The sequence below is a fragment of the Embiotoca jacksoni genome, unplaced genomic scaffold, assembly GCF_022577435.1.
Source record: "Embiotoca jacksoni isolate LCO1_2020_lvr unplaced genomic scaffold, fEmbJac1.0.p SCAF_9, whole genome shotgun sequence".
NCBI classification, from domain to species: domain Eukaryota; kingdom Metazoa; phylum Chordata; class Actinopteri; family Embiotocidae; genus Embiotoca; species Embiotoca jacksoni.
The window spans coordinates 6615536-6737532 of record NW_027185447.1 but is presented as its reverse complement, the minus strand read 5'-3'; the positions used below and the strand labels follow the sequence as shown (position 1 = coordinate 6737532).

Below are 121997 nucleotides of genomic sequence, written 5' to 3'. Positions count from 1 at the left end.
ACTGAAGCTCCTGACCTGTATCACAGGATTTCACGCATTGCATTGCTGCCATGTGTTCGGCTGATTAGACAAATGCACGAATAAGGAGACGTACATCTGTTCCTAATAAAGGGCTCAGTGACCCTGAGTGTTAAAGACACCCAGACTATGAGATATAACATGACAACTTTAAAGGTTGGGGATTATAGGCCGGGCAGAGCAGATTTTAGTGTTACCTCTTCCACTGGCAATAATGTGTTAAACTACACGTGAAGTTCTTCACCACTGCCGTCATTCTGATGAAACACCACAGCATGCAGTGATGATAGGATAAGATTTTCCTTTCGATCATTCTCATAAACCAAAGTTTTAAATTTACTGTCCACTATCTACTCAATCAACTGGAACTGATCAATTTAACTCCAAAATAATGACTCTTACAATTGGCTGCTCCATCCATTGTCTATCCACTCACATATTTTTAATCTTCACTGTGTCATCAGAGGCAATACCAAACATTTATAATTCTATAGTCTTACCAAAGCAGGGCTTACAAAGAAGGCATTTGTTGATTTTAGCAAAGCAGTTGATGCCGGTGACTGTACCGGCATCAGCTATTATCATTTGCACAAGTTGGATTTGATTTGATTTCCAACGGAAAGAATTTTCAAATTAAGGTGTTTGATGAAGCTGCAGGTGTTTCTGAACACCAAACAAAAGGGTTTCTTTTTCACTACTGCTGCTAGACAGAAGAATCAGTGTGATTTTTGAGTGTGTTAAACAGAGGGCACGAAAACACACTAATCTCTGGGTAAAATAACTACAGCTGCAGATATTTTGGCAGGTGATGTGTTCACATGCAGAAACAACACTGTCAAAATTCCTGCACTACACAAGAAAGTCCTTTTGTGGAAGAGCACTATTTATTAGTGTACTACGGGAAGCACATCATTTGGAAAAGAGCCATAGTGAAGCATCTCTTAGACTGAAATTATTTTCTGGAGCACGAATAACTCTTTCAGTGTACATAGGTGCCTTTACTTTAATTTTTGTAATAAAACTAATACAAATATGGACTATGTGGCCCTTAAAGAATACTTAATTCAGCATTTCTCTCCATGACTCCAACATCCAAGGTTTACAAGTTGTCTGCCTAATGGTTGTGTATTTGCAGCCATATTGACAAAAAGTTAAGAGAACAAGTCATCAGGAATGTTGTGACATTATCAGAATTTGGTTGTTGCAATGAAACACAGCATGATTAACCATCCTTGAAATGCTTTTCAATTTACTGCCTGCTCTCATCTACCGAGTCACAGTAAGACAACATCACGGTTTCCAAACAACAGTAACTAACTAAACATTAGAATTAAAACACATATCTTCAGCTCGTTTCAAGTTTTACGTTGGTTTTCGTAGTAATGTGAATAAAACTAAACAAAGGCAAAAATCTGACAAATCATGTTATCAAGTGATGTTTGAAAAATTTTCACATCCTGACACAACAGTGTCACAGCAAACAAATAATATAGCTTTGTAAAATGTTGACAAGATTTTTTTTTTGGGAGGGGGGGGGGAAGGATTTCCCAATACATGCAGTAAATTATGCATCTTATCCTTCCCACATCAACAAAACAAAGACCTACAATCCCAGTGACAAAGCAAGGCAAAACAAAACACAAAACAACTTCAGTACCTACATTTCTGATCATCTTCAATGAAACATGCTAAATATAAGGGAAGATATGCTATATCAGACATAACTTTTAAAGTACAATTCTGTCTTCATTCTATCAATCAATTTGATCTTTTTGCGTACACCATAATTTTATCCATTACCATTTGAAACTTCGGTACAACCAACCAGAGTAAATTTGTTCTTTTCAATCTATCTTTTTCATTTTCAATCAACACATTTCGTTTTTCTATCATATTTCTTAATTGTATCTCTTGTACATTATGTACTTTCATTTGTATTGGATTAAAAGCTAATTTACACTGACCTTATTAACTTTCACTAAATTTCAAGCTAATCTATGTATAATATAGCTATATATGTATATTTTTACAACAAGCTGCAGTCCCCACCTCCCTCAAATCCACCACCATTGTCCCTGTCCCGAAAAAGACCGAAGTCACCTGCCTCAATGACTACCACCCAGTCGCACTGACCCCAGTCATCACAAAGTGCTTCGAGAGGATGATACTATCGTACATCAAGGACGTCATCCCAGCAGACCTGGACAGCCACCAGTTTGCTTACCGAGCAAACAGATCTACGGCGGACAGTGTCCATCACACTCCATTCGGCCCTGTCTCACCTGAAGCACCCCAACACATACGTCAGGATGCTCTTTGTTGACTTCAGCTCTGCCTTCAACACCATAATCCCCCTGGTGCATAAACTCAACAACCTTAGACTGTCTACCTCACTTTGTTCATGGATTCTGGACTTTCTTTCAAACAGACCACAGAATGTCAGGATAGGGAACCGGACATTGACAACCACCATTCTGAACATGGGTGCAATGCAGGGCTGTGTGCTCAGCCCGGCCCTCTTCACCCATGACTGTGCCCCCCACCTACTCCTCCCAGACAATAGTGACGTTTGCCGACGACACCACTGTGGTGGGACTCATCTCCAACAACGACGAGACGCACTACAGACAGGAGGTCCAACATCTGGCTGAGTGGTGCTTGGACAACAACCTGGTCCTGAACACCACCAAAACCAAAGAGGTCATAGTGGACTTCAGGAGAACCAGGAAGACCACACCCTCTCCACTCTGCATAAGTGGGGAGGAAGTGGAATGGGTGGACAGCATCAAATTCCTGGGACTCCACATTACTGAAGACCTCATTTGGACCCACCTGTTGAAGAAAGCCCAGCAGAGACTCTTCTTCCTGAGGAAGCTAAAACAAGCTGGGCTGCCCTCTGAACTTCTGGTAAACTTCTACAGAAGCGCAATTGAAACCATGTCAGTGCATCAATGTGTGGTATGCCAACTGGACAGCAGAGAACAGGAGGGACCTGGCCCGGGTGGTTAGAACAGCACAGAGGATTGTAGGAGTTACCCTCCCTGACCTGGACACTGTGTATGCTGGCCGCCTGCAGAAGAGAGCCAGCAACGTCAGCAAAGACATCACACACCCGGGTCACTCTCTGTTTGTTCCCCTGCCATCAGGAAAAAGATTCAGGACAATCAAAACCCGGACTAACAGGCTGAGGAACAGCTCACGCCCGACATTGCTGCTGAGAACCAAAAATAGGCAATAAAACAACACTTTAACAAAGCACTTTGTCATTTTGTTTAAAGCCGTTGATGCCTGTGTTTTATCTTTAATATATTTATTTAATGTCTTGTTTTATCCTTGTTGTTTTTACACATCTTTTACCTGTTCTGCTGCTGAACTGATGAGTTGGCAACCCAATTTCGTTGTATCTTTTTACGATGACAATAAACATCCTTATCTTTATCCTTATATTACTACCACGTATCGACAAAATACGATTCTAGTAGATTTCTGTATGTCTTTCTAAATGAAATATAATTAGGATTGCTTTGCTTTCCAAATGAATGTAGATAAAGCATTCTGATGCTGACTAACTAATACTTCAAAACTCCTACACAAGACAGGCAAAATTTGTTCTGTAAATCAGTCCAAAATATAAAATTGTTTTCATCTATGAAATCATTACCCATTTCTATCTCTGTATGTAACTGATTCTATGCTCAGGTTTAAGGAACTAAAAGATTGTGCCATTAGGAAGTATTTCTTGGAATAGATATTAGCTCACTTGTTTTTTCTTTCTATAGAATTTACAGAATTTACATTTTTATCCTTTGAGGACACCCATATTTTTGGATACACTGGACCTGCATGATACAATAGACTGTTAAGAGTTGCTTTAAACCTACATACAAATGTTGTATGGTGTTCTATAACAAAGACATGCAATGCTTAAAAACAAAAACAAAAATGTACACTTGTTAAAGTCAACAATAAAAATTTGTCTATTATTTTCTAGATATTGAATGTATTTTGTTTACTCAGTGGACTGCTAATTCATTGCTTTATGAAGAATTATTTTGTTGTTAAATTGACATTATTTCTTACAGACTGTTGGGTTAATGCATAAACTATCTCTTCACTGGTAGAGATTTTTCAATGAGCTATTTATCCAGTAAAGGCAGCAATTATATAGGGAAGAAGATTTGATTAAGTTTCTTTTCATTGGAAAAAAAAAAAGTAAAGAATGGAGAATGCAGAAGAAGCAAAAATGTTCAATCTGTGGATGAAGAATAAAATCATTGAAACCTAAATACCAATTTAATATTACTTAATCAAAGTGGTGAATTTGGTAACCAACTACAGATAACAGAAAAACTACCAAATCTTAAAGTAATAAGTGTTATAATATCATAATGAGTTATTATGAGGTGAGATGTAAAATAGTCTGACCACCAGTTGGCCTGTTAAAATATAAGGTTGCTTAAGGAAATAAAATATTGTAAAAGTACTGAGAAATATGTGTGTTTCAGTGTTGCTGCGGCAAATCTGTCTTTAATCACTTTAGTAATCTCAGTGTGTTTCCATCACACAACCAGCCCAACTTCTTCCCACCAATTTGGCGGCAACTAGAGGGTTGGCTCACATCAGCAACAATAGAGCAGCTGCTCATCAGCATCAATAGGCGCTGGCTGACCTGTGGCTTTATGCGTTTGCGCGCCTTTTTTTGCCTTTCATTTCCCTGAGAATCCCCTCATTGAGACGTCGGAGGTTAATAATAAATCTGAGATCCCTCCGCGACCACAAAACCAAAGATCAAACATCATGACTGTCTTTGTCGATAAGCACATTTATTGAAAAGCTTTTGTCAATGACAAAATATCAGAAATGTCACAGAAAATGTTTGTTTTTCTTACATGCCATCAATTAATAAAATATAATCCTATCCAACACATGGTGTTTACAGACTATTCTGTTGCACAGACCAAAATACTTTTAAGCCCATCGTGCAAATCTCAAACAAAATAACCCTTGGGGTTTTACAAAAGTGTTGTCTACAACCCAGATCTTTGAAACCCCAAAGAGGATTGCATTTAAAAAAGTTCATAAACTTCAGTTTCTCTGAGATCTGTGCTCCTCCTTTCTGGCATTAAACGCAGAATCAGTCAAATGCTGAATCAAATAATTATACAGCAACTTCAACAATTATTTTTTCTTATTTCCTAAGACTATTAGTAGAATACAAAGGGGTAATATAACATCACAAAATAAATAACACGCATCAAATAAATGTCCATCCAGTCTACCAAGGTCTCCACATCGCAGCGCTGACAGGCTGCACGCCTGACTGCGCTCGGCTGGGAGCCACTGCGCTGCTGCTGCGGGACTCCAGTCTGGAGTTGAAGCTGGATTTGAGGCTCAGGAGTCTCTGTTGGATCTGAGGGAAAGTCCTGGAGCTCTGGGCGCAGCAGTTCAAGCAGGTTGGAGTGACGGTGGTGGACATGGACTGCTGGACGAAGTCGTTGACCCGCTGGCACGCGTCTTGATCCAAGCTCGTTTTGGGAAGCAGAGCGGTGACGCGCTGGAGACAAGCTTTGTAGCCATCTCTGTAACTGTCTGCAGAGTCTGGAAAGAGAGGATATTTGATCAGTGGCTGGAACTTAATATTAGTTAGATGTGAAATAAAGAGAATAATTTTCAGATGTATATATCGTAGAGAGGGTGCTCACCTTTGACTGGAGGAGAAGGAAGGTCTCTGAGGAAGCGGACAGTCATTTCCAGAATATCAGCTTTCTCCAGCTTGGAGTAACGTGCGTTGTCTTTGCCAACAAGGGGCAGAATCAGGCTCTTCAAGTGATTCAGACTGTCATTTATGCGAGCACGTCTTCTCTTCTCCAGTAAGGGTTTCAAAGTCTAGAAGAAAACATTAAAAAGCGTTAATCAGCTGCTCCTTTAATTGAGTCAAATAAGAGACACTGTTCAAGTAACATAAACAGTTGTGGAGTTTGTCTCTTTCTTACCTTTCTAAGTTCGTTGGCTTGTTTCCTCTGGGCCACGGTGGACCTTGCAGGAAGAGGCTGGTTAGCCTCGGCAGTGATGCTGGGACTCATTTCTTTTGCTGCTTGTTGTGCTTTTTGAGTGGAGATACTTGGTCTTGGAGCGGCGGAGCTGAAGTGTACAGCAGAGACGGAGAGCCCTCTATTTATATGGACCCGGGGCGTCAGAGGGGAGGGACCACAAGCCATTGTGCTGAAGGGTTTGACACAGGGGGGCGAAGCCCTTGGGAGATGAGTGGAGCTCCTGTCTGGACCATCTGGCCCCGTTGGGCCCCTGCGTCTGTACGCTGGTATGCGGAGTTTCGTGATAGTGTTGCGTTTTATTGCGTTAAAAATGTTAAGCTTCAACGTTCATCCAAGCTCGAATTACACATTTAACGATGTTGTTTCTCTTTAACACGGAGCAGATCTGCTCTTGTAATAGATGTAGTCAACAAAAAATATGGCATCGTCTTGCACATAGCCTGTATTGTTAATAAATTGGTCAATTTATTTTCAAAATAATCTGTGTAACTGTTAGTTCATTCATTGAAAATATCCACAAATTAAATATCAAACCAATAACAGAAAATCATACGAACCTCCTGAGAGCTGCACAGTTATGAATAAACAAATATAAATATGTATTCAAATAATACACACATAGCCAACATACATACAAGTCAATGCTTTTTAATGCTACTGGGCTCTTCAGACCTCCAGAAAACAAAAAGAACCAGATGAGTGATTCTGAGGTGACGAGACTAATCTATTCCTAAAATTAATAAACCTGAGACCCAAGCCACGCTATGTATGGATTAACATCTGCTTGTGGACTCTCAGAAGCTTGTTTCCAATATCAACAACACGGCGTTCACCTGTACCAATGGGGGAGGAGACTGACGAATTGCTATAGCCTACAAGCAAAGAGATGCGTGCATTTGAGAACTATGAACGTAAGATAAAGAATATATTTCTATAGAAGAGCCATAAAACACAAGCCTGCTCAAAAGTTTAATTAAAAACACTGTAACATGAGCTAATATGATTCAGCGAAAGACTGGACTTCTTATTCAGTGCTCCCTGAAATCAAAATCCTTTAAACACAAATAGTCTATTACAACGTTTAAAATTAAACTAAATAAACTTTTACTTCAACGTATTTACAAAGTGTAGGTTTGTCACTGCTGTTTACATTACACTAAACGGCCCTGTAAGCTGCCAGTGGGATTCACGCGTTCGGCACGCGCCACAACCGGCTCAACAGATGGGACCCCCCCCCCGCCCCAGTCTTCTGTCTCCACACACCACACACAGCCCCCTCCCCCTCTCCCACTGCTGCACCACTGCGCTGCTGCCCCCATCATCAGCATCCCGGCCGGCTCATGTCCCGTTCTTGTGCCCTCTCACCATCAATGTGCTTTTTTGTCCCTTTTTTTTTGGAGGGAGGGAGGCTTGGGTCACAGAGCAGAAACACAATGGCGCAATTGTACTATGTTAATAACAACTATAGCAATGAGTAATACTACGCAAGGAAGTCCTAAAACCAAACTCACACAAAAAAAAAGACACCAAACAAAACAAAATGCAACTGCAAATCTAGTTTTCATTTAAACTGAGGATTTATCACAATGCTCTGCTCTTAAAACAAATTCAGTTATAGCTTGCATTGTTCTGAATATAATTTATTTGTGGCAAATCTGCTTTTAAGCACCAAATTTAAACACGGAATTGTTCACTCAAGCCTTCAAGGTTTGAATGGACAATGAAGAGCGGGAACAGGTGCATCAGTTTCAGTGGATTAATTTGAAAACAGATCGTTGGCTCAACAAGCTCATATCATTTTGGTAAAGAGAACGCAGTTCGTCGACTGCAAGCTGCCTCGCTGTAGAGCTTGAGGGATTTTAACCCTCTTGCTTTGTCACGCATTACAGATGCGTGGTTTTGCACGCGCCCTGCCCCATGGGGCCCCAAATAACTGCCATCCAGTCCAGTCTGGGAACTGGCCTTTCGAGATAAGACAAAAAAAAAACAACAACAAAAAAAAAGTCCAAGAGAGGCTTGGGTTAGGAACCTTTTTTGTCTTGGTTTCAGCGTGGGTATCCATCTGTGCAAGCTCGAAGCACAGTGATCCTTTGTTGAATAAGGACGTACAGAAAAGTGGAATCAGTTTTTCAGTATCTGTTCGGGAAAGGGATATAATGAGCTTTTTTGTTTTCTTTCAGTACTGAATTCATCCACTTGATATTTGTGTCGGATTTAAGTTAGATAAAGAAAAAAACTTACAAACATGGTTATTATTATTGACGATAAAATAAATAATTAGTATTCGTATTATCAGCTGCATCACCTCTTAACGTATATTTCGAACAGTAAAAAGGCAAAAAGGTATCTTACTTCGACTATCCTCATTGAAAATCTTAAATCGTAAGTCTTTAGTTTGAGTTTATAATGTGATAAGTTAGAATGTGGTTGTATAAATGGCATGAGACTGACACGAGCCAAAGTCTTCAGACAGATGGAGCTGGAGCGCAGGTTCACCGAGGCGTGAAATCAATAGCGTCGACGGACTCTGCGCTGTGGAAGGTGATCGTCTCCATCGCGGCTACAAGGAAGGTTCCAGACTTTTAGGTTTTACAGGCCTTCAAATTGTGACTGCACCTGAAAGGGTGTCTGGCATCCCAAGCCAAAATCTACGCCACCATTATCCGCATGGCCCTGGAGCGTCTGTGTAGGACTGCAGGCTGGTGTTTGAGTCTGAACACAGCGACAGACACGCCAAGTTTGATCAACTATCATAGTTATACATGTAGACTTAAGTCAAATGCCACAGTGAGACACATCATTTCCATCTCGATTAATTAAAATGTATATTTATTTAAATAAATTGAATAATTCTGTATGGCTTTGAGCCTCTCTGTTCATCCATTCACTTACAAAAAGAGCATAAAGTGCGTTAAATGCTATTTCAGGGGGTCAATCACACTTACAGTAATGCTTTGGTGAGTGTCTAATGAGAAATGTAGAAGTCTTTGAAATAACTTCTAATGTCCAAAAAAAAGCTGTAACAGTATAATTTGATTAAATCTGTCAAAACTCAAAATGTTTGGTAATTAAGGATTCAGCCAGTTATACATAATAATACCAAACTATAAATAGAATTAGCTCTATTATTATAAACATTTGAGTTTAAAAAGTTTTTTTTTTTTTTTTTGCAGAAATACAGAGAATCATTACAACTTTAACTGTCAAAAGTCCCCAAAACCAAGTCTGCAGATACTGTGTGGTCGATACACCATTCTGCTGTGTGTTACAGTCACAGACAAGACAGCGAAGTGAGGGGTAGGCCAAGTGCTCCTGTATTCATCAGCCTTGTTTTAGTCCACTAAAGTTAGATATTAAGATGTAGGGTTGAGAACAGCACAAGCCGAGAGTACCAGTGGGTTTATCACGAATTCATTTTTATTTTTTCCCCCTGCAGTTATGCACTGAAAGCTTTAACAAGATATTAACATACCAGATACCACGTCCAAATATATCCAACATCTAAATTCAGACTGTCTATTTGAAATGAAACTATTAGTCCAGAGACAGAAAACTCATTTGATTAACCAGTTAACTATACGAGTCACTTTTCAGGATAAAATGACCACTGTGGCTTGTCTTTGCCTTGATGTGACAGTAAACTGGTTCTGGACTAAGTCAGACAAAAACAATCCTGCATCATGCTAGGCTTTAGAAAATTATGAATGGCATTTTCTCTATTCACCAAAAGATTGACTAATAGTGAAAATGATCTGCAGAATAACCATTAACTGAAGCTGTGCATATTAAATGGTTTTCTCACCATGAACAACAGGGTTAAAACACTACTTTATCTCAGTTTATATCTCTCAACTCTCAGCATATAAATTGATCAGGGTAAATGTCATTGTTGCTATGCAAGTGGCCTGCATTATATTTTTTTGCATTATACTTTAACCAGGAAATCGAGCATATTCAGCATATGCTCGATTTCCTGGTTAAAGTATAATGCAAAAAAAAAATACTAACTATTCAAGCTATTCAAAAAGCTAGTAAGGGGACCTTGAGGGTATTACTTTCCTTTTTTATAGGGTTGAGAAAAACGCTTCGGCTGTTGCTCTCTCAAACTCGATCGGCGGTCTCTTCATGTTGACGATTAACATTGCAAGTCAGAAAATATCACTCACTGTAATGTCATCTAGGCTTGTTCTTTTTTAACGGCTCGGGGGTGGACCACAGCAGCCCGGTGGAAATCCATGTTGTCCCAGATGATAACATAGCTGGGCTGCTGTGGTTCACCCCTCTGCTCAGCTGGAGAAAAGATGCCATGTAGTGCATCCAGGAATGTGATGAGTAAGTTGGTGTTGTGGGGACGGAGGACGCCTCGCTGGCTAATGGCTGCACACATGCTGAGATTACCTCCATGCAGGGACATTCACGACGGCACAGTGGCAAGTAATGTTCCATCTTCGTCCCCTTCTTTTGGCTTCAAGAGAGAGCTCGTCTCATCAATAAAAATATAATTGTGCTTAATTGCAACAGCAACTAGCTCCAGGGCTCTGAAACAGAGAAGAAAATATGAGCAGAAGCACATACATTGGATTACAGTTCTGTAATGTGTCTATCCAGTGCTGATATAATGCTAATTTCACAGTAAAATACTTTCTTGCACATATTCATAATGCTGTTCTCTCAGAGTTTTGCTCAAAGTACTTCCTGTAGACATGTTCAATCCAGATTCAGTTGCACAATACACAATTTAGTGTTAGACACGCCCACCTGGTAAATGTTATTGAATGCTGTGATGAATATTGTGGTTCTGGATTTGTCATGGTGATATTGGTATTTTCTGCCACCAAAATGTTCACAATAGCGACTTCCTGTTCTGGTATGAACAGTCTGTGTCTTCTGCCACGGCCTGGTCGTCTCTCAGTTCTGTTGAAGATCCAAAAATATGATTTGATTGGTTACTTGAAGCTGACATAATTAAAATTTTTCAATATGAAATGACATTACTGTAAGACTGAACAACTATCACTGAGTAACATGGATACGTCAGTTGCAGCAATCTACAGTTTATATACATAAAGAGCAGTAGCATAGTGTGGATAGCAGGTCATTTACCGATTCTCATTTCTGAATGTCCGGATGATAGATGCAACCGTGTAGCAGCGATCCATGGTTGAGCAAATGTGGCTCAGACCGCATCTGGGACAACTTTCCTTCCTTGTCCTTATCGTCCTCTCACACCACCTCTAGCTTTTTCTTCACCATTGACCACTGTTTTTCTCCCCCAAAAAAGGAAAGTTCATCTCATCTGTGGCGTTTTTATAGCTTTAAACCTCCCTCTGATTTTGTAATTGAACAAATAAGCATCCACTGTTTACACTGTGAAAAGTTAGTGTTGCCAATTGGTGAAATGAAGCTTGGCATTTTTATTGGCGTTGCTTTCCAAAGGAACACAAAAGATTTTAACTTTGAATGTTGTGCCTCATGATAACCGTGTTTTGCAAAAAAATCGGACTTAGAATTTAAAAATGAATGTGAAGCAAACATTGTGCTTGATATTTTGTAGATTTGGTTGAGAGATTTGGTACAGAAGTTTCAGGTTTTATTGACTGTATTCAAGTTCTTGTTTTTAGTAAATAACTGTATGATCATTGTTAGGGTAAACACTCCTTTCTCTGGCTACGTCATGGCTCGTGTCGTGAAGCCACGTCTGTGACTGTGAATCGGATTAAGGTGTTGGCGACTGACAGACACTCTTGCTGCATGTGGTGGTGGTACTTTGTGTGGAGGTCACTGTCTGTGGTGCTGAAGACTGACAGCGTGTTTGACAGGTGAAAGCCCTCTGGGGTGTTTAAGTCCCTCATCCAGCCCTGACAGAACATGTTATGTTGCTCCTCATACAGGTAATGTTCTCTACCACTGAAAGTAACCAACCATAACAAACACAGACAAAGACAGGTTGGACTCACTTGTTCTTTGGTTAAGATGTATGATAACCTGCATCAGACAAATGGCAATAAAATGGAGAAATGGAATTCTATGTTTGGACTTCATCATGAGAAGATCCAGCTAACACCCTGTTACAATGAACGACCCCTTAAACTACAAGAAAGCAGCCCTATTAATCAGTCTCCATCATGGAGAGTGGCATTGTTCCACGTTACAACAGGAAACTGTTCATTAGTCATAGTTATTATCTCAGCCTACGAGACATGTATTAGGTGCTATTAAAAGAAAAAGGCCCTCAAAATAGTTGCAATGTACTTTATATTGTATTTCTGGTACTCTTTGTTATTCATTCCAGTTGTTGCCCTAATTACAGGATAGGTCTCAGTCAGATGCCTTAAACTAAAAATGTCATGTTTTTTTAGTTTTTTTTTTTTAATGAAAATATCCTTATTCTCAGCTGGAAACTAACGTGCCAGTGTTAAAAAATAAAGATGTTCCTAATATCAAATAGATCAAAAGGGGAGCATCAAATGTTAAAATGCAAAATATTTGTTTACATATATTTTTACATGCAGTTGTTTTGTACTGTTTGCTTATGTTATCAAAGCACTGGTATGATATTATTTCATCTTCTGGGGATGCAGAAGAAACACCTATTAAAATGTGCCAAGAAGCTTCCCACGCTTAAACCAACGCCACTTTCATGAAGCATCTGCCGCACCAGGCACGGAAGACCAAACTTTTTTGTTTTCTGCGACACCAAGTCCAGTTGACGTCACTGAATCTGTCCCCAAATCTCCGTCAGCGTCTCCTCAGGTCACGTGTTACATCAGACGGTAACAAAAGATTGATATAATAATCTAGATAAAACAGCACAATCGAGCAAACTGAATGATGCAAAAAAGGTCCCATCAAATTGGTCGGCTATATTAGATTTTCCGATTAAAGTTATTTCAAAACTTAAATATAAATCAAAGTCTGTTATGAGCCATTAGCTCATAATGTCAAATGATATGCCTTATGTCCTCTGAACAGTCTATTGGACACAGAGTACAAAAACACCAGTTAAAACTGTAAAACTGATCAGAATAAATACACATTGATTTTGAACTCATGATTAAACACAACCTAAAATAGAAATATTAAAGGAAAGATCAGAGATGGTTGAAAGGAAAAAGAGTGACTGGAAAGCTTTTGGAAATATCATGTACACACTAATTGTGCGACAAAAACTACACAGACGCTTCCTCATTTATTGCGTCTATTGTTCCTGTTTCACTTTGAAAATGAAGTGCAGCGCATCAAGCCCATAGCGTCGTTTATACTTTGAGAGGGGGAGAGACATTTTCATGTAATTGCAAATTGCATAAATGAGATGGATGGCTCAGACAGGATTTTGAATATCCAAAGAAAGCCTAACCAAGCCAGAAGCCAAGCTCCAAGCACACATCTGGTGGTGCACATTTGTTTGTCTCTTCAAAGTTGACAAAGGTAAACTTATAGCGTCGCATAGGCTTCTCCACCAATGGCTGTCGTTTCCTGCTCTGACAGACTTTTCACTCACTCACTTCAATGTGAGCTGAACAGACAGCCAGCAGCTCATCGCACTGCTGATGCTCGGGGAACAGGCGTGGGTGTTGAAATAGAGATACAACTTCAGAGTTGTTTATTTCGAAATAATGCTGCATATCACGGATTAAAGCAGCCCGCAGCTATAGGAGGAGGTATTGGACAGGCAGGACAGGGGGCTTGTTGGCGGGTTTTTTTGAATGTTGGATTTCTGATTGAGGGGGATACATTGTGCTGCCATATCAGGGGCACGAGAACAGCACGAGCCAGGCGAACAAAGGCAGCAGATGGCTTTCCTGCTCCGATAAATTATTTTGAAGTTACAGGGACATGGGGGCCATAAAGAGATGTCCGGGGGGAAATCAGTTAATCACGAGAATAAATGTAGGCAGAGGTAAACTATACTGCAGTGATGGCTAAAATAGAGGATTGTTTAAAATTAAAGCAGTTTAAAAAACGGATTTCTTATGCTCCAAGTATTCGTTTCATTGCCTTATTGTAGGATAATGATCACAACAATTGGTAAAACAACAACATTTGCGCCGATAAAAACGATACAAATACTAAAAATGTAGTTATTTATTGTTGTTAAGAAAATTGTGGGTGTATGTCTGTATCTGCTTCTCTGTATTTCTTTAGATTTGTTTCCTCAAAAGGTGCAACAACGAAGTGGTCCAACTGATGAGACTCAAGCCTGCAGTGTTTCAACCATTTAAACAAAACTTAAGGGGTAAAAACAAACTATCTTTACAGAATTATAAATCGTATTATTCCGTATATTTTTCTGGACTGCTGCACGCTCCTGCACAGTCCTGAGCGCCACAGATTAATGCCATGAGGGGGCGTGGCCTACGTGAGGCGTCCGTCCACAATCACTAGTCTCCTGTCATTGAGCCGCAAACCTCGTGTTGCAAGAAGGCGCACAATACAAATTCAGCCGTCAGCCAGGGACGACCTGCGGGAGCCGCTGCATGAAATGTGGAGCAGAGGAGCATTGATGTCACAGCCGGTGAGTCTTTTTCACTTTAAAATTAGATTTAACTTCATATTTAGAATATAGGCAAGCCCTTTGTGTTTTGAACATGGATATGTAATATAGTACTTGGTGTAATCTTATGTCAGCGCTGTCAAGACATGAAATCTCAGCCACTTATATGAACTTGCTATTTTAATATGATAGTTGCTATTGGGATTATATGTAGAGTAGCATATTTGGTCTTTGTATTTAATGTAGCCCAATATGGTCTGAGCTTGAATCCAAGTTACATACAAGTTGAAAATGACATCTACAGGCCAAGTTACCTGTACCACGTGACTGTGGGGTTTATGATATTGACACGTGCATTATATATTCTAATATGCTTATATCTTTACATTGCTTGTGTGGTGTATAGATATTGGTAGTCCATTGTTTGGTGCTGGGGTGTTACTTTTTCTAACTGCAGGAAAATAACCGAACTTGACTTTATATTATAAAAGAAAAACAACAAAAATATATGAACTCAGCAGATTCTCGGCGAATTTATCAGACCAGAGTGGTCGAGACTCTTTTTTTTACTTTTAACTGGTGCATTGTTGAAATGCCTGTCTTGTCAAATTAGTTGTCCTGTTTGTGTGCGCAGCTGTAATGAGGTGGAGTGTGAGAAAGTCTGACCGTAGAAATTGTCACTGCAGCTCACGGATGACTGGGTCGCTGTGGGACAGACATCACGCCTGCACGGTGAGTTCAGGGGCACAGAAGACGTCCATCACAAAGCTGCGAGAAAAACAGAACAAGAACAAAGATAACTGTAAGACATTAAAGTTACAATAATGATCTTCTGTTTCAGAAAGTATGCTTATTCCTGCTTCTGCTGTCATGCTGTTTATTTAAAAAAAAATATATAAATAAATAAAATAATCGGCACGACAGGTATCACCATAACAAAAAAAATAGTTATGATATAGAAAGCAGATGATGTGATTGTCTCTTTGGGTTTACATCAGCCTGGAGCTGGTTAAGTTTATCATGGAATTTATATGGAAGAGATTTTGAGCAAATTAAGAGGAAAACGTCTTTATTTCCAAACCTGCAGTCAGTTGCATTTGTTAAAAAGTAAAAATAAAAAAAGTCACATTTGTTCAAATTTTATTGTTACAGATCAATTCAGATCATTCAAGTAGCCTGTACGGTGACAGCTTTATACATCAATTAGTTTATTCATATAGGCTATTCTTTACCTTTACTCAAAAAGTGTCCTTTAGGTCAAATGTCAGATTTTCTGAATGTATCTTCAGTGCTGATTAAAATTCCACGTAGTTTTGAGGGAATTCACCGACAGGGAGAAGTCTAATACACCTTTTTAATGTCTTACCAACTAAAACAATGTAACGAATGTAAAAATATGTTTGCGCTAAGTTTGTTGCTAGTTTTAATATGTATTATATTACATTTAGAATTTAATTTGCATATAGTCTTTTAATGTCGCATGTACACAGTTCTGTTTTTAATGTTTCCCTGTTTATGTGATTAGAGATTAACTTCAGCTTCACCTGTCCAACCAAAAGAGTGAAGACAGACAAAGAAAGAAAGAAAGAAAGAAAGAAAGAAAGAAAGAAAGAAAGAAAGAAAGAAAGAAAGAAAGAAAGAAAGAAAATGTTTGGGAGAATGGAGCATTTTGAATAAAGTAATTTGTTCTTTGTGTGTGTTGGTCTTCTTTCAACTGTATAATAAAGCGTTTGTCTGGTCTCTTTTTTACAAATAGTATACCGCTCGATGTTTCTATTATGGTCATTATTATAAAGGTTTTATTATTTGTGTTATTTGTTTACAAATAGCTACCAAATATGTTGCTTTTGCGGCATCATTGGCAATATGAGTATTTTAGATACAGTGAGGTAAAGACGCTTCTTCTCTCTTACCACGTGAAGACCACTTCCCTGCACGCGATCAAGGTTAAGTCAAGCAAAAGCAATTACTCTGTGGCACGCGCCAACCAGCTGAGCCGTTGACGCGAGGAGCTGCTCCATAGATCTGTAACAACTGCATCACTGCGGGACTGTACGTTTGTCATAACCTAGTTTTAAAGGAGGTTTTAAAAGTGGAACGCCTTGTACTGCGTGGTAAGCAGAGATTTGGAAAAAGAAAAAATACATCATAAAGATGATGATGATAATGATCATAATGCCGACGACGGTAATATTATTATAAATGACTTAAAGTGGGAAATTTAATCATATTTGTTGGTGGTCACTGTAGAGACATTTCTAATTTCCATAAAGAAAAGGTGTTTTTCTGGGTAGGTCATGAAAGTGTTAGAATAACTACCCTATCAGAGACAGGTAGCGGCTGCAGAAGACAGCGGTTTCATTCAGTTTTCGGAACAAACTCATAAATGTTTCACTTTTATCACCAATTTGGGAGCTTCACTGTGGACAGAACTGTTTTCAGATCTTTCTATAAACCAGCAGCGGGTTGTTAGGCTACAAGAGACAGGAACTTGAGCAGAAAATGTCCCCATTTGAATGTTCCCGCGCAGTAGCAGATGTCGTCACACAATAGATGGGGCCCACGCGCTGAATAATTGAGTCCAATTTGAATAACTGTCGCACGTCTGACGCGTGCAAGAAATCTTCCAGCTTTCCCAGGCTTCGTAGGAAAACCGTTGGCAGCCCCTTTCCAGTTCAATGGGGATTTAGCTCCTCGCTGCTTGAAGTTATGGGAAGGTCTTTAACGAACCCTGAGAAAAGACTCCAGCATTACCTACACTTGATTAAACCCTGTGTTAGAGCGAACATCAAAGGCTCCAGCTGGACATACCCTGCCTTTAACGTCTGGATTGCAGTTGCAAATAAAAGAGGAAAATAAATATTCGAAATAATAGTCTAATTGAAAAATACTGCCTATAAATAAACATCGAATGCAGTAAACGGCGTGACAGGTAGATAATCATGTCCGAGCCTAATTCATGAAATTGGTCAATCCGAATTGTGTGGATAATCACTTTGTGCCACAAAACTGGTCAAACAAACGATGGGTTTTGTTTGTCCTAAACCAAAAGGAAAAAAAGAGTGGAAAAGTGCAATACTTTATATTAATTTACTACTTGTATCCTTGCTTTCCGATGAGCGAAATATGCTGAAAATAAATAAACTGTGTGCAGATACGATTAGATTTATATTTATATTTTATTAATCCCATAATAGTTGGGAAATTTAGTCGTCACGGCGGCATAGAAAACACAAACAAACATACCTTGAAAATCAAGGTATAGCCTATATATTCAACTAAATATGCCTTACCTTATGACGATATTGTTTAAATAGCACAACGGCCTGTATTAGCCTATATGCATGCAGGATAATCAGGGCCGCAATGGCTCTGCTGTCATGTTCCTGTAAAGCGCGTTAGTGAGTTATTATTGTCCACTTCCTCTTGGGAATTGTACCTTGTTCCAGCCCTCATGGAATTCACCCCTCTCCTCCCCCGAATTAGCGCGCGGTGTCAATGACAGTTAGACTGATGCAACAGATGGCCCAAAGAGGCACGCGCCGAGCACGAGACTCGCCCGCAACCACCACCCGCCCCTCCCCACACCCCATCTCTCACCCCACCTCTCACCCCCCAGAACAGCTCCGCAGGGAAACCACCCAGAGACTGCGGAAGCCGCTTAAGCGGAAAAATCAATCAACCTAATCTGACACTGAGTAGGCAGAATGTGAAACTGCTGTGAGGCTACAATTTCTCCCAAATTATCTGCATGAAAATGGCGATAAGAATACAACCAAACAGCCAAGTTGAAATGCCATTGTATTTTGACAGAGAGTGCATAAAAGGCCTGTAAAATCCCCAAACAGTAAAGTACTGCTTTGGCTTTTATATAAAGATGTGGTAGGCTACTTCAAAACATTTTTTTTTGGTATTATTATTTTTATTATTACTCGTTATTCAGATACATGTTTAGCTATGCGAGACAGTTTACAGTGATTTCAAGGGGCTGGTGATGACTCGACACCTGAACACCTTTACAGGTGGAGATATACCCTGCACTACGAGCCTTTCCTGCCATCGTTTGGTGATGGAAAGTATTACAGTTCATCACGATGTCAGGTTCATGGACATGAGGGTTAATGTCGGCGTAGTTTGCATAAAAAGTCATTCAAAACTTGACCTCGTCATTCAATACTGTCGGTCAAAGTAAGATAATATTGTGTGTGGTTAATTTTACCAGCTTATGTTTGTTTTTTTCTTTAACTTCACTGTCACCACTGACTGAGTGCTGTTTCCACTCGCAGAAACTCGTGTGCAAAGTCACTCGGGTTCACATATCAGTGCAAATTATGTTACAAATAAAATCTTGAACTCAAAGTTTTACCAAGTGAAAGTATATTATATTGTAAATGATGAACAGTAAAAGTACTCTTTTGCAAAACGTCCCCATTCCGAGTTTTATACATGACAAACCTGTTTAGGATAATTGTTATAGTTGCCCTAACTTGTAGCATTTTAATGTGGCTGGCTGAGATAAAGCTAATTTGAGCAACACACACTCTAATCAAATAATTTATAATCATATGATCTGTAAACTAACTAGTAACTATCAGATTGGTAGTGAAATAAATAGTATGTCCCTCTGAAACATGGTGCAGTCTAGCAGGTTTACATATAAGTAAATGTGTTCTGTTCAACCACTGCATCACAATTAAAATGTAAATAAAATATTTATATTATCACCTATTTATTACTCATAACTTGTTCAACTCGTAGAATGATGCGTTAAATATGCTGTTACATCCATTCCTTGCATAAAGTTACGAGAGTTTCTGCAGTTGCAATATGATTAATGTTGTAAAATAATAAAAACTTTAAACTTCAGTTAGGACAGCCATATTCTATTGTGATACTCTGGCTCAATAGAAAACAGTATTATTTGATCGTAGAAATAAGTACAGCTACAAAAACCAAAAAAACGGAAGGATTGTCATTGCCTTTCATTTAATAAGAGGTTTATTATGATAAATAAACATGCTACTGGTTCCAAAATGGAGCGTCTCCATATGTGGATTGGTAATTTCAATGTCCACAACAAGATATTTCTACTATTACTCGCTAAACAAAGACACAAACGTGGACTATAACTTGTACAGTTACAGTTTTACAACAGGCCACCAGATGGACCTCTACAGTGTGCAAACTGTTGGTGTCCAGTGATGCTTGTTTCACTGCCATATGTAAAATTAATGCCGGTGAAGCTGTATGCAAACAAGACTGGGCGTGTGTTCAGAAAGTCCATCTCTGAATTAGTATATAGCTGAGGGTCTATAGGCTACTGTCACCCACCACCACCACCACCACCACAATAGTGCAACTTTCTCTGATAGTCTAAACTCAGAGTTTTAAGTAGCCTGTTCGTACTGCTCCTTTAATTTCTGAGCCGATTTCCAGAAAGCAGTAACCTGTTAGAGGCTCAGCGATCCTCCCCCTGATGGATTATTTAACAGGCGCTGAGTCCCATGTCGCCATCTGCTATAGGAAGAAAAACACCACGGAATACTCACCGAGGCACATGACAGTTTGTAGGTAGCAAAAAACGTGAGATAGGCCTAAATAAATTTCATAAAAAATAGTTTACTGAACACAAAAAGTGAAACTTGTGCAACAGGTGTTGAGGATCCAGCGTGCGTCAGACGGAATATACGCGGATAACAGAACTACATCGTCGGAAAAAAACACAGAGAGGAGGTTAGTTTATCCACCGGATGATGAATAACGGGACTTTTCAACATGTAAAATAGTGCTGCTTATTCACTTTTCTGGTAGCTTATGAACGGAAACGGATGTTACGTTTAACCATCGCTCTGGTTAGATACATGGAGCGATAACTGAGGCGCAAATCTACCTGGTGACTGACATGAGAGGTTTCGTTAATACCATGCTGACCCCATCCGCACGGTGAACTGATCGGGGTCCATTTAGGTAATAACCCGAGGAAGAGTGTCCCAGTCTGCAGGAGTCATGGTGATGGAGGGCGACAGGACGCTGCTCGCCGCAAGGCAGGGGGACGTGCAAACTCTCAAAGTGCAATTAGAGGCTAAAGCGCTTACCACCGACGTCAAGGATGTGCTGGGGGCTTCGCCCGTCCACCACGCAGCCCGGGCCGGGAAGCTAACCTGCCTGCGTTACCTGGTGGAGGAGGCAGGGCTACCGGGCAACTGCCTGGCGAACAATGGGGCGAGCCCGGCGCATGACGCAGCAGCCACTGGCAACCTGGCCTGCTTACAGTGGCTGCTGACCCAGGGTGGATGTCGGTCAGAGGTGAGTGACGATAGCTGCATCTTTCAAAAAAGAAGAGGTCCTCAGACTTTCACAAGAACCTGAATGCTGAGAGGCAGCATATGCTGATCCTCTGACAGGAGTAATGAATACTGAAATACAATTATACTTAAGCACACAATACTGTCAACCATACAGGGCATCAGAAGTCCAATTAAATTAAATCCTTTTGTTTTTGGATTTGGGTTAAAACCCACTTTGCTGCACTGCCTCTTGTTCTCATGACAATGAAGTATGCGAAAGTGGATTTGCAAACAATGTGCTTTCGATAAAACTTACAGTAACACATGAAGATTACAAATATAATAATATCAGTGTAGTTTGATGTGATCGTGGGAATGATGTTTGGTGGCTAAACCTTCAGAGCATTGATTAATAAATGTTTGGAACTCTTCTGACTTGATAACCTCTGTCTATGTACTTGTCAGTAAATGCAAAGTATTGTCATACTAAGTAATACTGCATGTAATTTAAAGGAGCCAACGCTGTGACACAGTGACGTTACAAACAAAATAATAGATGCAACATAAATGTAGAAAAATCTCAGGTTCACATCATTATTGAAAGAACTGTGAGGGAGTTGTAGCCCTTTAAAGAATTACAAGGGTTTAAAGTAATGTGACACCTGCTTAGTAAATGTTTCTTGGTCAGCTGAGTGTGTTTTTAGTGTTAGTTCTTGCACAAAAGAGCTCACATGTGGATCAGAGCAGAGGGAGAGTTGCTGTTTATACCGAGCTGGAGTTGGCTATCGGTATGTGGAGTAAAGAGGTGAGGATGCCAGCTAAGACGACATTAAATGAGGCTCAACAATGCAAATATTTAAGATTTGAGATATGAAAGATTTGCTGGTCTGTCAAAATCATAAGTTGGGTTTGTTTCTAAAAGTGCAGCTGCTGACAGAAAAGGTAGAAAATGGCAAATGCGCTCAAGGACTGACGAAGAAAAACCTCCTTTATATGACTGCACAGCAAGTCAAGAATGCTTTCCAGGATATTAGTGTTTGTTTATCCTTTAATCATGAGAAGATTCATCTCAAGATGCAAAATTTTAACCACCAAACTTTGGGGACTCTGTTAAAAGGGCTAAATCTCCAACACATTTCGTTCGATGTTGATAGGAATCTACTGAACACTGAAGCTGAGACTTGTCACTTAATTTAGTGTCTACTGTTACGGATATCCAAACACTTTGAGCTGGCTTTAAAATCTGGTTTGGCCCCAGTTTCAAGAACCTTTCCAGCAGTTTGCTTAATCTCTAATGTATTATATAAAAGACTAGCCATGTATACAATACCTATACATATTTATTACACACAGTATATCTTCCAAGGTATCCCAGCATGCAGTGGGTAATAGGCATTGTGATCTTTGGACAGGTCACCAGTCTCTCACAGGGATGAGACATGTGGAGATGCACATTGCGCTGAGGATTTTTCCAGTTTATCTAACGAGGATGAGGATGAGGATGATGATGTTTGTTTTGACTGTGTGATGAAACCATAGCAAACATATGGAGAGCATGCAACCTCCACACAGAGACGACAGAGTCATCACAAAGATCTTCTTGATCTGAGGTGACTACTACTGACGTTCCCATATTGTGCCTGGTCCTAATCAAATGATTCATTCACAGCAGAAACAGCACAACACTTAATAGTCCTGTAGGACTTACTTTTTCAGGACTGTAGTCCTGTAGTAGTCTGTGGTTCTAAATTTAAAACACAGTAATAAGAGCTCTTTCGCCTACTTACTGTCTGACTTACTTTTTAGGGCTGCCTGACTGAGCGCGGAAGAGTGACAAAGAGCACCCGGTGCCACAAATTAACTGATAAGATACTTGGCTGACATTTAGTGAAACCTATCAGTTGCTACTTGCTGTGCAATCTACTAGATGGGTACTCAACGCTAGCTTCCACTTATCACTATTGTGTCTTCTGCTTCGTGTTACTGATCTCTGCTCATGACTTTATCCGATGCTAATAATGGTTATTTGTGTCACTCCACTGACTCAGACTGCAACTTTAGCTTCTGAGTTGATAAGGCACCAGTTTTAATACTCATCTATTCAAAGAGCATGCAAATATGCTTGTTTTCCATGTTGGCTATTGGTCCATCTCTTGTTAAAGGATAATAGTTTGGTGCATGTAAACAGACTTTAATGGAACACGGACACCATGACCTCATTTCCTTCTTTAAAAGTCAGGTTGGCAGCATTTGGCTTTAACATCTGATTTGGTTCAGACTCTCTTTGAGGCTCTGCTGATTTTTTCAGTACTTCTGGGAGTAAATGTCCTTTTCTGCTGCTTAGAAATGCAGGTAAGTTAGAATCTCAAAGATGTACTAAGATTTCTCATGAAGAATGTTGTGTGCGACTAAAGTTATTTATTTACTGTGATTTATTAGCGCTAAGAAAGGGCTTACTTCGTTCTTCAATAAGCCTGCGATTTTGTACTTTTCACATTTCAGAAAATGACAAATAATTTTATCTCTCTTAATTTCACCAGTAAACACTATAATAAACACAGCAGCCAACAAGAGTAACAAACTTATTTATTCATACAATTAACCATGGCTGTTATTGAAACAGAAACCATCATTGATACAGGTTGCAAACCTGCTTACTTGACTTTTGTGTTGCCAACCAAAGTAAATTCACATGTTAATAATTAATCTGAATTTTCTGCTGGATAAATCTAAGAGCTGGTTTCTACAGGAAAATAAAATACTGTACAGCTTTAACAGTCTAAAGCTGTTCCTCTTGGTATTAACTTTTTCCAGAGTCAAATTATTTTGATTATTACTTTTTAAAATGTAAAAGACAATTAAGTCATTGTAAATCTCCTTCTTTTTGTATTTATAGGACAGGGACAGTTCTGGTGCTACTATTCTCCACCTTGCGTCCCGCTTCAGTCACCATGAGATCACTGATTTTCTACTGAAGAGTGGAGAGGTTGATCCGGGGGCCTCCACCGACACAGGAGCCCTACCTGTTCACTACGCTGCTGCCAAGGGAGACCTGCCCTCTCTCCGACTGTTACTGGGGCACAGCCCAAAGTAAGAGCAACACAGTTTTGTCTTTACTGCGCTCTGTAGGCTCCCTTTCACTGTGTTTACAATCTGAACTATAAGTGTATTTTAGAAGTTGCTGATTTCCTTTTACTGTTGGTGGACAGATATGACAAAGTTAGGATGAAAAGCTCGATTTAAGAGCAGAGTTACTTATAGGCCTAATAGAAACGTGCAACTATAATCTTCCACTTTCACTCATTCTCCTTTTCTGTTTCTCTGGCCTGGTCCCCGACAAGACAAAGTCAGCAGCACAAATTTTATTGAGAAAGTTATTTAAAAAATATGTCTTTGGACTCCAGTCAGTGTTTTTTCCTGCTGTTTGTAACTCAAATAGGTTTAATCAGATTCTCTGTTCAGATTCAGATTTCAGACTGTTGCCACTTAAGAAGTCTGACGTTGATAAATGATCTACCAGATTTCCAAAGGTCAGCACTTCATCTCTTATTTCTTTTCAGAAGCTTAAACAATTTAAGACTGATGCAGTAACAGTCAGAGCTTTGGCCAGTACATCAGCTGTGGGCTCAAACTGTACCAATATTTAAAGCACCAACCGGTACTGATAGGAAGCAACTTGAACTTAGCTTTTTTGATAACGGTGAAGCAATCTAAATACTTTGTGTTCAAATCCCATTTAGGAAACTAAGAAAAACCCTCTTAGTGGTTTAACTTTCCCAAAATACGGCCCACTTCTACAATGGCCATGTGCTGGTCATGTAATACCTCTCATATAATTTCCATAAAGTTGATGTAAATCTGAGCTGCTGCTAGAGAGCCATGTCAACAAGTGGGCAGGATTTCATATTTGTGTTTATTTATGCATTACAAAATCTGTTAAGATGTTAAGTTTCAACATTTATTTTCAATATATTCTTCTGTCAAATCTATGTCAACATTCAGTCAATAAAACACCCGAATACTATTGCTTTTTTTTAAATACATTTTGTCCAGTATAGTCCAAAAGTCAAAAATACTCAATATACCATAATGCAAGAACAGGAAAAGTAGTAATATCTCACCTTTGAGACTGCCAACCAATAAATATTTGGCAGTTCTGCTAGAATTACATACTTTTATATATATATATATATATATATTGATATTGATAAAATATATTTTGTACAAGTACAACTTCCCTGATCCTACTCAATTCCAGCCAAGGACCCGTGTCATTCCTCTCTCCACCCAAAATGTTCCTGCTTCACTGCTCACTGTCCAAAATAATAATCTTACCATTCTGGTACACACGTAGCCTCACTGAGCCACCAGCTGGGATATGTGAAAAGATGCTGCGTTGCTGAAGGGAGTTGCGGTTTTGATGTTTAGTGTTTTATTAGATAAATATATTTTGTAGAAAGTATTCACATAGATTTGAGTTTCGTATTGCTAATTTAGTAAGTGGGCTAGTTATCACATACAGCCGGTCTAGTTTGATCTACTTCTAGAGCTTTACATTGTATTGTAGCAAATATAAAATTATCTGAACTGCAGAATTTGCTCAGGGAGTTGTCGTCACTGAAGTGAACATGAAAGAGATGGTGTTCGCTGCTCATCATATTTCATTAAAACCATGACAGTCTCGATAGTTGGCATTATCAGCTAGTTTGTTGGATATTTATAGCTGCATAGCGATGCAATTAAATACATACAATGAATTAACCGGTAGATGTCTTGCTCAGGGACATCTCGGTAATATGCCTGTTGCTTGGTTTGTTTTTCACTTTAGCGTTACTTTAGTAGTATTATTACCTGTTTGGTTATAAAAGTATAAAAAGGAAAGTATTAAGTGTTGAGCTGAGCTGAAGGGGGTTCTTTATGTTGGTGTCGACTACAACTATCAGTCATGATCGTTTCCTGCTGCCATAAAGACATAGAAATATGTCTCTTGAAGTTAAGCAACCTTGTCTTTCGAATTCTTTTGACTTTGATGACCTGAGCAGGATGAGCAGCTTGTTGAGGCTCTAACCTTGTGCTCTGCACCTCCATTATTGTGTGGTTTGCACCCCAGACAGGTGCATACCTGCTGAAAATTTAATGAGCCTCTGGGACATGGTAGCTCCCTGATAGCTGGGCCCCATTCACTCTTCTCCACCACTCCTCCCGCTGCTGCTGTTTACCACCATCTCCATGGCGACACACAGTAGCACCAACTGGTGATAAGATAATGAGGAAAACAAATCCGTTTGAATAGACGGGATGCTTTCTAGTCACCGGCCTTGGGCTTTGTTTAGAAGAGAAGTTTGCAGCAGAGAGATAGCATTATCGTTTAAGGGTTTATTACAAGCTGCAAATTTGTATCAATGAGTTTTAAGAGGCAACTGGGTCGCTCAGAGTTTGTTCTACCTGAAAAACCACAAGGATAACATGACCCGCTCTGTTACATCATCACTTAGTAACTGGCAGCCTAATAATGGTACCACATAATGAGAGTGTGGCTGCACACAGGTAATGGTACACTTCTTCTGACAGGTGGTAAACAAGCAACACCAACTACATCTAAAGTCCTCTTAAGTTGTATTATTTGTTTGCAGCATTACTGACTGTAAAGCAAAGTGTTTGTTTTACACTGTCAATCCTAATACTGAAAAGCTTCTACACAAGGCCTCATACTATCACCGACTATCACCTCAGCTTGGACCAATACAGACTTTTGAAGGCTTATAGGCAAGTTTGAGGGTTAAGGCTTATTATAAATGGGGCGAGGTATCGAACATTGATACTTATAATGTCACTGGTTAAATTGCTTTGGTACTACTATCAAAAATGCCATTCAGGACCAAACTTCGATACAGTCACCCCAACATGTTTTTGTTTTAAAATACAGAAGCTTTGGTAGGTTTACACAGGAGTGAGCCACATAATTCACCATACGCCTCTACTTTACAACGTTAGTAACACTTGGTTATAACTTTTTACAATAGGATGCTTTATTTCACTCTTTAGAAAAAAAATGTTGGGCCACATATCTCTGAGTTGTGTGCACTGCATCAACTGGAGGCTTATCTGTGCGCAGCCGGCTGGCTAGCATTCACTAATAGTGTGTGAGGCATTTCGGGAACATCAGTAAATTGTGACATCTAGCGATGTTTTCCATGTGAGGTTGGGACATCTGTTAATTGTAGGTACACAATACAACATAGTTACACTCTCCCCTTCTAAACTGCATGAAAACTAATGATTTACAGTAAATTGTAATGTAATTTTCATTTTCTCAAAATGGATTTCAGAAAATATGTATCAAAACAAAAGAACTCAGGAACTGCTATAGAAGTATTGAAGGTATTGGTACCGAAAACCAAACCAAACCATATTTACAAATGAAATTAGATGTGTGCAGTGTAACCAAAAAGTATTTGGACAGTCAGCAAACTATAATGATGTTAAGAAGGGTATTTGATCAAATGTTAGATAAACTGGTATTTTATTTATAGAAAAACACATTCAGAACAAACTCTGAACTCTTAATATTTTATTTTATAATAATAAAAAAAAATCGGCTTTTCACTTGTTAATATTATGAACTATACCTGTTATTATTGTGCCAGGGACACCTATGTGAAAGCTTTGTACACCCACTATAAATTACCTTGGAACTGGTTAGCTTAAAGCAACTAAGAAATGGCAAAGACAAGTGAACTCAGAGAAATACACTTTTTGTGAGATCAGTAAAAAAGTATATTCAATTAGATGTCGTGTCAAACACAGACAGCTTGTGACTAAAAACACAGCATTTGAGTTTGATTTTGAATGACATGCACTGGTCAAAAGTACTCTGAGGTGAAGATAAGCACACAGCAGCTATACAAGTACTGCAGTATTTATTTGTCTGCAACTTTAGACCCAATTATGTAATCATCATCTTTTGAGTTTAGCTTGGGGAGGACAGCACAGGTGCATCTTTGTTTCCAGATATTTTAGTGTCCGTTAGATTTATAGGCCACATCTGAATTGGTAGCTCATTCACCCATACATCCCAGTGAACCAGGATGAAAAGCCGTATGTGCTGTGGCTCTGCTGATAGCCTCGGTACACAAAGGAGTGAATAAATGAGAGAGGGTGAGAGGCTACAGATGGGTTATGCAACCAATTAGTGCAGATTAAGATCTTTGGCCAAGACACAATTCCAACATGCATAACTGAAAAGGGAAAACCTCTGCATCAGGATAATCCAGAAAAATTGATAGAAACAGAGAAATCACCAGTTATCTGATTGCATTGTTTTTTTTCTCTTCTCTCTCTCATAACATTTGCTGAGACAGGAATACGTATAACTCAAATAGGTTGCACAGGCCAGAATAAAATGCATTTAACCATCTCTTCACTCTCAAACAGAGCAGTCAGGATCATGACATTTTAGACAACAATTAATTGTTGTACTAAAAATGTTGATTAAATTGTCTTTTTCCTATTTATTTTACAGCACTATTTTATAATTTTTATATAATAAAGGGTAAAGCCTAGTTTTAGTTGAATAGTACAGATAAATCTAAAGAAGAACATTTATATTTATTGGCCCCTTTGACAGCCACATTTGTGCTGCAAATCCAACAACTCATATCCTCCAAGTTACTCGGCTCTATTTTTCACTTAGCTTAAAACTAAAATGTGCTCCCATCCTGCGTTGGTTTTTTGCCTTACAACCAAATCTGTGATGTGAATGTCAATAGATGTGAATCGAAACGCGGTCAGTCGAGTGAGAAGATTGGGCTTTGAGATAAACAGTTGGTGGCGTGCCATTAAACGAGATAATGCCATTAAGCGAGATAATGTCATTAAAAGAGTGCCAGTCAAACAACAAACTGTGGAAAATGACACGGATGAGATGAATGAATAGTGATGGAAATTTCAAATTTCTGTCAGTTTCATTCAGCTGTTTTTATACAGATGAATGGAAACCATTTTACCATTATGCAGAATAATTGCGGTCAGCTCAAAAAATAACCATCAGGCAATTATGGAATAATTGTGACAGGCCTACACTCAGAAAAGATCTTTAAAAATGAGTCAGGACTTTATAAACAAAGACAAAAAAGTAAAACCAGTTTGAATGATTAAATAAAATGTAAAGATCAAGATGACTGTTGAAAATAAATTTAGTTTGCGCCTCTAAAATCAGCCCAATGCTTAATGATGTTGTAGTGGAGAGTTTGTGCTCTTTCTGGATTTTAGCTGTTGAAACATGTTCTTAATTTGATAGTGTAAAGCATAATGTTTATATACACAGGGAGTAAAGGGTAAACAGGCGAGTAGTTTTTAACTCTACCAGTGGCTGAGCTTCACTTATTTTCTTCAGCTTTAATCTTCTTAATAACATCTTGGTACAAGTTGGGTAAAGAGCCTTTCTGTTCCCTTTTACAACAAGAGGTTTAAATTCACGAAACACAGCGTTAGCGAGCAATTTGGAGATGCTTTTGGGGAAAGGACCAATAGTATTACAACTGCTTATTTTGTAAGGGTTTTGTTAGTAAAACAAAATCTTATAGGGAATCATTACAGGCTCCTCGACAGGTTTCAAAACTCACTATATAAGCAGAAAATATGCATGGGCATTAAGGTGAACACAAACCTGTTTTATCCTGTATTAATTATATAACTTCAGTTGGAGATACACTCCAAACCAAGTGTTGCTCTCATTTAGGATCACATCAAACACCCCCATTTGTTCCTGCAGGTTTTGTGTGTGTGTGTGTGTGTGTGTGTGTGTGTGTGTGTGTGTGTGTGTGTGTGTGTGTGTGTTTTGTGCTTTGGGGCTCTGTTGTCAACATCTGAAGTTGTTGATTAGAGCTGTTTATTGTGAAATTACATTTTCATTTCGATACAAACTTCCATAAGACACAGAGGTTAGGAAGCTAAATGAAGCGTATACATTTTCCCCACAACATTCTTCATTATTTAGACAGGAAAACCCATTGAAGAGGTAACCAGCCATTACCAGGCAGAAGGCCATTAGTGTGACATCAATTACTTTACTAGTAATGAAGACAACCTTGGTCTTTGTACCATGTACATGGGGGCGGGGGGGGGGGGGGGGGGGGTACAGACAATTACTGAGGTGAAGTACTCATCGGAGCTGAACTGGAAATATATCAAATGTCTTCAACTTCAGTGCAAGTTATTTTTTCCCTTTGAGTGACGGACGAGGCAACTTGTGCCACTTGCTTGCTGTGCTGTGACACAAGGCTAACCTCATTCTTAGCTCTTTGAAATCTACACCTGTTCCCCAAAAGCACTTCTTTAGTGGAGAGTGTTCAAGTCTCTTCACTTTGAAGAGTTGTGACAAAGGCAGTGTGTGCTTTGTCGGAGTGGTATCCGTCTTACCTCGAGCACACTCTGACGCGTCACTTTTAAAGACTTTGTGGTTTTGATTGATGACAAATAAAAGTTTCTCTCTACACAGTGTGCAGGTGAACTTCCGGCCACTTTGGTTGCATGCATGAATAATTCATTTGTCTGCCCACTTCCTGTTGACAGAAACGTAGATTACTTCCCTGTCTTATTGTAAAATATTTTGTGTCTACTTGTTTTTACTAGGAACGTTTCCCTCAATCGCCCAAACAGGCTCTCATTGTTTTTCTTCAAAGGCAAAGCTATGCCTCTGACTATATTATTTCCTCAAAATATTTCCTATATCTTTCTTTTGGGCCAGAATAAGACCCAAATGATCATAGACTACAGTTATGCATGTTTGAATTGCACATATTGACATCCATGTAGCTTTAATGAGCCAAATCCTTTCGAGGTGAAGCACGCCAGGGTCATGTTTGTGTCTACAGGAGCCAACTGTCCACTTAACCCCTGCCTCTCATTTTCCTCACCTTCTCCACTCCTCCTCTACACCTACTAAGTTCCCCTTGCCCACTGCCAGCCCTTCGTTAAGCACGAAGCACGTCGAGCAAAGCCAGTGGAGTGATAATCCTCTTATGAGACTCATTGCTCATTTGTCCAAATAAAGCACAACCTTATGGGATTTAGTGGGGAAGCACTCGTTCACTCCCTGACCTCCTGCAGCGATTGAAAAGATCTGGGACAGGGAGGGATACAGGCAGTAGGTGAGGTTTTGCATTGGAGGCGGGGCTAAAGGGGCTTTGGAAATAAATGAGAGTGGGATTTTTTTCTGGGAATCGCTGCTGTCACAGTTTACTGCTGTCTTCAGACTACCGCACTCATCCACTGATTTAGATCAATCCGAAACGATAGCCTTGTTTACATGTGAAAGAAAATTAAAGGTTCATAGTGTTTTCAGGTCATTTTCATAAAGTGCTCCGTCCATACTGAAATGCAAAAGCAATAGAAAAACGTCCTAATCTCTTGTACCAACTCCTGCTTTGGTTAGCAAATAACAAAATGCCTTTAAAGGCCGCACCTCGTGAGGAACAAAATGTTCTTTACAGCTGTCCTCTCAGGAGAAATGGATACAACCAGGTCACTGCTATTCAGCATTAATATCATATTATGTCAAAACTGCCAAATGTATAACAAAGTACATTTTGGTTTCTTTTCCCATTTTATGAACCAGCATTGTTTTTTGACAGGTTCTGTGTAATCGCTTAGCTTTCAATTTAAATGTGACATTGTCATTTAAAACTGAAGCTCATCACTGTAGTTTCTTACACCTCTATAGAAGATTGCTGCATATAATCTGTGCTTTCACTCCATGTAAAAACGTATAGATGCACATTTCAGACTTTGACCACGTCATTTGCTTCCGTGTTAAAAGCCTGTTGAAATAGATTTGCATGTTGGGAGGACCGACGTGGATATTACATCGTCATATCTTCATCCAGTCAGTTCTGATTGCCCCAAGTTACTGTTAACCTGAATCAGTCACACCAACACCTGAAATGTGAGTTGCCACAGTAGAGTCACTTACATATTTTCTTGAGTCTCATATTTACCGCTCTGTTTCATTTCCCTACAGCGTTGTCAACTCCCAAACTAAGAATGGTGCCACACCGCTCTACCTGGCCTGCCAGGAGGGTCATCTGGAGGTTGTCCAATACCTGGTTAAGGATTGCGGGGCCGATCCGAGCATCAGGGCCAATGACGGGATGACATCTCTGCATGCTGCTGCCCAGATGGGCCACAACACTGTCATCGTATGGCTGGTATGTTGTCTCATCTTTACAATACATTAATTTATCCCTCAACCCACAACTCATACTTAATGTTTTGTTATATTCTATTAAAAAAAATGTACACTTAAACTGATCAAATGTTAATATTACATTGATGTCTATATTCAGGCTAATTAATGTTGTATGTTTGTATATTATTGACTGATGCCAAGTTGTAGTCGAAGTCTACTATGCTTTTTGTATTCAGAATGACTTTATCAAATAAAACCCTAAAATCTATAACGACAAAGCATAAATTTAAAATGTACTTTTTGCAAATTTTGCAGATTCGTCATCTCCTTTCCCCAGACCCTTAAGTATTTAGAGAGCTCAAACTGTTTTCCCAAATGAATCTGAAATCTTTCTGAATTACTGTAATTACTGTCACTTTGCTCGCTCTCGTAGATGAGTTTCACGGAGATCAGCCTGACAGACCGGGATGGTGACGGAGCCATGGCCATGCACTTTGCAGCCAGCCGTGGCCACGCGAAGGTGCTCAGCTGGCTGCTGCTGCACGGTGGAGAGATCGTCACTGACAACTGGGGAGGGACCCCCCTGCACGACGCCGCAGAGAATGGTGAACTGGAGGTTTGTGCGTGTGTTACGTTTACTCCTGTGGTGCTCACAGTCAGACTGGGACTAACACAGTAACAGAATGCAAGTAAATAGTGCGTCTTTCTGAGTGAAAAGAGAAAACCTTAAGTCACCAGAGAAAGGAGCGCCGTGTAATTTTCATTAAGCAATAAAACAAAATTATTTGTGTCCATCAGTGATAGTTAAGTATTGAGTTGTCAATTATCTCTAAAAAGTTGAACAGTTTAGGGAAACTATAATAGAGCGGTGTATTAATATTAGCATGTAAAGGCTCTGCAGGGACGCTTTTGGTGTTTTAGAGGTATGGGTCTTTCTTCCTTTATTGGCATAATCATAAGACACAGACTGAAAAACTATTATCAAAAGGAAACCATATTCAAATAACTTACAAAAGTGCATTGTGATTCCTGGTGCTCACCTACCCACAGTGGGTTTTACAACCATCTGTTTTGAATGAATTGCATCTAGTTTATGGCTTTCACCACCACTCAACCCACAATTTGACTAACAATGTTGTTGCATCCAAGTCTGGTCAGACTCCGTTTCAGCACAAGTCTGATGTATTGAACTCAGAGAAAACTGTCGTTGTGTTTTTCCTGATTATGTGCATTGCATAAGAGGGGTTTGAAATTTAACTGGAAATGAGCGTGACTAAATCATTATTAAGAGGATAACAAACATGAGTCAATATAGCAATAGAAAGCTTTCATAGTCTGAGAACAAGAAGCTTAGTTCAGCCTCCGCAGATGTTCGCAAGATTTTTAACGCTGCCATTTCCTCCATTTTATTCCTGCCTGACATTTTCTCTCTCTGCTCTCCAGTGCTGTCAGATCCTTGTGGTCAACGGCGTGGACCTGGGCATAAGGGACCAGGACGGCTTCACAGCAGCAGACCTGGCCGAATACAACGGCCACTCCCGGTGTGCCAAGTATCTGCGCACTGTAGAGAACATGGTAAGAGCTGCGTCCTACATGTTTCGGTGCCATGCATCCTGACCTCTGACCTCCCTGTGAACTGAGCCTGAGTGAGGCGCAAATTATTTTAATCAAAACAAACTCTGAATTCAATCCAAGAAATAGGAAAGATAGGCAAAAAAAAAAAAAAGGTGTAATTTCTTACTAGTCAAGGAAGAAAGGTTTACATCAAGCAAAGTTGTATATTAATGTTATTTGTACTCTTTATTACAAAACTCTGATCAAGTTACTGGAGGTTCCTTATAAACTTATCTCTTTTAATGTCAAAAATAACAATAATACAGTTAAAATTTTAATGAATTATGTGCTACATTGATCTGTTTTAGTGCTTTAAAATTATACTGACCTGCAACTCTTTACGACAGTGATTCTTATCAGGACAAATCTTAGTGGTCCCAAGATGAATAGCAGAATAAGAAAAAAAAATTCCTTTACACAAAACTTTTTAAACAGGTTTTGTAAAATTTTAAATGGTTTTGTAGAAAATGTTAATTGTTGTAGTGTTGTCAGACCCGTCAACTCTTTCCACTTTGAAAAAAAAAAGCTTACTCTTTGGTTGAATTCACATCCACACTAAGTCAATAATCTGTGATGAGGCACATAAGTAAACTTTGCCTCATCTTAAGGGTCACAAGCCAAGAGGGTTTGAAACCACTGCTTTAGGAGCTGCAGTATTTGTAATATTTACATTTTAACATTATTTAGGAGACATCTTATCAAACTAGGAGACATACAGCATGTCTTACCTTTGTGTTTTTATGCATTTTCAAATACTAGTTGTACTAAAGGGAGCTCTGCTCTTTCACATCAAAACACGAAAACACAGAATTTGTTCTAGTCAAACAACATTTGTGAAAGACTACATGTGAACTGTTCAGTATGATTAAAACACAAATTCATCACCTTCACTTTAGCTGACTGCATGTAGTGAGATATCATGTGCGATATATAGACTCTATGTTGCAAACTGTGGTCTAATGCTGCAAAAACTTGATAATATAAAATATGACTTAAGTATTCTAATAACACTTTGTTCTTCTAATTCTCACCTGGTTGGTCCCCCAAAACTAAAACACACCACTGACATACAAATACTGCAATAAGAAACAGCTGTGAGCGAACCAACTTCTCCCCTGACTGATTTCAGTTTTGTTCAGCTAATTATTCGAGCTACTAACACTTGACACACAGAGGCCTCAACCCACTGAATTCCCTGAGGGGCAATAGGAACAATAACTCCTCCACGCTGAACTCTTTACCGGGTGGGAAACATACTTCCCCTCTCTTGTTCTCCTCCCCATGAGGAACATTCAGACAATTGAGTCATGCCCTGTGGGAAAAGCAAAAGGCCCCAGAGCCTTTTTGAGCAGCTGAGAAGTGTTGCATTAGTGTGTGGTAATTAAACTCAATGCTGTTCTGCTTGTGTAAGTCACCAGAGACTGAGAGGCAGTGGGATTTAAGAACTGATGACTGAACATGTACATAATTCATATTAAGAACTAATTTGTCTGTCTTGTATAATGACACTGCATCCTTTTACATCCAAATCAAATGAACCAGATATGTTTTAATGAAAAGCATTTAAAAATTCATTAACAATTTTTTTTTATTTTGAAATATTAGACAGCTCAACAAAACAGACGCTTGTATTCATGAACCGCCCCCTTCTGACAGAGCGTGGAGCACCGCGTTTTGTCTCGGGACCCCTCGACTGACCTCGAGTACAAGCAGCCAGACTCAGGCCTTTCGTCCCCGAACACCACGATGCCTCCTGCCAGCCAGGCGGCACACTTTGACATCTGTTCACCATCCAGCTCCCTGTCCAACTACGACTCAGCCAACTCCAGTCAGTCCAGCACCGGTGAGAAGAGGAGCAGCTTAACAACGTCACGGGGCCCGCCTGCTCAACTCGACACAATTGCACACGCAGGTCTTTACACATATTTCATTTCAAAATAAATCCCAATCTGTCTCTAAATTAATACATGACATAGTCCTAGATATAGTCCTCATCCAATCATGATCAGAGTGTTGGAAGAAACAAACTTTGCTATTTTCAGCCATTTAGCTGGAAATTCTGGATCTTTATTTGCCAAATACACTATTTACTGAAGTGGAGCAGACAGCATGCAGCAGTTTGTTTCCTTTTGTTTTAAGTCACAGGTGCTTGCTTTACTGGTGCTGCACCCTAGTGGTCTGCATGCACACAGTTGGTATTAAATGGAGAGGTGGACCATCATTACATTTGACAGTCTTGCTTCTCATTAATGTTTAAATTGTGTATTAAGAAATTAAATGGAAGTACATTTTGAAAGTTTTACTTCTACTTTGTTAATTTAAAGCAGTTGTATGCCATGTTTGGGGTCATATAAGAACGCCCTGTGGACTCTGTCTTTGTGTCACAGGTGCATCAGAGTCAGCCATTTCAGACATGCAGGCGTACATGGACATGCTAAATCCAGACATCGGCTCTGACACTCACAAGAAGAATGAGGTCGCTGATGCCGCCTCCAAACTCCCGCCACCACCGACCTATCCACCCCCGCCTCCCCCACAGGCTCCCCCGATGCCCCCCCCACCCCCGAGCTACCCTGCACCGCAGCCCCCTCAGGAGCCGTCTCCAGCCGAGTTCCTTAAAGTGAAAAGCAACTTGCGGCATGTGGAGAGCAACACTGGCAAAACGGAGGTAGGGACAGCAGCAGTGAGCTCCTATTTCACCTAAAAAAAAAAATGAAGAAAAGAATATAAAATAGCCTCAGAGCTGTGCAAACATTTCTTTATCTGGATTTACATGATATACTATAAAGAAGCAGGAAGAACTGGATGTTTGGAATAAATTGGCCATTAGCTGCGATTTTCCCGTGGGTCAGGCGGTAGCTCTCCTGTAACAATGTGCCTTGTCTGGGTGCCCACAATGATGTTATTGTGTTAGCAGTGCCTAACGAGGCCAGGGAAGACACTCATTATCGTGGCAGGCCTCTGAGTTGACACACACAACGGTGGATGTGATGGGTTTGATCTTAATTCCAGTAATTAATCTGGCCACAGATCACTCAAAACTCTTCCAAGAGCTGACAAGGAGCAGCAATTAAGACCAGCAGCAACATCGATGTCAGTGCTGCTTCTGGTGGTTTAGTGCTGCTGTGAAGTACTAAAACTGCTGGTGAAGTGATAATTCTAATTTAAATGTAAATGAGTTGTTCAGGGGACATAGTAATTACAGCAAAGATAACCAATCGGAGGGATCACTTGCACCTCATGAAAAATTTATTTCCTGGTTGCCACCATGTCTTCCAGAGTGATGATAGCAAAATATGAGTCTGTAATTTTTTTTTTTTTTAGTGAGTTAAACTGACAGAGTTGAGATATTTTTGCTAATTTGACCAATTATTGTTTTATGTTGTGCTCATTTTTCAAAGATAACAATACAAATATTGTTTGAAGTAATGTTTTTATCTTGCATAGTAACTCAAGTTGCAGACCATTTAAATCAGATCAATCAAAGGTTGTCTGTGCTGTACATTTTCATTTAAAGACAGTAAAAAGTCAGGAAGCTGCAGAAACAGCTGATTTGCAGGAAAAATCAATTGTTCAGTCAGATGCTGCATTTATAGATCTGCTGTGTAAAGTCAGTCATTACTCGCTGTTATAAAGTCCACAGTTAGCTTTCACCATACACCGTCTCCATGTTGAGCTGTGTTTGTGTGTGTACACGTGTGTGTGTGTGTGTGTGTGTGTGTGTGTGTGTGTGTGTGTGCGCGCGCACACACACGCGCCATCAGCCATGTGGGCGAAGAGTTTTTAATTAGCACCGCCTACTCTCCACTCTGCACCCAGGTGAGCATCCCGTCCCGCGCCCTCATTAACAATTGAACAAAAGCTCAGAACACACACACACACACACACACACACACACACACACACACACACACACACACACACACACACACACACACACACACACGCAAATAAGATCAGCATTTGCCATATACATTGGGAAAAGCAATCTACCTTGGGCACAATAGTAACAGGGAACAGAAACTTCATCAAGGAATACATCCAATCAGACGGACAAATTACAGTTTCGTAGAAGGGCTTTGCGTGCTGAACACTTAAAAAAAATTGTATTCTTTGTCTTTTATTCAGTAAAAGACAAACATAAGACACCTGTTAAAGGTTTCAGGTGTGTTTTTTTAAATGGCTGTGTAAACTTTCGCTGATGCCGTCTTCTCTCGGCTCACTTGTCTGCATTCGTTTTGACTTAGTCACTCGTTTCGTGCGCAGCATCCAAACACTGACCGCTTTGCCTCTCTGGTTTTTACTGTTTAGCCAGTAGTCCCTCCAGAAGACTTTGACTTTGATATCTCGCTCATGATTAGAATATTTTCTGCCATTTTTTGCTGCTAATTCGGGGCACTGAAGGCTAGTTTATTGTAATAACCCTAAAGCCTGGGAGATTTACGTGGTCAGGCCAGCATATGGGTGTTTGTGTTTTGCATAAGAGGAACTGGGCAGGGTTGGGGAGTGGTTGGTGGTGACATCATTGCCACTAGTGTGGCTAGCCCAATAGGTTATTGATGAGGCCTGTGGGTAAAGTGAGAGGGCAGGTAGAGTGACAGGCATAGCACCGAGCAGAGAGCAGGTAAAGCTGTGGATCTGGTGACAGCTACTCTCTGTGCTCCATTGGGCTTTGTGGATGAGCTCTGCCTAGACTGGAGGAGAGCTGTGAGAGAGGACTCGTAACGCTAAGGTAAGATGCTAGTAGGAAAGCTTTACCAGTGGTGGAAATTATGTCATGTAGAAGTTTGGGACGCAGATACAGTAAAGATTTTGCAAGTTGCTTTGCATATCGTGTCTCATCTTCAGGTTTTCTGGGCTGTTTGAGCTGCTATATGGTTGGATGATCAGTGCGTTGCATATCATTTTTTTTACTTGTGTACATTGCCTTTCTGTTTTAAGAAGTTGTTGTAGTAGAAATATACTAGTAACTGTTAACTCATGTTAACACATCGTAATATGGCTTACACTGCATACCTGTGAACTCTCAATCTGAGGCTTTTGCAAGACCATATGAAAATATGTTGAACTTTAGCAAGTTAACCGACCTTTAATACCGCATACATACAGTTAAACTATAAAACCAGTTGTCCATATACAGGGTACACACACACACACACACACACACACACACACACACACACACACACACACACACACACGACTTGATGCTGACAGACAGATCTACATAATGGCTGTGTCTGTGTGCATTTGCACAACATCGTTGTCCCACCTCCCCAGAGGATGACAAACCATCTGTAGCACTGCCCTGCTCATATTACCCTCCCACCTGATGAGTGCTCAGGGACCATTTCTTTGACAGCAGACATGAGTCAACAAGATTAAACAGGCTTATAAGAACACAGAACATGACACCAGAGGAGGAGAGGTCAGGGGTCAGCTGCCAATTATTTCCGCTACTTCTATTTGACGTTTGAGGCACTTGTCTGGATTTTATGAGAACACAAGGCGTCTGGAAGCATTAAAATGTAAATGAACACAAGTACGATGCTGAGCTCTGGATTTGAAAGGCAAAGTGACTGTATGTATTGTTATGACGACTAACACTTGCTTGATGCCGAGAGCTTTCTAGGTTCTTTTTTAGAAATATACGTTTGGCTTTTTCCTGTTTTACACATCATTCTAGTAATACACACCGTTGGAAACATTTTTTTATTAGGATTTGAAAGGTTTTGATGCAAATTGATTTGGGTTGAGTACGAAATGCAAATGGAAGGCTTTTTGCATTAGTAAAATGAATCCACAGACTGACAGGAGAAAGCATGCGGCCACATAAAATGCAAGCTGCTCTAATTTGTACAGTCTAACCTAGATTAACTCAAACAGCAGCATATGAGGCATATGGGGAAGACTTTAAGATCCACAGGACTTTGATAACCTTCATTTACATCTCCAGATAGATGTCAGAGTGGAAAGTGAGAGTGCTTAACTACAAATGGCCAAGTTGGTGACCTCTGACCCTGCTCTGACAGAAGAGTCTCCCTTACATTGGTGGAAAAGCTGCATGTGAACCCTTGTGTTCCTTGGCCCTACATGAAACATAAATGCAGATGATTAAGTTGAACTAAATAAAAGCCTTGTCCTGTTATTAAAATAAAGCTGCTTTGGTCGCACGTGAGCAGATTATCGCTCACGTAATAAAGGCTAGTAAATAGTTTGTGCACAATGTGTTGTCCCACAAATAACATGTTTATGCCAATAGCACTGTTAAGCCATCTTAAAACTATTTACTGCCCTTCACCGCGCAGTATTTTTAGAACAACAATGATTCTGTTATGCTGTCAACGAAATACCTATTTATTGGCAGCTACCATTTTAGAATACTAGTTTTCTCTTTTTCTAATTTAAGTTCTTTGACACGGATTACCTGCATTGCAAAAACTACATTTTGAAAATAAACCTACAGCTGGGAGATACTGAGTTGTTTAAACCAAAGTAATTTAAAGCAATTTATATCCATTTCTCTCTCTTTTTTTTTTTTTTTTTAAATCTATTAATCAGCTGACACTTGGAGAAAACCACGAAAAATTGCGCCGCGTGGATTCAAACAGGAAGTCGAGGAGCTTCAGCAAGCAGCCCAGCACTGGGGACTACTACAAAGCCCTGGGCAGCGACACGGCCGACCGCCGTGGGAGCAAAGGCATGGCGCCCAATGAGGAGGTGAGTCACATCTCTGCTGGTCATGAAAACCAACTATATGGTTCAAATGTTGTGACAACCACAACAAATCATCCACTTCATTGAATTAACCATGTTCATTGCAATATGGAATCCCACAATCATGTGCTCATCTAATAATTTCTACAAATGTATAAAAATTGTATTTTCCCTGATAGTGTCTTTCATTGGGATACTGTAAAATGGTATATTCGAGAAGCTGACCACAACAGTGGGTCTGAAATACAGAGCCACTCTCAACTCGATGTTGATTACCATAAACAAACAAACAAACAAACTTACCATTTTTTTTTTTTTTTTTTGAGTAGATGGTTACAGGTAGTTAGTTTTACCTTCTTTTTTTTTTTTTATCAATGTGTATTATTGTATAAAAATGCTACTTGTGTAACACTGTTGTTTTCTGTCAGTCATCTGACATCCACTGGGAGGTGATCTCTCAAAAGTAAGTTACCTAACAAACTAACCTTAATGTGGTGCATCTTTGTTCATCAGGGCGGCAGCTGATCTCAGGTTTAATATTATAAAGCAAAGTTTAAAGATGAGTTAAATATTCAGTAAAATTGCTACATAGTGGGCTGTAACTCTGATAGATACTGGCACTGGGTTAGCAGAGGGTTAACACCGTGGTTTTATTGTCTTGGGTTGTTTGGACATGATAGGTCCTTATGAGATCCTTCTTTGGGTGAGGTTTAGCTGGGTGATGGTGTGTTGGCATTAGTTTACAACACTGACTGACACTATTTGCCTGAGCCAGGCCACTCAGCATGTTGCATAATCTTGTGTCCTTTTGAGCTTTTGTTTGCTACCTGATGCAAACTGCCCCCTCATTTCCATTGCCTCCTGAGTCTCCACCCCATTGTGTAAACTGTGTAAAGAGTCGACGATGGCACAAACCCAATAATCCCTGTGGAGAGAGCGCTGAGCAGGAAGTTGCTAATGAATAGATGGAAAAAGCAGAATATCTCTAAATCAATTCTGTCTATGGCCAAAGATCTGTTATAGGTATTGGCTTGCATTAGTGACAACTTGTGATATCTTCATGAATGCAATTCATTGTCCTTTATAAATGCCTGTCTGTAAGTTTTAGGGAGATCTATTGGCAGAAATTTAACATAATATTTATGTTTTCATGCAAGTGTAAAATCACCTGAAACTAAGAATCTATGTGATTTTGTTACCTTAGAATGAGAGATTCTTATCTACATAAGGAGCCGGTCCTCTTCCACGGAGCCGCCACGTTACAGCACCACGTTTCTATGGTAGCCCAGAAGGGACAAACCAAACTTTGCATCTAGAGAGGACCTTTTGCGTTTTTTGCGGCATCCATATATTCTCTAACACGCTTTGAAAAGGAGGGGTGAGGCAACAATAGATGCCTAAATCCTACACACTGCTCCTATAAATGGAGAAAGTCTTAAATTTAAATGACAACACACATCACTGGGAGCACGTTAAATATAAATGTGTAAAGATAAAAAAAAAAAAAAGGATAATTCAAGACTGACATTTAGTCAGGATGTGAGAAACACACTCCCATCTTTATGCAAAGAATTTCTGATAAAAACAAATACTTGTGTTTGCCTAAACTATATTTCCTTTTATTCAAACTTGGCAATAAAATCTCTCATGAAAATGTAATACACACCAACTTTTGCATTTGTAATGCAGATAGAACTGATACAGCGGTGTGAAGGAAAGTGCTTCTGTTTATTAAGGTATTACTTTTTTCATGGCTGCCTTTGTGTTGGATACCATTGGTTGTGGTTGCCCATATATGCTATGCAACAGAATTCCATATGAAAGGAAGTTTGCATAGGTAAACATATTTTAGAGGATAGATTATAAGCCAAAACACCTCTGCCTTTGTACATGCTCTAAATGGAAGGAACATTTTTGTTTATGACTGCAAGTGTTCCCAAAACATTCCTGGTTAAAATTAGCAATTGGCTGCCACATACCTTCACAGGCAGCTGAATGAATAGAGTCTGTTATACTCTCATTAATGTCCCTGGAGTGGTGTTTTTATAATCCCATGGGTATCAAGAGTGGGGGTGTTTAGGGTGACACAGGGTATAATCCACATTGAGCCAATTAAAGCCTCAGTGGGGCCCCTACTGGTCTCAGAGGAACCCTAACAGATGGACTGGCTAATCAACGGAAGCGGCACGTGCCGCCAAGATCCCATCTGGACATGGTCCTCCGCCCTGACTCCCTGGGGGGTTTGAAAAGTAAAGGGGGGCAACAATGATGGGCACACGTCTGAAGAATAAAGGAGGGGCGGGGTCGAGTTAAATGTCACGGTCTATTAATTTGCCTCCAGCAGTTATGGCCCGTTTTCAAAGCGTGTCAGTCGCATGCGTGCTGGGGGGAGGGAGGAGTACAGGGCACGGGGGGGGGGGGGGGGGGGGGGGGGGGGGGGGGGGTTAAAGCACTATCACTTGCAGTGACAGATGGCTTCTTTCCTCCGTTTTCTCTCTGAATTTTCCCCTTGAGATTAGGTCATATTAGCTCTGTTATTATCACAAAGGGTTGTGTTGATTAGAGACAGCAGGAAACAGAGGGAGGACAGATCTAATAGGGACGCATACATCTGTCCTGCTCAACGGCCTCTGTGTAAGAATTTAATGCTCCTAGCAGGAGTTGCAGCATGCCAGTTGAAAGCCCACATGTAAGCAGTAGAAATTCACTGTCATCGTTTAGTGTTTAATTGATTATTTTAAATTAATATAAAAATTTAGTGATGGTTTTTCTCAATTCAAAAAAGTGTTTTCAGGAAGAAAACCAGTTAATTGTTACATTTTTTTTTCTTTTATCTTTTTTGTCAACATAGTTTGCTATGTTTTAGGAACAGTAAAGCTAATTACCAGGACTACTGGAGGCAAACAAGAAAAAGCTGAATTGTCAGCGTTCAAGTTGTTTTCCATCTAAGTGAACAATGGGGCACTGGTCAGATCCCCGTTATCAGTGACTTGGCTAATGGAGTAAAACAACTGGAGCAAACCATGCATAAACCATGTATTAGAGATGTCTGACCGATTACCCCTCCCTGCTCTTCAATCAGGGCTCTGTGTTATTGGAGGAACCTACTGAGAGTCCCGCCCCCAACTCTGAAAATGGCAACACAGACGAATCTGTCCCAACTCCACAACCACCACCTCCTCCGCCTCTTCCCTCAAGCAATCCGATGCCAACACCTCCTCCGCCTCCTCCACTGCCCCCGGAGTCTCAAACCACCAAGAATAATGCCGGTAGCATCTCCACCACTCAGAGACGCCTATCTTCCTCATCAGGAAGTGAGTGTCCCTGAAATTCTTTATCTTTTTTGTCCAGAGTTTCATGTTTTTGTTTCTCTTAATTTCCTACTTTATTCTGCTCCTGAACAACTGTTAACAATTCTTTTCACTTGTACACATTATAATATAATTATTCCTAGAAAGCAGAGCCAGTGGTATCAATGGGGACAATGTAATCGCACTGGGTGAAGATGAGTTGAGTTCGACCGTAGCATTCTAAATAAGAGATTATAAATTAATGATGCAGGGCTACCATTACCTTCAGAACAGGTTTAATGTTCAGCCATTTCCTTAAGTGCCCCGCTGCCCTGGATGATACAGTCTGACAGCGTACACGCTGCTCCAGTTGCAGGGAAATTTTAACTGTTGTGTAATGCTGCAGGGTTTTCAAGGAAATGAAAAATATTCTATAAAAGGTTGCCATTCGTCTTAAAAATTGAAGTTTTAGTATTTGTGGTAAAACAAAAAAAGAACAGTCCTTAAGTAAATCATCTAATGTCCCCCACCATGTTTTAAAAAAAAAATTTAAATTTCCTAAATTTGATGTTTCAAATGATCCCTTATAAAGGGACACATTAGTATTTTTCAAAGCAGAACAAATTTTCCCATCATTTTGAGTCTAAATCAATAATGGGGACAACATTTTTTTCAACTGCTTCAGTACTGAGTGAAAGCAATTTAGTGAACTGCAATGTAATAGTTTTTGGCAATTGCACGCCGTCAATGTACGTCCACTAAAAAGTGCCTGTTTTTTGCACCAACAGGCTCAGATTCTGGATATAACTGTCTAAACATTATGGAAAACATTAATAACCCAAAACAGAGGTCTCACTCTGACCCAAAATGATGGGAAAATAAGTTTCCCTTTGAAGTTCAACACATTATTGACTTCCACGGACATGCCTCAATGGCCTTTACAGAAAAATCCACATCCAACTATTAACTGTCATAAGTATGTAAGAGAAACATAAGAAATCTCCACAACTTAGCTCAGCCTGTAAACTGTTGTTGACTGCTGAAGCACAGAAGATGAAACAAAATGTCCGAAAGTAAACCTGGTAAAAATGAAATGGGAGAAACTCTGGCTTGGTCATGTCAGAGATGGCTGGGCAGGTAATATGTGCTCATCCATCGAAGAAGTAAAACATATTATTTACTGGTAATCATACTAATGTTGCTTTAGTTCGGTTTTGTCTTCAACATTGTTCTCCTGTGAATATTCCCTATTTTCCCCATTAACCCTTTAATACGTTTCTGTTTGCATGTTCCTTCTTTCACCTGCTCCCTCCACCTGTTTGTCTCCGTCTTGTTTGCTTTGTTTCCTCTTTTTGCCTGCCATGGTCTGTCCTCACGGCTACTCTGTCAAGGCTGGGATATCTCTGCCTCTCAGGCAGAGGGAAGGGCACTTAGACAGATGAAGAGTAAGTACAGACTGCGCACCAGTCGTTCAACTAAATCAGTTCACGCTGTTTGACACATTAAGGTTTCACAGCAGGATTTTCATTCTTATCAAACACGATTTAAAAATTATTATTTGGAGCTTTTTATGTAAATGTTATGTCACTTTGTTGCTGATTTAAAGACAATGACTGTGTATCAAGTTTATCAAACATGTTGCTTGAATCAAATAGTGTGAATCCTCTTATCCAGAAATTTTTTTTATCCATTTCACAGGAATGATGTATTTTAATTTGCCACAGCAGAAAAAGCCCATTGTTCAGAATAAATAAAACTGTGCAGATGAACTGATAGTCCCCAAAGACTGAAGAGACAAAAGAGCAACACATAAAAAAATAAGCTTTATATCACACTTAAGTTGAAAAGTGAACTCTAGCCAATGAGAAACTTTTGGTGAGAAGCATTTAGTTTTGGTTACAGCCTGTGCGGCAGCTCATTATCTCAAGCAAAGGTTTAAGTGAAGGCTCAGTTGCAGTATAATATGGCTCATGGGGCAATATACAGTGCAGTTTTTTTTTTTAAATAAACCAGTAATAAACAGCAACATCCATTAAGTTGTAAATTGTAAATTACCCTATTTGGGCACCTTTTTACAATCTCTATATTTTATCTTTACGCTTTGTATGCTCCTTCTGCTGTCTAATGGTCGGCTAGCAATAAAATACTTAAAGCTAAAGAGTCATGTGTGCTCGCTAATGGCATGATTTGTGTCACAACGTTAATCAGGTAATAAACAGGTTGTGTGGTGGTCATAAAATAAGAGGCCATCAACACAACTGAGAGCTCAAGATGACTTTACAGCTCAGACACTTGTTGAGACGACGGCAACAAAACAGGTGGCTGATTGGAAATGCTGTAGATGGTTAGTGGTTCTCTATTGTTCTGTTGTGGTTCTTCTATTGATCACCGAAGGAAAGAGGAGTATACTTTTTATATTGCTCAGGACACACCTTTATCTAGAGCGCTAAGGAGCCGTGTGGGTTCAGTAATTATAGCATTTGTCTTACAGTGTTAATCAGGCTATAAACAGGCAGCAAGGCGGCCGTAAAATTAAAAGCCATCAACACATCTGAGTGCTCCAGATGAATTTACGACTCACGGAGATAATAAGCAACAAACTAGGTGGCTGATTAAAAATCTTTGTGCCACATTGCAGACCATTGGAAGTTCCCTATTGTTTTCTATTGATTAACAGGATGTAAAGTATCCTACTATTTATGTTTTAAGGCATCTGAAGTGAACAGATGCAACAGCTTGACTGCCATTAACCCATAGCAGTGAACAATTTGCAGTGTCACATCCATTGGCCCTGTGATAGACTGGCAACCTGTCCAGGGTGTACCCTGCCTTTGCTTAATGTGAGCTGGGATAGGCTCCAGCCCCCCCCGTGGCCCTGTTAAGGATAAAGCGGGTATAGATAATGGATGGATGGACGTCCATTATGTGTGGCTAGTCACCTGTCACACCTCCACCCTGCTTTACTCTCACTGTGGCAGGCCTGCTGAATCCACACCCCTAACCTAAACAAACCATAACGAGCACGGGCACTCAACCTTCGCCTCAAAAACACAAAAAGAAAACGTGTCCTCAAACAGGTGTTAGTACACCAACCTCAGTCCAGCGTCAGTTTTTAATCCTTTAAGCACATCTGATTGTGGATTATCAACTGCTCCGGAATTCAGTAATGAGGATCTGTTCAGGAAAAAAATGGCTCAAGGTTGGATGTTTATATTGTTAAATTAAAATCATTCTTTGTTACTGATCCAGTCACATTTTAACTAAGAATTTTGTTATGAGAGTTGTTTTCAGAAAAGCTTTGGTAGCACTAATTGCACGTGTCTATACAGTTTTTCCTAAAAGAATATATGTTGAAAGTGAATTTAAAAAGCTGTCAGAGTTCAGTTATTTGTTTTGATTGCCAGCTTTTTACAGTTTTCACTGTGCACATTGTAGAAGTCTCTCTCTCTCTCTCTCTCTCTCTCTCTCTCTCTCTGTAATCCAGAAACTGAGGTGTGACTGCATGCCTGTATGAGCGCACTATGAGTCAGGTTTGCTGCAGTGAGGATTGGTCTAGTGGAGTGGACTGACAAGCTGGGGATTGAAGGGTGACCGCGTGTGCGTGTGTGCATGTGTGCGTGTGTGCGTTAATTCCTGGCCGGCTTGCCAATGGCTCGCTGTCACTTCCACTTACTGGCGATTCCTTTAGATTTCCCCCAACTGTGATGATGGGTCTTTAATAGAAAGCTGTTCTCTCCTCCCCAAGAGAGAGAGACAGAGACAGGGAGAGCGAGGGCGAGTGAGGAGGGGTGGCACGCTAACTAGTCTTCATGTCCAGCTAGACCACTGAGGTTGCCTCAGCAGGGAACACTTTTACGGGAGGACTTTATTTTCCTTTCAACAAGTAGAGAATGAAGAAACAATGAGGGACTAAGGATATTTACTGCACTGAACTGAAACAGGTGAGAGAGCTACGGGCTTTGTATGTTTGGGCCATATGTGAAATTTAAATGCTGCTATAACAAATATGTGTAGTTGCTGCAATAGTTTGTTGTTACAGTTAATTATCAGGTTTAATTTTAGCATTTTAAATCATGAAAATCGTTTGTATAAATAACGGCTTTGTAATTACTGTTCTGTATTTTCATACTTTCTCAAGGGCATTAGAGCTGCTGTTTAAAACATTAGTGGATGTAGTTCTTCTTGTGCTACAGTTATTTTGAAATGTTGATGTCTTAATACACATTTATGTATAATTTATGTATAAATCTGAACGTGTTCAAAATGTAGCGCTGCTTTACCGTTGCCTGTGCGACATTTCAAACTTCATTCATTTTGTCTGTCCTTTCAAGTGAAAACAAAGTTCCTCTGTGACGGCATTAACAAATAGAGGTCATAGTTGAAGCCTTGAAGTTGGTGTATTGTTCACCAAGAAGATTAGAAAGCTGAATGTACACATTTTCATGGTCAACCTAGTTTTTAAAAAGGGTCAAGTTCTGCAGTAGCTTAGCTGTGTATATTCTGGTCAGGTGACACCGACACTGAGAATGTGTGCCTCCTCTCTTTGGCTTTACTGTTGTAAAATAATTTTAAATTGCTCATCCCCATCTAATCCCTGCTCACTCCAGCTGTGGACTGATGCAACAGTTGCCGAAAGAGAAACGTGTCTCAAGCAAACACACATCACTAGAGGTATAAAGGCAAAAGCAAAGTAAACAAATCTAAAAAGAAACTAGGTTATCCAAGAGAAACAGAGGTTCTGTATACCATAAAGACCTCCCATCATTGTCCCAACGGGCTCCAGGTCAGCATTGTTACCCGGCTGATTGGATAAAATATTTAACACTGAAATGCCACCCAACCCCTCGTCTCTTCTTCAGTGGATCTCTCTCACTCTCTCTGTTTCTATCTCGCCCTTCCTCCATCTTTCTACCTGGTCTCATCTGTCTGCTCAATCCTTTTGTCCGCAGGCACAAAATCTTTCAACATGATGTCCCCCACTGGCGACAACTCAGAGCTGCTGGCAGAGATCAAAGCAGGAAAGAGCCTCAAGCCCACACCTCACAGTAAAGGCTACACCACTGTTTTTTCCAACAGCGGACCAACAGGCAACAATGTAGGTCCACGGCCTTCCCCCTCTCCCAATTTATTTATCAGTGATAAATAATTATTATATTAATATTCTATTATAATTAGCCACAGCTTTTGCCATTACTTGTAGATTTAATGTGACCGTACCCATTTTAAATGAAGTTCAAGTGAATGCAAACAGATGTTAAATAGATCTTGAAAAGGGGGGACATTTTTAAAATCATACCACACCAAAAGAAGTGATATGATATAAAGTAAAACTAATGACTTATGATTTTGCCAATTTTAAATCTCCACAAGGATGGTGAACACTGGCTTCTAGCTGTATGTGTCAACAGGAAAAAAACAACGTGTTATCAGTTTTGTGACTTCTAAGTTTTCCTCTTCATTGGTGTACTCTAAATTCTACCAGGAAAACACGACATCACCAGAGCCCCGACCATCGAGCCCACCAGCCAAACCGTCATCCCCTCCACCATCCAATACGTCTGTCACCTCCCCATCCAACACCCCGAGTCCCACCCCGAGTCCCACCGGCTCCGGCTCTGCCAGGTCCATGTCAACCTCTGTGAGCTACGAGCAACTGTCCTCCAACTCTGTGATCAATGGGAACGGTGGTGACGGCACAGCAAGAACCGAGTTGGGGCGCAAGTCGAGCCTTGCTGATGTGGAGTCACTCGTGCCCACTCATGACGAACAGGGGAAAGCCATCCCTGAATGGAAGAGGCAGGTGATGGTGCGAAAGCTTCAGGTCAAGATACAAGAGGAGGAGGAGCACAAGCGCAAGGTAGGCAAGATGTTGCAATGCTATGGAAGGGGAACAGGTTTTGTTGTGTCTTAGCTATCCCATTTGTGGTTCTGCAAATTCAAAGTGTGCTTCTTGAATAAGGCTTCAATTTCAAATAATGAACACAAAGGCGATAGCAGGTGCTTGGATTTGAGCATGGATTTTTGTGATTTTGAATACTTGGGTATGAATGCATCTTTAGTTTTACATTACATTAGTATTTCTCTCCCTCTGACTTTTCTGTCTTAGAGCTGGTTGAGCTTGAAACATTTAATGGGCTCAGGATTACCTCACTCAAGTTTATGTCACATCTACTGCATACTTCCTTGGCGTGATAGCTGAAGGACAGTGTTTGCTTTGTAGGCTACAGTGAAGGACTTTATCACTTTTTGAACACTATTGGACATATCTTCAGAATTAGGTGTCATTGCCACAGTTACTCACAAGAGTCTCAGGCAGCATCAAGATATTGAAAACCAGCTTCATTTATGGATTTGATTTTCTGGCTTTAGAATCAATGACGTACCTCTTGATTTCTCTCGATGAACAGTCACTGTAGTGTGCGGTAATAATATGTGTATTTAGAAAAAGTATTGATTAGTAATTCATACTGGAGCAATCTGAACATATGGTAGTCCGGTGTAATATAAGAAGGACTCTAGAGATATGTGATTTGATTAATTAGGTTCGACTGATTAATAATTTATTGCAATTTTATACTCTTAAAGGACCCAGCAGGTAGAAATTTTCTCTTTAATATCTTTTTCATGATGCTGACATGCATATAGTATTTGTTGAGATGCACTGGCATCCTTAAAAAAAAAAAATCAAACCAGTTGCAATGCCTAAAAGTGTGAAACTAAGCTGAACATAAAGTATTTTTGCAATACATGTTCTCCTGTAAATGACACAACTTTACATTGGACCAAGCTAGCTCTAAATGTAGACATCCATATGGTCACCAGTTTTAAAAATTATTTATTTATTTATTTCTGTGGGCACTTCTATGCATGTTTCTTTTTTCAGATTTATAGTCTTTGTTCATATTGTCTTTCTGGAGTGCAGTGACTTGATTACTTTGCAACAAAGACCATCACAGCATTAACACACTTGACTAACTGATTCACAGTGTGGGCTGGTGTTTGATGATGAGTTTTGCCGTTCCAAGTTCTTACATGCTGATTCAGTGGTGTGATGCCGGACCCATTCACACTACATGTTAACCATTAATAATAACAACTAAAATGCACACAAAAAAAACTGTGTAATAATACAACTACATTTGTGTAGCACTTTGCTCTTAAAGTTGCAAAGGTAGGTGTAAAGGTAGGAAGAAAAAAAACTAAACAAAGAATGCCATCTCCATCAAATTTTGTGTTTTTGGGGCAGTTTTTGAAAGCACCTCATAGTTTAAGAATAACTCCACACCAAGTCTCTTACTCAGAAAACCCTGCGTTTCACTGACCTTGCCGAGTTGGGTTTCAACTCTGTTGCTTCTCTAATAACACCCAGTATGGTTTCACTGTGACTGTAGGGTTAGACTATATAGCAGTTTTATGTCATAGTTGGGTTACAATCAGTAAATGCAGCAAGTATTTTTTTTTAAATTATTATTATTATTATTATAATCAGCTACAGGATGGCAGTAAAATTTTAAGCGCTTATGTAGTTACTCCCTAAATTAACAAGCAACACTAAACAATAACACACAAAAAAATTATGAAGAAACTGTGAAGAGGGAATGGGCAATTGTAGGTGTAAAAGATCTTCAGTGTCAAGTGCCTAACATTCAAACAGTTTTGTTGCAACACGGATCAATAATCTCTTTGTACCAATATTGGTCAATTCAACATATAATTTGCCAATTAATTCAAAAAGGACAAAGGACTCTTTGTTCTCTTTGACTCAAAATCACAGTAGAAAGTTTTGTGCTTTTAATGAGGCAGTGCCATTGCACCACTAAATCCATGTAAATCCTGTGTGTTAGGATGGATTTGCACTGAAGCGTGTGTTCATAACCAGGAACTTCGAGCTGAAGGAATCCCTCCTTCCCTTTTTTTGTCCCATTGGTCTCCTTTGACCTCTGATATAGTTTGCATCAAGTGGGCACTACCAGCCCCAGGAATGGCACTACTCCCACATCCACAATGCCATTTTGGGACCGTTTGGGGAGCTCATGACCGAGGCTGACCTAAACCGAATTGAGAAGCAAATTGAGAATCTGCAGGTCATGCACAAAGTATCAGAAGTTGAGAAGGAACTGGAAGAACTAGAGCGAGAGCTTCGCCAGCTCCTACCAGTTTCTGCAGCTCTCAATCAAGGGCACTTCTCAGTCAATCCAAAGCAGGTACATGGCCAAGCTGAAGATCTTCCAGCCTGGTGCAGTAAGATTTCTACTCTGCTCAAGAGTATCGCCATTCTTCTTGCCACCCTGGGAGGCAAAGAAATAGACATCTTGGATCTTATATGTCATGGACATTCTCAAGAAGAGGCAAGGAATGTGAGCACAAGTCAGTCTCAACCAGCGGGATCAGCAAGCAATGGATTTATTGGACGCTCTCAGTCCTTCTCGACAAGAGAGGATGTGGAGAAAGAGATAAAGCAATGTGGAGTTTCAGTGAAGAACCTGAAGGCCAATTATGAAATTCAGAATCAGTCGCACTCTGCAGATATCCAAGCAAATAAGGTTTACAAACGCAAGAGGTCCCTCCCTGTGGTAAGCGAGTCTAGTTATCATCCAGAGACAGCTTGTGAGAATGAAGTCCCTTGCACATCTGCTGCAGTCCTACAGTCTAATACCAACGGAAATTTACCTTCAGTGGAGGAATCAGTCTTACCACTTGTTGAAGAACCAGTGATCATTGCAGCTCATGCTCCTCAGACATATGCTCCGGTTGAGGTAATGGCTCCAAATAACATTGAACAGTTCAACCAGGTTCTTTCTGCAGATCCCATCTTAAATAACGATCAACTAACAAGAAGCTTGGAGGTACAGACAGATCTAAGCTATGTCCAGGAATGCATTGAAATGAGGAAAGAGAGAATCGTCTTCCTGTTCCTTGAACATTGGCGGAAGTATACCATCTCTGAATCTTATGGGACTAAATACACTGGCAGGAGACGGAATCATTTAGACGTGGGTTGGGATGACTACAACCAATTTAGTGCACAGATGGGTGGGGAGATGCAGAGTGAAGATGACATTCTCCTCCAATTCATGAAATCAAAGCAGGTAGTAGGCAATCTGATTGGCCACTGGAGGACAATCATGAGTCAGGTGCCGACACGGCAGATCCGCAGGCTGAGTCGTGCCCAGATGATCTACTGGCCAGAGCACTTCTTGCCACACATCAACGGGTCACCTGTGAGCTATGAAAGCTTAACCCTTGACCTCTTCATGCTAGGATACTTCCAGTTGCTGGAAATGAACATGTCTCGTAGTGAGCGGAAATTCCGCCACCTCTTATGCTATGAAATGTTTGACCGTCTTGGTAGCCATAAATGGGAGGTCATAAGGCAGTTTCACAAGGAAGTCATGGAGGAAATTGAAAGAGGGAAGCGAGATTGGGCAGAAGGCTTTGAGGACATAAAACTCAAGTATTTTGGCAACTCGGATGATGGGGGAGGTATGATGACAGCTTCTCTACGTTCTATGTCTCCTGATATGCCCATTATGCCATTGCTGGAATCACTCCCTCCCCCACCTTCTCATCCACCACCTCCTCCACCACCACTTACCCCTCCTGCACCTGCACCCCCAGATGCACAGCCTACTCCACCTGCACCATCACCACAACCTTCCCTCCCAGCCTCACAATCAGACGTTTCGCCAACACCTGCAGCAGCCATGAATGGCGTACCTGACAATGGCCAGTTTGTTGAGCAGAAAGCTCTGAAGGGCTCATTGGAGGATAATGCTCAGGGGAATGTAAAACCCAGCGAGCAGGCGTTATCAAATGAGTCTGTGGTTTTGAATGGGAAATGTTCAGAGCAGGACAATATGCTGAGCTTGACAACTCAAAGTACACAACATATTGATGCAACAAAAGAGGTTGAGACACCTCCGAACACAAGAGGAAGCTCCGGACTGGATTCAAACAAAGATGTTTCACCTGTTACTGTTAAAATCACAGAGGAACCTCATGTTGATAAACCTCCACCCAGAGAGGAACCTAATGAAGACTCAATTAAAGTGATCTATGAACTAAAAGAATTCAGCAATGATGAAATCATCCGCTACATTGACCGAAGCTTTGCTTTCTGGAAAGAAAAAGAAGCTGAGCTTTTTGATATCTAACAAGTATGTGGGCTAAGAGAGAACTGACAACTGTGAAAGACATGCATCAAGAGCAGGGTCTGGGAAACTAACCTGCACAGTGGAATGTGCTGAGAGGGGAAACAAATCCTGAGTTTTAGCGTTGAGGCCATGTTGCAGCAAAGCAAAGAACATCCATTTAACTGTACTGACTTTACCATTTGTATACTGAAGTAGATGAAAAGAAAGCTTTTGATGTCAAAAGATACATATATTTATTACAACCATCTAATTTTGAATTGTGTTGAACCAAGAGCTTTTTGAATGAAGTATGATTGATCGCCATGATACACTGCTTTGAGGAAAACAAGGTTTTAAAAGGAAAGATTTGCCATAAAAGTCATGTAGTGCATTTGTTTAGATCATATTTGTTTATGACACAATAGGTAAAACACTTGGTTTATATTGAGTAATTCAGATTTCATTTCATGTTAAAACAGTTTCAGTGACCTACTGTCGTTTACCACTGTCAGACAGCCTAAGTACATATGACATGGGTTTACTTGACAAATGTTTGAACCACGTTGGACCCTTTTACAAGACACCCCTCACATCCGGTCTCACTGTTGACAGAACCAAAGATTAGTTAATGTCCATAGGTTACACTGATTATAATTAACTGAGTAGCGTCTGGCCCATATCCAATCATGGTCGGGAGGAGGACGAAGGAGGGTTGGTCTATTAAAATAGACCCCCTGCATTACTGTGTCAGTCTGAAAGTGGTATCAGAAAAGCAAGGGATTCACTTCACAATTCAAATCCAGTTTAATAAAGTTTAACCATTCAATCTTGGTACCCAGTGAAGGATAAAGTGGTATTATTTTAATGGGTCCTTGTTACTTGAACTAAAAGGCAAATAAACTAGGTCTGTAATGTTTTTTCAAAGATTAAGGCATATTAGTATTTCAGAAAATGCTCCTTGTTTTTAAACCTGTGAACTGATGATTTTGTTTATACAACGTGTGCCTTTCAGTATAGATTACAAAAATGATTCAGAACGGTAAATGCAATTCAGAGCTTGAAAATTGCAAATTTCTGTCAGCAAATTAAACCATTAACTATTCAAAGCTTTAACTTAAAGGTAACATCAAATTTTGAGTTTATAATTGTTCCATCGTGTTTATTCCATTGTTTTGTTACTCTGTAATTTAAGTGTATTTAACAGATTTGCTCACAGTTTCCATAATTTAATTTGTGTTCCTTTATTATTTGATTTCTACATTGCTGTTAAAAATAAAGTTTGTTGACATTTTTGTGATTATAGGATTTCAGCAGTTCTTTTCTACACAATTCTCTAATTACCATTATTCTGTGTGGCAATCAGTCCAAAATTATATAATTTCCAACATACAACTTAAATACCTATACAGATGTACGTACCAATGAAAGAGCCTCTGTCAAACACAGCTTTGTGAGGAACCACACTATTCTCATAGTGTCTGCTCTGTGGCATCAAGATTACCTTCAAATAACCCTCTTAACACCACCCGCTGTCATGCGATCTGAGGCTTAAAAGAGCCATAAGGAGGTTACAGTGAAACTTACGGCTCAAAAGGGAAGGCTGGTAAACTGAAAGCCATATATAGATTTGTATTCATGTACAGTCTTATTTGGAGAATGGAAAGAGCAGAGAATAAAGAGTGTGATGTCAATACCAACAATAGCATATACTACAGTGTAAACGAGGTGACAAACTACAATTTGTTACATGATTAATCTGTTCAGCTTGCACACCGCAAAGTGAAAGTTATTTGTGTTTAAAGTATTGTTTGTGCAACCGACTGGGAAATTGTCCGAAAATCAAGGCAATAAAAACAATTAGCAAATAATGCAAATAGTGAAGAAGGTCAAATTTGTCAAATTGATTTTGTAATCATTTACCAGTTTCAACAGAATGTGCCCAGACTGTATCCAAACTATCCATGTGTAACATGTGCTACGAATGTCTCACTATTCTATTAAGAAATTGTTTTAAAAAGTATAGGCCTACTTTTTATAGTGTGGATGGGCATTTCAACCAAAAAAAAAACTATTAAGTATTTGCTGGGAACTACTCAGCTACTATTCAAAGACACCCTACCCCACTGCATGTAGACACACACATCAAAAGAGAGTGCCATAAACTCGGCCTCAATAAATGCCAAACTTGTAAAACGATCTCCTTTGACAGAGATGATAATAAGCATGTCTTTAGCTATAATCCTTGAGATGAGGGATGCTGTTTTCTTTGCACGTTTAACATGAAAGTTACTTCCTCTGGTGAAAAAGCTAGCCATTGATTGTTGATCTATGGATGAACCTGTGCTTCACTTTCAAATGACTGTGCATAGCAGTGGTAGATATAAACTAGCTTTACCTGGCAGAGTTTGCACTGCACCTAAAAAATGTTTTGAGGAGGTCCACACAGAACTATTTGAGGACTTTAGCAGTCTTTGTATGTTTCTGTTCTGTCACAGCACCAAACACTTTTATTGATACCTGATAGTAATGTTTTCTTCTTCTCCTTTTTTTGTTTAATGGCAGTTGGCAAACAGCTTTTAGGTGCATTACCACCATCTACTGGTGTCAGAAACGCATTACTATTAGGTGCTGGTAAAAACGAGGGAAAATAGACAATAGTCACACCAAACAATTTGAGATTTTATTGACTGTTCAAAAATCCTGATCCATATCTAGTTTAGAGTTGATTTAACTGGAGGTATTTTCAGGCATGAATCTGGCCTGAACATACATCTTAAAGAGGCAACCGGATCTGTTCTGCCAAGAGACATCACCAGTACAAAGTACTTCTTCTAACGTGAGGACTAGCAATTACAATATATAAATTGCTGCCAATGAGAAGCATATGAGAAATTGTGATAACAATGTCTATTGGCCAATATTAAGGTCAATTTGTCTTTTACCAAGACTGACCACTGGCCAGATTAACAGGACTAATAAACGTAAATAAAGATCTTCACACTCCGATGAATCCAGCTATTCACACGGGCAAAATCCAAAAACAAAATACAGGCACAATCATAGGTCAGACAAGTTTTCCCTGAACCATTGGGGAATTTCAAAAGCTTCTCCGTTATATATTTGTTTTTATTCCATCCATTATTGATGGTAACGGATGTTTATCAGGCTAATACCAAGTATTGGCTTCACTATGACTCAAATGGATGTAATCAATTGGTGACAGATGACACAAACATGACCAGAAAACCAATAAAAATCCCATCAGGTTGGAAAATGGCTGGGTGGTGGAATTTTTACTCTAACAATTGTTGATTGTTGCGTATTGTTGTTGCTAAAAAGGTTATCTTAAATTGTTGCCTTTACTTTTAAATTGTTATGGGATTTATTGGAGATACCGTTCAGTTTTAAAGCAACAGACCTGCAGCAGTTATTCTTTTCAGAAATGAAATGCTAGGATGGTGAAGCAGTGCTCCAACTTATTACCTTACCACAGAAAGGTCAGAGGTCATTGCTCTATTTCCTTTTTTATTATTATTACACTAGACACCTGTGGGGATAGAGGCTTTGATAGGTATTCATGTGAGTGATGTAATGTGAGGCAAATGAGCAGCGCACATCAGTAACAGTGCAGGGTTTTGAGTTTCAAGACGTCATTCGTTATCAATACAGACGGCAGGTAGCTGTAAGTACTGAGTGGTTTAACTACATATCACACTAGTATTTAAAAGAGACTGTATGACAGCTCAATAAGACCTTTTCCCAAATGGTGCATTTTATGTGTCTCTGACCTACATAAACCATTTTTTTTATTCAACAGTGAATAGTCTTATTCCAATATTAACACGATACACATTTTACCATTTCTACTTATTGCTTTTTTTTTTTTTTTTTGCGATCTGAAATTCCCAGGGGAATCATTAAACATTAATTGCGTAGATAATCTTACCTGGATTCATGTTTGCTTGGGCAAGTGAAATCCTGTAGTAAAAGCAATGCAAACGGGTAATCTATCCTGTCGGGCAAAGATAAGAAATCCAAGATGGCTGCCCTCTTTCTCTCCTCCTGCTCCACCTCCAGTTACAGTCTGAAAGAGAAAAAAAGGATCCAGTTACCGTATGTGCACACCGAGAGCACATCTTGGAAAACACTGTCCTGCCCATTTAAAAGGTTTCAGGAAAAGAAAACATTGTGAGCTCTGTTTGCTTTTCTAAGTTCATCAGTTTACACAAAATACAATGTCAGGTGTTTAGTCTTCATAAAAGCCACTTGTACATAAACTGACATTTGAGAGTATGTACAAACAAATAGGCTGGACTAACAACTCATTATAGTTTCTCTCGATGCAGCTGCTTGCCTGCTTTCTTTAATATCTGGTGAGGATTCATGTTGCACTACAGGCATGAAACAGTGATAGATTTGAATGCGCTTTTCAAGGCTCTTCTTGCAACTAGTATCACAACCACCAGGAAACCAGTTAAATTCAGTTTCAGCAAGCAAGTTTATCGAGTTATTTTGATGACTTTCCCCAATAAAACAACATAAACTGAAGTATTTCAGTAGTAAAATCTGTGGTTAATGACCTGTTTTATCTGCTTACTGAACATCACTGAACCCTATCTGACAAAACGCAGTGTTTGACTGTTTTCCAACTAAAATGGATGGTTTGATGCTGTGCTACAGGTAAAGATGTGGTAAATGCACTGCTTTTGTTATGGGCATTTAACAATGATATTGGTCAAGTATTTAGCATAGTTAGCTACCTAAAGAACCTAAAGGACCTTGTTCAGTTTTTAATTCTTTACCTTCACCAAATATATGTTATACAATTCTTGTTTAAAATACAACTTAAATTTCCTCTCAATATTTACCTTAAAATTTATAGAAAAATAAAATGATTCCGTCATCAGGGGATGAGGTCATGCAAAACAGGATATGAGGTCTACTGTTACCGTTAAAACTCTGTACTGACTGGTCTGGGCCCCGATTTTTGTCTCTCCCTGGACCCCTGTGTGCCATTACAGGTTGAAGACGAGGCAGCACGCCTGGCATCACTGCCAGCCTGGAGGAGAGACATGATGAAGAAGAAAATGGACGAAGAGAGGTGAGTAGCGATGAGGTGTGGCTGTACACATCAGATTTTTATGTTATTATATCCTGGGCCAGTTGTGGGAGACTATATGCATATGTTCGTGTCTACATGGTTAGTGTGCTTATGTTTGGGTGTCTTCACCAAGATACCCTTGGAAGTATGGACCAGAGGTTCTTGCTATAACTGACCACCGTTTTCAACACGTGTTTGCAGATTTTCATACATTAATTCTGGGCTTGTTTATTGAATAGATGTAGCTGATGCACTGGACCAGTTAGGATTCCCTCTCCAGCAGCTGAGCCTGAGTTTTACTTTCCACTAATGCATCAAACAGTCCATGCAGATTTTTTTTGAGTGACAGGTTGATGCTACTTCACATAAAAGGGGAGATCTGGAAGCTTTACTGATGCTGAAGTATACCTAATATGCCAGGAATAACCTGAAGATGGTACAGTCTCTTGATGGAAGCATACACCTTCCACCATTTTAATTAAAAAGAGCCTTTCTTTGCAGAAAGTGTTGAATATGATGTGCCATACAAACAATATTAGGCTAGATTAAGCGTCAAGAAAACATTACCTGCACTATTACCCCACAAAAAAAAAAAAAAAAAAAAAAATCCCATTTATTCCGGAGAGACCATGCACAAGAAAGTCTGGGTTGTTAGACCAGGTGTTGTGTTTTTTTTGTTGTTGTTTGTTTTTTTAAATGGACAGCATGCTTTATATTAATTTCTTTTGACATTTTGTGACGTTCCACACTAGCAGAGCACTCCCAGTGCTCACAGTCTGTCAAGTATATACTTCTTTCCCACTGTAATGTAAGTCAAGCTAATTGAATCACTGCATGGTTTACAGTTTACTGAGCCTTGCTGTATAGACAAGATATATATATCTGTATAGACTTGCTGAGACAGTTTGAAAACAGAATGTTTTCCTTTAAAAATAAAAAGCTGCTTAGTGTCTATTTAAGTAAGGTAGCTGTGTTGACTTCGGGCTAAATTTGACTGCCATGTGTGGGTTTGGTCTATGGTATTACATGACCTTTAACTCAAGATGGCTGATGAGATGCAAATTTGTCTGAATGACAAAACACTGTAGATGTCTAACTTTTTGTTTTTCATAATTGTCTGAAAGAAAAGTTGACAGATCTGTTACAAGCTCTTACAAAATTCTGTTCAGCAGTCTTTATTCATCTTTATGGTGTTGTATTGTTCATCTGTCTCCATTTAATGTTTTGCACGTAAAATTCCCTTTTAATTTGTCATTGACAAACCTTACAGTCACATCCTAATTGCTTTGACTTGTATAACTTGTTGCCGTTTAAGATATTTACACCTTTTCCCTCTTGCTCTTACAACCTCCTGATGTGACAGGGAACAAAAAAGGTAAGACAATTATATATTATTCTACACAGTAATGTTTACATAACATGTATCATAAAATGTGTTATAAATGACAAAAAGAAGGGGGGGAAGTCCCCAGAATTTCATAAATTGAGTTTAGACGATTAATCTGGGATCGAGGTTTCCATCTCATGGTCAAAAATGGTCACATAATGTCCCATTCCTTACATTAATATCATAAAGGGTTGTCATATAAAATGATACAACATGATACAATACCGCATTAGCCTACAGATTGTTTGGACTCGACTGAGTCAGAGATATTGCGCGTTTCTGACATATACCTCATGTTGTAAAAAGACGAGATGTATCAACAAACTTTTGACAGAACCGCTGCACCACAGCTGGCACTGACATCAGACTAAAATCCATAATTAACTAAAATACCTTCAGCTGGGCTATACACTGTTTGAACCTAGTTTCACTTACAATAAACTGCTATAAATATGTAGTTTAATGCAACAAAAATGAGTTAATTTATGTAATTTATCCAGTGTGAAAACAAGGTAACGGCAGGGCTAAATATTTGTGAATGGAGAAACGCTATAATACAAAGTGTTTTCCAAGTATTTCCATACATGCCGACATTGTTTGCAAGCTGCGGGCTAAACATAAAAGCGTAATGTCCGCCGGGAGGCCACAAACTCACCCGTCAATCTGGGCCTTTAAACTTTTGTTGTAGAGGAAGTAATGGCACTCGTGCATGTTACGAGGGTCGTAGACTGAAACAAAAAGAAACAAACTGTTTGGCTAACATGACAGTGTTTCTAAATCAGCAGGACAGTTACCCACCAAACGCCGTCTTTTCCAAAACTCACTCAAACATTTGGCGCGGACCCGACCGGCTGTCAGTGTCCAACGTTTTCAAAATTCCCACGTGATCATAACCGGAAGTTAGTGCAGTAAAATCACAGGTGTAACTGAAACATTTTTTTTTTTTAAATGGTACTGCAGTACATTCAGATAAACCAGTTTCAGGGTCCTGGTTGTGTGCATGCTGGCGCACTGCCATCTGTGATCATTAAACGCGAGCGGAAATTTAAAGTGCTTAACGTAATGTAGCTTAAAATACCAGGCGGTGCAAAGCTGTCTGTTGTTACGCGGATGCAAACAAATACCATTTCCGGTAGTTTCTTCACAATAAAAGCCTACTGCTGGCTCGCCAATGGAAGCTTTTTGTTTTGCCACAACAGCACCCCGGTGTCTGTCACTGACTGAGGGAGGGTTTGCCTCCAAATGGGGGTCGTGTTTACGGTGTTTATGAGTCCATATGAATGACCCTCTCGTGGTATTCACTCTATACTTTGCAAATTTTCGGAAGTGTTTCAAATTAAAAGCCATCATGTTATGTTAAAAGCTCTCTTGTGTTTCATACATGGTCCAGCCATACTGGGTTTTGACCATATACAGTCTATGGATTTGACCTAGTCTTGTACTATGAAACAGTGGCCTTTGCATTTAATAGGCATTAACCAATGTGGGATTTTAGTGGAATTTACTATTGCACGGATGTGTGTCCCTTAATACAGGCACACACACACAGGCCTACATAATAAATGAAAAAAAAAAAAAAAAAAAAAAAAAAAAAACGGTACTGCAGAACTATTACTGTTAAAATAGTGTCATTATTTTTTTTTTTTTAAACATTTCAGTGTTTCATAATTTCATAAGGAGCACATACACTATTGCCAAAGTATGTGGACAACCCAGTTTACCAGACCAAAAGTACATAAATAAGTTGGGTGCTTTTTCATTGTTTGGCTAGATTGTTGGGACAAATCTCAAGCAAACAAGTACTGAGACTGGTACATCAAACAATAATAGGCATATTTTAGACAAATGTGTGTTTCCAGAAATGGTCTTTCCTGTTGTACTGTGACCATGCTACCAAAGCACAAACCCAAACCCAGAAACAAAATGGTTTCCCCATTTTAGTTTTAAAGAACCTGACTTATGGACTTCTTTGGGATAATGTGGACGACAAACTGCAAGCCAGTACAAAATCAGTACCTGACTTTGTGGCTCAATGGAGGAAAATCACGCAATTTACAGCATTTTGTAAAGAATTTAAAACCAGAAGACTGGGACCTATTAAAGCATAACTAGTTTTGAATGAAAACACTCTTTCTTCAGTGACACAATGGACAATAAAGGTAGAATAATAACTCTCATACATTGAAAATATAGTGTTGGTTTACTGTACAATACTCATTACGGTTTTGTTTTTGAATATTTCTCCATGGATGCACGTAGAAAAGTGGAAGAGCAGGCCAAACAGGCGAAGGACATGGAGGAGAAGACGGAGCTGGAGCGACTACGGACCCTGGGTTACGATGAGACCAAACTGGCCCCCTGGCAGCGGCAGATCCTTCTGAAGAAAGGGGATACATCCAAATAGTGAACTGGATCACCTCCCCCCTCCACTGCACCGCAGAGCTCCTCACACTCACACACTTACACCAACGCCTCCCCCCCGATCCTCCATCTCACACTGCGCACCGGATGGCGGGGACGAGTTTGTCTCCCCTAAACTCTGAGTCACTCTCCGGCCTCCAGAAACACATGTTGTGGTTGCTGCCGTCCACTCAGGCTGTGAGGCTGAAACACAGCAGTGATCCTCCACCTCCCACTGCAAGTCTCATGGACACAAACTCTGTCTTTTAGCGTTAACAACAATTCTGTTGTCATGCACTGACTCTCTGTGCTTAAGACATTTTGCTATAAAGGCATATGTCTTAAACTAATTTAAGATAATCTGTAGTATCTGTCTGCTTTCCTGCAAGTCACTAGAAGATATTTCATGTAGAAGATTTAAGAGGCTCATGATAGATTGAAAGAGGTTACTTGTGAGTATCGTTGCCATGGGGGAAAAGCCTGTTGTTACATTTATATTATCCTTTTATTAGCTTCACTCACCTTTATGTAATTAATAGCTCCAGTTGTGTCATCTAAAGATGGCACAGAAATACTCAGCAAAGGCTTGTTACATCATGAAGCAGCTAATGCATTCTGTATGTAGATAGTTTCATATCTTTATCTTAGTCATGACATTTTTGTATCGAACTCATAGAAGTACTTTCTAGACTTAATTTTACTGCCAGCGTTGTAATTTTTGTTAGAAGCAAATCTTAATGCTGCTCAAACTAATCCGTTTCTTTAGTTAAGCTTGTTGTTGTCATTTCTCTGTAGATTTGGAATATTGATAAATATCCTGTTTTAAATCATGCAAAGATTATGTAGATGTGCAAATTGAATTTTATTAATTTTTCACTGAAAAAAGCGGCAAAGTTCCAATTACATTTTTCGATGTGACCTAAATGTTAAACTTTTGTGATCATGAATGGGAAATGCTGAGTGTATGTGTTGCATAATGTATATCAGGCATGTTTGTGGTGTAATTATTAAGCATACTTGTCCTGGGGGCCCCAAAGTTTCAGAAAAAAATAAGAAAAGACAAATAATGTGAGTAAAGTTCCTGCTAGGTTTCTATATGAGCATGGCCTTTTTAATAGAAAACAGAACATGCAGCATTTCACACCGTTCGTCTCATCTGCACACTGAATATTGCAAAAGTAGAGAAAAGACATCAGTTTGTCCTGTGTCCTGTGTTCTGTTCTGGCCTTTGTCCCACTAACCTTGAAGATAAATATTTGATAAGCAGATCTGCTTACAGATTGTAGAGTACTCTCTGTCTGCCACACACAAGCATGAAAAATGTACTGTTTCTAAGATGAAGCCTCCTATGTTGGAATAATTTCCACTTTCAAGACTTGACTTTAATACTTTGGTCAAATATCTGATTTTATATATAGGAGAAACCAGACTTTTTCATGTCAGAGACAACACACATACCAGGTTATTATGCAGCAGTCACAATTTCTCTGGTCTAAACAACTCCTTTTAGTTCCAGGTTTTCAAGTATTATCACCATTCACTCATTCACTGGGCATAGGTGCACCAGTTTTGGGCTAAATATAGAAATTTTGCAAATCTGGTGAATATTTTTGGCTAAATAGATTTCAAATTTGACCAGTGTATGGATCTGCACACTGACATTTAAGAGGAAGTAAACGTCACCATCTCTTTGTGAGGGAGTATTCCCACATGATGGAAAATATTCTGTTTACTTCATTTAAGTTGGGGCTACATTTTTACAAATAAAGGGTATCAAGCATATCCTGTCACTATGAATGACAAAGGACTGTTTGATTATTTGGAAATATTCTAATTCACTTTCATCGGATGCCATATGATATTGAAATTGAAAATGATGTGAATGTCATTGCCATTTAATTATATATATGTATATATATACATATATATAAACTGTATATAGAGACCCTTGTCATTTCATTGTTTCCAGATTGCATTATAATACATGTCTCAGCCTTGCTTGTTTAGAATATTGGCTAATTGATGTATAATTATATTTTCAGACTGTTAAAAATGAAGAAAATAAATCTTTAATCGTCAGAAAGTGTTTGTTGTTTGTTTGTGTTACATCTATCATAATCCATTAGTCTAGTATGAAACAGTGGGCTACTATAATAGATGTGAAGAGAAATTACACTTCGAAATGAAATGTACAGTTAATACAAAATATCACTAATGATAAAAAAAAATAAAAAAAAAAAAAAAAAAAAAAAAATACACACAAGAAAATCAATTAAAAAAGTTCTGAATTTTATGTTACATTTGGCACTACAGTTTCATTGTGTTTAATGTATTTATTTTTTGCTGCTCTTAAATAATCCTTGTTACGGCGAAACTCAAATTTGGGGGTAGATTTGGAAAATTTTGCTTTTAGATATTTTGCCAACAAATTAGTGAGGGACGAGTGTAATGTCTCCCTTTGCTCACCAGAATGCGCCAAAGAGTTACTTGTTCCCAGTCAGGTACAAGGACGTCAACAAACGTGAGAGAATATCATAATAATAATAATAATAATAATAATAATAATAATAATAATAATATATATTGAATATCATAACCTAGTAAAATGACAACAGTTTTTCTTCGTGTGTTTACAAAAGGATTATAATTGTGTTAAACTAAAACACCTGATGTTTTAAATGCTTTTAATTTGAAAACTGGTCGAGCCTGGACTGTTTCGTAGACCAGCATCACACAAATACAGCTGTGAAGTCGAAATATGCAGCCGCCTATCTGTGTGAAGAAGCACGTGAGAGTCTGCTTTAATCTAATCTGTGTCACTTTACGAGGATTGATTGACGCTTACCTGTGATGACGTATGCAGCTCTCCTTAATGGGCGCCCGCAAACAGAGGAGGAAGTGGGAGCCGCAAGTAAGGAGAAATATGTGACGGTGTAGCAAAGGGTTACAGCTGCTCCTAAAACTGCACTTTTATCGGACAGCGGCTCAGCCAGAGCTCACCTGTGAACCTATATCAGCTGCTGAAGGCTCACCTCTGGTCAGGTAAGACACTTGTTGGACGTGTTTGTGCTTACAGTCTCGGTGTTTGGTGAACCATGGGAATGGAAGACAGACATTTTTTTTTCTCCCACCCTAATCCGTCTTCCAGGCAGCGAAGTTACTGATTCAGTCTGCGACACAACAGAGAAGGTCAGATCAAGAAAAGTATTATTTTACTTTGAGACTTATATCAGGATATAAATATTATACAAAGAAATATTATAAAACTGCAATGCTAATTTCTTCCTGTCTGAGATGAATGTCATTTAAAGACTGTCACTATAATAACATGTTTATAAGAGTTAGGCTTTTTGTGTGTGTGTGTGTGTCTGCACTTGACTCTTCTCTTAGAGCAGCTAAGGATCACTTTTATCACAGTGTGTTTTCATGCAGTTTATGTGGCAAACAGATTTGCTGGAGCAGCTCTCTGTTAGTGTGCTTTTGTGTGGGCATTAGTTCAGTGCAGCAGTGAGTCACGGGTTGAGTCCCTCGATATGAGTTTGAAGGACTGACACAACAAGCTGAGAGCTTGATGAGAGGAGAGAGATGAAGGGTCAGAGAGTGCCACTGTAGGTCAGGGGCTGTGCAGCCTTTTTAATAGATCTGATTTACACTTCACGGGCCTGTCAGATAAGGACTCAACATCACCTGTCATGTTCAAATGTGGTCGTTTTAAACAGAATCTTTTTTCACTTAAGCCTACATAAAAGTAGATATTGTAAAGATTTTTGCATTAAGTTGAACTGTTAAGGCCGGTTTGGTCTGAGATATTCATTCATTACTTGTAGTGATATACTTTAATAACTATCCTTTACTTTCTATTTCTTTTACATCCATTACTTTCAACTAGTTGGCCTCTTTAGAAATTACTTGTAGCTCTGATTGACTTATTGACATGGCACAGAAACCCACAAAATCCCACAAACTGACTCCCTTATAAACAATGAACTTTCAATGACACCTACTATGAGGGTTAAATGAGTACATAATGTATGTTTAGGCCTATACTTATTTATATGGGTGTTTACAGGTTTTCTGTTTACAACAAATTCAGGTTTTTTTGTTCTGTACAAGTTAGCCTCAGTCGTATTCTCTTTATATGCAAGCCTGTTCTTAATGATGAGTGGTTTTTTTCAATGTTTTTTTGAAGCAGCTGGAAGCCATAAAACATTTCTGGTGTCAATAGACACAGAGCCAAATAAATGTTGTATCTTTAACCATTTATGTGCCACTGTCAGCTTACTATTTACTTAATAATTATTGTTAGCTTACTAATTTAAACATTTATCCATTGCTACAGTATTCATTTTCTATTTCAACCATTCACCCATCTTTTTTTTGGCTGTATTTCAACTGCATATCCACTACTTTTAATTAGCTGTTGAGTTAAACTCAAACCTGTTCAGGTCCACTCAATTCTTTAATTAACGTGAAATTTCTGTTTGTTATTTATTTTTGCTTTGTTTTGTTTTTTCTCATCAGTCGAGCCAGTCTTTCCACCTCATGTGTCTATAGTCTGAATTTATGGTCTTCTGGTTGTTCTTCTAAATGTGGTAGTTGCTGAAGAGCTCAGCAGACCACGGCCGACATCACGGCAGGACGACACCATGTCCCACAGCCAGTCAGGCAGCTGCATGGGTGACCAGGCCCCTCAGATCCTGGAGAGTCACTTCTTAACAGAACTCCATATATCTGAGCTGGGCGATGAATGCCCCCAGCCTCAAAGCTCCCCCACGCCCAAGACTGAAACATCCCCACCCCAGGAAGATACAGTGGACAGGATTGTGGTGCCGCAGCAGGTGCTTTTGAGCACCCAGAGTCCTGCAGCACTGAAGGTTGGCACCCACCAGCTCATCCCCAAGAACTTAGCAGTGACCAGCCGTCCCAGAACCCGTCACCACACTACCGTGGTGACGTTCCCAGTGGGACTGGAGAACTCCAGCAGTGGGAGCCGGATCCGGCACTCAACCCAGGGGCCAGATGTGTCCTGGGAGGATTATGACAGTGATGGGAACGGATTTTCTTGGGGGAAGAACCGCAGGAACAAGTCGTACAGAGCGGCAGTGACCAGCCTGGATATTGAAACCATGACAGGAAGCCAAGAAGCCACAGCCACGCTGAAACCTGTTAGAGAGGGCAGAGCACCCAGTCCTGGTCGAGCTCGCAGTCCTGGACCCAAGGTACATGTGCTCAGGGGCCGGGGGTAAATTAAATTAAATACAAAGGGAATATTTATACATATGTTTGTTGGATATTAGTGTATATAAATATTTCATGTCTATCAGAAGTGGTCATTTACCTGCAGTGAAGTAATAATCTACATTTAAATTAAATTAATTTATGCACAGATCGAGTAATAAGTGCTACATTCTCTGATTTTGAATCTATCATGACCTTCATGTACAAGAACCCTGACTGTGTCCGTGAAGGTGTTTCAGTCTGATGTTGTGACCAAAATGGCAAAATAAGATAAGAGCACAGAGTCCGGCTGATGCAGTTTTGTCCTTTTAATAGCTCACTGTCCTGTTGTGGGCGATGACCTATGTCAAACTCTCCTTTAGTCATAGCAATTATTTAATATTTCCACATCTTCCAGACTACACCGAGGAAGTCCTTGAGGGTTTTTTTTACCAGATTATAATTAGAATGCACCTTCAAGGATTAAAGAGGATGTGCAGAGGAGAGAATACGAGAAAAAGTACTAGTATCATCGAGGCACTTTTGTAGTCCACGATGGTAAATTCAGGTTGTGCTGCTGTCTCCTCTCCAGCGATCCCTGGGGAGAAAGAGGAACCAGAAGCAACGTGGATCATTCAAAGACGGTATGATCACTCATGTGTCACTCTATCCGCTTCTCTAAATTTGGCAACTACAATAGTGGGAAGTAACAGTGTAATTTCACGTTATAATATTCATCAGTAATGAAAATGTTCACAACCAGCTGGATTTGATTTGTGGAGAACATATTTCCATGTTGTAGCTTCAAAAAAAAAAGACAGAACAGGAAATCATTCAGTGAACGCTCTTAACATGCTAAATGTCTGTTGAATGTGGATCCTGTACCTCTAGACTCTACAGCCACTTCTCCATTTTGATAATAAGTGTTTTCATTTTTTTCAGTCATATGTGGACTTGAGAAATGTTGTTTGAAGAAGTGTATTTCTACAGAGCAGATATCAAACCGGGGCAGCTGTTTAAAAAAACTGCTGCTCTGAAGATGTTAGAAATAATTATGTGAAATGAGATTTAAGAAACTGGTTAGTTTCTCAGGATGTTAACCAGATTTCACCTGCACATTCACATTTCATATTGGAAATCAAACCTTTTACTAACTTAATGATCTCCATATCCTTCCAACAATGAAACACTGCCTGCACAAACACACATTACGGCTGACTCACTATCAGCTTTTCACCAAATAGATGTGTTCTCACCTCCCACACTTAAATTTTCAAAGTGATTAATTTTATTATGGTGTTAATTCCCATTGTGCTTCAGCATTTCATTTGTTACATTTATTAATATCCATCATTCTTTTTTGTCATTCCATCTGCCAGATTTCTGTTTGATTACCAGCAGAATCCTGCATGCATAGACTCACTGAGAGAAATATTTCGGTTCAGAAACCAGATATTTTCACCCTTGAGACTCTGCATTTAGGATTTTACAGTGTGTTTTTGGAAAGTGATCTGAATCCAAACTGCAGCGCCACTGCCCACTGAGACTCTGAAGTGAAGCTGAAGTGATGTTTGCTGTTGTTTGATGCGATCCTCAGCCACGCCGCGCCTCTACCAGGAGATCCGTGAGCGGGGACTGCACTCCACCAACCACGATGAGCTGCTGGATGACTTTGTGGTGGTGGAGCCTCCTGTAGAGGACCAGGGCATCGTGGTGAAGAGCTACCGGCCAGCGCAGCTCACCTGGAGCCAGCTGCCACAGGTAAACCTCCAAACGCAATGAGATGAACAGAGTGAGTTTCAGACTAAGAGTACATGAAAAGATACTTGGATCAGTAACATATTTCAGTGAATAATTAAAAAAGTTCATATAAAAAAAATCTATTTAAGTCATCATTTCCTTCAACAAAGAACACTGTTTGCCCTCTCATCAAATAATGATCCATCTTGCCCTTTAAGGATGCAATGTAAAAGCTTACAGTGTTGCCATATATGTTGTAAATATGAGTTTTACTTTTGTTTTTTGTTTTTATTTCTTACAAAGGTTAAGGACGCAGGTATTCTGACATTAATCACACCTCAGGAGAGAAAGCGACAAGAGGTACGTATGTGTGTATCCACGTAAGTCTGTGTGTATCTATCCTACAAGGGATTTTCATTTGTTTTAAGGTTGCAACATGCGGTCTCATGCTGTTCAATGGCTAAAAAAAATTCAAAAAGATATAATGTGACTGAAAAGACAATGATTTGTTTCTACACACTCACTATTTTACATCAGGATCCAACAGATAACATGGATGTTTTGCAATCATAAGACATGTTATCGGTCACTGAGTTGAAGAGAAAGCCACACATAGCCTGTGGTTACAATAGAACACTGTTACTGGAATAACAAAAACCTTTAGCAGTAACCAATAGCAGTTTTTCTTTTATTGCTGTGTCGTAATCTAGAATTTCAATTTCATTAAGTCATGCTAAAAGAAGTTTTAGATAACAAAAGAATAGTCAAAACTAATGCGAGAGGCCATGACAGCCTGAGTTATTGTCATTTGTATCCATCATACTTGGAAAACCCAGGATCCTACATTTCCCATAATTCAACCCAATATTATCAACATCATTTTGCTTTTTTCCAAACCTGCCCCTTCACTCTGGCACACAGGATTTCTGTTAAAACATTAACAAGATAACCCTGATGACAAGGTCCTATTTACAATAGATTTTATTGTCATACTGATTTTGTTCTCCCACACCTGCCATCATCAACTGGCAGCAAGTTCAAACTCCGGTTGTCTGTGAAGTGTTGGAACACACTGAGTAGAAACGGCAGTAAGTAATGTTGGTATGACAACAAATCCAGTTATGTTTCATTATAAAAAGAAATTCTGGAAAGCAAATAAACATTGCAGACACTATCGACATAGTGTAACAGTATCTGCGTGAGGATTTTCCCCCTTTAGTAGTATGTCTTCACCGGCAGTCTGAGATGTCAGATCTTGTGTCAATACCAAAGGTCCACCCTGTGTGCACTACAGGCCCTGAATAAAGCCACACCCTGCCAGTGCAATCATGCGGGCTTGTCTTGCCCTTTTGTACATGTAGTCGTCCACATTTGCAGCAGTACATGGAAGCTTTTTTTAGAGATGTGAAAGCATTTTGCTAACTGAAACGAACTAGAATACTTCTTTTACACTAAGTATGCTGTAATATGAGTAAGATTGGGGCACCACAGAGCTTTATCAGGTCCACCAGACATTTACTATTCCTTTTTGACATTTTGAGCTTAGAGTCAGAAACATTATTGTTGGTGTGAGATTCTGAGGAAGTAGTGAGTAGCACAGCTTTTGCCCTTTGGTCTTTTCTGAGCCACTTCACCTTCATAGGAAAGAGGTCTGTGGAAGGTGTGTCATCACCACCTGACAGCTCACCTTAGATCCTGACCACAAATATGAGGTTAACTAACCCTTCATTACAAAATATTTATACTGTCATACAGTAAAAGACTAGTCTGCATCACATCCTGTCAGAAAGTAAAGAAATAGACTGCTTCTCTGGATGTTGTTAAAGGAATTCTGGGAAATGTAGGTAATTACTAAATCCCACAGCAGAGAATAAACAAAGGGGAACTAAAGTGGCTTCAAGAAAAAGTATGTTGAAGAGTTTCATGACAAAATAACGAATACCTTTTTAGTACATGTTGCAAATGTGAATCGCTTCTTCTTATAAACACTTATTTGAGTATGTGTGTTCATTTGTCAGGCCATTTTTGAGATCATCACCTCGGAGCATTCATACCTGCACAGCCTGGGCATCCTAGTGCGTCACTTCAAGAGCAGTGAAGTGCTGAGGAAAACAATGACGGCCACAGAGCACCATCACCTCTTCTCTAACATTTCCGTCATCCACCAAGTTAGCCAACGGTCTGCACAACACTTATTAAAAGTCTTACTCGTGTGTGTGTGTGTGTGTGTGTGTGTCTGTGTGTCTGTGTATGTGTGTGTGTAGGGGCCGATTACAAAGTAGATTATTTGTGAGATTCACCACATTTTTAAAAACGTGATGATGTTATCAGTGTGAAGCAGGGCGATACACTGTTCGTTTATACTGTATTTACTGTACTTTGTAGGTTTTAAATAGAGCTCCACATCATGTGTTTTTCTGTCACGCAGTTCTAATAAATTCCCAATGAGATGTGGTTTCAGGTGGGAAATTAGTTCATTTAAAGTTTCAGGTTGAGTATTTGCCCTGAGCACGTCTTCAGTATCCTGTAGGGTCCATCAACATGTTAAAACATGCCAGTCAAACTGGTTCTGCTGCCTAGCTGCTCTGAGTGGTATTTCCAGGCTTTTAACATGATCATGTGTTTGAGAGCAGCCTCAGTGTGTTGCTGGATACTTTTACTTTGAATAAAAATAGCTTTAGCAGCAAGAGTAGGAGTGCTTTTCAGTCTTTGATCCTCTTGGTTTGTTTCCAAGTAAAACAGGATTTGAGAAAGTAGAGGGAAGAATGTTTCTCTCTGAAGGTGCTGTATGGCATACCTGACCTACAGTATGTGTGTGAATGTGTCCTGTAGTTGGATCCTGGGTTGGGCTGCTTCTTAGGTGTCATTTTACTTATTTTTGTTTAAAAGGCATTTGTAAGGGCAGGGCTGAAGGTCCTTTATGATGCTGATCATGTTAAAGTGGAAAGCCTTTTGCAAAAACCTTGGCAGAAAGGTATTACATCGGTATAGTATTTTAGTATATATGGAGATTGAAATGATCCCTTTGTGTGCTTTGATAACTGATTGTCCTTCATCTGTTTGTGACGTTCAACGTCACAAACAGATGAAGGACAATCAGCTTGAAACATTTGATGCTTAAAAAACATTTCTTCCAACGATACAACAGTTACAAAAGATACTTATCATCACAACAAACATTACATTACCTAAAAGGGAACTATTCATTGTGTGAATAGGTTCTAATGCAATAGAAACTTAAGACTACTGTAAGCGTATGGTGAGAATTTTATGTAATTTAAAAGTTCCTTGTTGATATTAGATCCTTGAACCCGGCTCAGATTGTTACTAACGCTGATAAATTCATCTGCGCATTGATGGTGCAACTGTCTTCATCACACAGTCCTGTCATTTCTTTTCTGACCTCCCTCTCTGTTTCCATTTTCAGGTTTTTCGAGGACCTTGAGCGACGTCACTGTCACAACCCAGTGATCCGGGACATCAGTGACATCGTCCAGAACCACGCTGCCCACCACTTTGAGCCCTACATCGTCTACTGTTCCAACGAGACCTTCCAGCAGAGGACGCTGCAGAAGCTACTGTGAGTAGAACATCCAACCGTCCGTAATAAGCTGTCGAGTTTCTCCAGAAAAACACGGCGGGATGAGTTGAACTTTTGTGTTTTTTGTGTCTCTTAGGACCAGTAACACAGCGTTCAAAGAGACCCTGAGGCAAATTGAAGGGAGCAGTGAATGCGGAGGCCTCCCCATGATCTCGTTCCTCATCCTTCCCATGCAGCGAGTCACCAGACTACCACTGCTGCTGGATGTCAGTTCAATCTTTACTTACCGATATGAGCAGCTTGATGGCTTGTGTCCGCCCCAAAAGTACATTATATAATATAGATTGATTGCCATTCTGCAAAGGTCATTCTTCACCCGGCAGCCATTACAGACAGACCACATGAATTCCAGATGTAGATTCCATGTGAAACCTTACAACCTTACCATGTTATCATATTTTGCGGTAATGTGGTAAAAATGTGTCATACATGTGGTCACGTGTCTCATGAGGAAAGCATGGGAAACTCTTGTTTGTCTGTGTTTTTTCTGTAAGGGAGTTTAATTTAGGTCTCCATTAGTCACATTTTCTGCATGTTCTGGAGTTGTATCCATATTTTTAAAATAATTTTATTTCATTATCTATAAAAGCTTGTACAGTAAAAATTAGGTTTTCAGATAAAAAAAAAATGTAATGGAAACAAAATCACACTCCTGCATATATGTTATAACCACCACTATAAATATGCATATTTGACCCTATGCTGAAGACTAAGTTATCAATTAAGGAATTCCAGATTAAGATTTGTCTAATGTAGGCTGGTGCATAATGTTGATTTCCTAACAGAAGCAAGAAACTGGCATTTGTTTTTCTCTTCACAGACAATCTGCCAGAAAACTCCAAACGAGAAAGCCGAGTACTTTGCTGCTGTTTGGGCGCTGAACGCCATCAGCAAGGTATAGACGCTGAGGAGAGCTCAGCTGGACGCATGAAAAGCCCTCTGTAGCCCCACAGTTCTCAGTTCAGATTGGACCCCGGTGATGTTTTTAAGGTGCTGACAATCATTACCGTTATTATGATTCATTTCTCAACAGCTGGTCAGTAGCTGCAATGATGGAGCGAGGCGGATGGAGAGGACAGAGCAGATGTACACCATGCAGAAACAGATGGATTTTGGTAAAATCAAGGTACGAGTGGACCGCTTGTTTCTGCACAGACACGTTCAAGCAAAAACACAGGGAATATGGAGCATACGGGGTTTGACTTATTAAGAAAAATGTGTCTATGAATGTAAATATGAACAGCATCGAACATAATCTAACATGGAAAAAGTTCCAGATCCAGGAGCTCATATTAGTCCAGTTTGCTAACCTGCCTGTCCTCACAGCCATTTCCTCTGGTGTCATCATCACGGTGGCTGAAGAAGCATGGTGAGCTAGCCATCTGCACCGAGGAGCTCAGCATATGGAGGGCTTTCAGCAACAAAAGCTACTACCTGTTTGTCTTCAATGATGTACTGATCGTTACCAAGAAGAAGAGGTGAGTTGGAAGGAAAAACGCAAAGTTTGTTTCCAACATTAATCACTAATCTAAAATATAAAAGGATATTTTGTGGGTAAACGTGGTGTTGAGATGATTGTCAAAAATATTTAAATATTATCCTGAGTTATGATTAACTTCTTCGGATTGCTTGAAATGAATTGTGTAAACTAGTTTTGCAATGTTACAGAAGCCTAATCTATGAAGAATAATTTGACTTTACACACAAATGAATACCAATTTAGGCTCTTGATGCAATGCACTGTGGATTTTAAAATGCACAATTCAAAGTGTCTTTCACCGATCAAATAATTTTAGAATAAATAGCCTGTTTGGGCTGTTGAAGAGAAGACAGAGTCAGGGGCACGCATCAGCAGTTTCTGATGCGTGCCATGAAAACTGGTTATTTCCTGGGGACTCTAGTGGACATTAAATAGACCCAGCTGCTGGCAGGGAACATGAGAAACAGGAGCGAGGAGGGGAAAGGGACAGAGAAAGGAGAGGGTATGAATGTGCTGCACGCATACTTGAGATTCTTCAATCTCGCATTTAGCATGTCAGCTCAACTGACTACAACGTTCTGTTTTGAGTTAGGGAGAAACCAAACAATGTCAGCTCAGACGAAGGAGCTGACCGCAACACTGGAGTCATTTTAAAAGTTGTAAAGTTAACCCTGTGACCTCCTTTTCAGGTGATAATATCCAGGAAAGGCTTTTCACAGATAGTAGAGGGATGTGGTTTGACTGTTTTGAATATATAAACATGTGCACATACATAAAGTAAATGTGACTGGATTTCGTTTCACCTTAAAATCACGTTATTTATGTGAATGCTCCCCCTGCATGTTTGCAGTGGACACCAAAAGATAGAAGTTGTAATATGTGTGAAAATTGTTTGTATGTCCAGCGAGGAGAGCTTCGTGGTGTTGGACTACGCAACTCTGGAGAACGTGACGGTGGAGGTCGGAGAGGATGGAGAGGGACGGATGTCTCCGCCTGCCAAGAACAGCTCCAGCTATCTGTCCTTTAGACTGCTGATGAGCAAGAACAGCGAGGGAAGAGTGGAGCAGATCTCCCTAGTGGCCGAGTCCAGGTACTGCTGCTCTCAGCTCCCATCAGCCATGTACTTTACCTCTTCAGTTCAGTCACCATCCCTCAACTTTACATCTGTTTAGACACTTCTAACTGGCTTCTTTCTGTCACAAATTGGTTCATACATAAATGAATGCTTGAAGAAATGCTTTTTATCTCTGAATATTTGTGTGATTTATTCAATATCTCATTCACTTGTATGTCCTGGAAACCACATCTGATATTTTGTATGTGGCTCCCTCTACTGTCAAGTTTTTATAGCAACCTGAGATGCTCCATGCCTCCAGCCCACTCTTTCAAACAGACTTCGTTGTGTTACCGCATGTGCTAATAGCTACACTGATTTTGGAGTCCTGTTTAAAACATGCTTTTTTTTTTTTTTTTCTTTATCTCTGCTGTCAAGGGCGGACCGGGCACGTTGGATAGTTGCTCTTGGAGAGCACAAGCAGGCAGGTGTCTTCACTTGCACAGATGGTAAGTCTGCATGTGTTAATCACAAAGGAGGTCATTCATTGAAATAATTCAGATTTTTCTGTGTCCATATAGTCTTTAAGTGGCCACTAATGATAAATCTGTTTTTACCATTCGTGTGTATATTTTTCATTTGTCACGGAAGCCCTCAATACTTGCAGTGTGTTGCACAGAAAATAGATGGGTTCAAATTAATTTTCCATTTCAAATGAGTCTGCCACTATTTAAAAAGCAGTCATATTCATAGACAGTTTAAAACTGCAGTTTATTTTCTCTTCTTTTCCTTTGAACCTTTTCACATCTTCTCACCTGTGTTGTTTTACATCATTCAGACTTGCATTTTGAGTCCAAATGCAACAAATGATAAAAGCACCTCCCTCAAGATAGATCAAATCTAATATAATCAGAACACCTACAGTATTTTAGATATTAAATCAATTATTTTTCAAATTAAAGCATTGATTATTTTTTTATACAAATAAAAACCAGTACTGGCATAATGGAAATAAAGTCAATCAGAGGCGGTGTTCCTGTTGCTATTTGTGTAATGGCTATTGTTTTAAGAGTGAGCATATCCGTTGACATTTAATATTGTTATCCAAGGGCGTGTCTTTTCAGGGAACATCACAGGAAGTGGTGTGATGTGCTGTAGATATTGAGCAGTGTATCACAGGATGTTTCTACAGTACATCAGTGTTCCTTATTATTCCTAGCTCACTATGAGACAAAAACAAGGAGATGTACCCACTATGAAGGTTTTAGATTATGAACCACATTGAAACTTGTTATGGGAATGTGTTTCAGGTCTGCCACAGTATGAGGCCACCAAAGCCTACATGCCAAAGGAACTAGATGAACTGGGCCTTCAACAGGCTGAGCTCGTCATCGTCCTACAAAAGGAGGAAGGTGAGCCCTGCTTGAGTTCCATCACAATCAATAGTACAGCATCAAACCCCCACCTTCATGCTTGATGTGTCTTGTCATTTTACATGACAGCATATTGAGTTCACTTAAACCGTCTGCTCTTCCCAGCATGGTGCTACGGGGAGAGGATGCGGGATGGAGAGAGAGGCTGGTTTCCTGCTAGCTGTGCCACCGAGATTACCAACCCCACCGCCATGGAGAGCAATGTGCAACGCATGAAGCGCTTGCGTAAAGAAACCAATGTTTGAGTGGCCCGCCCACGGTGGCCATACTGTCACATCAGAACACCTTCCAGTAGATTGGTGACACCAAATATTTCATTTTTGTTGGAAATGCATTGCTGGTGTATCATATTGAACACAGGAACATTATTGTGATAAATAATATAAATACTGTGCAGAAGTCCAACACCAACAGTTTATACCAGGGTAAGGAAAAATGGCCATTCATGCTGTTTTAGTGCCTCTGATCCAAGATGAAACCACTGGAACCTCGAGGTTCCTGGTTCCAGCCCGTGTCTGTTTTATGTCGCTCTCTATCGACACACCGTCCAAACCTACAGTCTACAGTCCAAACAAATTATTTCAACAAATATCCATCTGGTTTAATGAACAGTTAAATCTCAACAAAAAACTATCTTTAGCATAGCTTACATAAGCTTACGTAACCAATAAAGAATGGACATTTATAAAAGCATCATTTTCTGGCCAAGTGTTCATTTTACTCAACTTGTACAGCACCAGCCAGTTTTTTCCTTTTTTGTGTAAATATAATTGTACTTGCTGCAGTAAAAATGATGCAGCTGAATTCTAGGAGTACATTAACTATTCTCTGAATACATTATAGTATAAGTAGCATGCAAAAAAAAAAATAAAAGTTAAGTTTATTTCATACACTGCTTTTCTTGAGTCCTGTCACCCAGCCTCAAAGAGGAACTTGATCTAGTGCCAATACCGGTTACATTTCTTGGTATGGCACCGTGTTAGTGTCAAAGATGTTGTGTAGGTTTCCTTATTTTCCTGGTGTGAAAAATGACTTCAGTTCTGGCGAAACATCGGCCATTTTAAATGTAGTTTATGGATTACTGTGCCACTGTTGATTTGGTTATTTGTATCTGAAATTTAATAAACATTCCAACTTGACTGTCTATTATGTAATGAATACAAATTTCATGGTTTCTGCCGTTGTTCATAACCTGTATGCTTGAAAGAAAGAAAGAACGAACACCACTACAGACAATCTTCCTGGTTTCTGGACTTTTATTTGAGCTTGCATTTTGTTAAAATGTTTGAATACATAAAAAGTTATTTAAAAATGTCAAACTGACCAGATATCAAATTTCATTTTATCTTTAAAAACCATTTGGTGTAAAAACTTAGGACAATTTAGAAAACATTTGCTGTTTCCCCAAAACTTTTTGTAGCTGTCACATAAAAATAATGGAAAAAAAAAACAGGTCTGCATAGATTCTGCAGGCAATCCGTGATAATCTGGTCAAACGCATGGTGCAAGCTTGTGACGATCGTCAAGTCAAATCTTTATTGCTCAGATCTTGTTTGATGTTTCTTCTTGTTGACAAAAAAACTGGAAAAGAAGAAAATTGGCACATTAGTCCACAGTTCACCTGCATGCATTAATTCCAGTCATTTAGCACAAAGCGATGCCTGTCAAAGTGCATCATCACCAGAGAACAGAAAACGTAAAGGTGCTGCTCATACGGAAGCGAGACAATAGAGGGCTCTATGGTGCTACACTGTTTGCTTTATCAAACGCACTGCACGACCACATGCTTTGAATCATGCTTTAAAAAAGTAAACATGACTAACTAGCCATTTACTCAAGACATTCTTGACAGTCTTTACTTAAGACATGAATAAGTTTGCCAATGAGCACTGTCCATATTCTTTACCGTCAGCCCCGAATGTTGAGTCATCTCATTCTACAGACTAACACAGCTAATGAAATGATCAAAGACGACCCAGATCAGTCATCCTTTGTCTCTTGACTCACCCGGACGATGGTAAAAGATGGTAGGTGCCGGTGGGCAGGTTGATTCCTACTCAGCCCCACCCTGCTGGGCCTCGGGAGCGGACGTTTTCTCTGCAGATGGGTCACCTCCTGTCTTGGCCTCCTTGGTTTCCTGGCCGGGTTTGCCACCAGTCTGTGGGCGTCTGCGGCGGTAGTTGAAGTTACGGCGGTAGCGCCGCTGGCGGGGCTGCTGATTTTGACCACCTTCGCCGCCCTGATTCTCCTTGTCCTCCTCGCCGTCCCGCACCGGTCTGGGACGGGGTGGACCCCTACAGTGCACGAGGAAGAAGGAAGAAGCTGTGAGCAAACAATTTGAAATCTAATAAGGAAGTAGAGATACCAAGAATGCATCACCCACTGAGACAAGATGCAGTTGCAAAGTCACATAAAAATTCTGGCTAAAAATGTAAACAAGCCAAATTTGGATGCACAGCTGCAATTTCAGGTTCGGCTGCAATAAAGGGGGAGCTTCTCTGGCCAAACATGTGGCATTTATTGATATTAACCGTTCATTTTAAAAGTTAAATTCCAGTTATTGGACTCGAGGCTGGGATTCAGACAGCCCAGAGCTTTACTCTCCCATTGTTGCAGCCCTACATCAATGAAGCAAACACACAAATCCTGGTCTGAACCTTGGTCGGAAGCCTCTGTAGTAGTTCTGCCTCACTGGTTTGTTGCCCTGGTCTGGACCTCCCTGGCTCTCGTCACCCTCACCTCCCTGAAAGCAAACAGACCAAGCGACAAGTGACACATGGCCTTTTTCAGCAACAACAGAAGTACACTGACCTGAACTACAGAGATTTGATGTTCAGGCGATAATAGTATCATTATCGTGTATGTTCTGCAGAGTTGATATTGGGGATATTTGAAACAGTTTGCAAGATATTGCCAAGACCCCCGATACACCAAGATTTATTGATCACAACCACGTGAGCATTGGAAAGGAGAGGGATACGAGTTGAGTTTAACATCAACATGTCAAGGGTCCCGACTTGCTCGTGGGACAGCTGGGTGACTGCTTCAGGATAGTAGCCCTGTGACAGCGTACCTCAGTCATCTCTCCACGTGGTGCGTTGGTGTAAGGGGGCCGACGGCCGTAGCGTCTACGTACAAAGTATGGCGGGTAGCGCCGTCTGCCAGGGTAAGCGGGTCTGCGTGGCTGCTGCGAGTCTCCTTCAGGGGCGCTCTCTCCGCCCTCTCTGCTGCTTTTGTCACGTCCTCCTCCGCTGCCTGCCTCACCCTCTCCGTCACTCTGGTAGTTCTCTGGGTAGTCTCCTCCACGCGGAGGGCCCCTCCTTCGGGGGTAGCGCCTATAGCGGTTCCTGTCAGCGGCGTACTTACTTCCCTGGACAGCAACGCCTCCTGGGCCGGTGACATTTGCCGCCTCTGCTCCCTGTGCAAAATAGTTTGTTTTTCTTTAAGAATTTTTTTTTTTTACCCAGATAAATAATCTACAGAATGACAAATGGGATGTTTTCTTCAAAAACTGCAATTTAAAATCTGACAATTGGACTAAGTCACCCACCAAAGAGAGGCTTACCTTCTCTCCCTCAACTACATCAAACTCCACAGTTTCTCCATCTCCAACACTGCGAAGGTATTTCCTCGGGTTGTTCTTTTTGATGGCTGTCTGAAATCATGAATGGTTCAGATGTGAGATTTTATTCAGATAATGACTTTAAAAAAAAAAAAGAAGAAGCAGCTACCACTTCCAGCAACTTACCTGGTGTACAAAAACATCCTCTTTTGTATCATTCCTAAACAAAGGAGAAAAAAAAAACGCATTCAGTTAGTTGCTGAGCCACAAAATGCAGCAATGTCTCTACAGACAGATTGCAACTAAGACAGCAAGTTTAAGGATTAATTAAGTCCTGTGTGTAACAACCAGCAGATAAATCATCTGCTCAGCTTCGTAAGCAATTCATAGCCATAATAGGATTGGGAATGTTCTTTCACACACAGACGGTATCCGGGTCTTTAAGGAAGCCAGGGTGGGTGCTGGGTCCACTTACCTGTTGATAAAACCGTATCCATTCCTGACGTTGAACCATTTGACTGTACCCAAGACTTTTGTTGCTGCAATGAAAATTAATAAAAAATTATATTAATAAACAACTTTAAGCTCAAGTTACAAGATTCACATACTGCGAGTGTAAGTTCAATTAACTTACAATCAATATTGTAAGACTCATAAGAACAGACGAAGAAAAACCAGCCATGGCCACATAATGTGGAAGTTATATTTAACTCCCAACTGTCATTCTTATTATAGATCCTGATGCTCAGGAGTGCCTTGTGTCAGCTGCACTTGGTGTGAGGCACGAACGATTATGACCCTGCTGAGACCAAACCGTTTGTCAAGTGGATATAAATATTCCCAATGACCCGCGTTATCAATGCCTTTATGTTATGAACCTGTAGCAAGACATGTCGACAGCGGATGCTGTCCTATTTCAGCACGCTGTGGTCACCGAGAAGATGTCAAACTTCAGCTCGAACAGACCTACTGCCCCACTTCAAGACGCACAGAGCGTTCACACGTGGTAGAGTCTCGCCCGGATACATTAGCAAGCAGCGAGCCCAGCTGGCGTGTTAGCATAGCTAAGTAGCTAAATGGGTCTGAACCATGTGGTTGGATTAGAGCCAGCGAGCGGAAACTAACTTCACACATCAGACGGCATTTATTGTGACCAAATGGTTGGTTTCCCCCCCCCCCCAGTTTAAACACCCAGGCCGTGGTTGTAATGGCTTTCGGTTACCAAACAAACCAAACGGGCGAAAGAAATCAGCGGAGTCGCACGGCGGACATTTTGGGTGGCCCCCTGCAGCCATGTAAATAGCTAAAGCTAGCTCGCTAGGCTAATGTAGCTTCGTTAGCCAACGAGCTGCCGTCGTTAAGTACGGAGGCCTTAATGAGAGCCCACAAACTGCACCGAAATTACACGGAGCTCCACAGTCGTGTCCGCGTGTATTTACAAACGATCCCTCAGGTGGCCGGTTGGCCAAACCACACGAGACAAAGGTCGGTTTGTTTGTTTTTTTTCCGGTTATTTCGGATAAAATAAATATTCCGACACGCAAGCCACGCTCTTCCGTGTGAACAAAGGGACGGCGGTCAGCTAACGTTAGCTTCCCGTCGACAGCGGGTCCGCTCGTGGACGCGAAATAAAACTCCGCGTTGCACAATAACAAATCGGTTAGAAATGTAAAGATAACGTTGACGTTTCAGCGCCTCGACGTCAACGACGATGTCGTGAACGAGTCACTAACGTTGGCGTTATGGATGCCGGTGTTTGGTTAACGGCTAGAAAACAACTTCCAACGGTCGTCCATGTGACGGCCAGCCGGTAACACGGCACTCTGCGGCGGATATCCGACGTGAGGGCACCGGGGAGATTAACCGGCTAAAATGAAACAACTGCTTCACTAGTTACACGGTTGTTGTTGTTGTTTTTTTTCCTGTATTAAAAGTGTTGTATTGAGGATTAACGGTTCATAATTAAAAACTGACACCGAGCAGAAAAGCGGAGGTTCAACATATAAATGGTTCAACTGACAGTTTTTAATTCGTCAGCTTCAACGTTTTTTGTTTTTTTTTTAATATCCGACATCCGAAACAAATTCATGTCGCTTTGGTCAGAAGAAAACTTCTTATCGGCGTTCCGATCAAACACTGTGGAAAGCACAGAAATGATGTGTAAAGTCGGCAGAAATGTAAGAGGTCCTTTTAAAAAGGTAAAATTTTAGTTTTATTTTTGACGTTTGCTCATTTTAAATATTCAACCGTCGGATGCGTTCAGGGCTCTCACACACACACACACACACACGTGAACGTTAACGTGTTATCGGCTCGGTCATGTTAGCAAACCGCCACTTCAGCGCATCGCCTCCACCGAAACCACGTTAGCGAACTAGCTAGCTTAACTAGCTCCAGCAGTCTTACCGATGACCTTCTTATCCCCCGCGGAAGCTGCGGCTACCGGGCTGGATGGGCTTTCCGCATCGGCAGCAGGCTGCGGCGGTTGCTGTTGTGTCTCGGCCTCGCTGCTCATAGTTACTTCTGGTTGGTAATGGCTTCTGCCGGCGGCGGCTCTCTGCTGTGTTTCCCGGTGCTAGATGGTAACCTGGGCCGGCGGTGGTGGGGGCTACTGCCTTCGGGCTCTCTGCTTTCCTCTTTCCGCTCCCGTTGCCGATCGAACTGGGCAGAATGAGAAACTGTGCCGGGGAATATTCCTGGTCGGCGCTCCTCCCATCGAGTCCTCTCATTGGCTAAAATCTGTAACAGGAAGCAAGACACGTTGCAATTGGCTGAGACAGCTGTCAACTCTGTTTCTGAGACGCATTTGCGAATATGATTGGCTGAAGAGACTGTACCTGTCCAATCTCACCGCCCCCTGGTGATGTCAAAGACAGACAACTCAGACAGATTTTGGAACCGTGTCTACTTGGTAGTCTTTTGACATAATGTACAAATTATTTAAAAAAAATTATAGCTATAATTATTCCTATATCATTATTACATACAATGCGTTGCTGTGTTTTTTTTTTTTTCTTCTAATCAAAACACACCCAGACATATTAATTGTGTTTTTATGTCTGAAAAATCAGGTCCTCAGTTGACTGTTCTGTTGAACAGCTGTCACTTAAATTCAGAGTGACAGTGTCCCATTGAGACAGAAAACGATACTTAAATTTGTAACCTATTTTCTGTTATGTCTCTCAAGCCCTGGAATATAATTTTTAATTGCGTGTACTGGCTGCTGGTTTGAGGTTGAATGAAAATCACTATTATGCACACTATTATCTGTAGCCCTATGTGCACCTACTGCCGTGCAATGGGAAAATATTGAGGGATAACTGACTTAAATAAAGGGACGGATCAGAAAAGCCTCAATATTTTATTTACAGAGCATTATGTAAATATTATATTTGTCAGTTTTTCTGCATTATCCCAGTTGTAGTTGTGGTTTCTCTCATGTTGGCACACTGGAGAAGACTGAAGAAGAGAGTCCATTTTGGTGTAGATGGCAAAACATAGTCTCACAGACTATATGGTAACCATCAATATTAACAACTACAGTAACTATATACTCTAGAGAATAGCTCAATCCACAACTATGTATCACCCGAGATTGCTGGATGTGACCGAACTATTATTATTAAAACGTGATATTTACAAAGTCATCAGTTGACTGTCTTAGATAGACAGTCAACTCATGTCCTTCACTGTAAAGTGTTTCCCTCATTTGCTCTGTCACTATGAGGTTGAGATGAATTCTTACCTACTGTGTTATCAGTCAACCATTGTCTTAGATAGACAGTCAACTCCTTATCTCAGGATATGACACCCATGACAAACAATTCCTTTAAAATGTAAACACCAACCCATTATATTTGACTGTGTACTGAAATCATTTGATTATTAGGGAGGATGTTTTTGTAAATTGTTACCCTTCTTAAATTTTAAGGGTACACAGAAGCACAAATGATGACAGTCAATTCAGATATAATAAGTTGCTTCTCCACTAAAATTACCCTGCACAATTTGCTGATTAAATGCAGGCAGCATCACCCCATGTGAATTCAGATACTACTTCCACTAGCACAGGGCAGACAGACCCAGACTGAGTGAGAGACGACCCCACTGCAGCCCCCCCCCCCCCCCTATCCATTGTCATGTTAATGCTCCACTGGCACTGTTTATGAGGACTAGCCGATGAGTGAGGAGCTTGCTGTTAATGGCTGAGCTCCGCTCTCCCACACACAAAGATGGGCTTTAGCATTGACCCTAGAAAGCCTCCCCACAGAGAGACCCCCCCCTTCAAATAAAGAAAAAAAAAGAAAACCTTCTTCCTGCCTCCATAAGAACAGAGTCTCCATATGAAAGGATTCTTTTATGCCACAGGAAAGATGTCCAAGACAGAAGAGAGAGCGTGGATGGGGGAGGGGAAGAGGAGGTTTGGAGGCTTGGATTTGTATAGATGGCTGGGACAGAAGAGGTAGCCATAAGTTCAGCAGAGAACTGCTTGGCACTGATGTGTGAGCCTTGGAGGACTCTCATGTCCTTCACTGTAAAGTGTTTCCCTCATTTGCTCCCGCTATGAGGTTGAGATGAACTCTTACCTACTATGTTATCAGAGTCAACCATTCATCTCCGTATGTTTCCTTGATGAATTAAATCTCATTCCAAGCTAAAGGCTCTAAGCTAAAAACAAATCCTGTTTAAGACAGTTACGGTTAATTCCTTTGTTGAGATCAGTAACAATGAAGAGAAAGTTTGCGACTAAAAGCTACAAAAAAACAATGCATATTATTTTGGGTACACAATGTTCTTTAAGTCAATTCAGAGCAACTTAGATCTATGGATATGTAAGGATTTTCTTAAACACATTATATGAATAGGAAGGTGGATAAAAAGGGGATTAATAAATGAGAGGGGCACACTGATGATAACATATCAATTTACATTATATTGATTAAATTTAAGAGACTACATTGTCCACTGCAGTCCACTGTCAAAACTGTAAGGTGAAATGTTTTGTGCCAATTTAGAAATAGCAATTAAAACTCCTTTTGACTGCTGTGAGCTCAAGTTTTAACTCTAAAGTATAATACCATTTACAAACCTGGACAGGTGTTTTCAGTTAAAAAGAAAGAAAAAAAAAAAAAAAATCAATCAGCATAAATGTATAAAAATGTATAACAATTTATTTGTCAGAAATGTTACAGTGTAGGAGTTACCAATTTTTTCTTCAGGCATAAAAAAAGGTTTTATTGGGACTAGGGGTTTCACAAAAAAACTAATATTAAATACACCCCGTCAGGGCAAAAACCTGACTATGATGTGAATATTTTGGGTTAAATGCAGCAGGTAACCTAAAAATGAAAATGTTCAGCTTTGTTTTGCATCATGGAAAAAGGCAATAATACAGAAAAAAAAAAAAAAAAAAAAAAAATTTATGGGAGGGCTATAAAGTAACAATTAAACACTGCTGATTAATGTATACAGAGGTTGTGTAATTTTCTCATGGTGTTTGAAGAAAGCTGGATCACATCTCTCCACACTGTGCGATGAGGATGGGGAGTTTTGGCTTGTTGTTGGGTCCCGTGGGGACATTCTGTTGGAACGAAGGATCACAGACTTAGAATAAAAACTCAAATAAATTACACATTACAACAATGACCCTTGGAGATTCATGGACAAAATCAACACTCAAATTTCTTGCTACATAAACAAGAAGCTATACAAGATTGTAGGTAGGTGTCAGTCACAGGTTTGAATACCTGTTTTGAAATACTGTGTATGTATCTGAAGTTTTAAAAATCACTGGAGATAAACAAATTTTATTTTATAATGTTTAACAACCAATTAATTCATATCCACAAATATATACGCTTAAAATCCCTATTTTGCTTATTATCTGGTGAATTTACAGATTAGTCTGAAATGTCTTTATTGATCCATTCCTACCAAAAGAACTACAAAATATAAATCAGGTCAATTAAACCAATATCGTATGGTTAATGAATAGTTTAGTTTTTACCTCGATTTTTCTCATGATCAGCAAGCCATCGACCACTTTTCCTGTAACAGGTTTGAACAAGTTAATTTAATTGTGACACATGATACATCACAAAAGAACATTAATGCACAATTAATGCTGCTGATTCCCTTACCAAAAACAACATGCTTCCCATCTAACCAGTCACATTTAGTGCAGGTAATGAAAAACTGGCAACCGTTTGTCCCTGGACCACTATTTGCCTGCATGACACACATTATTGAGAAAGACATATTAGTTAGGGTTAACTCACTTGAAATGTATCAATTAAACACTACGGTCTACAGAGAATCAATTCCTATGGAATGAGTAATTAAAACTGTACTTGATATATTGTATAATAGGGTATATACAAAATGTTGGAGTTGGGTAAAGACAAAGTAAATAGACCCTTTCTTGATACAGCAGCATCCCAAACATCCGTAATTTGATCTAGAAACATACCATGGAAAGCAGACCGGGCGCAGAATGCTTCATTCTGAAGTTTTCATCTGCAAATGGGCCTCTGTAGATGCTGCAGATACCAGTTCCATCACCCTTCACAGAAGACAAACAGTATACAGCTAGATAGGGCTCACAATGTTTAAATGTGCTGTAATTCTTTTTTTTTCTCTCTTTTTTAAAAAATAATTACTTTTATCGATCTTATTTTATGTACGTATTTGTAATCTTTTTCTTATTGTGTGCATCTTTTTTGTGTTTCTATGCCTCTGTGACGACTAAATTTCCCCACTGTGGGATTAATAAAGTCTAAGTCTAAATTTAATTCACACACAACCACCAGAGGGGGAAAAACCAAAGTAGTTTCCTCATGCCCAACATAAAATTCAACTATTTGTCTGCTGCCAGGGCACTTTTTATTTAATTCTAATAAAAGACAAGAAATGGTTAGCATTGTTTTTGAAATGTGTGCAAAAAACTGCTTTGAATGAGGGCTGAGTTTCTATAGAGACATACTGCACATTCCATCCACCTACATGCTTCAGGTGGGTGGAGAAAGGGACAACGAGTTCACCAACTTTTTAAAAAGGTAACCTTCATATTATTAATGGAAAGAACTTCCTTTCACACTGGCCTCTATCCAGCAGTGACACACTGACAGACATCCTACCCGAGATTAATTTTTGTTTCCATAACTCTCCACTTAAATTTGCTTTTGTAAATTTTACCCATTCACATAAGGTTTATTCACTGCATACAGAAATGTGCTTCCTCTGCAAAGAAATAGGCTGTAAAAAAAAAAGATTATAAAGAACTTACTGTGTATTTATTTGTCATAAAAATATGGACAACCATTGGTATGGTGCAAGATATGCGAGACTCCATAAAGTTTGAATCGTTTACTCCAAGCCATACATGTAAACAATGACAATTGCAAACCATTAACTAGGATTTTTCTTTACTATCACACACTGCAGAAGAGAGTTTGCATTTACTTACATTTACAAAGTCTCCTCCTTGTATCATGAAGTCTTTTATCACTCTGCCAATGAACAATAAAAAAATGTGACAGTAGAGTCAGTATTTCTGCAGTAAAAGTTCACCTGTGTTAGTAATTGTTGCATGAAAAGAAAATGTAGTCAGGCAATGTGACTAGTATGGTAAGATATGATGATACAGTGCCTATAAAATATCAGTTTTATTTGACCTTGTTCTGTTGATCTTGATTCTGATTACATGTTGTAACGCGCTAATATAAAGTATAACATAGTTCCTAAAAAAATAAAGGCCCCCCCATCTGTAAAATTACAATCCCCAAGAGGGGGAGCATCTCCCACCAGGGTGTACACAGGTGTCCCACATATTACTAATGATGAGAACAGGAGTGGTTGCTTTTCCCGCCTGTCATGTTTTGATGAAGGTCTAACAGATGGAAAGCTTAAAAAAATAAAGTGATATACCGCATGGATCTAAATGTGTGGACATTTATTCCACCTAGTTTGTGGCCATTGATGATTTTGGCATCTTATCTAAGCTTCAGCCAGGTGGAGCAGTGGTCTTCCAGTATTATAAGGTGATAACATGAAATCTTCTCAGAGCTTTGAATACTTTTATAGACACTGTAGTGTTGCCAATGTGTTCTAAAAGTTGCATTTTGTTAAACACACAACAAGTATCAAAGCATCTTTGAGGGTGTACTGTTATTATAAACACAGACACTTTGAACAGCGGTGGGCTGTGATAGTATAGTTTTTCTATAACTCCAGTTCCCTCTCTGATTTGATATCACCGGTGATAATAACTATCATAAAAGAACAAAAGTGATACAAGTTTGCAAATCTTTGCTGAATGTTTGATGATAAAACTTTAAAGAACTCATTCAGATGCTTTGATTTCATTCACGTGTCGAGGATCCTACTTGTTCATCAGTCCGTGGTGACAGTAAATAATGTTAAGGCCGGGTTACTGGGAGGTTGTTAATAAACACAATCAGGTTCAACAACTGTAAAAAGCCACAAAAGGGTGTGGGTTTCTAATTGAATGAAAATAATTAATCTCTTTAATAATCTCTTCAACATCAGAAGACAGTGTGACCTGCAGCTGCCAAGTTACATACCTGTGGAATGTGCAACCTTTGAAACCAATAGGAACGCCGTCCTTCCTGCCAGACAGAAGTTAGAGACAAAACACAATTTAGTTAGCAGGAACAACCAGAATACTGTTTTCATACAAACTCTCCCTTCACTCCACTTATTTCTAGGAAGGTTTGTCTGTTTGTGATTTGAGTTTTTACAGCAAAATGGGCCAATGTGAAAAATGTAAGTAGGACTGAATTCACACCACACAACAGGCCAAGAAACATCGCTGGCTGTTGGCTGTTCAACCGTCATTTAATGAATCCTTTTCTTTTGTAGCTGGCTGAGGTGTTTGTAGAACTACTTTTATATCTGGCAATTATTGGCGTATTGGGTTGACCATCATCTTTACACATGAGAGCGTCACAGTGGAACAGTGTTGGTTGCATGAAGAACACCCGGCGGCCCTGTTAAATGGATGTTCCCTCCATATTTCACCACCATGCAGAGCACTTATCAGCCCCAGTGACTCAGAACAGCTGCCAGTCCCAGTGCAGATCCACTATTGTGTTTAACAGATAGAAGACCACATTCACCCCTGTTCCACCAAGGCAGTTTAAGGGCTGGTTCAAAGCCAAATCTCAGGGCAGCCGCTCGGCCAGAACTAGTTTCTGAGATGCATCAATGACTGATGTTGGTGGAAAGGGGGTAATATAAGGTTAAAAACTTTCCCAGGTGTCTTTCAAATAAACCCACTCAGATGTACAAATAAAAGAGAAAGACAGGCCAAGTTTTGGCCTCTGTGCTTCTTACAGCACGTTATGGCTGAGATAGCCATGAGCCATGAGGTACAGTTTTTGCTGACACTTGGCAGATTTTAAGTGTCATATAAAGTCTTGTTGAGCTATAGATGAAAAATCAGCTTGAAAGAAAAATTAGGCTACAGGCACAGACAGAGGACTGCACTTATGACACAGATATCCTTTTGTTCAGCTGTGAAAAACCAACCCATAAATACAGTCGTTTCATTTCATTTATATTTCATCATTTTAGAAATGAGGTCCAGCTACAAGTATTGATCTTTCCTTTCATCTTGCTGCCCTTCTGCCACAGCAATGCTCCCCCCCACCCCGCTTCTTTGTCCAGCATTACTGTATGCACAGAAATAAATAGCCTTAAGGGGCCTGATCAAGCAGGTATGTGTTCAACAGAAACCTTTTGTGCTCATCAGATTTCTCATTTTTGCTTTAACTGGGTTAAGGTAGGCAAGTTCTATGCTTAAAAAAACAGGAATAATATATAGTGTCTACGAAGACATATGTATGACTGCGTGGCTGGTTTAAAGCAATGTTTCTAGATCATCAAAGAATACAGCCGTTCACCGCCTTACCTGAACTCTCCAGTGCAGAACTGCCTGTAAGAGATGATGAAACTGTAAGTAACTGTAGACATCATCAAAAGAAAAGAAATCACAATGTATGGAAATAAAAATAAAAACCAAAACAGAGCAGCCTGTGAGGCAGACTTGTTTCTTACCGGAAATTCTCAGCTGTCTTTGGAACCACGTCAGCAAACAGCTCGACCTTCATCCGCCCGACATCCTGACAGACAGTTGAGAAAACATGAAGTAAAAGGAAACAATATAGCTAATCACAACAGTAAGATTTACATTTAAAAAAAAGAAAGGACACACAATAGTTTCACTTTTAGCCAAAACACCCGAATGAATAGAAATGGGTCATTGTAGCAGCCCTAAGCCTCCCTACATGTCAGCTGGACAAACTAGTTACACTCAGACATTGCATCTATGGTATCTATTACTTCTACAGAATGACGAGAACAGGACTCCTTCTCATCTTTCTTCCTTGTGCTGCTGACATCTAATACAAGGACACATTAGCTGAAAATGTGACTGTTTAATGTAAATAACACAAGCTATCCCAGTTCTGATTTCATTTACTAGCAGCATAAATAATGGAAAGATGTAAATGAGAAGGCACTACAATCTTGAGCACCTTATTGGACATAAAATGAGCTTTGTGTGTGTGCGTGTGTGTGCGTGTGTGTGCGTGCGTGTGTGCGTGTGTGTGCGTGCGTGTGTGGCAGCGTGGGTGTCTCTCGGCCCCGGCCTCCGACAACACAGACGGGAGCGCAAGTGTCTGGCTGTTACAACAATGTGCGTGTGTCTGCAAGTGTGGGCACATACAAATTGCTGGTACATAAAGAGTGGTTTGTGCTCATGACATCACTGCACAACTCTTCCTTCCTAACAGTCAAACCAGCAGCCACTGTAGCTCTTGTCTTTCTATCTTAAGATGATACAACATGTTTGTGGTTTCCAGGGAAAGAGATGAAATATAGAACTGTGTTGACACAGCGAAAATATCGAGTTGTCTGGTCTGACAGCCGCTGAAGTCAAGCGCCTAACAACAGGTAAGACAGCCTCTATCATGTCATAAAAATAGTTTGTGAAACTTAAGATTTTGGTTTCTGCGTACTGTGAACTACTTTTGAGGTGATGCTGGTACGATGGTGTTAAAATAGAAAGATTTTTGTCTCTTCCCTGAAATAGAAAGAAAACTTGCAAAGTTGCTGAGAAGAGGTATGAAGTGCGCCGATTAAAATGTAAGGTCAAAGGTTTCACTTATAAATCATGCTGAAGAGTTCAAACTCCAACAACAGCCTAATCCACCACACCTACTTTAACTCCTGCTGCTTCATGAAGCTAAGAGAGCACATGTGAATATTCATACTGAGAGCAAACAGTTGCACCTGGCAACCAAATCAAGTCAAGACTCTGAGGCTACAGCATTAACATGATTTATCACCATAAGGGCAGATTTTGTGATAGTCTGGTAAGCTAGTGTTTTTGGAAACAACCTATTAAGGCCTCCAGGATTCAACTGTACCTGCTAAGATTCCAGTGAATCGTATATTAATGTAATGCGGGCGAACCCAACCACTTAAAAGCTGCAGTTTCAACGAACAAGTATTGTTAGTAGACACTGTGTTCTTCACCTGGGTTACAGGACATCCAAATCAACATAACAAGTGGCTGTCACCTCTGGGGCTTATGGGAGGCAAAAAAAACAACATATTTCCTTGTTTTCCGTGTGCTGTCACAATAGCAAGGTGGAGCCACAAAGAGCAGCTCAAAAAGGGACCGGCTACACCTGTCTGCAGTCATAAACTCGCCTAATGAAAACATGCAGCTCCTGCAACTGGCATTACTGGAGAAGAGTTAAGCATCTGGGTCTCTACTGAAACTCAATGGATGATGACGACCACAGGCAGAGAGGTACAGTCTTAGGGCTGCTCTGTTTTGACCTTTGTTGAGTTATCGCTGCATGCTTCAAGTGGCAGAGCTGGTTTTATCGGTTTTCAGTATTACAAACCATACAGAAAGCATATACTGTAATTCAGGATAGTGTGTGTGCTACTGAATACCAGCGCTGTACAATGTTGACATGTAAGTAAAGTGATAGCATGTGCAGAATGTCAGAATGAATTATAGTATAAGAAAATTGTTAAGTTTAAACATATTTTAGAATTAAAGGGTGTGATAGGAGTTTATAATGTATGAATCTCCGTTAGAGGAAAAAAATGCCAGTGAAAAGGTTAAATATATAAATGTTGATGTCCTGTGCTGACCTGAGTAACCAGGAACTCAGCAGTGTTTTAGACATACATAATATTCAAAGTTTGCTTAGGGTGATTGAGATCAGTGTTTAATTAGTATCCGCTTATTCCTGTTAAGCAGAAAGGACTAAACAAATACAGAGAGACAATTCTACCAACTGCTCTAGTCAACATCCTGTTAAACTGAACTAGTGACTTTAACAGGAATGAAGTGTTCCACAACACAGACAAACTTAAGCATAAGTTACAATTAACATCTATGTCTGTCCAGACTCAGATAATAGATGTAGTGAAGACTTTGAAGGAATTCAGTCAATAAATATGATTCTGACAGAACCCAAAGTTGGAGCCATGACAGCAGATAAAGCTTCAAATATGGATGCTGATGCAAATTCTAAAACATGGATGCATCACAACATCTTTAACCTGACAGCACAGAAGATCTATACAACCAGCACAGTTTCAAGAAGGACACCCAAATTAGTGTTACTAATTCAGTATCTGACCAAATATGAAATATGGTTGCAATCTTCCCTTTTTGTTCCCGAGCTATGGTGCTGAAAAATGGACAGAGAAGTGTTTCTGCAGAACATTATAGTGTCAGAGTGAAGCCAAAAAGCCAAACCACTATTTTAACAGAAACAGATCTGATATGTAGTCTAGTTATCATCTACTTACTAGATGACAGCTAACAAGATGCATCAGAAACTGTGTGGCTTCCAATCTTGGCAAAAAAAAGAGAAACCCTGCTACACATTTAGCTCTCACTACTTCAGAGATAAATGCTTTTTTTTTTTTTTTTTACTGGTTTTTAATAAATCATAGCAGTCTACTGTTTGTATAGCCAACATTACTAATCCCTTTTATCGTGTCTTTCACAGCGTTTCCTGGAGCATCTTGATATTGGACCGAGCACTGTTGCATTACCATCAATGCTGCCACAGTCGCTATCGTCTTCTGAAACTAGCCACGGCTTCAAAATGCTGGCCATCATAGAGCAATGGGAGGAGGTGTCTGGCTACCACACAGACAACACTCACAAGTATCTTCTACTTCTACTTTTCAAGTTGGGACTGGACACCGTGGTCTTTTACTTATGCTATCGGAAGTGGTATACCTCCTTCTTAAGCATGTGCAGCCTATCCATCATACTGGGAGACTTGGTGATGACGTGTTCAATGGCTGCCGTGTGGTTTCTTGGGTCTGAAAGTTTTTTTGTGTCCCCCTGCTTCCTCTTGGCAAATGCCTCAGCAACATATGGAGCACTGCCACTGCCTATGATGTGTCTGGGTTTATTGGACTATTGTTTAGAGGACACCTCTATCAGCACTCGCAGAGCCTTCTGCAAACCCCTCAGGAATATGGGCCTAATAGTTCTGGTGTGGATCCTAGCTATTAATTACGCCTTTGGCTCCGTCGAAGCTGAGCTGATAGAACTGGATTATGTGACAGGGATAAAGTCAATGGTATGTAAAGTAGAGGAGTCAGAACTGATTAACTACTTCATTCTGGGGCTTTTCACTGCCGTACTTTTGACAACACTGCCATTTTGGCCAACAATTCCCCAGTGGGTGAAAGAGGCTGACAGGTTAGCTGAAGCAAGGAAAGAAAAAGAATCCAAAGGGAGCGACTTGCTGTTCACTTCAACCACTTGTACAGAGACCAAATGCAGTGAAGAGATGTTCATGGAGGAGACCAACCAGCCACGACCGCCACTCTGGTTCAGCCTAACACTGGGCTTTGGTATGTTCTGGATACCTTATCTCATCATGTCTGTGACCTGCCTGGTCTTTGGTTTTGGAGTACCTGCTTACATCTCTGTCAACCTCCTGTGGTTGGAGTGCACCAACAGTTTACTGGTAGGTATGGTTTTCTGGGTAAAGAGCCAGAGACAAGGCCCATACAGCCATACACCAGAAAACATATGTTTATGGCATGTTCACTGGCATCTGAGCAAAGGGAGGCGACAGCAGCAACTCCCTGTAGCCGTGTTTAACCCATCACAAGGAAAGAGAAACATGTTCTTCTACATATGAGGGAGTACCAAAACCTAAGTTCACAAGAAACCTGTTAGATAAAAATTTTTGAGAATCAGCCAGCATTGGTGACTCATTAAAAAGTTAAATTGACTTATGGCTGACAGAGAAACGCTGCTCACACCTCTTCAGCAGCAACTGCAGGTACCCTGGAGCAGTGACTGGACTACAAGGTGTAACTCTTTGAAGAAATATTGGTCAATAAAGAAAATCCTTTGTGGAGGTTTGTCATATACGCCAAGACAATTTTAGATGTCATTGAAATACTGTGGTGACTGATTTACATTTATTATCTGCTGACTTGCTGCTTTAAACGGGTAAGGCCAAATCAAACTTGTAATAAAAAAAATCCTGAAGTACAGTCTTCAATGTTTCTTTCAATAAACCTGCTCTTTATTGCACTCTTTTTTTTAAGAAGACAACATTTTGTCTTTTCAATTGTGTGTCTCATAAAAAGCTTATTCTTCACCTTGATGAAAATTATGTAATATGATTAAAAGCTTCAAAACAGCTACTTTGGACCTCGATGAGACTTTCTTCTGAAATGTTGTTTGCAAGATCAGCAGTTTCCCTATGTTTGAAGAAGACCTAGGTGCACATACTTGGCGGGAGGTTACCTCAAGAAGACTCTAAGTTTTTCAATGAAAAATGTGCAGTTTCATGTCATCTTGACCGTATAGATTACAACAGACTAGTGTAAAAATTGACAACAATTTGATTTTTTTTTTTGGGCAGATTACAATTTAAACTTGATTAAACTTGTTGAAGAAGTCCACTGGGAAACAACTACATCCATTATATCTGGGGAAAAATCGTTTAGTTTTGATGTTCTCCTCAATAATTTTACATTCCTTTGGCCTGGGTGTTGCCCAAAACAGCTGAAGTGCTGCACCTAAGCCTTATAATGGCAGAGAAAATCCTAAATAAAAATTTAAAAAAATAAAAGTTGAACAACGGCTTTAAATCCAACATTGACAAATGTTGAAAAAATGCTCAGAAATTTGAACATTTATCCCATGACAACTTGGAAAACTCCATTTGCTGATGAACAACCAGTGATAAGACTGAAAACACCAGAGCAGCTACGTCAACCTTGCTGTGGTATTTTTTAATTGATAATAATTGGATTTAGTTGTTATCTTCTGTCAGCCTGTAACAAGAAACCAAAAATATGTCTGCCAAGGTTTTGGTTATTTCACATGACAGAGATCTATTATCACTGTGCTCATCTGGTTGAAAACGGCACATACTTCTGCACACTAATCAGAATTTAAAGAGAAATCAAACCACATCCACGCAAATCATCTGTACTTTCTACTGTCCTTTTCTTCATAAATATTTCCCGAGGAGGATTTGTCAGAACTTAAACTGTTGAATAATTTGTCTAAGTCATGAATATTTTATGGTAGACAGAGCTACTGACCACCTAACAGATATACAAGAAACCACAAAATCCAACAATGTTTACACTGTCTGTTTAATCACTAACACTTAGTGTATGCTGTAAACATGCACCAAGATTAAAATTAATGTTGTTAATTTTTGACAGCTCTGGATGTCGTATGCTAGCTAACTGGTTGATGCTGAACTTTTAGGATTACACAATATTACTACCATTTGTGCTGAGCCGCAAAGGAAAAAGCAAATAATGCATTTCCACTGCAGACATGTGGATACATTACAGCTAAAAGTCTCTCTTCCTCCACTCCTTTATACTATATGCACTAAACTCTCCATCACCACACAAGAGAATAAGTCTAGTTTTTTTTTGTACTTTTTGTACAGTGTGTCCTGGAAACCATGATGTCCTAGTACACTTTGTGACTCTGATTATAAAGATGTGTCATTTTGAGCAAAGAACGTACCCGTTGTTTATGTCTCCAGTAAATTTAAAAATAGTTCAAGAACAGTCACACCACCAGCACTACTTTTTAACCTCATCTTTCTGGGACATAATTAATCTGCAAAAGATATTTTACGCAACACTAAATATGCATGAAATGTCAAAATGCTTACATTTTGATTGGAAAATTTAGGAAAAAGTTTAATGTGTTTTTGTTGGTAAACAGGGGAAGAACATCTCTCGAGTATTAAATTAACATAATAGGATAACATGAGTCCAATCCACCTCCATGTATTTTTTATTCTATCAAAGGTAAGTTCCCTCATAGAATGAATTCTGCTGTCTTATTTTTGTGTGGAGCACAGAGCTGAGTCAGGGTGAAGAAAACACTTGCACCGGAGTTACTTACTCATCCTACAAAAGGCAAACTTGGAAAACCTTAACCAGATCAAAAAAGCATGCACGGTGTAAAAAACTGAATTCTTCTGAACCGAGTGAAGGTCAGTTCAGCTTTCTGTTTGGTGGAATAAAAGTTATTTCTTAAAGTAAAGAGATTCCAGTGAAATGTTGGGTTCAGGTGTGAAAGCTGATGGACAAACCTAATTAAATTTTACAACAAAAGTTTAAAAACAGTTTGGGTGGAATTATTAAGGTATTTGATTCAAAGTCAAAGTGCTTTCATGCATAATGTGCTTTCTCTATTTCAGCATCAACAGCTCACTACAATACGAACCGCTACAAGAGATACGTGAGTATTTGTCTTTGTTGTATATCAGTTATTTTGCATTAATGTGGGGTAGTTAAAATACCAGCAGCGTAGCTCTGTGGATTGCAGCCTTAAAACAAAACGTGACATTACGTTGAGATAAAATGCGGTAACGTCAACCTAACGTTAGCCAGGAACTAAAGTCAGCTCTTCTCTTTCTCACTCACCTGCCCTCCGATGGTAATGTCGAAGAAAACAATCGGGTTGTTGGGGTTCGTTGCTTGGACAGACATTTTGACACTTTGCCCGCTTTTGACGACTAAAAAACACACTTTACCATTTACATGTGAATCATTCAAAAATCCACCATATGTGCTTTTGGGATCTACGGTGGCTGAAGAGGGACATGTTACGGCTCGCAGTAAGGGACAAAAGACGATGATTGCCAGAAAAGCGCGATCGTAAAGCTTTCCACAAGGGCGCCCACTGGTGGTAGAGTAACATACCCACAAATATTTACCGTTCTGACCAAAGACTACATAAACATGTTTTAACTACGTGCGTTTGTGTGCACAGAAGATGTTGTGCTGAGCTTGTTAAGCCAGTAATTCCTATTTTGAAGTTGAAGTTTTAACTAGCAGTAGATCCTCCTCAGCCCCAAACACAAAAACAAAGTCATGATAAGCAGTAGTAAGTACATTTACTCGAGTACAATCTTGAGGTATTTGTTCTTTACTGGAGTACTTCCGATTGATGCTACTTTAAACTTCAACTTAACTACACTTAAGAGGGAAATACTGTACTTTCTCCTTCCTTTAGTTCATTTTCATATGAATATTGGACAAAATGGATAATATAACAAGCTTTTGAAATACAAAACATAATTAGAGGTTAAACCAGTGGTTTCCAACCTTTTTGGCTCCTGGCGCCATACAAGAGGCACTGTGTAGTCAGGGTCACTTTTCAGATGTGTTTAAGTTCTTAAAAGCTCTATCGAATAGTAGTAGTTTATATACCAAAGCCAGACTCTCAGTCTCTTGGAGAGGAAGTTTCCAAATGACAATAATACCAAACACACTGCAGTGTGTTTCAAAGAAGAAACAGGTGAAAACTATGACATGGTCATTTATGTCCTCTGACTTGAAGTCAATATAACACCGTTGGAGTATTTTAATGTGGAGGGTTGGGCAACAAAACCCCTCCAGCAAAGACCAGCTGAAATTTCTCAAAGTCTCACAAGGAACAAAGGTTTTTGTTAAAGATTTTATTTTCCCAATAAAACAAAATTTCACAACTTAACAAAATGCAAAGATAGCTCCACAAAAATGACAAATTGCAAAGTGACTACAAAGATTTGTCAAAGCTGTACTAAATCATGGTCAAAAAACATTTAGCAATAAGGGTGGTGACAGACTCTACTAGGGCAGCAGGAGGATATTCACTAGCAAAATCAAGCTTTGAACGAAGACAGTTCTATGTAAAGTAATAAGGTTTCTTGACATTCACGCCATATTCTGAGAGGGCAGGACTCAGGTCCTCCATAGTCAGAGTGTACTTCTTATCCTTTATATGGAAAAGAGAAAAACAGAAGGCCATTAATGATCAGGAACAAAACTATAAATCCTCTGTCAACACACACACACACACACACACACACACACACACACACACACACACACACACACACACACACACACACACACACCAATTTTTATGGAGGTATCAGATTTAACCTTAAGATACTCACCTTTGTCTTACTTCTTGAGCTTCCTGAGGCAGTGCCCTTCATTTTGCAGTACTGCAGCGCATCATTGGCAATGTCAGAGATAAACTTCTGAGAGGCAAGGGAGATCAGACGGATTCTACACAAGCGAAAAAGAAAATCATCACTGTGTTGTTCCCGTTTATTCACAGCCAACCTGTGGCTTTATCTGTCTTGGCTAAAAACTGGTAAGTCCCGTTAAGTTCCTCTGATCTTAAGTTCACTTTTCACTCACTTACACAATGAAAATAAAGGGTGTGCGAGGCTGATGTAAATTCAGGCAACAGCACTATTATTAAAACCATTTGTCAAAACTAATTCAGCACAGATTAGTTTCCCCAACTCTGTACAGGCATAAGGAAACATTCAAACAGGTTTTAAACTTCCCTATTTGATAAATGTTTTAGTTTGGGCTATAGGCATGTCGTCATGCTGTTATAGACCTGGGTTGTTACTTTTTAATGTGGCTTTAAATTCGTTTTTTTTCTTGCCGTGTATTCTTTTGTGACTGTGAAGTGTTTTGGGACAATGTTACACGGTGATATTACACTTAAAATAACATTTTATTGAACCCAATGCAAGGTATTGATCATACAGAGAAATGGATCACATTATCTTTTTTTAGACTAAGTTCACAAAATACTTATCATAATTTATTAATATTTTTTAATGGTTTACTAAGATTTACCAAAGGTTTTGGCCATGTAAAACTGATGGCTATGACTATCATCTGAAACTATAAACTTTTAACATCATTTTGATTTATCTCATTTTGTTTTGTGGGTGTCAAGCAGACAGTCTCCAACCTAGAATTGCAGGTAGAATATGCTTACATTCTTGGATCAGATGCTTCAAAACCAGCCCGGTTGAGGTAGTAGCCTGTCACTGCATCAGGAATCTGAAAAAGCAAACAAACAACAAAACTAACTTATTTCTACGTAAAGAACATCATGACTGTATGCCTGCCATTCAGTGACGATCCACCAAAAACATATATGCAGATGTTGTAAATTTCTGACCTCTCTCACGGCATAAATGCATTGTGCAGTGAAAGTGACTGAAAGAAATCAGACTTACTGTGGGAGTGTACTCTTCCAGCTGCATGAGGAAATCGGCCAGCGGCGTGGTGGAGACAGCCAGCTTTACGTCTCCATTGGTGATGCCACCAGGCATGTAGACACCGTTGGAGACAGACGTGTCTGCCGCTGGTGCGACCACGGCCGCTGAGGCTGAAGCTGTTAAACAGAATACTGAAATGAGTTTGTACTTAATAAAACAATACATATATATATACCATGAGTACATTGCACAAATAATAAAAGTATTTTTTTTACTTATGGGGAAATGAGTTTGACAGCAAAGGGCAAAGGTCAAACACTGTTTGCAAACGTGTTGTAAATAATTTTTAGGGCATAATATTGGGGTGCATAAAAAAATGCTTAAGGTGCAAAAACACAGTATATTGTGACAGAGACTCAAAAACAAATCTCCCACCTTCAGTAGAATCAGAAACTAGCTATCCTACATTAAACTGGGTTATAGGGCTGCATTCAATCATTTTCATTATTGATTAATCTTTAGATTATTTCGTAGAAAAATGACTTGGCTGTTTGCTCTTTAAAGTGACAGAAAATGGGGAAACCAAGTGTTTTCCCAAAGCCTAAAATGTCTCGTTTTGTCTTGACCAACAGTCCACAACCAAACGATGTTCATCTTATTGTCATGGAGGACTAAAAGAACCAGAAAATAGTCCCATTTAAGAAGGCTGGAATCAGTGAGATTGAGCATTTTGTTTCATTAAAAATTAAGTCATAACGATGATAATAATTATTATTAATCGGATATCCCTCGCTATTTTACCGAGCAACCTGATGTTGCCTTCGTGCAAGTCAGAGGAAATGTTCACGCTGCCTTCCGTGAGGAGCTTTTGAAGGTCAGTCTGTTGATTGTATGATTTGTCATGTTAAACTCGTTGGTTAATGTTCAACTTGAAAGATGTCGACCTCCGACATGACACGAACGCAGTAAACGACAAATGTCAAGCACAACAACATGGTCAAACTGTACCCAGAGTGACATAACGTTACCATGACTGGTGACCGAAGGGATGCTGCTGACGTTGGTTGTTGCATTTTCATTTGCGATGCAATTACTTGAAGTTGAAGAAGTCGTCGACGGAACTCCTGTTGTGACAGACTGGTTTACGTTGTCTATATTCATCTTAATGTTAGCTCACACGCTAGCTCGCACAGACAGAAGTCGAAATATGCCCAAAAACCTCGATTCGGTGCTCTGCAGCTCTAAGACCAGTCTACTACACAATTTGATGGTGTTATAAGGAAGTCGGTTTTTTTAACTCAGAGATTAATGAAATCAGAGAATCTAGCTGGCATCAGAATTGTTTGTAGCTAATCGTGCAGGAGAAAGCAAGCTCACGCTACAGTTAATCGCGTCATGTGACTGGAGCTGGCTCGGACCCGACGGAGGGAGCCGAAGTTTACCGAAGTTTACGAAGGGAGCCGAAGTTTACGAAGGTAGCCGACGTTTACCGAAGTTTACGAAGGTAGCCGAAGTTTACCAAAGGTAGCCGAAGTTTACCGAAGTTTACGAAGGTAGCCGAAGTTTACCGAAGTTTACGAAGGTAGCCGACGTTTACCGAAGTTTACGAAGGTAGCCGAAGTTTACCAAAGGTAGCCGAAGTTTACCGAAGTTTACGAAGGTACCCGAAGTGTACCGAAGGTAGCCGACGTTTACCGGAGGTAGCCGAAGTTTACCGAAGTTTACGAAGGTAGCCGAAGTTTACCAAAGGTAGCCGAAGTTTACCGAAGTTTACGAAGGTAGCCGACGTTTACCGAAGTTTACGAAGGTAGCCGAAGTTTACCGGAGGTAGCCGAAGTTTACCGAAGTTTACGAAGGTACCCGAAGTTTACCGAAGGTACCCGAAGTTTACCGGAGGTAGCCGAAGTTTACGAAGTTTACCGAAGTTTACGAAGTTTACCGAAGTTTACGAAGGTAGCCGAAATTTACCGAAGTTTACGAAGGTAGCCGAAGTTTACTGAAGTTTACCGAAGGTAGCCGAAGTTTACCGAAGTTTACCGAAGGTAGCCGAAGTTTACCGAAGTTTACGAAGGTAGCCGAAGTTTACCGAAGGTAGCCGAAGTTTACGAAGTTTACCGAAGTTTACCGAAGCTCCCGTGAAGTTGCATTGAATGTCGTTTGCACCTTGAACTATAAGCTTCCTAGATTTAGTTGTTAGCAGCTTGCGATGTACAAAACTAACACACAACAAAATAAGTCAGTTTGTTTAATATACGTGAACTATCTTAAACCACCAGCTTTCATCCGTACTACTATGATCGCATGGCTCAGAGTCACTCCAACTTCTCTCATATTACATCGATGTGTCCACAGTCCAAAGAGATTTAAATGTCCAAAATTATTCTTTAAAACAACAGACACGGATGCTTAATATATCCCGTTACCTGGGTAACTGAGTTTGTTTTAGGGTGTACTTTTCCAATCTTGTAACAATTTACAATATTTATAGTAGTTATAATATTTGTAGTTTACGTGAGCCCTGAACGCAGCAGCGTGATCACGTGCAGCCTGTAGGGGGCGTAGTCAGGAAATTGGGTCTTTTTAGTAATTTAATTTGTTGTACGAAGAAGTGAATCAGCTGTCGCTGTTCGCTTTTGGCTGTTCAGACCGTGGAGTTTGTTCTTTTTATTAGCTCAAAGTATATTAATGTGAGACAGTTATTAGGGGAACAAAAGAGGTTTAAACACATGGACATTAAATAGATCTTCACAAAAACTCACGGGAACGCTGTTTTGAAACACATTTGACCCCCGTTGTGAAGATACAGGACTTGTAACAGGAACATACAGCAGGTGGCGATAACGTTTCAATTCGTCATTAAAATGAAGAAGAAGAAGACAATTTGACAGGATTATGATGTCTTTGTAGTCGTGTCCAGACAAAATTGGACCGACGGGGAAGACAGACAGAAGGTTGTGACATCTGTATGGGGCAAAACAGGTACACCCAGCCGGGTCATGAACTCACGAATATCATTTACCAGAAAAATTGTTGAACAAATGTTAATAAGATACCCGCTTCTTTCATTTACTGTACCTGTTAGAGTCGTTCGTGTTAATTTTTTTTTGATTTAGTTCACTTTCAAATTATGTATAATCCAGAGAACTGTGTGTTGAGAGTCATTTGCCAGATTATAGGAAGTCTGGTGTCCCTGACAGGGACTACTATACCTTTGATTTATTCCTCCAGGCTTTGTGTCAGGTGTGTCTACACTCTCTGATCTGTGTCAAAGTTCCCAGGTTGGCAGAATGACTCCTCCCGTCCGCCTCATCGTGGTGGGAGCTGGTTGTCGAGGGGAGATCTACTCCCAGTTTGCATCCATTCATCCTGATCGCTTGAAGGTTAGGAGCTCTGCAGCCTGATAGTCTCAACATGGGGGGGGGGGGGGCAGTTCAATGGACAGTGGTTTATTTTTTGATAAAAACATAATCTGGCACCATAAAATCTCCCAGCCAATGATGTAGTCATTGACAAGATAGCCAAGACAAAACATGTAATGTAGTGACAATCCTCAATGTTTTCAGTAATAACATACTGTAGATTGCAAAAGTACATTGAAATAAATGATCAGTTCACCGCACTGATACTGATTTCATGAGCCGAATATTTTTCCACCATTGCACGGTTTGTATTGTCTAACAGAGCACTTGCTATTTCCATTTTATTTATGCATTTTTTTTTTTACCTTTTCAGGTTGTCGCTGTTGCTGATCCAAGAAAGTTTGCCCGCACCAAACTTCAACAACAACACAAGATCGTAGAGGAAAACGTATTTGAAGGTGAGCATCAACAGAAAAAAAACCTATATTGAATACTTTATGACCATAACACATAATCATTTAATCTTTTTTTTTTTTTCTACATAGACTGGCACAGTCTCATTGAAAGAGACAAGTTTGCAGATGCTGTGGCAATTTGCACTCCAGACCGCCTTCATAAGGTAAGCGTACGTCATATTCTGTATATGTATGATGTATTTTAGTTCTCTGTGTGCCCATTTCCTTATTGATCTAAGTTAGTTGGGAACTTTGTCTTTGGCTAATTGTTCTAGTAATCTAGTTTACTGTATGTTCCCCAGGAACCTGCTGTGGCCTTTGCAAAGAAGGGTTACAATGTTCTTCTGGAGAAACCTATGGCAGTAAGTGTTTTGAAAATACATATAAGGAATAACTTCAACTTTGATATGAATGTTTCTAGTGCCTACAGATTGATTTAACAGCTATTTGGTATTACGTCTAAGAAAAAAGTTGTATTATATTTTTAATCAGACTGCAGTATGATTCTAATCCTTCAATTGAAAACAATTGATGTGTTCATATGACTTTAGACAACTGCAGAAGACTGCTCAGCAATCGTGGAGGCTTGTACTCAGAGTGGTGTGATGCTGTCCGTGGGTCATGTTCTCCGGTACGATCCAGTCATCCACAAGATAAAGGTGATCAGTTTCTGTTACATTTCATTTATCCAAATATTGAACAGTTCTCTTCACCAGCCAACAGTCTCAGTTTGGGTTCAAAGATGTTAATGTCAGTGCCTTCAAATATTTTTTCCTCATTTAAATGAGCAACACACTCACCGAATCTGCAACAGTGAGATCAGTCAGCATATAGAGCTGTTTACATTTTTTGAGCTGAGTTTTGTTAAGTTAAAATTTCTTTTAAAGGAAAAGTATTTCTCTTTTGTGAATGAGCAAAATTGCAAAAAGCTGCACTCAATTAAAGAGTAGAGGTAACAAAGTGTGCAGTACTTGTTTTGTGAAAATCGGGTTTAAACCTGTAAATTAATTTTATTGAGGAAAGATAAATATGTTTTTGCATGTTTAAATCACCAAGAAGAAGAAGAAAATGTTCAAAATCCATTTCAGGATTTTGCCATGTTTTGGTTTCAGAAATTAAAATCAATTAATGTTTTTGTAGGCGCTCATAGACGCTGGAGTCATAGGAGATGTGATCCATATTCAGCACCTTGAGCCGGTAAGAACGCAAACACAGTAGGAATATTTGCAGTCCCTCATTTAACCCATTCATTCAACAGTAGCATGTTCTTGTATTTTGGATAAATCAAAGTACAATGGTCAGACCTACAGAAAAGATCTCCTTTTCATGTTCCATCACTGAAGACACGGCAGTTACACCACAGTAAACATGTATGTAGTCACCCATTGATAAGCCTTGTCGCATAGATTTGCATATTTATCAGAATCAGAATCAGAAATCAATAAATCCCTGTAACTTCTGTTAGTATTCTTGATTGCAGGACATAAGACCACAATATAATAAGATAATCATAACATGAAGAACCAGACATTTGAAGAACATTTACCCACAGTGATGTGATTTTGCCATGGCAACATTGGTTGAAAAGCATTAAACTAACACTGTTTATACAAAGTGTTTAAAAATAGCATCGACCTCTTGTTCCAGGTTGGGTTTTATCACTTTGCTCACTCATTCGTTCGAGGGAGCTGGAGGAATGAAGTGGAGAGCTCTTTTGCTCTTCTGGCTAAATCGTGCCATGACATTGACCTAATACATCACTGGGCTGGAGCACGCAGGTAAACCATCAGTCAGCAGTCAATGATCAACTCCAGGCTCATGTCATGTTCAGGAGATGAAATAAGTTCTGCAAAAAGTTACCGTTAACTATGTATTACTTTTTTGGATGCTTCAGTCCGGATAATGCTAACACAGATTATAGCCCCCACCCTGGCCTTGTTGGACCACAGACAGACAGGGACTTCTGTTGTGTATTCATTTTGTTTTTCTGAAGATCAATCATTAACATGTCAGCTTGTACTTGCCAGGTGTGTGAAAGTGTCATCATTTGGATCTGTCAGCCACTTCCAAAAAAAACACAAGGTATGTTTTCTGTTAAATCGTGACTCTTACAAAAGGAAATCAGAAGCCCCAACAGAGAGAGGCTGTTCTTGACTGTAGTTAGGGCCCGAGCACCGATGGTGCGAAAGGCCTATTGTTCTTCAAGGAATTATTATTCCGCGTTATTATTATTCTCCTTAAACAACTGCATTTTTTTGAGGTTTTATCATATTAAAAAAACTCATGAAAGTTGGTACACGCGTGTCTCCTGACGAAAATGTTTTTATTTTAGTGGAGTCGCGAGTGGGCGTGGCCAAATGGCTCGCTAGCACCCCCTAAACAGATGACTCGGTGGTTACATTTACCTACATGCACGAAATTTGGTGGACATGTGTATCACACCTAGATGTACAAAAAAGTTCCAACGCACCATTAAGTCAACTCAACAGGAAGTCCGGAATTTTGAATTTAGTTGACATTTTTGGCGATTCACACGTTGTATTTTAACGAACTCCTCCTACAGATTTGAAATTTATTCTGTGCACTCTTAACATGTTTGGAATTAAAAGTTATTAAAAGGATTTGTTTTCGTCGATTGGTGTGGCCGTGGTGTGACGGCCAAAAAGTGACACAAAAGTCATACTGTAGCATTTCATCCAAAAAGTGACCCAAAAATGACTTTTGGGTCACTTTTTGCTATAATATGACTTTTTTTTCATAATTTAGTCGACATGCTATAGTGTGATTTAAAAAAAAAAAAAAAAAGTCATGACAAAGGAGGGAGTCTCGAATCCATAAAGGGTGTGTCTAAATCTTTTTGGATTTCTGTCCAAACTACCACAAACTTTATCCCCCAAAATCCCATTAACACATTTTAATGCATTATAGTATGACTTTTTTTTCAGACAAAATACTATAGTATGACAGTGGTGCACTGGTTAAAGCAGTTGCCTCATAATGAGAAGTAACTGGGTTCAATCCCCACTTGAGGCATTTATATCAGTTCAGAAAAAGGTTATACTCCAAAAAGTGATAAAAAAAAAAAAAGTCATACTATGTTGTCCAAAATATTGAAATAAAAAAAGTCATACTATAGCATGTTGTCCAAAAAGTGACCCAAAAGTCATTTTTGTATATACTATATAGTATATAGTATAGCCAGGCCGATGCAGCTAAGTTTGATGTTTCGCCGTGACACAGGAAGTTGATGTTTAAGGTCCAACGATGCTCCAAACGTCACAAAACTTTGCACCAACTTTCATGTGTTTTTGTAGATGTTAAAGCTGCCAAAAAAAAGCCAATTTCTTTTTTTTAAGAAGAATAAGGAATGAGATTGAGAAAAAAAAAAGGGCCCACATATCACTGCTTGCAGTTTTAATTCATTCTGTAGTTCGAAGAGTGAATTTTCTTTTAACTGTTAATCTGCTTCATGAAAGAGTGTATAAAAAGACATACCCTCTTCAAACTGTGCTGTTTTTTTGCATAATCAATATGTATTATATCCATGTTAGTTGTCTGAGATAGGTTGACAGACGTCGTCATACTAAGAACATAAAATGTGACGTTGCTTGTTTCTGTCAGCCCACAGGTGCTGCAGATCGCTGCTTTGACTGTTCAGTAGAAAGAAACTGTCCATACTCAGCATGCAAAATCTACCTGGATAGAGTGAAACACGTAAACATTTCAACACATTATTTTCACTAATTATGCACTACACCATCTGTGAATATCATTCTTAACCTCCTAATCATATTTTTATATGTGCTGTCTGTATGTGTGTCAGGGCCACACCGGCTGGCCGGTATCAGTCATATGCCCCAACTCATTCCCAGACATTGAGTCAGTGACGGAGGCACTGAAGACTGGACCCTATGGCCGCTGTGTCTATGAGTGTGACAATGATGTCTGCAGTAACCAGGTTAGAAAACACTCCCATCACCCCACGCTGCTCCACAACGTCATCAAACTCTGTCCTGTTTGTTTTTTCTATTGATTGAGAGACTTTTATAAGAATAAATTACATAATGTGCATTTAAACAAACATGTAAAGTCCTTCTTTCACACTTCTGTGCTTTTGTCTCGTCTTGTTTATATGTTCTGTTTGAGCAGGTTGTTAACATGGAGTTTGAAGGAGGTCTGACTGCAGCTTTTTCCATGGTGGCGTTCACAGAGGAGATCTGCAAACGAAAAACAACCATCAATGGCAGCAAGGTAGGACTGGAAGGAATGTGGATGGAAGAAAAACAAAAGGGAAACATAGGAAAACATCAACTACGCATGCATCAAATGTTGGCCTACAGAGAGCAAAATTATAGTTAAACAAGTTTCTACATTGAAGACAAAACAGGGTCATAATGGAAAAAAAAAAAAAATCACATATCACAGTAGTGCCTACCATATACACTTTATAACCACTTTTATGTGGACACCAAAACATGTAATTCTTGAAAATTCCATTTTGAAATAATAGGCATTAATATGCAGCTATAACTTACAAGCCAACAGCAACTTTAGAGGGAAGACTGTACACAGGATTTTTAAATCTGGCTGCAAAGTTTCGTTTCCCATTCAGCTACAAGAATATCAGTGAGGTCAGACAGTAATTTCGAGCAGTAAGACTTCTGGACATCATTCCTTCCCCAAAACTGTTGCCACAAACTTGGATGCACTTCACTTTGTTGTTATTTTCCATCCCATAATGCACAAGGCATGAGAGCACATGGAGTGTCCACTTACTTTTGGCAATATTATTGCACCTTGAAATTAATATATTTTCAAACAAGCGGAGTGAGACTCCCTGAACAGGTGGGTCGAGGTCTGCTTCCAAACAAAGTCTGGTGCAGTTCGATTTGAAGTATGAATACAGCATGGACCAAAGACATCAAGAAAAACTATACTTAGGATTTATGTTGCCCATTAAAGTTCGGTACAGGCGTTTAAACCACTTGTCGGTGTGGACAACAGAGGAATTCCTGGTGCTGCGTTGACTCCTCAATACATTTTACAAGCTTTTTGCAGGTTTACAGCTGGTAAAAAATACCACCACATATACAAAAATCCCACAAGTCCATCTAGCCCATCACACAGCATCATTGTGGAAGTCTGTCACTAGTAGAGGTTGTGATATTCTCCCTATGCCTTTTGTTTACATCTTTTGGTTCACTGTAAGAGATTACAGTGCCAACGCAAAGCAAACCAGGACTAAGATGTGACAATGTGTCATTTTCTGCAAGTATAAACACACATTACATCATCAGCCATCTAATTGACATGCTATCAGTCGATTAAGTGGCATTTTAACACATTTTAACACCTGAAAGTTTTGAGGGAAAATCTTCAGTATGTGGATTTGATGACCAAATAGTTAACCCTGATTGTATTTGGGCCAAACACAGTAAACCTTCATGATGTATCCTGAAGAACTAGAAAGTAACAAATTCGAGCTTCGGCATCATGGTATGACCAAACAAAATCATACTGGGATGTTTGGATAAGATGCTCCTGAGATGGAGTATCAGCTGTCTGCCACCTAATGAACTGTGTCTTCACAGGGGGAGCTCTCATATGACGGCCATGAGATCCATGTGTTTGACTTCCTGACGCAGAGATCCACAAAGCACACAGCACGCTGTAACGCCCACAAGAGCTTTGGCATGAGTGGGCACGGTGGAGCAGACTACCACCTGATGGATGCCTTTATTTCTGCTGTGGCGGTGAGTAACTAACTAATACTGTTCACTAATTATTTCATCAATGTCTTGTTGTTGTTGAGATTTTATTGAAACAGCTCATGTGGTTATAACTGTATATAAACAGCTCTGATTTGAATGTTAACCTTTTTATAGACAGTTGAGTTACTTACACTTGTTTAGGATAAGGACAGATTATAGATCTTCACTGCATTTACGGTTTTGTACCAGTGCAGGAGGTACTGACACACTTTTTAAAAGATGTGCATATGTATCTACATGCTCTGGTGGTTGATTAATTGTGGGTGTGTTTGTCTTTGTGTTTCTGCGAGTGCAGAACAATGATCCATCCCTGATTCGATCGGGTCCCAAGGAGACGCTGCAGAGCCATTTGCTGGTGTTTGAAGCCGAACGGTCGCGACTGGAGAGCAGAGTGGTTTACTGTGCTGAGACTGACCACAACTAGAAGACTGCAAAGCATTTTCAGTATGTAAGGGGTCTGTCCTTCAAAAAAAAAAAAAAAACTCTCTGATGACGCCTAGACGATTAACTGTGGTATTAAACATAAATGAAAATAATGTGTAATCACACTTATTTTTTATTTCATATTGATCAGGGATTTTTTTAATAGTATCTGTGCTTGTGTGTGTGTGACTGAAAGTGATTGAATGTACTGTGATTTGTGATTGATTAGTTGTACAGCTGTCATGTTATTATCATTGTTTAAACAAGAGATGATCTTGTGACTGTTCATGCCAGTTGATCTGTCACTGAACAGCTTCTTATAATACTCAGGGCATAAATGTAATCACCCACTAATGAGCTACTGTATGGAGACATTACTGATTCCACTTTATTTAGGAGAGGACGTAATTTCACTGAAATGAACTGAAATTAAATGAGAATTAATTCACACAAACATTGAATTGGCAATAATGTGCTATTAGCGCTCACACTTGTAATAATTTCCTGTGAAACTAATACTTTGTACACTGACACTGAACTGCATATGTTTATATGATTATATATCTAAACACAGCTCAGCATAGACTTGTTTCCAGTTTTTTTTTAGTTGCTCCCTGATGTGTGCAGTAGATCACAGCAGCTCCACAGAGCAGCACCGACTGTCAACATCAGCTCAGTGTGTCTGCTTGTTCCTCCCAATCTGAGAATTATAAAAAAAAAAAAAAAAAAAAAAAAAATCTCTTTTAGTCGAGCCTTTCAGCGCATTTAATGAATTCAATAAAATCAACCATTGGAATATGACTAAAAAGCATTTCTTCTACTATGTATTTTTTTCTGAGAGAAAGAGTGGTTACATCTCATAAAAATGTAATAATTACAGTTGGGCTACCAGAGATTCATAACCTTTGTATTACAAACACAACTCTTTCATCATTTTTAACTGAGAGGGTGATAACAAATTCATATTATGTATTTTAGTTTGTTTAATTTTGAAGAGTCATACTCACCCTCTTATTGACCATCGTCAATAGATCCTCTCTACTCATTGGCTCCTTTGCCTCCAGCACCACTGAGTCCACTGGTTTCGGGTCATGACTGAGGTATTACATACGTTGTACATTTTTAAAATCAGAGCAGAGAGAGTAGGATGATTACTGACTATGAGACAGTCTCCTACAGTCTGATTGCGCCTTTGATCTCTGAGTATTATGAGTGATATAAAAAGCACTTACCAAGCTGCAGTTTTTGCTGCAGCAGTGGTCGCTTGGACTGCTTGGGAGGTTAAACCCAGGAGCTGGACTGCAACAGCACTCAGAATGTCAGTGTCCTGGAGATGATGAAGTACATTAATATGTGGTAGAAATGGGCATTTCCATAGCCTCGTATGTTCTGTTATATATTTATTCCTTTTTTTTTTTTTTTTCAAGAATTAGTTAGTGGCCTTCAATCAAAATCAGAAATCTTCACTGGTGTCCATGTGTGGTGGTGATCTTAAAAGATAGAGGCAGCGATCAAGGTGGAGAACATGAGGCAGTAGCTGGCTCTCGATACACAGACACCAGAATTGACATAATGTGGTGTCAACGTACCCACTGGCTGAGCTTCTTTGGGAAGTTCTGGTAGGAGTGCAGAGTAAAAAGCTCACTGACTCTGCCCTCCACCATTCTCAGCTGCTCTGTGATCTCTTCATACTGGACTCCATCAGCGGAGCCCAAGTCGTCATATATCACCGAGCTGTCATAACTAATCCGAAACAATGATTTAATACCTAGTAAAAGGGAGACACATAAAGAAAATTAACAATATTTCAACAAGAATGATATTCAGTCAGAGACAATTAGTCATCACCATTTTCAGCAAATGGATATACATGTATGGTTACATTTGGTGAAAGAGGCTCTGCTGTTTGAGGAAGCTTTCAAACAATTTAAACACCAAGTTCATCCCCCTTAATGAACACAAACATGAACATTAAATCTGAGTTGAATCAATCAATACCACAGGAGGTGGTTGGGGTGGTGGAAGGAGCTGTGGCAGCGAGCAGTGTTGTCATGAGTGTGATTGGCAGGTTGTACACCATCCACCTAAATGAATATGATTGGATGTTACTAGCTGCACAACTATGAATGAGCCAAACACTGTAAAGCGGCATGTTTTACAAGAATCTGCAACGATTTACAGCTGCTGCCAATTGACCAATACAACCACAACTTCAGTGGTGCATCTGAACTAACACTCCACTTTATTTATGACATTTCTTTTATCTCCAAGTGAAAATTACAGACAAGCTTCACTGCCTGTAGTGTAATAAGATATTTTATATTCTTGTCTGTACTTATTTATCTACACGACAGCTGATGACAGGCCTGAGAGGTCCTTTAGTTTTGTTTGTCAATTCTGCTATTAAAACTACAGCTTCTACCAAGTAGTAGTTTAATATTAATTAATACAAACATTTACAACCAGCTTTTGCTTCTTTTGTATAATTCTATGGGTTTGTTTGACCCTTCTAATTTGATTTATCAGTAAAGTTTGTCGACCTTGTCTGTTTTTACTTGTTGACTTGCCTCCGCACTGACCGGCTACAACATAACATCCTGCATACATTCAATCTCGACAGCAACATTATTTCAGTATGGCCTGTATCTTTAAGTCATTTACTTTGCTATACCTTTGTTGAGCTGATCCAAGAGTTTTTCAATGAACTCAATATGCAGTTTATAAACTGCCAGCTGTTGCTCAGAAGCTTCCTGCTTGATGGAAACTGTCTGCCAAAGAGCCTGATGCTGCTCCTGCTGCTTCTGCTCCTCAGCTGCAAACACCTTCTTTTCCCCGTGAAGCTTTCAGTCCAACACATAATGGAAAGACATACAACCACAGGGACACTTTATTTCCTTATATCTACCTCCCAACACTCTAACACAGACACAAACACAGACAACACAAACCTGAGCGACCTCCCTTCGAATGGTCTCTACTTCCTTCTGCTGACAGTTGATGAAGTTCCGTAAAACGTAGTTCTGCTCCTCCACTGATGGAAATATGAACAATATATTTTGATTCCTAAAAAAATGCAAACCTTCATTTGACTCAGTAAGATTTACAGGAAACTTACCCTGTATGAAGTCGCTCACCAGTGTGTCCAGGTCAATTTTCTCTGTCTCTCTAAGGATTTTTGTGATAGCAGCCTCAAAATCTTCCACTCCCCATTCCTGCGGCTCTCGTCGCTTGATGTTTTCCGCTATGGGGACAAATTTGAAAGTGAAGTGAAACCCATATACTACAAGGTCCTTACTTTACTCACCATATCCCATAGGTGAATCTTATACCAGCCATATACATGTACTTTTATTTTTGGGAAATTAGTTTTGTGTGCTTATCCAGTTTATTTCATACTGGCTTACTAAATACATTTAATCCAATTTAAAATCACTTGCCTATTTAAAATTAGAGAGAAAAGATAGTTGAGTGATTTGGTGTGTATTTGTTCTAGTTTAAGGATTTTAAATCATGTGAAAGAGCAAAACGTTTTCTGGTCAAATCATGACATTTGTTGTTACTTTTTCTGTAGTTGATGTCCAGGTTGAGGAATGGACTATGCTTTATGTCAAGAAAAGCATGTACATTGCTGTAATAGGAGAGTTCTCGTTCCAGGTTAATGCAGTCTCTGGTGTGCTGAGCCACATTCCTAGCATTCTGGTCTCTCAGCATCTTCAGTTTTTCCTGATTCTTGACACTAGATGGAGCCATAAACAGTCAGTTATACATCGTGGATTTACTTCATGAATCTAAACTGTTCTCTGTGGAAAATCTCTAGAAAAAGGAAGCAGGCACATCCATACATGCAAATTTAGTCTAATGTGTCTCTTGTTTTTTATGAAGGAACTTAAAGTTGCCCTCCATGAGATATCAGGACATTTAGGGAAGGTTGACAATCTGATTTAGACTGCTTCAGAATGGTTTACCTGGCATTGAAATCTTCATCGCATTTAGCCATCGTTTTAGAAATAGTCTTGCGAACTGCAAGCAGCTCCTGGATGAAATAAAACAGAGTTAATGGCCTACGGTCTCAAAATATTACCAGTTTAAGACCCCTTGTGGCTATACCACATCAAAACACCTCTGCTATCAACAGCCGGCTCTGACACTGTTCCCAAAACTCCCCAGCTTCGAGGAGAGTGTTAAATCCACTGTTGAAAACTAATACAGCTCATACTTTCTGTGATTTAGAGTCAGAGGAATGGACGAATCATTATGGCTCTTCTTCATTGGTGGGATGTAGCAGCAGCAAAATGCACATTTAAAAACTGAGTGTTGTTGAGTGAACCCACCATTTCCAGCAGAGCTTTAACACGCTGGAAGTCGTTCTTCTCCAACTGCAATATCTTCAGCTTCTCCCTCAACTCTCTCATCCTCACCATTCGCTTGTTCAAGCATTTGTAACCCTGGAATAGAAACTTTCGGGTTTACAAGTACCAGGTGTCAAGGTGGAGTGAAAACAACTGAACAGAAACAAAACAGAAGCAGTAAGTATGAGGGACAGCTCACAAAACTTTTATTTTAATCAAGAAATAATAAATAAAGTGGAATTTATGTTAGAGTAGATTCTGGATGGAACACTAACCCAGCCGAGTTTGTTTTCTACTCTTGTGATTTTTAGTAAGTTGGTGTTGTCAAATTTCCGGCTCTCCTGTGTGGTTCCCCCAACAGCCCTCTTTCCTGCCAGCATCCTCTCCCACTTCAGAATCTGAAAAACAAAGTCAACAAGTGGGATCAGTTGTACAAACAAAATCAAGAGGACTTCATTGTGACGGAAAACACACTTCACCTGATCTTTTAAAACAGCCACTTTGGCTTTTTCAGCCTCCTGCTCCGTATCCAGTCTGTCTCCACAGGCCAACATGGCGGTGAGGTCCTGAGCAACCGTGGCATCAGTCCTGCGCTTAGAGCAACTCTGGGATACTCTCAGACTACGTAAAAGCTCTTCACGGTCATCTTGTAGCCTCTGGATCTCTCGTCTGATGACACACAAACATATGTACACGCAGCGTTTGCTCAAATGGCCTTAGTTCAGATTAACTGTTTGTTTTCTCAATGGTTACAAATAATAATACAAATAACAATTCAAGATGACAGTACACATTTAATGTCAGGTTCATGAACACATGTTAGTCTCTGTCACTGGCATGTTTTGTCGTGATTATTTAACTAAATGAATTTAATCTGTTCATTTCACTTTAAAGGGATTTTGCATGGACTCAAGCGATCATGAAAAATGTCTCTGAAGCTGCCACAGAAAGGTAAAGAAAATGGACCGCTTACTTGTCTCTGTCAATGAGGACTTTGGTTTTCTCCTTGTATGTCCGACTGATTTCCTCTGATTTGCGACACTGTCGCTGCAGTTTGATCAGGTCTGCATCAGCTGTAGGATAAACAGCTGATTACATAACTACTGATTAAAATAAATGGTGAATTTGATTTGATGAATTTCCTCCAATTGGTGTTGTGTAAGAGATGTGGAGCAAATCAGACTGGATATTATTTTATATTACGTACAACTAACTACATTTGGTAAATCAACCACGTCTTTACCAAACGAATAATTGTTTTTCTTTATTAATCCATCGATGCACTGTTTTCTCTGTTTAGTCTGTAAAATGTCAGAAAACTGATGGTGATTAATAATCGACTAATCATTGCAACTTCAACACAAAATGCTGCCAACTATGGTTTTGATTAAAAAAAATAATAATTGGGAATTAAAGGCAGGAAAATGTAAAAAGTGATGTTCATGATATAAACACAGTTACTGATCTGAAAACGGTTCATGTTGGACTGTAATTATCACAATATTTGATTAAAAATGATAATAATCACCAAACATTGGTCGTGATAACTCACAATAATCGATCAGCAGATTACTTCTGACGGAAAATGATCGCTGGTTCATGGTGAACTTCAGCCTGTCTTCTTATCTTGACACTGAAAATTAAAATTAAAATTAATATTAATATTAATGCATCAACGTTATCAGATTATTAACAACTGAACTGAAGCCTGTAATTAGTTTAGCTGGGCTAAATTGTAACTACCGTTAGCCTGGCGTTGGTTGTTAACTCGCTGGTAAGAAGCTTAACTTAATGTTAAATATTAAGTGTTAAACTTTTAATAATTAAAAACTCTAAAGATGCAACAGACACTTTATTTTAGGTAAAGCTGTCGTTAGCTGTTAGCCATTAGCCAACCTCGGTAGCGGAGCTGGCTAACTAAGATCATGAATTGAATTTAGCAAACGTTACCAATAGTGAAGAAGATAAGTTAAAACAAACTATAAAGGCAGAAGGAGGCCGAAATGAATAAATCACGCTTATTTACTGTCTATATTGGGTTAGTTAGTTGGCTAAATCGTAATGTTTTGTTTTTTGTTTTTTTTTAATTCAAAGCTAGCTAGCGATGTCAGTTAATCTGCTGTTACAGAGACGGTATCAGTTAGTTACGTCATCAGACACGTGGACAAATTAATTATAATATAGTAAATTTAATAACGAATAAACACATCAAAATATGACACCAGTTCAGCAGATATTAGCAGAGCGCTCACAGTAATATGACCTTTATAGTATATCAACAAGGAGCAACTCATCAGGTCGTTTTGCTTAAGACAATATCACTTTTATTGTTTAAATGAAATAAAAAAAATTATAAAAATAGCTAATTATGACTGAAGATGTCAAAACTAAACTTTATAATATAAATTGATGTTGAACAGGTAATCACTGTGCACGCTCCTCAACGCAGTAGGACTCACATTGCATCACCATCATGGTAAAATAGCACTTAAATGATATCTGTAAATCACATTCTCTTATGGAGGGAGGTGTCCTTAATTACCCTGTGAGCAGGAGTCAACAACAGCACACCACTGGACCTTGCAACACATCCAGGATGACTAATTCTGGAGCATGTCCCATATAGTCCATACACTCCCACAGGGATCATGTGCTGATGATTGGACGTTCACAGTTATAAGACTACTGTGGCAAGAAGGGTGTGTAGAGAAAACTGTACAAATGACGAAATGATTGAATCACAGAAAAACTTTGACCTGGTGCCAGAATAGGATTACAGCAGTGGTGTGAACAGACACTCCTTTGAGAAAAAGCTGCATTTTCCATTTGATGTAATCTGCTCAGTAATTCTTTGAGCAGTTTCAGAACAAACCACAAGAATACAGTGTAGTTTTTGATATACTGAAGTCTGTATTGTTAATATTAACCTTATTATCTTTTTCAGAGTTTTACATGGGGAAGTTCCTTTATGGAGATGTTTGGTCCTCACAAGAACAGGTTGGACACACACACACACACACACACACACACACACACACACACACACACACACACACATACAAAATGCCACATATACTGGCAACATGCTCTAGAAGACAAGTTTGCCAACTGAGTCAGCAGCTGTATTTTTGAATGACTCAACCAGTCCACCACAGAGCCCTTTCGTTTCTAAGAGCCCTTCCCTCAACCCTCCCTCAGTATGCACCAGCCTTTACCTCACTACAGCATCACTTCCTCCCACTTTACCAGGTTAGGCCTGCATACACACAGTGGCAATGTGGAAGTGTTTTCCAAGGAGGTTAATTAACCCTGTGATCAATGTTTTTATTCAGATTTTTCTCGCTGTCTTTTGCTCCCCTTTTATTGCTTTAAACTATACTTATTCCAATACTGATATACATTGATGGCATGTTGTGACGGGTGAGGTGGGGAATTATCTGCAGAGCTAATAATCCCATGATCCCCCCCAAGTCATTTGTTGCATGAATCAGTCCGGTTGCCAGGAAGAGACTCCTACGTCTGCTTTGTCTTTTCTTGAACGCTACCTGCTTTTTCGTGCAGTGAGTTCTGCTGGAGGGCTGCTGTGGCGTCACACAGTGCTTTTCTCCTTTACAAGACAGGCATCCGTGAACAAGGAAGTGGAGGAGGAAAGCAAAGAGGGGAGCAATAAACTGTCAAACATGGTGCAGTCTGGCTCGGCCTGTGACTCAACAGGAAATGATGGAACGATAGTAAGTAAGGTGAGGGAAGGAAAGGGAGGAGGGTTGGAGTGGGAGGAGAGATAGTGAGGAAAAAAGGGAGCCTGACTTGGTCATGCCTCAGGACTCTGAGACAGATGTAAAGAGATCCTGGCATGCTTTTCTGAGGAAATCTGTGGGTAGTGGACCCAAGAGGCCTCATCATTTCTCCCCACACTACTCAGCATAATAGAGTCATGACGTGTGCACAGTGTACATAATCAGCAGTGAAACAACAATATTACCACACTTGAGTAATTTCCGTCCCCCCCCCCCTCCCCCCCAAACAGTGGTGGAAGACATATTTAGATTATTTACAATAAAGAAAAAATACCTCATTACAAGTAAAAACCCTGCATGAAGAATCCTACTTAGATAAACACATAAGTACAAGCAGCAAAATAAAGTATTAAAGTGAAAGTACTGGTTTGCTCCCTCTTATTAAATATGACATCATTAGATTATTGACACTGAAGCATCAGTGTGTCAGCAGCATGTTACTGTTGCAGCTGCTGCAGGTGGAGCTCCTTTGAACAAATTATTTACCCAGTTTTGTACCCAACGACAGCAGATAAATCTGAGGGGTTGTCAGACGATTACCGGGAGAGGAAAGAAGACTAAAACCAAGTTCTGATACACAAATCTGTTTTCAGATTTTTTAACTTTTTCTATAATCTCTGATTTTTGGTGATATATTGGATCATTTGAACATTTATTGAGATGAAGCCATTTGAGATGTTTTTAGAGGAAAAATCTCTCTTTGGTGGAGCTGTTAATAACTCATAGACATCTAAAATGTAATACAGACTTCAAATTGTTTTTTGTAAGAGGCCAAAAAGGTTGGAAACTACTGATTTAATCTTTAACTATGTGTTATATTTTAAAGTAGTTAAAGGAAAATCAATTCTTTCTGTCAAATACATGTAGTTGGATCGAAATACAATATTTCTATCTTAATTGAAGTGAAGTGGCAGTATTAATGAGCCCTTACAGAAAAAAACACATGAATTTTACTCGCAAAAACTCACACGTAATCACATGACCACGTGATTGTTAACATGTGAAACATTTATTAAGCCAAAGGGAACATTTTCATGGTGTAATGTGTGAAACCCACGTAGATTCCCATGTGACCACTTTTCCACATGTTCTCCCCATGTTATCATAAGTTGCAACATGTGGTAGACATGTGTCATACACGTGAAACATTACATTATGTGATCACATGTATCCGACGTGGAAAACAAGTTAATTCCCTTAAAATACTACTTAACTACAGTACTTGAGTAAATATATTTTCCACCAAAAGTGACCCTGCATGTCATGTGGTGATTGAAAAAGACTTTGACCTCCGAACACAGAAAGCAACCAAATATTGACAGTCTGTCTGTCTCATCCATTTACCCGAAATGAAAAGCAATCAGCGTGTTCGTGTCCTGACGATCAAACTTGTGTTTGTGACAGAAAGGACGTTTTCACTGTGAAGAGAAATCTGCTACTTACAAGTGGAATAATTCACAAAAATTAAAAGACCTATAATCCACCATGTACATTCATTCATCTACATTTTCTCTGGACTGTGTAAAGACTCTTTTTTTTACCTTCCTTTTATGCTGTTTCGTTTCAACTGAAACTGTTAATGAACTGGAGATCAACTTCACAGAGCTGTGGAAGTCCTCCTGCTGGCCCTGCTCATCCTCTGCCCACACTGAGGCCTGAGGTCCCGGGCAGCTTCCCTGCCCGGGCCTCCAGTTCTGTATCCTGGGTAAAGAATCCCTCTTTTCATGCTCGGATCTCTGCCATTCATTGAAGCTGTCACCATGAAATCAGATGTCAGAGGGTTTAAATCACTCTAATCCTTGCCACTTCCTCCATCACTTTGCCCGCTGACTCTGCTTTGTTGTTCTCCATTGGCACCCTGGGAAAAAAAAACAAACTGGCTGTAGCTGTGTGTGTGTGTGTGTGTGTGTGTGTGTGTGTGTGTGTGTGTGTGTGTGTGTGTGTGTGTGCGCACGCGCGCGCCACCTCTAATCCATTCATTTGCTTGTAGCTACGTTTGACTCACAGGAAACATCAATAGTGTGTAATGCTTTTATTAATGTTAAAAAGTGCACTTTTTCATCAAAATAGATTTAACAGAAAGTTTTATTTTGTTCACAGTGCAGCTACTGAACTATCCAACAATAAAAGCCACAAACATCACTCTTCAGTCCGTCCTCCTCTTCCTCCCGATGTCTGTTGGCTCTTTGATAACTGAGCTGTCTCCGCACAGGATGAGGTCAAAGGCCGTGGTGTGAAGCCCACTCAGTCATTTGAGGAGCCTGATTCCTTCCTGACGCCTCCAACTTGTCAAACCCAACCGCATAGCTATTAAATTAGGAATAATTAAGCAAATGGTGTGTATTTTAAATGACTGTAACTGTGACAGTAGCTGCAGCCTCTAAATGAATGGTACTCGTTCAGAACTTAATCATTGTGATTTAAAATAAAAATATTAAATGAGAATATTCTGCGTCAGGCTGAAGGAGGTGGTGGGTGGTAAAGAGGGGCAATAAACTAGAATTTCATCAGAATTTTTTTTCCTGGTTTTTCACAATTACTGAAAACTGTCCAGAGTTGGATGACGATGCCTTTTGTTTCAGCTCTGCTGCTCCATTCAGAGGTTACTCATCTGAAAAACTCTTGATTTAACGAATGGAAATTTGAACTTCTTACACATGTAGCAGATGTATCTGTGGCCCTTTTACCTCACCGTGTGTATATCCCATGAATATAGCTGTGTTTTTAGTTGTTACAACCTCTAACACAGATTCATAGAACAACAGCATTATGATTAAGAGGAATGTGAAACTCAAACACAGGACAGGTCAACCGTGGCATTGGAAACAGCAGCAGCACCATGTCTGTCTGCAGTCTGTGACGGCGCTCTAATTACTATTACATGTTTGTACACAGCTGGTTCCTCTATAAGAGAATTCCCTGTGTCACTATGTCAGCACATCAACCTACACAAATGTATTTACCATAGAAAAACATATGTTAACACCTACTTACCTCATTTCCTACTCCAGCTCGAGAAGTTGTTAAAGCAATGCTGTGCGGACATTTTTCTTCTAAGATATTTCTTATGTCAGAGGTCATCTGCTGTTTTCCGGACAGATATGAAACTCCTGAACAATCCATCTTTATATTTACACAATTGCTATTTATTATCAGATTGAGCTCACTATTAATTCTGGTGTTGACCTCGAGTTACTCTTTCCCTTAATCAAACTGATCTCATTAAAAAATCGCAAACAGAAGGCCCAATTTTTTTTTATTTTTTTTTTTACATCTTTAATATCGCAGCAACATGGGAGTGTTCTTCCACATCTTTGAAAAAAAAAAAAAACCCGGTGGTGGTGGTTTTTGGGGGAGGGTGCATGGCTGCTACAGATGTGGAAGGTGGGCTTCTGACTGCACTGACAGCTGCGAGGGACGGAGGTCTCTCAGAGCAGGAAATGACTTGACCTCCCCCTGTGGGAGACTGGCCCACCCCAGCCACAACC

The 121997-nt window shown here is 39.7% G+C and overlaps 10 protein-coding genes across 16 annotated transcripts; 5 read left to right on the top strand and 5 right to left on the bottom strand.

Annotated features, from left to right (window-relative positions):
* Positions 1–5293: 5293 nt before the first annotated feature.
* LOC138193337 (transcription factor HES-2-like) lies at positions 5294–6101 on the bottom strand. The gene is made up of 3 exons (XM_069141318.1): positions 6012–6101; positions 5721–5904; positions 5294–5616 (listed from the first exon to the last, which is right to left on the bottom strand). Exons 1-3 carry the CDS (start codon positions 6099–6101, stop codon positions 5294–5296), a joined length of 597 nt encoding a protein of 198 aa, XP_068997419.1.
* Positions 6102–20362: 14261 nt separating this feature from the next.
* espn (espin) lies at positions 20363–64720 on the top strand. Its single transcript, XM_069141409.1, has 14 exons — positions 20363–20871; positions 23749–23942; positions 31873–32059; positions 32474–32656; positions 33484–33615; positions 35311–35566; positions 36042–36322; positions 40216–40374; positions 43454–43685; positions 48611–48756; positions 49144–49518; positions 58816–58895; positions 60250–60270; positions 62542–64720. The coding sequence occupies exons 1-14, from the start codon at positions 20572–20574 to the stop codon at positions 62684–62686; spliced, it is 2691 nt and encodes an 896-aa protein (XP_068997510.1). The 5' UTR covers positions 20363–20571; the 3' UTR covers positions 62687–64720.
* Positions 51158–53815, top strand: LOC138192794 (espin-like protein). Its single transcript, XM_069140459.1, has 3 exons — positions 51158–51163; positions 51611–53165; positions 53652–53815. Exons 1-3 carry the CDS (start codon positions 51158–51160, stop codon positions 53813–53815), a joined length of 1725 nt encoding a protein of 574 aa, XP_068996560.1.
* A 681-nt stretch (positions 64721–65401) lies between the features above and the next one.
* On the top strand, positions 65402–78351 carry arhgef16 (Rho guanine nucleotide exchange factor (GEF) 16). 2 transcript variants are annotated; one of them, XM_069140212.1, is made up of 16 exons: positions 65402–65724; positions 65831–65871; positions 67279–67901; positions 68492–68543; positions 69497–69660; positions 69943–69999; positions 71658–71818; positions 73067–73219; positions 73317–73446; positions 74061–74135; positions 74274–74366; positions 74567–74718; positions 75625–75810; positions 76213–76283; positions 77085–77186; positions 77313–78351. In XM_069140212.1, the coding sequence occupies exons 3-16, from the start codon at positions 67329–67331 to the stop codon at positions 77450–77452; spliced, it is 2109 nt and encodes a 702-aa protein (XP_068996313.1). In that variant the 5' UTR covers positions 65402–65724; positions 65831–65871; positions 67279–67328; the 3' UTR covers positions 77453–78351. The 2 variants fall into 2 exon arrangements, with proteins under 2 accessions (XP_068996313.1, XP_068996312.1); XM_069140211.1 differs by lacking the exon at positions 65831–65871.
* Positions 78352–78445: 94 nt separating this feature from the next.
* On the bottom strand, positions 78446–83375 carry ybx1 (Y box binding protein 1). 2 transcript variants are annotated; one of them, XM_069140213.1, is made up of 8 exons: positions 83176–83375; positions 81245–81308; positions 80956–80989; positions 80773–80862; positions 80281–80625; positions 79865–79950; positions 79215–79501; positions 78446–78788 (listed from the first exon to the last, which is right to left on the bottom strand). In XM_069140213.1, the coding sequence occupies exons 1-7, from the start codon at positions 83282–83284 to the stop codon at positions 79261–79263; spliced, it is 969 nt and encodes a 322-aa protein (XP_068996314.1). In that variant the 5' UTR covers positions 83285–83375; the 3' UTR covers positions 78446–78788; positions 79215–79260. The 2 variants fall into 2 exon arrangements, with proteins under 2 accessions (XP_068996314.1, XP_068996315.1); XM_069140214.1 differs by having other exon boundaries at positions 80344–80625.
* Positions 83376–85922: 2547 nt separating this feature from the next.
* ppih (peptidylprolyl isomerase H (cyclophilin H)) lies at positions 85923–97928 on the bottom strand. Its single transcript, XM_069141279.1, has 9 exons — positions 97762–97928; positions 90847–90911; positions 90701–90724; positions 89352–89396; positions 88235–88277; positions 87239–87331; positions 86910–86997; positions 86777–86817; positions 85923–86350 (listed from the first exon to the last, which is right to left on the bottom strand). Exons 1-9 carry the CDS (start codon positions 97825–97827, stop codon positions 86282–86284), a joined length of 534 nt encoding a protein of 177 aa, XP_068997380.1. The 5' UTR covers positions 97828–97928; the 3' UTR covers positions 85923–86281.
* Positions 91624–95483, top strand: LOC138193305 (probable G-protein coupled receptor 160). Of its 4 annotated transcripts, XM_069141275.1 has the most exons (4): positions 91624–91743; positions 91883–91912; positions 92439–92608; positions 93831–95483. In XM_069141275.1, exons 3-4 carry the CDS (start codon positions 92585–92587, stop codon positions 94983–94985), a joined length of 1179 nt encoding a protein of 392 aa, XP_068997376.1. In that variant the 5' UTR covers positions 91624–91743; positions 91883–91912; positions 92439–92584; the 3' UTR covers positions 94986–95483. The 4 variants fall into 4 exon arrangements, with proteins under 4 accessions (XP_068997376.1, XP_068997378.1, XP_068997379.1 ...); XM_069141277.1 differs by lacking the exon at positions 92439–92608; XM_069141278.1 differs by lacking the exons at positions 91883–91912; positions 92439–92608.
* Positions 97929–98788: 860 nt separating the features above from the next.
* Positions 98789–101759, bottom strand: taf10 (TAF10 RNA polymerase II, TATA box binding protein (TBP)-associated factor). Its single transcript, XM_069141364.1, has 5 exons — positions 101384–101759; positions 100374–100531; positions 100130–100194; positions 99282–99396; positions 98789–99097 (listed from the first exon to the last, which is right to left on the bottom strand). The coding sequence occupies exons 1-5, from the start codon at positions 101514–101516 to the stop codon at positions 99008–99010; spliced, it is 561 nt and encodes a 186-aa protein (XP_068997465.1). The 5' UTR covers positions 101517–101759; the 3' UTR covers positions 98789–99007.
* Positions 101760–103004: 1245 nt separating this feature from the next.
* Positions 103005–111174, top strand: LOC138193301 (putative oxidoreductase YteT). Of its 2 annotated transcripts, none has more exons than XM_069141269.1 (14): positions 103005–103334; positions 103627–103735; positions 104088–104172; positions 104260–104333; positions 104472–104531; positions 104721–104828; positions 105310–105366; positions 105817–105947; positions 106197–106251; positions 107791–107883; positions 107993–108127; positions 108319–108420; positions 109761–109922; positions 110236–111174. In XM_069141269.1, exons 1-14 carry the CDS (start codon positions 103321–103323, stop codon positions 110362–110364), a joined length of 1314 nt encoding a protein of 437 aa, XP_068997370.1. In that variant the 5' UTR covers positions 103005–103320; the 3' UTR covers positions 110365–111174. The 2 variants fall into 2 exon arrangements, with proteins under 2 accessions (XP_068997370.1, XP_068997371.1); XM_069141270.1 differs by having other exon boundaries at positions 103584–103735.
* Positions 110437–117184, bottom strand: LOC138192881 (outer dynein arm-docking complex subunit 1-like). The gene is made up of 14 exons (XM_069140564.1): positions 117172–117184; positions 115686–115785; positions 115192–115381; positions 114988–115110; positions 114695–114808; positions 114329–114396; positions 113924–114099; positions 113479–113604; positions 113312–113394; positions 113035–113203; positions 111953–112131; positions 111596–111690; positions 111371–111458; positions 110437–110448 (listed from the first exon to the last, which is right to left on the bottom strand). Exons 1-14 carry the CDS (start codon positions 117182–117184, stop codon positions 110437–110439), a joined length of 1536 nt encoding a protein of 511 aa, XP_068996665.1.
* Between the last annotated feature and the right edge of the window lie 4813 nt (positions 117185–121997).

What these genes read in the sequence shown, in the direction of transcription:
- LOC138193337 (XM_069141318.1), bottom strand. Translation starts at nt 6,101, where the DNA reads ATGAGTCCCAGCATCACTGCCGAGGCTAACCAGCCTCTTCCTGCAAGG. An exon ending in AAGCCAACGAACTTAGAAAG is followed by an intron (nt 5,905 to 6,011) that starts GTAAGAAAGAGA and finishes GTTTTCTTCTAG; the next exon opens with ACTTTGAAACCCTTACTGGA. An exon ending in TCCTTCTCCTCCAGTCAAAG is followed by an intron (nt 5,617 to 5,720) that starts GTGAGCACCCTC and finishes CTCTCTTTCCAG; the next exon opens with ACTCTGCAGACAGTTACAGA.
- LOC138193301 (XM_069141269.1), top strand. An exon ending in AGAGGAAAACGTATTTGAAG is followed by an intron (nt 104,173 to 104,259) that starts GTGAGCATCAAC and finishes TTTTCTACATAG; the next exon opens with ACTGGCACAGTCTCATTGAA. An exon ending in ACCTGGATAGAGTGAAACAC is followed by an intron (nt 107,884 to 107,992) that starts GTAAACATTTCA and finishes TATGTGTGTCAG; the next exon opens with GGCCACACCGGCTGGCCGGT.
- arhgef16 (XM_069140211.1), top strand. Translation starts at nt 67,329, where the DNA reads ATGTCCCACAGCCAGTCAGGCAGCTGCATGGGTGACCAGGCCCCTCAG. An exon ending in AGGAGAGAAAGCGACAAGAG is followed by an intron (nt 70,000 to 71,657) that starts GTACGTATGTGT and finishes TTCATTTGTCAG; the next exon opens with GCCATTTTTGAGATCATCAC. An exon ending in TGTCTTCACTTGCACAGATG is followed by an intron (nt 76,284 to 77,084) that starts GTAAGTCTGCAT and finishes AATGTGTTTCAG; the next exon opens with GTCTGCCACAGTATGAGGCC.
- LOC138192794 (XM_069140459.1), top strand. An exon ending in TATGATGACAGCTTCTCTAC is followed by an intron (nt 53,166 to 53,651) that starts GTTCTATGTCTC and finishes TTAAAATCACAG; the next exon opens with AGGAACCTCATGTTGATAAA.
- espn (XM_069141409.1), top strand. Translation starts at nt 20,572, where the DNA reads ATGGTGATGGAGGGCGACAGGACGCTGCTCGCCGCAAGGCAGGGGGAC. An exon ending in AGGGTGGATGTCGGTCAGAG is followed by an intron (nt 20,872 to 23,748) that starts GTGAGTGACGAT and finishes TTGTATTTATAG; the next exon opens with GACAGGGACAGTTCTGGTGC. An exon ending in TGTGACAGGGAACAAAAAAG is followed by an intron (nt 60,271 to 62,541) that starts GTAAGACAATTA and finishes GGATGCACGTAG; the next exon opens with AAAAGTGGAAGAGCAGGCCA.
- ppih (XM_069141279.1), bottom strand. Translation starts at nt 97,827, where the DNA reads ATGTCTGTCCAAGCAACGAACCCCAACAACCCGATTGTTTTCTTCGAC. An exon ending in ACATTACCATCGGAGGGCAG is followed by an intron (nt 90,912 to 97,761) that starts GTGAGTGAGAAA and finishes ACTGTCTGTCAG; the next exon opens with GATGTCGGGCGGATGAAGGT. An exon ending in AAAGGTTGCACATTCCACAG is followed by an intron (nt 88,278 to 89,351) that starts GTATGTAACTTG and finishes GTTCATTGGCAG; the next exon opens with AGTGATAAAAGACTTCATGA.
- LOC138192881 (XM_069140564.1), bottom strand. An exon ending in TAGAAAACAAACTCGGCTGG is followed by an intron (nt 114,809 to 114,987) that starts GTTAGTGTTCCA and finishes TTTCTATTCCAG; the next exon opens with GGTTACAAATGCTTGAACAA. An exon ending in TTAAAGCTCTGCTGGAAATG is followed by an intron (nt 114,397 to 114,694) that starts GTGGGTTCACTC and finishes TATTTCATCCAG; the next exon opens with GAGCTGCTTGCAGTTCGCAA.
- ybx1 (XM_069140213.1), bottom strand. Translation starts at nt 83,284, where the DNA reads ATGAGCAGCGAGGCCGAGACACAACAGCAACCGCCGCAGCCTGCTGCC. An exon ending in ATGTAGTTGAGGGAGAGAAG is followed by an intron (nt 80,626 to 80,772) that starts GTAAGCCTCTCT and finishes TATTTTGCACAG; the next exon opens with GGAGCAGAGGCGGCAAATGT. An exon ending in CACGTGGAGAGATGACTGAG is followed by an intron (nt 79,951 to 80,280) that starts GTACGCTGTCAC and finishes GTTTGCTTTCAG; the next exon opens with GGAGGTGAGGGTGACGAGAG.
- taf10 (XM_069141364.1), bottom strand. Translation starts at nt 101,516, where the DNA reads ATGAATATAGACAACGTAAACCAGTCTGTCACAACAGGAGTTCCGTCG. An exon ending in CCCTTCGGTCACCAGTCATG is followed by an intron (nt 100,532 to 101,383) that starts GTAACGTTATGT and finishes TCTGTTTAACAG; the next exon opens with CTTCAGCCTCAGCGGCCGTG. An exon ending in GAAGCATCTGATCCAAGAAT is followed by an intron (nt 99,397 to 100,129) that starts GTAAGCATATTC and finishes TCGCTTGTGTAG; the next exon opens with AATCCGTCTGATCTCCCTTG.
- LOC138193305 (XM_069141275.1), top strand. Translation starts at nt 92,585, where the DNA reads ATGATGACGACCACAGGCAGAGAG. An exon ending in TGACGACCACAGGCAGAGAG is followed by an intron (nt 92,609 to 93,830) that starts GTACAGTCTTAG and finishes TGTCTTTCACAG; the next exon opens with CGTTTCCTGGAGCATCTTGA.